The sequence below is a fragment of the Candoia aspera genome, chromosome 8 (genome assembly GCF_035149785.1).
Source record: "Candoia aspera isolate rCanAsp1 chromosome 8, rCanAsp1.hap2, whole genome shotgun sequence".
In the NCBI taxonomy this organism is placed as follows: Eukaryota; Metazoa; Chordata; class Lepidosauria; order Squamata; family Boidae; genus Candoia; species Candoia aspera.
This window is the reverse complement of record NC_086160.1, coordinates 20,151,742-20,264,768: the sequence shown is the minus strand read 5'-3', so window position 1 is coordinate 20,264,768 and position 113,027 is coordinate 20,151,742. Positions and strand designations below refer to the sequence as shown.

Genomic DNA, 113,027 nt, shown 5'->3' with positions numbered 1-113,027 from the left:
CGGTTTACAGTAATCAATTAAAACAACTATAATAAAATCCACAAAATAAAATTACAATAATAAATAATATAAATAAGAATAAAAAATAAAGAAGTCCAAGTGGCAAAAGAATCTAAAGCAGTCCAAGTGTGGGAGGAGTAGTCTATAGCAGCCATCACCATGTAGATCTATTCCCCTCTCCAAATACTGTGACAGTAGGAAGGCATAATTGCATATTTATTAACGAACTGTCATTTCAGTTCTCCAGCTACTCCATTTGCTTCTGCCCCCCAATCTCACTGCCAGGCCTTTGCATTCTATGTCCACAGGACTCCAAACAGCATGTCATCTAGATTGATGCAATAGGAAAGAGGGAGGCTTTGTCTGACTACCTTAGTTACTACAAAATACTTTTAAAACAGCAGTCCGTTCCTTCTGTTATAGAGCATTATCCAAATTTCTTTCCAGCATACTATCCTGTGAAACAGAGGTGGTACCTTTAAAAGATAGTTCAGAAATCACTCCAGCTGAGGCATCCAAAAACTCTATTTGGCCACTCAGCTCATCTGGGAAGATAGTTTATTCTCTCTTCAGTACCTCTTATCTACTAGAGCTACCACATTTGGACTGCAGAAATCCAGATGACAGCAACAAGAATTTTCTGTATTACTTTGTTGCCAACAAATAGTCAATAGTAACTTTGCAAGCCCAGATCTCCTAGCCTTACTTAAATTCATGAATGGCACCTTGTGTTTAAAGGTACCTAACCAGGAATAATGTAAATTATGTTGCTACTGCAGTGCAGAACAGAATAGCCCACTGAACAAGCAGTGGCCTATAAATACTCAATGGAACAATCAGCTGCATAGCAGTTTACAACACAATCCTATAAATATCTTCTGAGAAATAAGTCCAACTGAGATCAGTTATAAGTGAATATTAGATTTCAGCCTTTTGTTGTTGTTTATTCGTTTAGTCGCTTCCGACTCTTCGTGACTTCATGGACCAGCCCACGCCAGAGTTTCTTGTCGGTCGTCAACACCCCCAGCTCCCCCAGGGACGAGTCCGTCACCTCTAGAATATCATCCATCCACCTTGCCCTTGGTCGACCCCTTTTCCTTTTGTCCTCCGCTCTCCCTAGCATCAGCATCTTCTCCAGGGTGTCCTGTCTTCTCATGATGTGGCCAAAGTACTTCAGTTTTGCCTTTAATATCATTCCCTCAAGTGAACAGTCTGGCTTTATTTCCTGGAGCAATAAAATAGTTAAGAGCAGAGACATCATACTGACAACAAAGGCCTGCATAGTTAAAGCAATGGTGTTCCCCGTAGTAACATATGGCTGCGAGAGCTGGACCATAAGGAAGGCTGAGCGAAGGAAGATCGATGCTTTTGAACTGTGGTGTTGGAGGAAAATTCTGAGAGTGCCTTGGACTGCAAGAAGATTTCAGCTTTAGTGTGTTAAAAATGCTTCACATACACAGCCTGGGTTCATCCAATCATACCATACCATTAGTTGTTTAATTGTGATCTACTGAATAAACTGGCTGGGTTCACTAAACATGCCAGGCCATAAATCAAATTTTACAAATCCCAGGGTCTGCATATACATAATAAAAACCAGCTAACCCATATTAGAGTTTATTGTGATAGGAGTGCCCAGAGATAAGCTCCTTAAAATAAATTCTATTATTTAGCCTTGTCTCCTGGCATCTTGTTTTCTCAGCCACAGTATAAAAGTGGCTTGCTGTTGCTGCCTTTCTGGATGTTACCTCAACTTCTTAGTCTAAATCCAGGGATTTCATTGAATGGGAATGCACCTCTCATCTAAGTATTAACTCTTTCTATTCTTCTTCTATTTTCAATGTACAGTCTGCTTGTTGCTCAGCTAGGCAGGCCTAGGATGTAAAGTGAGAAACCAGCATTGTACTGGAAAGTAAATTCAGTAACAAATCAGCCCTTTTGAGAGTTTCTGGTACTTCCTCTCCCTTTATGCAACTGATGCTTATCTGTAAAGCATTTACCTACATTTGTGAGTTGAGAGAATTGGGAGGAACCAATATAACACAAGGGGTCTCTTGAAAAATTGCTGCTTTGCAAGTAAAACATACTTTTACCCTCTTCTCCTGCCCTTGAAGGGAATTTGATTCTGAATCAACTGTCTCTGGGAGAGGAAAATAATGTCAGATCAGCACATCTCTTTTAGAAAAGAAGGCATTGCCCTTTAGGCCATGACACACATTTATTTGGCAGGACAACGTGTGCAATTTTTTACAGGGCTGTTTGAGAAAAAAAAAAAACCAGACAAATATACCAGGCACATTGTGTCTTTTTTGGAATATCATACACACTGAGGGAAAAATTAAAAGGGATCTTTTTTTAAAAGATAATTATATTTATGGCTACAATTTACCAGCTACCTGCTACAGAACAGATTAGAGCACACCGGTTTCAGACTGCAGGAAGGAAAAGGAAACTCAGTTGCCCTTTGGCTGCACTTATGCACAATTTACTTGGGAACACATTTGCTTGAGTTCAGCAGGAATTTTTCTGGGTCTGTATGTATGTGTGTGTATGTATATATGTGTGTGTGTATACACACACACAGAGTTTATCTCTGCTCCATAAATCTTACAAGATCTTGGAAGTAATTATTAGAAGTTTATAAATAGATATAGTTGCCATTTATAATTCATAGGATTTTTTTCCCCACTTGGAAGTTTGAAAATGGGAAGGTTTTTTTTTCCCTTCCTTATTATACAAAAAAGAAAGTGGACAAAATATTTTTTTTCCTCAGTGAAATATATGGTAAGTAGCGAATTTGGCAGGTAATAATATCAAATGTGTAAAAAGGAAGCTTACAAGAAAAAGTTACAGAAATGGTGCTACTATCTTTTTTCCAGAGACAACTCAGATTCGCAAATAGCCTATTGATCAATTACATTTTTTTTAAAGTGCACTTTGGCAAAAAACTATTTAGTTAGATATACATATTTTTATGTATATGGATTGGATTTTAATAATTTTAATAGTTTTTGTTGCTGCCCTAGTTTGCCACATTCATATGTTGCTTTTGTTTTGCTTTTTTTTAAACACATTTAAATTAATTATCCAAAGTGCAATAATTGAATAATTCAAAGCAAAAAGGAAATGTAGAACACACTAAGTAGAAATTGGATAGGATATTATAATCATACCTGTTCATCAGCTACTCAGTAGTTTTATGCATAATGCTAGGTATTAGTCAATACTTTAGATACAGTACCTTCACCTGTCAGGCTCCCTTCTCTAGGTTCGCCTGCCATTAGAGGTTTCTACATGCATTAGCTGGCTTCATGCATTCACCACATTCCCAGAGAACCGACTGGTGTTAGCTTCATATTCCTTTGCCTCAGGCGTTTCAACCAAGGATGCTTTGCTGCTGATTAAGGTACCTGGGTTGTTAATCACTCTAATGAACTGCCAAGATGGGAGGGGGAACTCAGGAGTGAGAAACAGATTGTTTGCAAGACAGGGAGTAGGGATGAGATCAGAGGAGGGAAAGAATCACTTTGAATGTCTTGGCACCAAATCCTCATTTGGAGCTTTGATTACTATCCTGTGTTAATTGGATCCTTAATAAAGAATTCTTTAAGCTTTCTGATGGACTTTCTGGAGAATTTCTAGGATCTTGGTACTGGGGCTGTAACATCAACCAGCAAATGGTTCAATAATTGTCGTGATTGAACCATTTGCTTTGATAAGGATGTTTTCACACTTTGTAATCGAATAAGTCTGATGTCCTTGGGATCAAATAATAGGACCCTCTTTAGAATGGCTGCAATTTAGACTGTAGTGTTAACATGTTATTTTGAGAGTTATAGACTCAAGTTTCTGTGAACACTGGGTGTGGAGATTGTTCAACACCTTTTAGGAGTACATGGAAGGAGAGTCCATCTTTGTAATATGGTCAAATTTAAAGAGGCAAATGCTTATGCATATTTCACAGTTGCATCAAAGAGAATTTCAACTTCCTCTCCTATATATGTAAAAGCATTTCATTACAATTTTTACAAGGGGCCCAACTCAGTGTTTTACTTTAACAGAACTGTACTGGGATTAAAACTATTAGGAATGAAATCCAGCTAATGTTCACTCTTTTTCAGGAAAAAAATATGGATGTTGAATGGTCACATGAAGAAGGAATGTTAAACTCATCATGCAGTAGCAGTGATCTGGCCTTCCTTTGTTCTAGCTGAGCTGTAATGCCAATGAAGCGTTAATTTTCATAGATAATGCAGATTTGTGGAGAACCATCATGTCATGAGTGCCGTTGAGCTAAAGTCATCAGCGCAATGGCACTCATGACAATGACAAGGAAATAAGTGAAGGGGCACAAGTTAAGTAGCCATCAACCCACAACGACTAACGGCTAACAGACAATAGCTAAACTAATCACGGAGCCACCCAAGCCATCAGCGACAATACAACGGGGATCGCCCAGCTGAAAGCAATCAGCAGAAGAATGGAAACCTGAGGATGGGCGATCCTGGAAACCCTCAACCAATGGCAGGGCAACGCATGGGACAAAGGGGGGTGACGTGACCGTGAGCGAGGGGGCGCTGACCGGCGCGGGGTATTTAAACCCCGCACCGGCGCGCTCCTGTCACTCTCAGCTTTTTTCTACCAACGTTGTACCTAACCTGAAATAAACCAGAACCTGCTTTGCAAACCAGCGTCTGAATGTTATTCAGAGGTAGGCAGCGCATGACATAAAGCTGAGAGGCATAAACTCAGCCTCGCCGAGCCCCACCGGACGACAACGAGCCGCGGGAGGAGTAGACGGCGAGAAGACCAGCAAGATGAGGCCGGAACGACGCGGGCAAGGAGGGCGAGCCGCGCGGCAAGAGACAGAGGAGGACCGACCGAGGCCAGAGGCACCGCGGACTCCCGGAGCCATGGACGCCCACCCCACCCGACCCGAGCCTCAGCTCCAACCCCAAGGGGAGATGGCGACGGAGGCAACCCGACCGCGGGAGGGAGCAGCACGACTTCCGAAACCAGCGGAGGACCCCGCGCCCCACATCGCACCCCAGCAACGGGCGTGGAGCGACAGCCCCACGGTGCTCGACACGGAGGAGGACGACGGAGACACCCATCAGACGGAGGAGGAAGCGGACCCGCGGCGGAGGGACGATGAACCCCACCGGCAACCCACCCCCGAGGACGCGCCAACGGAACCGGCCCCAGCGGCGGCGCGGGCTGTGGACGAGGAGGCACGAGCTGAACTCGCGGCCATGCGGGCTCAGCTGACGGAACTCCGGACCATGCTCCAGGCGCTCATGCCCCCCGCGCCACCCAACGACGTCCCCGCACAAGCCCACACCCCGAACGAAGCACCGAACCCACACGGGCCAGCGGAGAGCCAGCAGACGGCACAGGCGGCCGACACCACACCCCAGGAAGCGAGAGGCGGGGCCGCACAAAACGCCCGGGCCCCAAAGGACTTCCCCATCTTCTTCGATGGGACCCCCTCAAAACTCTCGTTTTTCATCACCAACGCTAGGGAGTTCATGGGGAGGCACGGACACTCCTATGACTCCGAGGCCGACAAGATCGCCGCCGTGGCGATCAAACTCCAAGACAGGGCGGCGGACTGGTACGTCCAACTGTACGAGTCCAGCTCCCCCGCCCTCGCCACCTTCCCTGCTTTCATCAAAGACATGAAAAACTACTTCGAAGACCCCCTAGCTAAAGTACGGGCGAAAAGCGCACTCCAGAGACTTAAACAGGGCACACGCACGGTCCCTGACTACGCCCTGGAGTTCAAAGCCCTCGCGGGAAAGGTCTGCGACTGGTCTGAGACCACCCTGCTGGAAATCTTCAAAAGGGGGCTCAACCGCGACGTTCTCCAATGGGCCCTCTACCGCGACGACCCAGAAACGTTACACGGGTGGATCCACCTCGCGGGGAGAGCCGAACACGCGCACCGCACCTTCCTTATGACAACCACGGAAGACACAAACTATGTCGGGAAAAAGGTACCCGCACCACACGGGGGGATGGCCGGCCCCATATACCCAAAAAAGAGGTTCAACCGGGAGCCCTGCGGGAGGTGTGGCAAATTAGGGCACAAGACGGCGGATTGCTTCGCCAACTGACCGCCGACCAGCGCGCCCAAGCCCGCCCCGAAAATTAGCCCCAAACCACCCAACCCGGGGCCGCCCCCTCACCGCCGAATGACCGTGGCCACAGCGACACCGGAAGAGGGCTGGGACGCGTACTGGGGGGAAGAGGACAATACCGACCCCGACCAGCCGGCGGGAAATGCTCCCCGCCTGCTCTGAGACGCGTGGCAAGGCAGGCGGTGGGACAGCAACGCGGACCACCTCAACGAAACGACAAAAGCTCCGTAATATTGGCAGCAATCCAACTCTCTGCCGGCAACGGAGCCACCACGGCCGCGGCACTAGTGGACTCGGGGTGCTCAAAAAACCTCATCCACCCCGACCTAGTTGCCAAACTCGACCTCCGCTGCTTCCCCCTCCCCACGCCGCTGGCATTCCACCAGCTGGACGGCTCTACAGCGGGAGGGAAACCAGCCACGCTACAAACCGAGCCGGTCACCCTGCAAATGGGCACTCACACCGAGCGCACATCGTTCGTAGTCACGCCCATCGGACGGCCCATTGCAGTCCTGGGGATGCCATGGCTCGCGAAAAACAACCCGCGGATCAACTGGGCGACCCGCACCTTCACATTCGGCGACGGCGAGTATCGAGCACCAGCACCAGCTGGCAAAAGCAACCCCACGGTAGGACGAGCGGAGGCGACCACACAAGACAACGCCGCTACCACAGCAGACCTACCAGAACAATACGCCGACTTCTCCGAGGTCTTCGGAGAGGCAGAGGCAGACCAACTACCCCCCCACCGCAAGACGGATTGCCGGATCGACCTACTGCCCGACGTCCCCCTACCTAGACCAAAGATCTATTCGATGACCCCGAAGGAGATGGCAACCCTCCGGGAGTTCATCGATAAAAACCTAGACAGGGGATTCATAGAGCCAGCATGCTCACCGGTCGGAGCCCCCGTCTTATTCCGGGAGAAGAAAGACGGGACCCTACGGCTCTGCACCGACTACCGGGGCCTAAACGCGGCTTCCCTGTCCAACAAATACCCCTTACCCCTGGTAAAGGACATGCTCGCCCACCTCTCCACGGGCAAAGTCTTTTCCAAATTGGACCTTCGCGAAGCGTACTATCGCATCCGAATCAGGGAGGGGGACGAATGGAAGACGGCGTTTAACTGCCCCCTAGGCGCCTTCCAGTACAAGGTACTGCCCTTCGGACTCGCGGGGGCCCCTGGGGTGTTCATGCAGCTCATCAATGAGGTACTGCATGAACATCTGTTTAAAGGGGTCCTGGTCTACATCGACGACGTCCTCATTTACACAAAAACACACGAGGAACACGTAACCTTAGTCAGGCAAGTCCTCGACAAGCTCAGAAGGGCGCAGCTCTACGCAAAGCCTACAAAGTGCGAGTTTCACAAAGAGCGCCTAGACTATTTGGGGTATCGAATCTCCGGGGACGGCATCGAAATGGACCCCGCAAAAGTCGAAGCGGTGCTAAACTGGGAGCGGCCCCGCAACAGACGGCAACTACAGAGCTTCCTGGGATTCGCGAATTTCTACAGGTCCTTCGCCCGGGGGTTCGCTGAGATAGCCCTCCCCTTAACGGACCTCCTCAAAACCAAAGGGGTGGGGGACACCCGACGCGCCAAGAACCCAGGCACAGTGCTGAATTGGACTCCCGCGTGCCAGACCGCATTCGACAAGCTGAAAGCGCTGTTCACGACGGAGCCAATCCTCGCACACCCGGACCCAGAACGGCCGTTCGTGGTCCAAGCCGACGCCTCAGACTTCTCCCTGGGAGCCATCCTGCTACAAAAAGACTCCACGGGGCTCCTGAAACCATGCGCCTACCTGTCAAGGAAGTTCTCCGAGACAGAGAGGCGATGGCACGTCTGGGAGAAAGAAGCCTTCGCGGTGAAATCGGCACTAGAGACATGGCGTCACCTACTCGAGGGAGCCACCCAACCATTCGAGGTCTGGACGGACCACCGGAACCTCGAGGCCCTACGAACGCCTAGACGCCTTAGCCCAAAACAGGTCCGATGGGCCCAATTCTTCAGCCGCTTTGATTTCCAGCTGAAGTTCATGCCGGGCAAGAAGAACTTCCTGGCCGACGCCCTCTCCCGGCTGCCCCAAGACGAAGAGCCCGCCCCAGACACCATTGGGACGGTCCTATCCGCCTCGCAACTGGGAATGGCCGTGACCACCCGAAGCGGCGCACGGAGGCAACTCGACGCTACGGCGCAGCCGACGGCGGGACAACCGGCAACGGAAAGAAGCCAACCGCAACTACCAGGGGGAATGCGCACGGACCTCGCCGCCGCCCTCAAAACCGACCCCTGGTTCCTGGCAAACCCCGACAAGGTAACGATGGCGCAAGACCTGGCATGGGGGGAAGGCAGAATCTACGTCCCGGACTCGCAATGCCAGGCGATCTTGCATAGGTCACACGACGCCAAGCAAGCGGGACACTTTGGGTTCCTCAAGACCCTACACCTAACACGGCGCCAATTCTGGTGGCCTGCGCTCAGGCGAGACGTAAAAACCTACGTGGCGTCCTGCCCAACGTGCGCTAGGGCCAAACGGGCACCAGGCAAACCCGCGGGGCTATTGCAACGAGTGGCAGAACCCTCCCGCCCATGGGAGGAAATCTCTATGGATTTTATAGTGGACCTCCCACCCAGCCAGAAGAAAACGGCCATTTGGGTGGTGAAGGACTACTTCTCAAAGCAGGCCCACTTCATCCCCTGCACGTCGGTCCCATCCTCACAACAACTAGCCAAACTCTTCCTCATCCACGTGTACAGGCTACACGGATGTCCCGCACGTGTGGTGACCGACAGGGGCACACAGTTCACCTCCAAATTCTGGCGGGCCTTCCTGAAGCTGACGGGGACCCAACAGGCCCTATCTACGGCTTGGCATCCGCAGACGGACGGAGCCACTGAGGTTCTTAATGCCACCTTAGAGCAATTTATACGATCATATACGAACTACCACCAAGACGACTGGGCTGAACTGCTCCCGTTCGCCGAAGTCGCATACAACAACGCCGTCCACACGAGCACGGGGAAAACCCCGTTCGAAGTAGTCTCGGGGCGCGACTTTGTCCCCATACCGGAGCTACCTCAACCCCCGGAACCCCAGGTGGACGCCAGCGACTGGGGACGGAAGATCGCGGAAGCATGGCCAGTAATCACGGCGGCGCTAAAGGAGGCACAGGCTGCTTACAAAGAGCAGGCCGACAAGCACCGGCGCCAACAACCGCCGTTCCAGGCGGGAGATATGGCCTATCTCTCCACCAAGTTCCTAAAGTCAACCCAACCCTCGAAAAAACTGGGGCCTAAGTACATCGGGCCGTTCCGAGTCACGCAAATAGTGAACCCGGTAGCAATACGCCTGGACCTGCCACACAACCTCCGGAGACTCCACCCGGTGTTCCATACCAGCCTCCTAAAACCGGCAACCACCTCCCGATGGCACCCAAGCACGCCACAGCCCGCACCGCTAATGATCGACGGGCAACACCACTTCGAGATCAGGGACATCCTCGACTCCCGCAAGCAACGAGGAACTCTACACTATCTGGTCAGGTGGAAACACTTCCCCCACCCGGAATGGGTGGCGGCGCACAACGTTAACGCGCCTGACCTGACCAGAGCATTTCACCGGGCATACCCCGACAAACCGCAACCAAGGTCAGCAAATCCAACCCCCCCCCCCGCAGGCCCCCCCCCGCCTCCCGTGCCCCAAGGGAAAGGGCCCCCCCCAAGCCCGCGACTTGGGTGGACCTTCCCCCCCCCGGGACTCACTCCCCCCGCCCCGGGCCCACGGGGTGGTGACAAACGATCGCCAGCACCCTCCCCCCGCCCCCCCGGCCGCGGGGGAGTGGCAAGCAAGTCAACAGGGCAACCTGGGGGCAACGCCCAGGAGACACAACAAAGGCGACGCACTCTAAATAAGAAAAGAAGGGCCCTACCTGGAGCTGAGCAGCACCCGACCAGCCACGCCTCTCGCCTCGCCGAACTGAGCCAAACAAACAGGGTGTGGTTGGAGCATGCGCACGCCAGGTCAGAACCCGAGCATGCGCACCATGGACACACCCTGGGAAGGCACGTGGTAGAGGGAGGAGCAAAGGGAGGGGCGACAACTACTCCGGCGGGAACTTTGAAAAAAAAAAAAAAAAAAAAAATGTGGCGCTTTGACAGCTCCACGGGGAAAACCCAGAAACCCGAGGGAGAACACTATTCGGAAAGGGGGCAGTATGTCATGAGTGCCGTTGAGCTAAAGTCATCAGCGCAATGGCACTCATGACAATGACAAGGAAATAAGTGAAGGGGCACAAGTTAAGTAGCCATCAACCCACAACGACTAACGGCTAACAGACAATAGCTAAACTAATCACGGAGCCACCCAAGCCATCAGCGACAATACAACGGGGATCGCCCAGCTGAAAGCAATCAGCAGAAGAATGGAAACCTGAGGATGGGCGATCCTGGAAACCCTCAACCAATGGCAGGGCAACGCATGGGACAAAGGGGGGTGACGTGACCGTGAGCGAGGGGGCGCTGACCGGCGCGGGGTATTTAAACCCCGCACCGGCGCGCTCCTGTCACTCTCAGCTTTTTTCTACCAACGTTGTACCTAACCTGAAATAAACCAGAACCTGCTTTGCAAACCAGCGTCTGAATGTTATTCAGAGGTAGGCAGCGCATGACACATCATGTGTATATCTTTATTTCTTTAATTTATTTATTTTTCCTGAAGGACCATTGAATTTATGCCCTAATATAACCAGACATAAATCTGCTGGAGTATCAATTTACCTTTCAAAGTGGAAAGTAAAATAGAACAGATGAACTCCAATATATAGTTCCCTATTTTATTCAAGAATCCTCTTTGCTTTAACCATCATGAATCTCTGGATTATTTTCTCACTCTTATATCTCTTACCCTTTGGGATTAACACAACAGCCATCATCCATGCCAAACATTTGTCTCAGTTTAGCTGACAAACAGAGCACATCTCTGGTGAAGACATGAGAGAAAAATCAAGATCTCATTATGAATTTTTCTATTGTCTGTTGATGATGGTTGTTCTGTTTTGTTTTAAGAGAATTTAAAATTAAGGTTCCCACAGGAAAACATGGTCAAATCAGATGCAAAATCTCAACAATTTGGGCATCTTTGGCAAAAACAATGTATAAATACATATTTTAATGCACTTTTCAAAAAAGTTTTTCTTATTTATTTAATTTTATATCCCACCTTTATTATTGTTTTATAAATAACTCACAATGGTGAACATACTAAATACTCTCTCCTCCTATCTTCTCCACAACAGCAACTGTGTGAAGTGAGTTGGGCTGAGAGAGAGTGACTGGCCCAAGGTCACCCAGCCAGCTTTTATGCCTAAGGCAGGACTAGAACTCACAGACTCCTGATTTCTAGCCTGTTGCCTTAACCACTAGACCAAAATGGCTCTCTTATCTTATGTTGGGAATACTACACAGGAAATTGGCTGAGTTCGGTGAAAGATCCACCTACCCATCAGAACATCAGCATGAACAATTTTCACACGGGAACAATGGACATTCTCTTTCAACATATTCCCAGGGGACTGTCATCCAAATGTTCAAGGCTTCAATAGAAATGAAAAAATGATACTAGCAAATATTAAGTGTTCTATAAAATCTGCCAGTAGATAATAAACGCAGTAATGGTGGGTTAATTCTAATGGTAACCATTTGGGGAATGAGATGATTTTTAAGATCAGCTGAGTATGTTTTAATAAGGATTGATAAAAATGAAAGGCCTAAAATCTACAGTAATTTGGATCACAAACTGGATTTGTCCTTGGTCTTTTTCTGAAGTTTTTGTAGTTATTTTGAGTTTGGTGGATGTGAAGTATTCTTTTAGTTTTAGATTATAAAGGTACAGGTAATTGTAAAATAATCTCAAGTTAACAACAATCCTTTAAACATATATTAATCGAGATAGGCTGTGTGACAGCTAAATTAGGCATGAAATTTATTTGAATTTGGCTTAGTGTGCTATATGAAGTTTAATGTGTCATCACTGTATTACAATATGTAAGCTTTGTCAACTCCCTGCTAGTGGATATATGTAATAGTAGTTTACAAGTGTGCATAAACACATGCACCCAAAGACACACATGACTGTAGCAGATGGGCTTAAAATGCAAGTATAATTACAGATTTGAATAAAATAATTGACTATTCACCAAGTAGTACTGACAGTTCAAATATTCTGTCTTTAGTAAACTCATTGTTGGCAAGATAAGAATATATTGGAAGGGCCTTGGCACAGCTTCGTGTTGTGCACCAGTTGCGCCCTTTCCTGGATCGGGAAGCCCTTCGGACGGTCACTCATGCCCTTATCTCCCATATAGACTACTGCAATGCGCTCTACATGGGGCTACCCTTGAAGAGTATCCGGAAGCTTCAGCTGGTCCAGAATGCAGCCAAGCAGGCTGTTTTTGGTGCCCCCAGAAGGGCACATGTAATACCACTGCTGCGCGAGCTGCATTGGGTACCAGTTTCCTTCCGGGTCCAATTCAAGGTGTTGGTTATCACCTTTAAAGCCCTACATGGCATGGGACCGGGTTACCTGAGGGACCGCCTCTTCCCCTTATCATCAGCCCATCCCACCCGCTCATGCAGAGAGGGCATGCTGCAGACCCCGTCAATAAGAGAATTCCATCTGGTGGGGTCCAGGAGGCGGGCCTTCTCGGCAGTAGCGCCCGCCCTTTGGAACATCTTACCCCCGGAGGTAAGATTAGCCCCATCGCTTTTAGCCTTCTGGAGGAAGTTGAAGTTGAAGCTGGCTCTGCCACTGGGCTTGGGGCAGGAAAGACAATCGACATAATTGGGGTTGGCTGGTGCCTTGAAGTGCCCCTCCTACATGATGGTTGAAGAGATCATAGCCATCTGGATTTTATGAGCTGGGGTAGTTAAGAAATTGTTTTGGTTTTAATGGGATTTTATTGGAATTTTACCGTGTATTTATTTGAGTTTTTATTGTATATTTATTCTGTGTTGTAAACCGCCCAGAGTCCCTCCAGTCGGAGGAGATGGGCGGTGACAAATTTGATGAATAAATAAATATTGTTTTGATTCAAACCAGAGATGACAAAACTACCCAATAAGTTATTGTTCAACCTTTTCATCTTGGAGTCTCCCTTTGCAGCTTTTGTTCAAGAATGAATCCGCTTAGGCCAGTGACGAAGCATCTGGGAAGATGAAAATGCTCTCTAGCCAATATTTTTAATATTGCCATTTCTGATGTCAGAAGCTTGTCTTGGTACAGACTGGTCTGTTCTTTGAGGAAGAGCATCTGTGGGCAGGCAGACACATATATCACGTTGTAAGATGAGCAAGTGAATGACCCTCTGATGTGGTAGCTGACATTCTGAGCTTCTGGAACTGGACTGCCTAAAGCCTAGGTCTACTTCTAGTTGTTCTATTGCAAAAGTGCAGGGAATTCAAGCTACTTAGTACTTAATTTATAGCTGAGTTATGCTTTTGGATTCTATGTCTAGGTGGTGCTTAACCAATAAGATGAAAATGTCCCACAGGAGTGCAAGAAATTATTTTGTAAGTCTTGGAAGGCTGTGTAGGAAGTCAGGCAAGGCTGCAACAACATCCTTTAGGAATGGTGAGAAAAGCTTAGCACGAATGTTCTCATGTCACCTTCCCATTTGACATTAAAACAAGGAGCCCCAGACCGTAAATATAAATTCTGAGGATGTCCTACTAAGGCACATGTGTGTGGCCAGCTAGCTCATTTGATCACAGTGTGATGCTCAAGAATGTTAGTTCAAAGCCTCCACTTGCCCAAACAGTGCTCCATTTCTAGGTTAAGGGCAGGAGAAGAAGAATGGGGCCGAGTCTGCGCATCATGCAAAGCCATGATCTGTTTAATGCCAGTGTACTGGCATTAAACACATTTGCACAACACATTTGAAAACATCATTTTTAAATGACAGAGACTAGGTTTAAATCCAATGAAACCGTATGATGATCTAGTGTAATGTGTGAACTCAGTTACAGGGGAAGCCCTTCAATGATTTACCTGGACAGTTATAACTTAGTTCCGTCTCCTATGAAGTCCATCCTCTGGGGTTACAGCAGTTAAATCACATCTATGCAATGGTGATTTTCTCCCTTCTAAGAAAAACAGAGTGGAGCAAGAAGGTTAAAAACAACATGACTTATTTTTAAAGTTTATATTTCGACTACTTTCTACCTAAGAAGAAAATTGATGACAAACAGAGATAATTGGTAATATTTAAAACATTCTTAAGGACACAAAGAACAATAATAGTCAGGTACACCTGATGAAATATTGTAAATAATACCATTCTGCAGATATAGTACCACTTTCCTATTGACTAGTAAGACTTCTGTCCTAATCTTTATTTTTTTTTAAAAAATAATGCCCAAGGAAAAAATAGCTTAACTAATTTAAAAAAACCCCACTCATTCTAATATTTTTTGTCACAGAAGTTGGCAATCCAAATAGCACATCAGAGGGAGAAAAATGGGCCATGTCACAAAGTCTGATTAAGAGTGCATGGGAAAACCCTGCCTAAAGAGTCAAGATATAAATAGCAAATCCCTAGTGTTACAGAACATGCTTATCTTATTTTAACTCATAGTTGATTCCCAGTTTGGACTTGTCCTCTTTCCCTTGGAAAGCTTCTGGTAAAAGAATTCAAGAGAAGTTGTACAGATGCTAGACCTCTGTTTACTTATGCTGACAAACAATAAATTCATTTGGACAGATCAGAATTTTTTTAATCAGTTTTTGGTTGTTGTTGCTAAGAATAAGCATTTATAAAATGTCTAAAATAGTGCTAACTGCTATCTAGAGTATGAAGAATAAGGTAGTTTCATCATGATGTTGATCCTAAGAAATTGATTGTGCAAGTTCTTGGCCCTTGAATAACTAATATCACCTTTATAATCATGGCTCCAACATTATTGATGTCCACAGTATTGAAGTGACAAAGCTTGGGAGTTTCTTCAAAAATTATGCAAGTCAATTTTTTTTATCTCCACTATATTCTGAATTTCCAGTACTGCTAAAGTAATGAATGGCTCCTTTACCTCAAATAGTTTTGTAGAAAAGGGAAATGTTAATCATAGGGCTTTTTTCAACTCCCTTGTAACAAAATATATTTCTCCCAATTCCAGCCTAACCCTAACCCTAACCCTAACCCTAACCCATTTGCAAAACTATATTTTATTAGCCTAATATGGGGAACAAAAACGAAGAGGGTATATCTGGATGCTGGAAATGTTATCATGGATATCTCCTGAGCATAGACATTTTTGGCCATTCAATAAAACCTGTTATAGGCAGTCCTCGTTTATCAACTACAGTTGGGACCAGAACTTGGTTGTTAAGTGAAGGAGTCACTAAGTGAAACTGCAACTGTGCTTATGATCTTACTTCAGCTTTCCTTCATTTTACAGACCTGCAAAGGTCGTAAGTGCGAGGATTGGTCGCAAAGTTACTTTTCATCACCGTTGTAACTGTGAATGGTTGTTGTACAAGGCAGTTGCTAAACAAGACCTGCCTGTAATTTAAATTGAATTTTATCCTCTCTTCATTCACCAACCACCCTACTTTAGTGACCTAGTGTGGTGATGGGGGGAATAGGATTGCATTCTTACTTCTGAGGAGATATGCATGGATGGCACCATCAGTCTGATATGTCCTTAAACTATCTGAGCCATCTCCATAACAAAGTCATGGAGAAACAGATGTGAGAGACATTATAACCCTATAGACCTACCTGGAAAATTAAGTCTTCTGTAACTGAAAGATTCATTTCTGAGTTGAGATTATATTCTGCTCCTCCTCTTCCTTTTTTCCCTCCTCTTAGCCCCAATTAACCAACTGCAAAGCAGTGCCAGATGATATATAAATGTTTTCTGACTTTCCAATCTCAGGGTGAGAATGACTAGCCCAAAGTCATCCACCCAGCTTTGAAGGAAAAGAGCTATGGCAGTCTATGATAGCCAAAAATTAGGAGTCTGTAACACCTCTTCAAACTAACAAATGTTATTAAAAGGCACAACTGAACTACAGCCAGCTTCCATGCCTAAGCTGATTCTATTAATTCCTTCAATCAAATTAACTTTCTGCATCAAATTACTGAATTGGCCATCTCTGCTCTGAATATATTCAACAATTCTGAAAACTGAACTGAATCAACCCAGTCTGATGTTTTGAAGTAAACATCAAAGAAAAAAAAGTTTAAAAAAAAGTCAGATCAGATTGATGATCCTATTCAAATCATTCAAATGAGATCAAAGCCAATCCATGCTCCGCTAATTTATACTTGTGGTGACAGTGCTATAGTTCCACATTCCTATTTTAAAAAAAGAAAGAAAAAAATATTGTAGCCTGAAAATAAGAAGAAAGGAACATGGAAACATTTGAAGACTAAAAACTTTGATCATTATGCATGAAAATGATCATAGCATGGATATTTATGGTAAACGATAGCCAGCCCAGGCATACAGAAAAGGTAAATATATCCCATGTGACAAATTTGGATTGACAAGGAAGGTCTAAAATGCAGGTATAATTGCGTTGATTTAGCACAATCACAATCAGAAACTCTAATTCTGGGAATCCAGTCCATTAAAGGAGGACATAGCTAAAGGGAATGGGACTGAACCATTGCTATTCTATCTATTCTCCATATATTCTTTTTTCCTGATATCTGATGAAGGTTAGGGTGTTTGAACATCTTAAGTCTAATCAAAAGTTCTTGATATCTTTTGCTGTCCATCACCTCAATATACTTTCAGATGCATTTATGACATTAGCCCTGCTTATCTGAACACATTAGTAGGCAGGTTTACCAGCTCAGAGCTGTATTTTACTGGGAGCAGACCTGAAATAATCCTGGATAACAGTCTGATGTAGTTCCTGGCATGGCTGGCCAGGGAATTCTGGAAATTGAAGTCCACACATCTTAAAGTTGCCAAGGTTGAGAAACACTGTTGTAAACAGAGGATTTTCATCATGATATACCTCCCCCAATCTGATATTTTCTGTCCTAGAACTATTTCAGGTCAAGTTATACTGTATGCTGCACTGTTCACCCAGCAAGCAACTTGTCTTTGTTAATTTTGGACTGCAGAGGGTTCCCTACCTTCAAAGGGAACCCTCAAAAAGAGGAACTTCCTCAAAAAGAGGAACAGGACAAACTGAATGCACCCAGTGAACAGCTCTTCACTGCTTTGCAGGTATACATGTTCAGGCAGAGTGGGTGTACTCCAGGTCCCCTTAGTTAAATGTTGTCATCTTATGGACCAAGGAAGCATGCCTTCTCTGTCACTGCTCCTGCCCTCTGGAATAGCATCCCCCAGAGATCCTTAAAAGGTTAGCCACAGTTTTCTTTCCCTTTTCCCCTTAATTGACTTGCCTAATGAAGAATTCCTGAAACTCAAAGTTTTGCAGTGATCTTGTTTCAGTGTAAGCTGTCCTAGTAAGGGATCGCCTCTATGGGCTTTAGATTCCAGATAGGTAGAGCTTTGTAATGTACAGCCAGGTCTGCAGATGTTTAAAAAAATTTCATATTATTATTATTATTATTATTAAATTCAGTTTGGGTGCTGCTCAACTCAAAGCTGACTCTGGGTGGCTCACAATACAGAATAAACAGACAAGATGGGATCCAGCTGCTTAATACAAAAACACATACAAAAGACACATCTAACAAAGAGCTCCATCTATCCTAACCTGAGACCTAAGAGTTTACTTATCCTCCCCCACCTTGCCCCCAGTCCCATAAAATCCTGGTTCGTTGGAGAATTTCCCATTTTGATTGATTCAGACTCCAAAGTTTGCAACCACCACCACCACCACCACCACCACCATCATCGAGGTAGAAATAAGTGTCCTGCTTTACAACTGACCCAGGGTTAGGGTTGATTTTATTTAGGATTAATGTATTGTATGAGCTAATCCATCATAGTTTGGGAACCATGCTTTATGACTTAGTGGGTTGCATAAACCCAGCCATTTGTGCTTTAAGCAGTAAATCCTGATGGCTGAGGAATTTGAAGTCCATACATCTTAAAGTTGTCAAGTTTGAAAAACACAGGTCTAAAGTAATCACAACTTGCGTGCAGACATGCCTTGTTTTAGTCTTTTGGTTCAGCTGAAGTAAAGGGTTTTTTGTGTGTGTTTTCCATACATTTGTTCAGCATGCACTGTTTTCTGTATTTAAGTCCCTCCGAACACTATTTTTACATGCTTCCTTTACTAAATTCAGTATGTGGTAACTTGAGTAATTGACTTGGCTTGCTTCTTTGTGTTTTCAGTTATGGAATCGTTAGGGAGCTTACCAGAGGTAGCTGCAGATTCACATACCAAACCAATTAAGGTTCTCACCAGATGCACAAGTAGTCACCAAAACATTGCCATTACTGCAGGAGTATCTGGCATGATAGAAAGCAGCCAGCAGTGCCACTGACTGATCAGTGGAAGGTTAATTTGCTTCCTGAGCAAATTTGAAGTCATCTCTGATAATGCCCAAAGGCTAGGTTTATAAATTGCTATTTTAAATTCCATATGCTGGGCAAATTCAGTCAGTGTGTTTGTAAATGGTTCAACTGAATTAATTCAGTAGACTGTGGTTCAGTTAATTATGGATGAGAGTGTAGTCCAAACTGCCTAACTGTTGTTGTTGTTGTGAAAGTGCCTTTGGCTTCAGTGTAGATCAGGGACATCTGTGGGGCTGCAGGATGGGGATAAAAAGCCAAGTTGGCAGTTTTGATCACAGCTGCCATGTTGACTTTTTTTTGACACACACAGAGCCTCTGGCAGTGGCAACATGCTAAACTGCAGAAACAGCACTACCCATGCTTAAGGTATTGTGCAGGACAAATCTAATAATGTCAAAATGTTTCGTTTACTTCACATTTCACTTTTTGATCTACAGTGAAATTATCAATGAATAATTCTTGAAGTATGTGTTAAAAGTTTACCTAAACCACACTGAATAGAGTTAAAGGTTAGATGTTCCTGAAATTGGACCACAGGATCAACGTCTCATGTTTTTTTCTTAGATGGGTCCAACTAGGGGAAAAGTTTATTAGTTCACATGAAGTACATCCCATGACAACAATAAAAATGTCACTTATAAGATTTCCTACAAGGGGAAAAAAACTGCTAGCATTTATTCAAGTAGAAAAAGTACCAAGAAAAGTTAACAATACTATAAATTACAATAAAATGACTAGCTGAACACTGAACCTCAAACCAAGCAATCACCATTTATGAAAGTATGTTGTGTAAATTCATGCCATGCAATTCATTTATGGTTTAGTTTGTTGGATTAATGTGTGAACCATGCTTAAGGAACCACAGATCAGTGTGACATGCAAAACCCTAGTCTAGGAATACATATCCATATGTGCATACATATGACTCTTCTATAGCTAAATCTAAGTGAATGCACAGCAACCATCATTTCAGATTAACAATGATTAGCATTACCTGGCATTGGAAGTTGCTCTGTATAACATGCTAAACTGCAGAAGCAGCACTAGCTGTGGTTAAGGTATGGTGCAGGACAAATGTAAGCACTGGTGTACATTCACATTAACCAACTAGAGTGTGTTAATTGTCTTACAGGCCAGATACAGACATTAATTAAGCCATGGTTTGCTTAACCATGGTTTACTGAATGACTGAAATTGGAGTGATGATTTACATCCCAGCATATATGCCCTTGTGACTCTGGGGGAATGATGCAACATGTCCTCCTTTACTGTAACTTCTACAAGGACCTTTGAAACAACAACATAACTCTCCTTTTACTGCAAATGGCAGGGAGAATGGATGATTTCTATACCTACTACCTCCTTTCAGACTGAAATCATGACATCACCCACATAGTAGCTAAATCTGTTACTGCAGCAGATAAAACGAGGTAACAGTTAATTTCAGACTCAACCTGGTAACTCAAAATCCTTGGACCATTTTATTTTTCTTTCCCTTCTCTTACTTTTTCTTCTCCTCTTTTACAATTTTTTATTATATTATAATAATTAACTATGTTGGTAGCAAGTAAGCATCATCAACTACACTAACAGCATTCTAGGTTGAGTTTTATTATTTTAGTGCATACTTCTGTATTTTATTACCACATTTTTATTTATCTAAATGTTTTAATATATTAGTGTTTTGATACTTTACTACACTGCCATTCAGTAATATAGCATTGCACTTTCTTTACAATTAAGCCTTACATATTTAAATAGGGCCTGGTACTCTAGCTCTTACCAGCTTTTCCTCCTCTTTCTCCTGTCTTTTTGTAAATGGCACTCTTACTTGTATCTCATTTCCCTTTCCTTCTGTAATATTGTTGCTGAATTGTACTTACTTTAATAAAGAATTTTTTGTACTTGATCTTAATAAAGGATTTGATGATTTGCTAGACCATAAAGTTTAGTCTGCAGCCTACAGTGACTGTTTTCTGACAATGCACTAATCCTAAACTCTCCCCCCATCATCTTGGCTTAGTGTGTTGTGACAACACTTTTTTAAAAATAATTTTATTAAAAATTTTGAATAAAACACCAAAGGTAAGAAAAATATAAATAAAAAAAGCCCTTCCTTCCCTAAGAATGCAACTTCCCACCCTCCTCATGGCAAGTATGAACAATTCCCAAATCTATTCGCCTCCTCTTAGCTAACAAATATACAACAATTCATCCCTTAATCCATTTCTTAACAATAGGCAAATCAAATAAGTAGCATCTTCTTCAGTCCAGTTACCAGAAAAAGATCCAAAAAAAGCTCTACGATTTTAGCATTAATTAACATATATAAAAGATGGGACGCGGTGGCGCTGCGGGTTAAACCGCTGAGCTGTCGATCGGAAGGTCGGCGGTTCAAAACCGCGCGGCGGGGTGAGCTCCCGTTGCTCGTCCCAGCTTCTGCACACCAAGCAGTTCGAAAACATGCAAATGTGAGTAGATTAATTGGTACCGCTTCGGCGGGAAGGTAACGGCGTTCCGTGAGTCATGCTGGCCACATGACCCGGAAGTGTCCTATGGACAACGCCGGCTCCAAGGCTTTGAAACGGAGATGAGCACCGCCCCCTAGAGTCGGACACGACTGGACTTTACGTCAAGGGAAACCTTTACCTTTACTAACATATATAAAACTTAGCATCCCACATCTCATTTTTTAAACTATAACTAAGTCCCATTTAAAATTCATGAAACGGTCCCAATATCCTAATATAAACAAAGTTTAAAAACTCCCAAGCTTAATATGTTAAAAAGGAACCATTTCTGCTTTGCAAAAAACAAGGCCCAGTATACACCATTCCAATTACTTATCGTCAAATACACATTCCGTATCTCCACTCCACATTTCACAAGTATAAAATAATCCCAGCATCCTAATACAGACAAAAAACTAAAGTTTAATGTAACAAAAAGAAATGATTTCTCCTTTTTAAAAGCAGTTAAATGTAAAGCCAATCTAAATACTATGAAGATAGGATCACTATAGGGGAAAAAGCTTTTACATCATATTCATTTTAGATAAATCCCGTAAGATATCACTAAATCCAGCTAGAAGCACCCAGAATGACAACACTTTTTATGGGAATGTGCTATGGGAACCCTGTCACTTAATCCAGACTTGCTTATTTTCAAGAGGTTTATTTCATCAAAAACGTCAAGTCTGCGCGATGCTCCTTTCTTTTCTATTGAAGTTTTAGTAACAGTTTTATGGTTACTCTTAATGAGAAAAGCAAAGTGGCAAGCCATGTTGCCCATTGTCCTTGTGAACTTTTGACATGTTGCCTTGCAGTTCTCTGGAACACTTGGAAGCTTTACAAGATATTGCAAAAGACAATCAAATCAGTAGCTGGAAAGTAATTAACTCCTTGGACAACTTGTGCTAATATAGACTCAACTGTAGAAAGAAAGAGGAGACCCATGTAAACAGCTGTAAAAAACTAAGGAAGCTTTATTTTGGTTATCACTAGTACCTTTGAGGCAACCTCTTTGTGCCCTGATTTTAGCTACAGCAGCTTTTAAACTTTTGAAACTGAAACTGGCTGGCTGATCTAGCCAACTCTCTATATCAGTGTTTCTCAACCTCAGCAGCTTTAAGATGTGTGGACTTCAGCTGCCAGAATTCCCCAGCCAGCATGCCTGGCTGGGGAATTCTGGCAGTTGAAGTCCACACATCTTAAAGCTGCTGAGGTTGAGAAACACTACTCAGGCTGATTGAGGCATGGCTTGGGGTCACCTATGTAAGGAGATTACAGCACATCCCTCCCAACTCTCCTTTTTTGCTAGAGAAAAGGCCATTTGTCTTTTTAAAACAATGAGAGATGTTGGGAGCTGAGGCTGAGAAAAGGAAAGAGGTTTATTTCATCTCCCCAACAGCCTGAGAATTAACTGACTAGAATCCCCAGGGATTTGGAAGAAGAACCCAAGAATACTTGGAACAGAAGGAAATCTGGTTCAGAAACTTGGCTGTCTTTGGACTATTAAATAAAATATTAGCTAGAAATGCTAAGATTAATTTCTGTTTTGTCTTTGTGTGTTTCTGCCTAAGGTTTTCTCTCTTGTATTCTATGTTCTCTGCACACTCTCAGTAAATTGCATATTTTATGCAACTGGGAAGCTCTCCACAACAGGAACTGCCTTTAAATTAGGGACAGAAGGCATCAACTTGTAGTCAGCTGAAAGCTTCATATTTTCCTTTACATTTTTCCATTGGAGATCTTTTTAAAATTGCTACTGATACTTGAATAATTTATCTCCCTCACTACTGAATGTTTTCCTTAGGAGAACTTAAAACCAAAGTGAGACTTTTACATTCTTCCCTTCCCTTTTCTTTAAAATAAAATTTGATTTTTTTAAGCTCTTGTAAAATTGATCCAATTCCCAAATGGGGCTGTGGGAGGGCTGATTTCCCTAGCCGCACATGTAATACTACAGAACTATTTATTTCACATTTCTTTTTCCTTTGAATTTGCCAGGATACATGTTTCTTTTCTGAAAAGAACAAAAACCTAATATCCTTTACATCTTGCCATACCCAGAAGGTCTCTCATTCGATTAATTATTTACCATTATGGACCTCTTTGGAGAGCTATTATTTGACAGCTTTGAAATCTTGACAATTTCTAGGTATAGTAGCAACCTGCTTATATGGAAGGCAGTCAGACATATTTGGATGATATTGGGTAAGAAATTAAAAATTATTCCTGTTGTCATAAGAAATTGAGCCTTTAAAATAATTCTTATTTAAAAATGGCAAGTAAAATCTTTTGTTGGAAATTATGGGTTGAAAATGGGATAGTTACCCTTAATCAGCTAATCATTAGTGATACTTTAAAAACTTTTGAAAGGTTACAAAAAGAATATAATTTGCCAAAAACAACTGGATGGCAATATATTCAGCTGAAACATTTGTCCTTTGTTTGGGATGGACCAGATGCATTGGCTGCCTTGCAAACTCCTATGGTTTTGAATGTGGGTTTTAGGGGCCAAAGCAACAGTTAAGTTTTAATGACAATGTCAAAAAAATCTTACTAAAATAAATACGGACAATATATAAGAATTTGGAATAGAGAATTAGAGTTTCCTATATTAAGATATCAGTGTTCTCACATTTTAAAAGTTTAATGTTTCTTGTGATTATAAAACAATGTCTCTTTTTAAAAATTAAATTTTCTACCTTTTATGTTAGAGATGCAATAAATTTGAAGGTACATTAGTACATGTGTTTTAGTCATCCTTTTTGTAACTTCTTATTGGTCAGATTGTCTTATTATGGTGAACCACATTCTTGGAAAGAAGTTTAGATTTAAGAATGTTAATATGTTGCTAAATTATATTGTACAAATTTGGAATCAGTGAATTTATGAAGAATGTTGGATTTATCATGGTTGGACTGTTCCCCAGAAACACTCTATGTACCAGATATCAAAGGATGACCTGATGAAATATGTTGACTCTCAGCCTATGCCTTTATTGGCAAAGAGGACAGAGGTGAAAAAAGTCAAGATGGTGGCCACAAATATATAAAACCCTGCTTCATTTTACATGTGTCATAGCTCACATAAAAAAGGGGTAGAGCTTCAATCATGCAGGCATAGCCACTATCTTGACTTCTTTGACACCCGTGGTCTGTAGATGCTTCTGGACTGGACAACATGATTCCATGTGTCAAGTTTCAATCTATTATTTAAAAATGGACTTGTAGCCATTTCTATATAGACAAATCTATTGTCGCATTTCTATTGTTCTATTTTATTTTATTTTATTTTTTCTTTTGTATTTGTATTGTACTTGTTTCTGACACATTATGTGAAGACCCAGCTCTCTGGAGAAGGCTGCAATGCTGAGAAAGGTGGAAGGAAAGAGAAGAAGAGGACGACCAGCAGCAAGGTGGATGGACTCGGTTACAGTGGTCATGAGTGCACCTTGGGAAGACCTGAAAGACCAGGTTAGGGACAGATTGTCATGGAGAAGATCTATTTATGTGGTCACTAGAAGTCAAAAATGACTTGATGGCAATTATCAACCAATCGTACTTGTATTATTGTATTTGATTTTTTTATAATTTTTTGTTGGTTTGCTATATCTGTTTTTAAAATAGCCTGTTGTCTTCTATTTCTAGTGACATGTTTTGTTTTCTTTGGAACGGTATATTTAAAAACAACACAAATAACAGTTTGGCTGTCTTGGCATGCCAAGCCCCTGCCTTCTGGTACATGGGTGTTTGATGGTGCGTCGCTCTCCCTTGATTGTGTAAGGTGTGTGAGGATCCCACACACAGAGATCTGGTCACCATGGAGTACATCAGAATGCCCTGGTTCACCTAACCATGGCTTATTAACTGAGCCTATTTTCTGGATTCATTTGACACGCTGAACCATCACCTAATCACCCAGGCTAGCTTCTCCCAAAATTCTGGTTGAATTTCTCCAACAGGGAGACAGAAAGAGAAATGTGACATCTGTCAGCATGAGAGAGCAAGCAATGAACAAAGTAGGGAACCAAGATGGCAAACGATACTGGTACAAGAAGTAGCTGCGCCTGCCCAGCGTTTGCACTGAAACACGTCGGTCTTTAGGGCCTCGAGGTCTGTCGAACCGGACGGCCGGCGGCTCCGACTGATGCCCGAACCTGAAAAGCGCAGCATGGCAGCCGCTGCAGCAGGCGGAGCCCAGCCCTGACCTGCGAGCATCACAGTACAGCCTCACCTTATCTGAGACCTAAAGGTTTTCCAACTCGTCCTTACTTTTTAGATTCCCTAACACTCCCGCCCTTGCCTTCTGGTGCATGGGTGTTTGATGGTGCGTCGTTCTCCCTTGATTGTGTAAGGTGCGTGAGGATCCCACGCACCGAGATCTGGTCGCCATGGAGTACATCAGAATGCCCAAGGTTAGTACCGGGAAGAGGATTGGAGGCTCGCCTTGAAGAAGCGGTAGGATCTGGTGCAGCAGCTGGCAGGAGACAGAGAGAGAGAGAGACAGAAAAAAAAGGGGGGGAGGATAAGTGCCCCCTCCCCCCCAGCGCGTGAGGTTCCAGACTGGGATGATTTAATCCTCATCTAGGAAATGAAGAATGAAGGAAAGTTGCATGTATAAACCGTCCATTTCTTTCCACTCAGGTTTTTAATACTGTTCAGGCGCTTTCAACCTGAAGGTGCATTCAAATTAGATAATATTTTTACACAGTTGGGAACAGAATTGCGCTTACTCATCCATTGCCTATAATAACAACAGCATCAGCCTTGCAAGCCAGGAAAGATTCCCCCCCCTTTTTGATTTCATTCTTATTTGAAATTCAGATAGATTCCCCCCTGCTTTCTAGGGATCAAAATAGCTGCCTTCACTCTCTTTTTTGCCTGGTAAAAATGGGATTACATTATTATGAGATTCGAAAGTGGGTTATGATTCTAGGTCAACAGAAGAAAAATGGGTCCCTGGAAGAGTAAAACTGAATCTGATGAGCAATAGAAGACCAAAATTTATTTTAATGACATTTGACTAAATTGGGCTGTGCATCAGTAAAGTGTTTTAAAGCCAACACACAAGGATTTTGAAATCTTGTTTTGCAACTGATTGTATATGATAAATCCTAGCAGAACATAGGTTTGAATAATGGCTTCTTGTCTTTGGGGTTATGTCACTAGGCCTCTGGCTTCTACACAGGAAATGGGATTGGAACATACTGTAGAAGAATACAGCATTTAAAAAAGTAATTCTGCAACTTTTATCTGTTTGTGTTGCTTACGCCAAAAATGTTTATTTTAAACACATTCTTTTCTACAATTATGTTTTATTTAAACACATTCAGTAACAATAGAAGACAACCCTCACCCCCACCCCAAAAACTAGCATAGGGAATATTTTGGGTTAATAAATGTCATGCACTTCTTAAAATTGAGCTGACTTAGGGAACCTTACTATACTTAGGATCTTTTTCAGGCCTACCTGGAAATGCTAGGAACTGTTGTTATTGGGGGTTTGTAAAGATTTTTTAATCCCACCTTTATTATTTTGATAAATAACTCAAGGTGGGGACCATACCTAATGCTCCTTCCTCCTCCTATTTTCGCCACAACAACAACCCTGTAAGGTGGGTTGGGCTGAGAGAGAGTGACTGGCCCAAAGTCACCCAGCCGGCTTTCATCCCTAAGGTGGGACTAGAACTCCCAGACTCCTGGTTTCTAGCCTGTTGCCTTAACCACTAGACCTATTGTTTTGTACTGTTTTATTGGTTGTAAGCCACCCAGAGTTTTTTTTAAGATGGGCAGCTATATAAATGTTTTAAATAAATAAATAAACTGAAGCAAAGCATCTACCTTCCATTGACCAATATCCTTCTGTTCGCTATGGCCTGCCCTGCTTCCATGCTGGTGCCAGAGTCTGTCTTAGATTATTCATGAGATGTAATGTGATGTAATGAAACAAGTATTGATTGTAAATGATTTTAAACTGTTAAAGTAGTTTAGAAAGTAAAAGTCCTTGGAGCAACAGCTAAACACCAGACATCTATTGACTAGATCAGGGCTTTTTTTTAAGGCTGCAAAACCTGTTCCTTAAAAAAAAAATTCTAGAACTAGTGATGGTAAGGCAAAGCTCTAGTGACAGAAGATTGGCGGTGTTTGAGTGAAGTTTTGTTTTGTCCTTAGACTTTCATGGAACCCCATCAAGTTCTTGCAGAGTGCTAGGATTTTGCAGAATCGTTTGAAAAACCCAGCACCAAGTAGTACTACAAAGGCACAAAAAACTAATTCACTCATGACGTCTCGTGGTTGTACAGATTTTTGCAACTCCAGTATGATAGCCCTCATGGTTGCTTAACTTTAAATGACAGCAAAAGTGGGGAACAAATAATATATAGTATCTCACTTAGCAGTGTGCCTGAGATGCAGGCTGTGATATGTTTCAAACTGAAAACAAATACTGTGGCTTAGAAGTTCAACTGAACTGTTCAGGGCAGATCCTGATTCAGTCTATTCATCTTCCCAGCCCCTTTCTTTCCCTATCCTCCATTAGTCACTCCATGAAATCTGGCATGGCATAGCCAACTCTCCGACCCACTCCTCTCTCCTTAGCTGCCATCAGCACACACTGCCACCAATACCATTGCCTTTTTTTCTGCTCTGCACATCCTTAAACACTTCTGCTTGGAATATTCATGCTTTGTGTCTGTGCCTGGACCAAACACATGTGTTTTGCATCCACATCCAGACAAAGCTTACACATTTTGGTCTGGAGAAAGCCCACCTAAAATTGCTGTTCCATGCATTTTGGATATTCCTGATCTGCCTGTGTTGAAAATACATTGTGCAGACCTAACAGGTAGAAAATGTTGGCGGTACAGCTATTTTACTTTATTTCTAGAAAGCAGTTTAAATGTCTCCCTAGTGTAGTAATAATAACATTAAGAGTTTATTTGTTGTATCTCTTTATTTAGTGTTGCATCCTGTGTGGTCAAGCTCATACAATTCCAAGTTTTTCCCCCCTCCCTTCTGTTTCTTATTAGATTTTTAGGTCAGTCTTCCTCATCTTGGTTATTTCCAGATGCTGGGAATAATTTAGATTGTAAATGGAATCCTGCATATTTAAAAAGTACCACGGTGGGAAGACTTTGGAAAAAGTATACAGAGCATCATAAATATTTACATCTATAGTAGAGCTGAAAATGGGGGTGTCTTTCTCAAAATCAGCTTTAAGTCAGCCTAATCTGCAAGTTTCCAGACCCCCCTTTATGAAATATGATTTTGGAGCAGATTCAGATTTGGAATTGACCAAATTACTTTTTCAAGCTATTTGTGGGAAAATATAACAGGGAAGTTCAGGGTGTAAGGTCTCTGAAGATCATCCTTCAGAGAGAATTTTGGAGAACCAAATGTAGCCATAAAAAAAAGGATGCTTCTTTCTCTTCTAGAGAAAACTGGGAAATCAGAAGTTTTGGCAACTTCTGATTGCTCATGGTTTACTCCAGAGTGAGAGAAAGTAAAGTAAAATGAGAGAAGCATCAGTGTTGTGGCTACTTTTTATTTGTGCATTCTGATCAACACCATCATAGGTTCCTTCAGTCTGATCCCCTCTAGATTCCTTGGGCTTACAGTGCCTAGAATGCCACTCTGTATGGCTGATAAGTTGGGGAAATCTGTTTTATAAAAGATCCTTTGTCCTGTGATAAGCATCCTGAGCATAAACAATCCTCAAATCCATCTCCTGAGTCTCAAAACTTTCTATTTGTCAATTGGATTGAGGTCATCTAAAAATCTAGCTGACCTTGGCTGGTCTCAAAAGTTAAGAGGGATTGGACTTGTTTAGGTCCTGAGTGGAAGACCAACAGGAAAGACCAGGGCTGTAAGCTAGCTTGGGAAGTTAAACAACAACATGTATACAGAAGGTGGCACACAGAAGAAGGCACTGCCAAACCACTTCTATATTGTTGCCTAACAAAAAACCCCCCAACAACCCTTACATAAACATATCCATGATGTTACCAGGAGTTGACTAGATTTGAAGGAGACATTATTTATATCTAGGGAAAACATGAATATTCCTCTTGGATTCTGCTTTGGGTGGCTGTGAGGCTTCATTCATTAGAAGACTTGCACTTCAAGTTTCAAGGACCCAGCTCTTGATAAAAGGGTTTATGGAAGATACTAGAGAAACCATTAGCAATAAAATAAACCAGCTATTGCAAACTGTAAAACTCAAGCCATATAAACACAGAAGATCTAAATTTCAAATCTTGTGTCATTTTCTCCCACTTGTACACTGTAATGGACTGAGAGTGGATTGATGTCTGGGCCTTATTATTGTAATGGCTTTGTCTTTGCCCTAGCTGTTCCCAGCCCTGACAAGACTGTTGCTGTTTTTCAAAGTGCAGCCCATTGGCTCTGTGCAAAGACTTTTTAACTACCCTTTAAAGCCTAATCTAGTGAGAAATCTATGTAAGTTCCACTAGGAGAAGACCAAAGTCCAAGAAGCCAGTTTTATTCTTGCCTTTATTAATTATATAATTCTATGTTTCATAACAGGATGAATTTTTACAGTGCTAATTCTAATTCTAATTCTCTGTATCTACATTTAATTATTGTATATCCTTTTGTTAGACAGACTCTTGTTTAGTAAAAATCTCTGGGTTCATTTAAAATGAAATTAACTTCTTAGTGTGCTTGGGTGGGTGTATGCATTTATGCCATTGCCTGCTTATTGGCTGGAAGCTGCATTTCCATTTAAAAAATCCAGTTGCAAGCATACTGCCTCCCTTATGGCCTCTTACATTTTATTTAGACTGGCTATGTCTTAAGGAGGGACCAGATCTAAGGTAGAACCCATGGACTTATTCACACATTACTCTAAGCCCTACGATGGCTTGTTTGTGTTTAGCTTCATATATTGTATGAACCCAGCTACAGTATTGGGAGTTGTGGCTCATGAGTTTCTGTGCTTTGCATGCCTAGGGCCTATGGGCAGTCTTTCCCATCTCTCATTAGAGAGAGGAATCAGACAGCAGGGATGGGCAACACCTCTGTGTGAGATCCTGAAGAACCTAGACTGCTATAATATATAAGATTAAGTTAGCTGGATAGAAAAGGCTGATTGATAAGGCTGCTTATGGTTTAATAAAGCCCATGTGATGGAAGCATGAAAGAAGAAATAGAGAAGTGCATGCAAACAGGAGAAGAAGAGTGGAGAACTTGCTCAGCAATTGAAGTATTAGGGTGAGCAGGGGAATCCATGGCCTAGTAGGATACAAGACCTTTTCATTAGAAGGTGTAAAACAAGGCTGACTGCTTTTCTGTATTAACAAGGTAGTAGAAAAATGGAAGGGGGTACTTCTCTCTCCCCATTCTCTGCATGTAAACCCAGAGGTCTGTTGTTTTGTCTGCAAACTAAAAACAACAACAACAACAGGTAATGAATCCAATTTGGCTGCTGGGTATTCTCATGGCCACAGAATTGAAGTGATTTCACATTGTATATGAAACTAATATCATGTGAAATTATTGAAAAGTCTTAGAAGATTCGGCCAATAGGATTTTTAAATTAGGGTGGTTCATTCAAATCTATACTTATACAGATCAAGGCAAATTGTGCCTTAGGATAAATCCAATACAAATGTAGCCACATACCTATAGAGCATTTGTCTATCTTGAAGTCAGCCTGAATAAAGTTTGCTCATGTTTTTTTCCAGTACAACATCCTTTTTCTTGAACGGCTTCCCAGTAACCTTTCTGAGAAGGTCAACGTTTACATTTCTTCTCTGAAAGTGCCTAACATCTGTTTGCCATTTACATTCCCTTTGGTATCTATTTTTTACCATCTCTCCTCTTGCTCTGTAAGACGTGCTGTGTCAAAAATAGTATTTTTGGCCTCCTTGTTTATACGACATAAGAGATTGCAGTAGCCATCATATATAATCCCTTTGATGGTTTTCTTCTTAACACCCCTCTGTTCTTTCTTGTACAACAACCAAGGTCATGAAGAAAAAAAAAATTCCTGGTGGACAGACATGGTTTGAAATATTTCACTTCCACATAATTTTTGTGGACAAGCAACCAGTCCATGGGAATGGACACTCATCTCTATGTTCTCTTATATCTACTAGTCACTAACAGTAAAACATTTAAAAGAGGAAGGTTTTCTTCTAGTATGCCTGTATCTCTCAAGTATAGTGTAAGGTGCCAGTTGTTTTTTTAAGAAATTATGACAAATTGAATTCCCAGATAGCATGTTCTTTGTCTTGGTCTTATACTGCTGTATATAAAATGTTTCTAATTCTTATTGCTGTTACTCTAAACTCTGCTTAGGGGTTCTAGAACATATCCCGATCCTACAACTTTTGGCTGTGTTTGAAGGAGATCAACTTCTGTTTAGGAAACAAATGTCTTCCATATTCTAGGGCACAAAATTTAAAGATTTGAGGTTGGGTATCTTCAATATGAGAGCTACTTTGGTGTAGTGGTTAAGGCATCAGGCTAGAAACCGGGAGACTGTGAGTTCTAGTCCCACCTTAGGCACGAAGCCAGCTGGGTGACCTTGGGCCAGTCACTCTTTCCCAGCCCTATGAAGGAGGCAATAGCAAACCACTTCTGAAAAACCTTGCCAAGAAAACTGCAGGGGCTTGCCCAGGCAGTCTCCAAGAATCGGACACGATTAAACAGATTAAAAAAAATCATCGATATGCTGATGTTACCCAGCTTTTACATCACTACTCCAGCTCAGACAGGTGATGCTGTCAAAGCCCTGTCCCAGTGCTTGGAGGCTGTGAGGATCTGGGTGGGAGAGAACAAGCTTAAAATTGAATCCTAGTAAAAGAAGGAATCACTGTTTGTCCATCAGGGTTCTCTGTTCCAGAGGTGTCTCCTGATGGGGTGGCATTATCTCATCATGATACCGTCAACATGATGAAATGTCATGACATAATTGCACAAATGGTGTGGCTTTGCAACAACAACATGATGTTTGACACAGATATATAAGTTGTATCGTTAGTGTGATGTCATCACACATGTGGGTTTTTTTCCCCTCTCCTTCCTTCCCTTGTGGATGCCCATGTTTACAGTGAAATCCTATCCTTGTGTATTAGTACTTTCTACTGAATTATTAGGCCTTGTCCCCAGGTAAATGAATATAAGGTGGCAGTCTTAATCAGATTAATTAATAGCAAAGTAATTTTTAATGAGCAAGGACACTGTTTTATTAGTAGAGTTGCATGCTTGTCTGATGAGTTTAACCTACAATATATTAAACAGCACCTAAACACAGCTTCTTCCCCCCTTTTCTTCCTGTTCTGTCAATTTCTTCTTCTTACTTCACTGCCATCCAGTTTTGTTCTCTGCTTTCTCTTGGTTTTTGCTACTCTTCCCAGTGTTGTAACTTTTTTCTTCTTTCTTCTGTTGGAAAGAGGGACAGGCTATGTGTATTTTTGATTGTACTTGTGTGTTTTTTTGTGAATGAGGGAACTGTTTGTATATGTTGATAGGGGATCAATATCATTGACTGGATACCTTGTTTTGCCAAGAATTAAATTTAATAATATTTCATTTTATATTAAATTTGATTTCTTTTTGGCCCAGTTCTTCCTTTGGGGTGGGGTGGGGAACGAGTATGGCTTTTGGCAGATATGTTGTCAGACTTTACACCTGGCCTCACAATAAATCACAGCTCTCCTTATTCAGCAGTAGGCTTATCCTGGGAGAAGACTCTCAGATATCTAGATAGGAATCTTTACTGCAGGCAAGAATGAAGCCTTGAGATGATATACCCTACTGTAGTGCAAGGAAGTTGTGTGTGTGTGTGCATATACAGACATACAGAGTTGGCCAGTCCTTGATAGCCTTGGGAGGCAGCTCTTTATATAACGGGTTCTCTCTAGACTGGCAATCTCTGCTTCCTGCCTTACCAGTCTCATCTGTAATCATATCTACGCATGTTCATGTATGCACAGAAGTCCAACCCATGCATACATTTATTAGAGTGGGGGAAGGGAGAAGCTCCAGGATTTGGACCTATGTCTATAGGGTTTTCCTTGCATCCTATGCTTATTTTGTGGAAGGGGGTTTATATCAACTGCAAGGTTGTCTTCCATTGAGATAAATATAGTATGTTCTGCAAGCTAAACTATCTTTTCACTGAAGTTTTTTATGGACCTAAGTACTTTGATCTGACTATAAACTGCCTGAATTTAGATCTAATGTAACAAAGTTCATTCATCTACTGGGAAGAATGTGAGATGCACAGAAATAGTTCCCAGTGGACCTGTTTTATGGAAGAACTGTGCCATGAAAGTGGTTTGGCTTTCTGCTTATGTGACCAGCTTTTGACATAGGCCATTTAAAAATTAGCCAAGATACCGGCATGTAAGATCCCGCCAAGAAATCAGTAACTCATAATCCATTTTTTTTTTTCCAAGCAGCATTTTAAGTTCTGGAATTTCAGTCTTAAATTATTTTTACCAAACTAAATTCTCAGTGGACATATGGAAAGTAGCAATTAATCTAAATATAGACCATGAGAATTTGGCTTAGATATAACCCCAGATCTCATGGAAACACACATTTTGATTAAGTTAATAAAGGTAATTTTAGTTTTTTCAATTCCCATCATCATCCATACCTTGAACCTTAGGGAAAAAATGTTTAAACTTGATAATTCAAGTGTCATTATAGGCAAGAGATGAGTAAATTTTAACTTCCCACTTGATTTATTGTTTTTGATAACAATGGAATGGAATGGAATGTATTTCTAAGTAACCTAGATATATTCTGGTTTTTTTTTCTTTTCTTTTGTCTAAGTCCAATCCTCATATGTCCCAGATAGGGATCACCTTCAGTATCAATAGGTTTATTGGATATATAAAACATGTTTATTTAAAAAAGAGATGCCTGTAAGCAGTGCTTTGAGTTTGTTCATTTTTGTTGTCAGATTGATTCACAGCATTGGATTAGATAGAATCATAGCTTTTACATAACCAGGTGGCAACTCATCACTTTGAAATGTAAACACCAAAGAAGGGTGACATAAAATGGAGTGTTGCCTCTTTTAGTGTTGCCTCTTAGTGTAATATCAAAACATGATAGAATGTAACACATCTTTAAAAGAAAATATGGCTCTAAAACTCTTTCTAAGAAGTCTTGTGTTTGTCATTTTGTGCCTTTCTCTGTTTGTAGGTGGAAAATGTGCGCTTCATTGATGGAATGTCTTCCAAAAGAGCTGCATTAGGGACTCTGTATCTAACAGCCACTCATGTCATTTTTGTAGAAAATGAACCGGACAGTTGTAAAGAGACGTGGGTATGACAAGTTACTATTATATCTTTATAAATCCAGTAATCTGCACAAGCTATGACTTACATTTAGGACCATAAAATTTTCTGCAAACACCAAGCCAGTGAGGCCTATTAAAACACTTTGTGAATATTTGTGGACCTTTCACATGTGTCTATATCTGTGGTCATAAAATTCCTAGCCCTCAAGGACTCTTTGGATCCTTGAATCAAAGAGTTGAAAGAGGCCATTTAGCCTACTGAGTCCAACCCCTCACTTAGTGCCAAAATCCAAACAGAAGCAGCTCATGGCATCCAGGTGTCTAGTTTCTGCTTGAACACGTTCTGTGCAAGCAAAAGAGTTTAAAGCACTGAAATAGCAAGTAGGTGTGAAAGAACTCCAGTAATTCTTAAGAGTGTGGAACATGTCAACTAGGGATTCTTAATCTGTGGAACTGAAATACTGATGCTATCAGTCTTGAGCATTGTCCACAGTGCAATTAGAATCCAAAAATATCTGGAGGGCAAAACTTCTTTGTTTCATAAGCTATCATATTCAGAAGGATACTCTCCTCAGCTGGAGAGAACAGGCCTCATATCCAAGGGGTCTGTAGACTGAATAGAAAGACTGTCTACTCTTGAAATTCTAAAAAACAACCTTGTTACTTAGGTTCTTCAAGGGCAGGGCCAACTCAAAATATTTTGCTTCCAGAGATCAAGCAACAAATAGCATTCTCTCACTTTACCACAAAGCAAAGATGCATAGCATCCAAGGCCAGCAAGTTATTCTAGCTCCTGAGGCAGAAAATAAGTGAAGATGATGAGTTGGAAATTGGAGTTGTGGGGTGCAGTCCAGTAGTTTTGATGGGCCTGGGGCAGCATTCCCCAACTGATCTCCATCAACTATGTTGAGACTACCATTCCCAGAATTGTTAGCTGGTTGGTTGTGGAAGGGACAAAGCACTCATTTTTTTTCTTTCCATCGATTATCCCCATCCTTAAAGTGCTCCTCAAATTTATGTTCACCTGCATATGTCAGTTTTGAAATAACAGCTCTACTCTCTTCCTTGTAACATTCTGCCATACTGTCAGCTATGTTTTCATCTAGGAATCTCTAGGTTTGAAGTTTCAAGTGGCCATAGTTAGCATTTCAAAACCCCTTTAAAGAGCCTGAAACCGAAGTTCTGGGTTTATAATCTTTCTGTTCTAAAAGTCTCCCTGGTTTTTAAACAATGGCAAAACTCACAACTTCTAATAATACTTGAATTTCAGGGTGCCAGGCATATGTGGAATGCATTGAGCTATGGCTCTCATTAAAAAAAAGATATTGCAAATAAATGATATTGTTAAAAGAAATACATTCAACGAACTTCATAAAACGAAACACCAAAACTTAGAGCTTTTCATTAATTCATTGGGGCTAACTTTTTCCTTTCAGCCTGTCATACCTCACAAAGTTGTTTTTGTGGGGAAATTCCCATTTATACTGCCTTGAGCTGCTAGGGGAAGATGAGATATAAAATCCACTAAATACTTGTTTTTGGATCTCAGTTAACTAGTTAATTATAGCCTCCTCACTCTATGACAGCTGTGTCTGTATGAATTGTTCCCAGCAGATGTAGCTAAGTGATCTTCCACTCCACTAAGTGATCCTTTGTTCCACTTACTGATTCAAGATTCAGTTGCTCTTGTTCTCTGGGATCTTGTATGGCGCCAAAGCTTTGTTCGCCAGGCTACATTGAACATGATGTACTTTAAGGCACATCATACAGTTTTGATTGTATTAATTTATATAGTGGAATATCCTTAGCTTCTGTTTCGATTGACGTCTTATTTTTCTGTATCAGATTCTTCACAGCCAGATCTCTTCTGTTGAGAAACTTGCTACATCGGCTTCTGGTTGCCCTGTGCTGATTCGTTGCAAGAACTTCCAGAACATTCAGTTCATCATGCCTCAGGAAAGAGACTGCCATGATGTTTACATCTCTCTGATACGTCTGGCACGCCCAGGTATAGAGTGGAAGTTCAGGAGAGACACATGCATCTGTGCCGGCAGCTGGCCTGAGTAAAGTCCTTTCTCACAGGCATGGTGGACTCCTGCTATTCTGTTTATAAATCTCACTACAAGGAGGCTGAGTTGTTTGGATTCTATTTCACCCAAAGGTTCCATTGTACAGTGGTGAAAAGGCAATTCATAAATTTGTTTTCTGCATTTGATATTGTTGATTATTGTATTCAGTTGTATATTCTTTATTCATGTTCATATTTTTTCTTGTTCCTTTTGCTAGTTCTCTGCTCTGTTTTCCTGCTCTTTTTCTTAAAGGCTGTTCTGCTCCAGGGGCCTACAATTCTGTTCTGAATAATCTCCATTTACTTTTTATCTTATTCCATCCAGATTTACCATTCTTATAAGTTTGGAATTTTATTTCTTCTATGTCATTTGTCAGTATTATGCTCTGATATGGGACAAGAGTGTTTTCTGGAAAATGTCCTCTCTTTTTAGAAACTGGGTCTCCAATATAATCCCTGGGGGTGATTCTGTATGGACGATATGTTTATTGGCACCGACCAAGTTCCCAAGCCTTCCTAATGCATTTTGCACACTGAATTCCACAGGCTGCAAAATGGTCATTGCTAAAGGCTGCTGAAACAGCAGGGGAAGGAAAGCAGTTTAAAGGAGATGATTATCACAGGAATCTTTACAACCTAACCCAGCACAGTGTCAGCAATAATACTGCTGAGTTGTAGCTGGTGGAAGAAGGTCGGGGAGGGGGGCTTCAATGAATGGTAGGGTTAGCTATTTTGGAATGGAAGCTCCCTGGCTGATGGCTTTGGCTTCTAGCAGCTGACTTCCTTTCCAGATGGGAATTTAGTTCATTTCATAGGACTTCTCATGCTTCAAAAACTAATAATAAAAAGAAGTATTCCTTATTTGAAAAAGGGACATGGTGGCGCCGCGGGTTAAACCGCTGAGCTGCTGAGCTTGCCGATCAGAAGGTCGGCGGTTCGAATCCGCATAATGAGGTGAGCTCCCGTTGCTAGTCCCAGCTCCTGCCAACCTAGCAGTTCGAAAATATGCAAATGTGAGTAGATTAATAGGCACCGCTTCGGCGGGCAGGTAATGGCGTTCCGTTTAGTCATGCCGGCCACGTGACCACGGAAGTGTCTACGGACAAACGCCAGCTCTTCATCTTTGAAATGGAGATGAGCACCGCCCCCTAGAGTCGGACACAACTGGACTTAATGTGAAGGGAAACTTTACCTTTTTATTCCTTATTTGATTTAGAACACAGCTTTCTGCTCTGAGAGCACTAATAACACACAATTCAAATTTGATAGCAACAGTGGAAATCTGTGAATGAAGTTGATATGTTTCTGTCTCATGGCACTTCAAGAGATCGTACCCTCTTATATCGTACCCTCTTATCTAAAAAAAGTGAAATGTGATTCTTCAGAAATGATTATCTGCAATCATAGGTAGGCTAGTTTTGCATGGTACTTCCCTGTTGATCATACTGATGTTGAGTTGGCAACACAGGTTGATGGCTTCAGTCTGGCCTAATCTGTGTCCTGTAAGAGGACCACATCCTGGTTTTTGGTATACTTAGAACGTATGCAAGTCAGGCTATTTTGTATGTGTCCATTGTACAAGATGGATAACGATGCCATAAGCTACATGGAGAAAGGCCAAAATTTTCAGGGTTTGTTGCTTGAACCTGTTTATGCAAGAGCTAATCTTCTTTTAGAGTTAATCCTATTCATAACAGAAGGGCTATTTATCAGTCATAAATTCATAAATTGGCCATGCAGACTTCAAAATAAACCAAGAATGCTTCCTCTCCTTGAACAAGACCCTCATTTCTATTATAAACAGTCCTAAGAAATTAGCTAGTTTTCCCCAACCCGAAGCCCTCCACTTGTATTGCCATTTGTATTGAGCCTAAAGTGAAGTCTGTATTAGCTAGTAAAAGGGTGTATTCTTAAAGGACAAGAGCACTCCGATCAGGGTGTTTGTGGGGAAGCAGGGGGATCAAAGAAACCAAGAGGGTAGCTTTGATCATGTGTGGCCACCATCTCGACTTTTTTACCTCCCTACCTCCCGGATGCACTGGCTCTATTTGTGAAATAAATTCTTGAGCAGATTGCTACTAATTTACTTATGGCTTCACTGGGTTGATGCTAGGGTACACAGTTGATCTGTGTTAATTTCTGTTAAGTCCTAAGCAAGTCAGTAATTATTTATTTGATTTATATCCTGCCTTTAATTCAACAGCTCAAGGCAGAATACATAGAGTTCCCTCCTATTTTTCCCCATGATAGCAACCCTGTGGGGTAGGTTGGGCTGAGAGGAAGATCAGAATTTGGATCCTGAAGATCAAATACTCTCAGCTGATTTGATGAAACTTTTTCATTGAAAATGGTTGATTATGCCTATTTTTGAAAATGCTTTTTTGCCATTGTGATTTTTCTTATTTTCTTGTATATAATTGTTCTCTAAATCTGCTTCATTATTCTTGTACATCGCCTTGAACATTGTACTGCTAAATATAAAAGTGATTTATGTTTTACCTAAAACATAAAGGCAGGCTATTGTTTTGATTGTTTGAAAAATCAATGAAAAATAGAGTCAGATAATAATATAAAAATCAGGAATGCTGCTGTCATTAAGAACAAAAGATACATTGATTTTCTGTGCCATCATTTGCCACTTCCTTGCCTCCCAAATATTTCTAATTGTCTAAAGGCTCAATCCATGTTATGTCAGAATGAGAAAAATAATTTAAGGTATATTAAATCGGCTGTCTTCAGCACTGATTACACCAAATAATTTAAGCATGAATTAAATCTCATCCAATAAAGCAAAATTAATAAAACACAGAGACAGAAAAACAATGCTTCTTCTTTGCTCATCTGTTTTGTCTACCTGATATAAATAAAATTACCAAATAATCTCGGAGAAAATTGGCTGTCTCCCAAATTTTATCTTAAAGTGTCCAGACAAAGAAAATGCAGAACTGATCTGAAATCCCCTCAATAATTTTTGTACTGTCATTTCTGTAAATACAATGATAACGTTCTAAAGAATTTGGCTTTTTTTCTCCAGATATCAAAAAATGAACAGTTGGAACAATTAAGCAAATAAATCAAGCAAATAAATGTTGGTTTTGCCATTAATAATAATAACAACAATAATTCTAGTGAATAAATAGCAGCTGTCTCTTTTTCTTGCTTTCAGTGAAATATGAAGAACTGTACTGTTTTTCTTTCAATCCAAAATTAAACAAAGAAGAACGAGAGCAAGGCTGGAATCTGACAAACTTGATGGAAGAGTACAGTCGGATGGGAATTCCAAATAGTTTCTGGCAGATCAGTGATGTCAATAGAGATTATTGTGTGAGTTGCTGCTCTTGGAAAAGAAATGGTCTGAGGTCTAGATATTGTGATCCAAAATACCAGTGTATGAAAGACTTCTACTTCTATCACCTTCCAAGTAACTCAGTGGCTCAATTCACCATGAAATCCTTGAACCAGTAAATCTTGATTTGAGTTATGTGCCTTTGTAGTTTTCTACATAAACCTTGCTTATTGTTTATTCTTGATTTGTTAAACTGCTGGTTTCCTTACCATCCTAGCTGAGAAATTGTGATTTTAAACACAATCAGCTTCTGAGCTTAACTTCAGAGCCTGCTTTGTAATCAACAAAACCATTTCCCAGCTCATAAATCATGGATAATTGGTTTAATAAGATAGACTGTAACTGTTAAACCAGCTTCCAGAAAGGGAGTGTAAAGGAAGGAAGGCACTTAAAGTATTATATATATTCTTGGATTAATGAAGTAGAGTTCTCAACTTGGTGTCTTCCAGAAGTGTTGGACTACAGATTCCAGAAATTCCATCCAACATCTGAACTGGGTTATAGCTTAAAGAAGATGTATGACATGATCTTGTTATGCTCAATTTTCCTATCTACTCTATTTTGTTGAGTGCTTCTGCCAGAGCACATTCTTGAGGAATTCTGTACAGTGGTAATTGATATCATGCTTCATCTTTAACAAAATGTTGCTGAGAGTAGAGGTGTTGCAGAGAAAAAACATAATGTGCTCATTTTTGCTATGCGTTTCAGCAAGGCAAAAGATCTTGTTCTGAAATAAATCAACCTTTTGCATTTTTTCTGTTGCAACCCTCCAGATACACAAAGTCTAAACCTACCAGAATTTCCCAATTAGCTACCAGTTATAAAAGGTGTGTTATACTGTTCAGATTATTTGAATATTGATTTTGCTAATACATATGAGTGCAGGAAAATGCACACTTTTAAAACCTTTCTCTGAATTGTCATTCATTCTTCTTGGTTACCGTAAATGTAGTACACATAGATAACTATGTGTGAAGCAGTTTGGAATAATTCATTGCAGAGTGTTCTAAAACATAAATATATACAGACTGTTTCAACAAGCCAGTAAAAAATCTCTCATTTTATTTTCTTCTATTCTGGGACAGGTGTGTGATTCATATCCTACTGATATCTACGTGCCCAAATCAGCCACTGCTCATATCATTGTGGGAAGCTCTAAATTTCGTAGTAGGAGGCGTTTTCCAGCACTTTCCTATTACTACAAGCAGAATAATGTAAGCTTGAGATTAAAAGTTTAGATAATTTATTCAACATAGCCTGATTTTGAGTGTTGAAATAATTTTGAAAGAATTTGTGTCAAACAAGAATACAAAAGTATCTCCCAATGGAAGGAATGGATATACCATATCTATTTTCCTTTTGAAGATGGAGGTTATTATAGACCTTTTATAGAGAGGAAATTATTCATAAATTTGCTGGCCAAGGTAATCAGAGATTTTTACAGTGATTAATTGAACAGATTTTAATTAAGGTAATCCCATTTTAATTTTTATTATGTGATTCACGTGTCATCTCAGGAATGTAGGCCCATTTGATTGGCATTGTATCATCTGGAAAATTCAAAATGATAGCTTATGACAAATGAGTCATATAGGTCAGTTTGCTATGAGGACCTAAAAGGAACTAAAACACAATCAGAGTATTATAACTGTGCCTGAGTTTACTAAATAAATACACAATAAATTTAGAGCCAAGCGTGTGGCTGTTCTAGTCTGTCTGAAAATATACAACTTTTGACTCATTTTCATGGTTGAGGTATCAGAAGACAATTTGTCCTGAAGCCATTGTTATTGTTGTTATGATTCGATTTTAACCCACCTTTTTTATATATAACTCAAGGTGAAGAACATACCTAATATTCCTGCCTCCCTATTTTCCACACCACACAACCCTGTGATGAGGGTTGGACTGAGAGTCACTGGCCCAAAGTCATTATTCTACATCTTCCTACTTTAAATTGGTTGGATAAATTTATCTTTCACTGCATTTCAATCTGATGTCTGCTTGTAATATAGAAGTTAATTAAGTCTCTGCCTTTCCAGCCTGGAGGTCCTTCTGTTTAATCTCACAGTTATTTCTCTTTCATTGTAATTCACTTGAGACAATGAAACTTGAGTGTGTTATGAGTGCTTCCTTGAAACTGGATTGGGAGGGAAAGTCAGTTGGAACTGAAATGAAAAGCCTCCACAAATTTCACTGAGTTTCTGGGCTTTCAGTTAATTCTTCCCATGCCAGCCTCTAGTACGTCTACCACTTTCAAATTATTGATGTTACTGATTCCAGTTGGTCAACCCAAGTTTGTTACAGTATTTTTCTCTGTCTTTTGTTGTCTCATAGGCTTCCATATGTCGGAGTAGCCAGCCTCTAGCAGGCTTCAGCGCTCGATGCCTTGAAGATGAACAAATGCTACAGTTGATCTGGAAGGCAAATCCTGGAAGTGATTTTATCTATGTTGTTGACACACGCCCCAAAGTAAGAGGATTCAAACCCTGTTGTGTTTTTATGCAGAGTGTTGGCTGAAATGTCCCAGAAGTTCTACAATTGCAAAAAAAAAACATGTCAAAGCTGATTAGAGTGAATCAAACAGTTTTTAATTGCACTGAAGGGAAGTTTAAATGAGACTGTAAATCTCAGCATGTGGAAATATTATTTTATTAAGCCATTAGCAACACATGCTTTGCCTAGAGGAGTAGCATAGAAAAATGGGAACTGGGTTTACAGTCCTAAAATTAGTTCTTATCAGTAACCAAATGTATTACTGAATGTGGGGGGCTTCAGCAGAGAGAGTTGAAGTTACTGACTTGGTCCTTATTTTGACCCTGCTGTGGCATTGCTTGAAAAGATGAGAAGGTGTTTCTCTAGCAACTGTTTGAAAAACAGGTGAGCCTGAACTTGCAGGCTGAGCTTGGTTTTTTTTCTTTTTCCTTTTCTTTTATCCAAATAACAACTACCCTTTAAAGTAGGTTGGGCTGAGACAGTATAACTTCCAGCAGACAACAGATCTCCTTATGAAGGTCTCAGTTCCTGCTGATGAAGATTAGAAATTTGCGGAGTTCCACTGTTAACCATAGCTTGACTATAGACATATCTTGATATCACAGAACAGTTAGTAAAGTTTCTGATCCAAATATAGAATACAGTACAGACAATGGCTACAATAACATCACTATAAATAGAGAAGCATAAAGTATAAGACTTGGAAAGTAACTTGGAGATCATAGTCTCCTGTCTAATGCAGAAATCCACTACTGTATCATGTCTGACAGAGGGCCACCTGGTATTTACCTAAATGCCTCCAAAGAAGGAGAGTCTGCTTCTTCCCAAGGCTGCCTTTTCCACTGTTGAATAGCTCTTATTATTAGGATATTATCCTTTTGCAGTCGTAAAGTAATCATGATAATAATATAACTTTAATTGCATTTTGTGAGAAGCAGCAGAGGGCTCTCCAGCTTTGTAGGATTCCAGTGCATGTCCAAAGACTTACTTGTAGCATGGAGTAAAAAGGTCAACATTCCTTTTTATTTGCTTTTATTATTGTTAGCTGCCCAGAGTCACTGGTTTGAAATGGGCGGCTATATAAAATACATACATACATTAATACATACTGGAGCAGATAGCATTTGTACAAGCACAACTTGGTATATATTATCAAGGAAGCTCTCCAGACCTTTAACAGGATTTGCTAGGTTCTAGGAAATGGATATTCATTCCAGAGGACTTGTGCTATGGGCCAAACAACAACTCGTTGACCTCTGCCTTTTTTGTTGAGTGCAGCAGCATCCAAAAGGGTCTTTCTGGTTCAGCATATAAAATATTTGATTACACTGTCAGTAGGTAAGGGGAGAGAGATAGCTTGGGGTAGTGGTTAAGGCAGTAGGCTAAAAAACAGGAGACAGTCAGTTCTAGTCCCGTCTTAAGCGTGAAGCCAGCAGGGAGACCTTGGGCCAGTCACTCTCTCTCAGCCCTGGGAAACAGGCAATGGCATACCACTTCTGAAATCTTGCCAAGAAAACTGCAGGGACTAGTCCAGGCAGTCGCCAGGAGTCAACACTAACTCGAAGGCATACACAAACACACACAGGTAAGATGAGGTTCTGTGTCTAGAGCATAGTAGCATTTCTTATTCTCCCTCCTTTAATAAGCATTCATTATTAATGAATTCAGTGGTTCCTCTAGCAAGTCAGACAAGGCCATCAATAATTCGGCATCTGAGAACAGATTGGGCCAGTTCTACATCCTGTGGCCCTGAAGAGAGGTTGCCATCTTCTGGATGAATTGTACAGCTGGAATCACTGTTGAATTTAAAAGCTCCAAAGTATTAGAAGGCAAAGGTGTGACAGCAGTTCTTATTTTCATTTCATGGCTTTTAAAAAAATACAGAATGCAATCCATATTTTTATTAATAAAATTCACAATCCAATAATGTGGAGCGCTCTTTTCTCCCCTTCTTTCTTTTGGCAAATGGTACTGTTCCTACTTCCTCTTCATTATAAAGGTGGGAACATTATGTCAGAGGTCTGAATGGACACAGTTACGATGCTAAGAGGAAAATTCATGGTTCAATCATCTGCGAAGGCCCTTTTAATATTTCTAAGGAAGTACCTATTTGATTTCTAAAATCTTTGTTTAAATTACTGTCATCAAAATGTCTTAAATTCAGTTCTGTTGTTCTATAGCTAGACTTGGCAGTGAGCAGTAGGCAGAGATTCTCAATGGCTATGGTCACAAGAACTAACTCTGTTGGATCTAACTCTGCTGGGCACCTGAATGTATCTGTTTGACTGTGTCCTATATAAGGTAGATAGACAGTTTAGAAAAATAGTTTATTTATTGATTAGTCTTATGACCATATAAAAATTAAAAATAAAATAAAGGTAAAATATAAGGTCTATTTCCAAGATAAAATAGGCAAAAGAAAATATGTGTATAGTATATCCTTAGGCAAAGGGCCCCGAGCATCCTACCATTGTTTGAATTTATAGTCACATACGATTTATGTAAAGAGAGCTAAGAATCAGCGTAGCATAGTACTCAGCCAGTGAGCTTTGCAGCTGAGCAGGGATTTTAATTCCAACGCTTGTGAGCCAATATGAATTCCTAGTTTGGAGAAGGCAAAATTAGAGCACTTAAAATATATATAGACCAGAAAGCACTAAATTAAAAATCTGTGTACTTATTAAGTGATGTTGGGCCATTCACTCTCAGACCAACCTACTTCACACGGACAGTTTGGAAGATAGAGGATATTATGACTCTCATAACAATCTGAGTTTCTTGGAGTAAAGATAGGATAAACTTCTAATAGTTGAGTGTCAAGAAAGGAAGTTACACAACAACTTCAAAAGAGGTTCCAATTAGGTACACACTGAAAGCCAGGTACCTCAGCCTGGCTTCTTCAGGTGTGTTGGGACTGCACTGGAATCACTACCAGCTCTGGAGGATTTTGAAGTTGGGTCTTTAGTGTTTAGATATACAACTTAGTGAAATACTGGCATTTGTTTTTATGTTGAGCATCATGCCATTAGGGTAACAAATGGAAAGTTATCCGTTCTGACTCATTCAAGTCTTTTTTTCCCTTGACTTTGGCAGCTCAATGCAATGGCAAACCGAGCAGCTGGGAAAGGGTATGAAAACGAAGACAATTATTCCAACATCAAGTTTCAGTTCATAGGTATTGAGAACATCCATGTCATGCGAAGCAGTCTCCAAAAAATGCTTGAAGGTAAAACCTTAGCTTTGTAGATGCTGGGGGTAGCTTTGCACCACTTGAGATCCATCTGTCTTTTCTTAATGGCCTGAGCTGAATGTAAATTAAGGTTATATGATATGTAGCTGACCTTACAGGGGATTTGGTTCATTTCTTTCATATCTGACATACTGTTTACTGTGCTTGTTATCTAATCAGCCCACATTCTCATTTCTGCACATTCTTTTTATACAATTAATTATTTTTTTAGTGGTGATAGGCAGATCTGGAATGGCAACGTGTCAAATTAAATGGATTTTTCCATTTATTTAATTACAAGGTTAAAAACACAGGGGCAATGGCAAAATACAACAAAGGCAGTGTAATGGTCATATATTGTAAAACCTAAAAGTTAAGACTTAGAAACCAGAGAAAGAGAAAAATTAATTAAAGATACAATAAAGCAATATAAAACAAAAATAAAACAGAAATAGAATAAGATAAAAAAGCAATACAATAAAAGAGGAAAGAAAGACTTTATAATATAATTAGTCCAAGATTAGGACATTTATGCCTCCGTATGGAAATTGCTGCAAATAAAAATTGCAGTGGCAATGGCTTTTAATGGAGCTTTTGCTTAGTAACTGAATTCCTCACTAAATTAGTCCACTTTTGAACTCCAGGTCAGCTGTTACCATCACTTGCTCTCGATCTGAGGTTTCGGACTGCAGTTTAGGACTTTGTGGACTTTGCTCAGTCAAGTGGAGAGCAAATATTAACTTTGATATGGGAGCAAACCTCTATTTTGGCTCTATTTGTGCTTTGCAAACAGGAGGTAAGCCGTCTCAGAGTAAATCCAGCTGCTAATGGCTTGTGCTCCCATCTGCGTAGATGCATTAATCATTTGACAGGCTTTTTGCTGTCAGTGGTCCACTGTTATGAGGATAGTTCTGGGAGATACTGTTTTGAACAGGCCCTTTTGTGATCAAGTGCAAAGAATCACTCAGTGAAAAATTAGATCAGTCCTCCCAACCTGATGCCCTCCAGATGTGTTGGAGTTCCAACACTCCTAATTTCCCAACTCATAGGGGATAAGTACAGCCTGACATATATGAAGGGCACCAGGTTTGGCACACCTGGATTGGCTTAATCTAAGGTTACCAGATATGGATATAAAGGTGGGATTTTGGAAGCTTTCTGCAGCCTCTAGGAAAGGGGCCTGCCACACCTTTAGATGTGCACGCATGGAATTTCTCACCAATAGGACTTTGAATGATTCAGCATCTGGCTTGATGGGAAAGAGCTCTTGACAACTGCATCCCTCCTATATTGCAAGAAGTATTTTTTTATTCAGGTCAGAAGCTGGGGGATGGCCAAGCTTACACAACTGTACCATTCCTTTGTGCATTTTTTTCCCATTCCCAGGACCTGGATTGGCCACTTAGGAATAAATTCCATGTAGCGCATAAGTACTGTATGTACAATGGAGCCCTTTGTGTCTTCAATTTTTAAAATGAAAAGACAGCTTAAGATACTATGATTTTTGAGAGAGAAGTGGCAGAGAACAAAGGGTTCCTTGTACCTTTTCTTCTAACATTGGTCTTTTAACTGCTTTTAAAAAAAGGGTGTGAGTGAACTGAAGCCCTGCAGAAGACAGAGCGATTTTGAGCAGAAAAGCTGCTAATGGGTTAAAATCTAAGGCAGCCTTTCTCAACCTTTTGATCCTGGAGGAACCCTTGAAATATTTTTTCAGGCCTTGGGAACCCCTGCACGTTCAGGCTCAAACATAGGCCAGAAGTTATATTATTGTTATATTCATTTCATGGGTAGGCCTGTATATAGGCATTAACAGTGTTCTTAAACTAAAGACTGACACCTCTTTAATGTGAAGTTGCCCGAATTTGAAATAATGTTTTAAATAAATTCCAGGGAACCCCTAGTGACTCATGGAACCCTAGGGTTCCACGGAACTCTGGTTGAGAAACCCTGATCTAAGGAGACCTTGCTTATAGCAGTCCTTAATTCAATATCTGTAGCTTTCCTAGACAGCTTTTTATTTTTTTGGCAAAAGTTTGGGGTTTGTTATACATTTTCCCCCAGAATTTAAAAGCACAGGGCTTTGTAGCAATGCAAGAAGTCAAAGTGGTTTGATACACAATGGCCAGTCACATTTGCAAATCAGCTATGCAGCAATGAAGGGATCAACATGCATGTGAGAATCAATCTCTTTTTTTCCCCTTTTTAAGCTAGGCTTACCATATAAAATCAGCAATTTAAAAAGTCTGGTCTGCTGAAATGGGCTTATTTTGCAGTCTGTGAGCTGAGATCTCCTTCAATGAGTGATTTCCTCTGGGGGCTGGAGAATTCAGGCTGGTTAAAGCACATCAAAGCCATTATGGATGCAGGCATCTTTATCGCAAAGGTACAGTATATGCTTTGTACATGAGAATGGGGCATGTGCCAATTCAGAAAATGAAAAATCTTGATTTTCTGCCACCTGCAGGGATGTATTATGGAAGAAAGTTGACATGGCCCAGATGTGTGACTCTCTGAGCTAGAGAAGGAGACAGTGCTGGATGTGATGCTAGATACCATGCAGAGCAGTGTTGCCCTAACAAATTGTGGCATAGGCTCCTGAACCTATTTTTGTCCATCATAACTGGTGATGCCAATTTCCTGACATTCATGTTTCTTTCTTCAATGTCACATGTGTGCTTGGATATGTGTGTACTGGACTATCAGAATGAAATGCTGCAACTGGATCTGAAGCACAATCATGGTTAGTATTTAAAAAAGAAAAGCTCAAGGCCAAGGTGCAAAGAGATGGCAGAGAGTATCCATGGGATGGAATATAGGCCAAGGTGACCCACTGGCACCTTCTTCAAGGACAGAGATGATGAAAGGAACAGATTGCATGGTATTCCCATACAACAAAACATGGCTGTGCATTATACGTAGAAGTCTTTCATGGTTTATTACATTGGGTAAAACATCCTGAAGTTGAGCTTCCTACTGATTCAGACCACTGGTCCATCTAACTGAGTATTATTCATACTTGACAGGCAGTGGCTGCCCAAGATTTCCAGCAGAGTTTTTCCAGTTCTCCCTTGAGATGCTGAGAATTGATCCTGGGACATTCCATGTGTCTATGATTTACTATTTTGCTAAGCCATTTTTCCAACTTCAAGTGAATAATTCTTTTGCATCCTTCTGTCCTCTTCTCTACCATTTTCTTCTTTGGGAATCAAAGACACATTTCTCCTTCTTTCTTTCTTTCTTTCTGTTTTAGGCTGTTGCTGAAGAGGGCGTGAGTGTTCTTGTTCACTGTTCAGATGGATGGGACCGGACAGCTCAGGTTTGCTCTGTAGCAAGCCTTCTATTGGATCCATATTACAGAACTATGAAAGGATTTATGGTAAGTGAGATTGCTTTATGAGCAAAAAAAGAGGGATAAGATGTGAGCTCATTTGTTAATGGAATTAAAATGGAAGAAGTTTTTAATAGCATTAAAATATTAAGTGGTTTTCCAGTAGCTTGGTCTTTTAAATTTTGAGAGATGTTGGACCCTATTCTTGGAACTTCATATTTGGAGGTCCACCTTCAACTCTAGACTCAGTGCAGCAATCACGGCTTGCTCTGTAGCTAGCAGCTGGGCCTCTGATTGTTGTCAATACATAAAAGCACTTCACACTCTTACGTGCAGTCTTGCTCAGGCTCTGGGGAATGGCAAAGAAGTGGAACCCATTAACTGTCCTGGAATACACAGCTTCATGGTGGAGAGATCAAAAGCAAGAGCAGCTTTGTGGACTACCAAAAAAAAAAAGACCTGCTCCGAGAATGGATTCAGGCTTTGCTTGAATAGTTGGATATATTTTCAAAAATGAGAGATTGACACTTGTGTGCGTGCCGTAACTTACCACCACCACAGGGAATTGGATGGACTGTCAATTTTCCCAATTTCAATCCTGTTCCTTGTAACATTATAGTGTAGTGTAGTAGATGCATCTTAAACACTAGCATTAATTTTCCTCCTTCCACCATCTTGCCTATTGAAGAGATCTTGGAGTTTCAAAACATTCTGCATTCTTTTGTAAATCTTGCATGGGAAACTTGGACACTAGTTTTTGGAATGAAGTGGGTAGGGAGGAACTGCACCGAAGAGACAGAGACTGATCAGTTGTTGTTCTGTTTGCAAGCTCTGAAGCTATTTTTTAATCGCAATGCCAAAGTGGTTGCAAAAGACTGGGGTGTATTTCTTCTTTATTCTCCCCATCTAAGCCATAATTAATTTTTCAATAAAAGTGGGAAACATCTTTTCTCCTTTTCTAATATAGAACATAAGCTATCACTTTTCTCTGAGAAGCTGGTTTGGGAATATGGGTATACAATTTGGATTTATATTCCCACAAATGTGGCATGAATAGCTGACTTCTCCAGAGGGATGTGGTGACCCAACTTTACTTCTCTCCTCTTGCTGAAGCACCATCAAACTTTGATTCTCTATCAGTGTTCAACTTAACACTCTGACAGAGAGAGATACTATAACCTTATAACATTGAGAATTATTCTGTAGATTGATTGGCAGCCAATTAATGTTAACCTTGTAGCATTAAGCATTGTATAAGAACCTTATAACCTTATAATGTTAACCTTACAATGTTAAGAATTATTTTGTAAATGGATGGCAAATTTCCAGCATAACAAAATTGTATATCGCCATCTAAATTGGCTGCCAATCGATTTATAGAATTCATAACATAATGATTACCCAAGTCCCAGATAAGACTCTTGCCTTTTTCTGATTATCTGAAACTTCAGGATTATTTTTAATAATCCGGTTAATTACAGTAACAAGGAACATAATTTTCTGCTTCTCTAAAAAACTCAATATTCTCCTTTGAAGCTACTACATTTTTTTCATTTCAGGTATTAATTGATAAAGATTGGGTTTCATTTGGACATAAATTTAATCACAGGTAAGCATAGTTCTATAGGTGTGGGTTCTATAAGGTATCCAGGTGCATATGACTTTCTTTGCTTCCAGGGAACATCAGATGAGCAGCATTTCTGAATATTGGCCATAGTTTCAATCAGTTGTACCCTCCATAATCATTTGGCTTTCTTAGGGTTGTTATTCCTGCAAATACAGGATTTATTCAAGAGAGCAGGGACTGTGCAATGGCAGAGACTTTGGGCTTTCAGTGACGATGTAAGATAACCAGAATACTACTTTGACTCTAGCCGCTGTATGGGAGGTAGGAAACCTCCAATTCCCTTTCTGTAATTTTTTGAGTCCTTTCTGGCCATGATTGTTAATCACTGATGACACCCTTGCCTGCTACTTGAAGATGGAGAAGAGATGAGAACTTTAGTCCAAATTCTAATAAAAGCTTTCCTACACCAAACCTTCCAAATTTCCCTTCCCCTTGTGTTTGTGATGTGGACCCATCAACTTTCTGTCCTCACCCCCCCAAAAAACAGTTAAGGGCAACCCCAGGCTCACAAACATTTGTTCATTCCTACTGTTTCACAAGGGTCAGCATTATAGTGCCAACAGGTTCCTGAGTACCACAACATCCATTCAGAGGATTAATCCTGTTACCTTCCAATAGATCTGACTGGATTATTGATCACCATATCCCTGGAACTGGGTTTGAATTTTGATAAAAACCAGTGAACTGGGCTTTGGGGTTCAGTAATTTTTAGTTAACAGTTGTCTTTCACTGAAGCAACTTTCTGGAGGAGTGTATGTACACAGGAAACCATAACAAATCTTCAGGCAGGAGCCTTCTCTGTTTCGCAAGCTTCAATTTCTAAATGCCTGTGTGTGGCAGTATGAATAAATATAAAGGCAAAAATAAGCAATATGCAATAGTAATTATAATCTTCTGTAAATAACTTGGGTCTCCCCACTCCTAGTCCAGAGCCTTAACCATTAGACCAGCCCTCTCTCATCATGAGAATAATAGAATGCAACTTAGAATGATAATGGAACTTAATTGTTTTTGTTCATTTTTAAGCAGGTCCAGCTCCAGATCTGATTGGGTATAACTGGCCCTTCTCTTTTCCTAATCATGTTTACTTTGATTATTTAACTTTGAAAAAGTATTTCTATGCTCACTGGCTGTGTTCGTACATTGCACTAAATCAAAAGTTATTTTAACTACTGTTTGTTTAAGAAGCTGTAGTGGTCCGGTTCACCCTTAACTCTGAGGTTTATGAAGTACAATAGCCAGGTTCACACGTTAGCCTAATTTAAAACCAAATTACATTGTGATGCTTGTAATGATGTGTGAGCCCAATCCTCTTTCTTATTAGACTAATCAGTATATGAGTAAAATCTGTATGTTCTCTGGATAGGATCTATATGAGATTTCAGCTATTCAGGCTTTAGCTGGCTGTGGATCTCTGGGGGGTGGGCAGGCAAAGGAGGGAAATGACAAAATGTGTATCACACCAGGGCCAAGATTTGGTACTGTCATCAGACCACATGGCACAAGTATGCAGTTGTAGCAATTGTGTGATGATATCATCCGGCACATGTCATTTTGATATAATTGCAGTTACGTTCTAGCTGACATTGACATATATACTCTGGAAAATTTTATTCTGGGAATGAAACAAGAACAATTAGAAAAAATAATAGAACTGACATTTAGGATTGGATATATTATACCAGCACCAAGAACTTCAGAACGATCTTGGTTGTGATTTAGTATTTTTTCCTGGCATTGGTGTAGGTATGGCAATTTAGATGGAGACCCAAAGGAGATATCGCCAGTTATTGATCAATTTATTGAGTGTGTTTGGCAACTTACGGAACAGTTTCCTTGTGCGTTTGAATTCAACGAAAGATTCTTGATCCACATACAGCATCATATATATTCCTGCCAGTTTGGAAACTTCTTGTGCAACAACCAGAAGGAAAGACAGGAGCTCAAGTAAGACACCTTTTTAAATGCGTGTGTACAGCACACCAGAATGACACTTTATTCTGATAAACATGAAGCTTCAGTATGGAATCTTACCAGTACATTAGAGAAAACTGTTCAAGAGTACAGTTCTCTCAAACTGGCTATATACTCATTAGAATCATAAAATCAATAAAATGAACAAAATGCTACTAAGGAATAAAAGATCCAACCCAGTGAATACTCATTGCAAGCAAAAGAACTCATCCAAATACCATCTTTGCTTGAAAGGAAGGTGACAGAAACATGAATCTGTCTCCATTACTGTATTCTCATGATATGGAGGGCCCTCCAGAGTGAATGAGAGACTCTCCCCCAGGGTGAGAGACGAGAGGGGAAGTCTGGGGGTGTGTTTGTGTGAAAGGGCACTCACCCCCTGAGTGAGAGACGGGGGGTGGGTGAAGAATGAATGAGTGCCCCCTGTTGAGCAGTGAGAGAGTTCGAGGGGGGGCATAGTGAATGGAGGGGTGAGGGTTGGGCTCTGACGGCGCTGAGAGTGGAAGCTGGTGCACCGGAGTGCCTACCATCACCCTGTGGGAGATTGACTGTGAGTAAGGACGTATGAATGGAAGGAGGGAGCCCTACTTAGAGCCAGAGACTCCCAAGGTCCAGGAGTGGGGGCTAATGGATCAGGAGTCACTGGGGGCAACATGGCGGGGCTCATTATTGAGGTGACGGGTAGGGGACGTTATGGCGGGAGCCGGAGGGTGGGCCATCTTCGGGGAAGATGCCCCTGGTGTTTGTTACCGGTGGCATGTTCCAGCCCTCTGCACTCAGACCCAGACTCTGGCCAGCAGATCCATAGGGGCCCTGGTTTCTGGCTACTGCTTCTTAATGCCAGGTCAGTTAATAACAAGGCCCCCCTCATATGTGACTTGATCACTGAGGAGGGGGCAGACCTGGCATGTATTACCGAGACCTGGCTGGGCGCGGAAGGGGGAGTGCCCCTTTCGGAAATGTGCCCAGCTGGGTTTACGGTATGGCACCAGCCAAGATCCCAGGGCAGGGGAGGAGGGGTGGCTGTTGTCATCCGAGAGTCTCTTGTGGCCTTCAGGGGCCCTGCTCCACAAGTGGCTGGTTGTGAGACCCTGTTCTTCAAGTTGGGTTCCCGAGAACAGTTGGGAGTGTTGCTGCTGTACCAACCTCCCTGCTGCGTGGCAACCTCCCTGCCTGAGCTGCTTGAGGCTGTCTCGGGGCTGGCGGTGGAGTTCCCCAGGCTTATGGTTCTGGGGGACTTCAATCTGCCATCCCTGGGGTGTGCCTCAGAGGCAGCTCGGGAGTTCATGGCTACCATGGCAGCCATGGGCCTGTCCCAGATAATTCGGGACCCGACTCGAGACAGTGGTCACACCCCAGACTTGGTTTTCTTGTCAGAGCAGTGGCAATGTGATCTGAGGGGAGAGATAGATCTGTCCCCATTGTCATGGTCAGACCATACCCTGGTGGCCCTGAGATTCTCTTATGCCACCCCCCTCCACAGGGAGGTAGGACCCATTTGATTGGTCCGCCCCCGGCGACTGATGGACCCGGTAGGGTTTCAGAGGGAGCTGGGGGTTATACCCGGTGATCTGCTGCACGGTCCAGCAGAGGCCCTAGCTGCAGCCTGGAATAGGGAGGCGGCCGGAGCCTTGGACAGGATTGTGCCTGTGCGGTCTCTCTTGTCTCATCGAACCCGGCACTCCCCCTGGTTTCCGGAGGAGCTGAGGGTGCTGAAGAGGGTTAAGAGACACCTAGAGCGCCGCTGGAGGAAGACAAAGACTGAATTCGACCGAACACAGGTAAAAGCTGCCATTAAGGCCTACCTTGTGGCGATAAAAGTGGCGAAACGTCAATATTTCTCTGCTCTTATTGTGTCTGCAGAATGCCGCCTGACGGCCCTGTTTAAGATCACTCAATCCCTTTTGGGGAAGGTGGGTTCAGCGACCCATCTACAGGGCCATGCAGAGGAATTTGCTGAGCATCTGCAGGACAAAATCGCTCGGATCCACTCCAAGTTGGACTCCAGGCATGAGGTGTGGTCTGGAGAGATACCAGGGGAACAGGCTTACCCAGTTATCTTGGAGCAGTTTGATCCTGTTGGACCTGAGGAAGTGGACAGGATCCTACAGACAGTAAATGCCACCACATGCCATCTAGACCCGTGTCCCTCCTGGCTAGTAAAAGCAGGCCGGGAGGTCACATGTGGTTGGGTCCATGCTATGGTTAATACATCCTTGGGAGAGGGGGTGTTTCCGGCGGCCTTTAAAGAGGCGTTGGTACATCCCCTCCTCAATAAGCCATCGCTGGACCCTACTGTTCTGGACTATTTTCGTCCAGTCTCCCACCTCCCCTTTCTGGGGAAGGTGGTTGAGAAAGTGGTGGCTTTGCAGCTCCAGAGGGTCCTGGAGGAAACAGATTATCTAGACCCCTTTCAGTCAGGTTTCAGGCCCGGTTATGGGACGGAAACGGCATTGGTCGCACTTATGGATGATCTCTGGCGGGAGCGGGATGGAGGCAGTGCATCCATCCTCGCTATCCTTGCTCGCTCAGCGGCTTTTGATACCATTGACCATGGTATCCTTTTGGGGCGGCTCAGGGAGTTGGGGGTGGGCGGCGTAGTCTTATGCTGGTTCACCTCCTTCCTCCAGGGCCAATCCCAGTCGGTGTTGATAGGGGAGGAGAGATCGGCCCTGCGGCCCCTTCTTTGTGGGGTGCCATCAGTACTATCCCCTCTCCTTTTTAACATCTACATGAAACCGCTGGGTGAGATCATCTGTCACCATGGGATGAGGTATCATCAGTATGCTGATGATACTCAATTGTATATCTCCATCCCGGGTGAAATAAGTGATGCCATGACCACCCTCTCCGAGTGTCTGGGGGCTGTGGGGGCCTGGATGGGGAACAACAGGCTTCAACTGAACCCTGGTAAGACCGAGTGGCTGTGGGTTAATGGTTCTTCTGTATCTGGGACATTAACATGTCTGGTTCTAGATGGGGTTGCACTGCCCCAGACAGACCCGGTGCGTAACTTGGGGGTCCTCCTACTGCTAAAAGAGCAGGTGGCAGCCGTGGCCAGGAGAGCCTTTGTGCAGCTACGTGCTGTGCACCAGTTACGCCCCTTCCTGGACCAGGAGGCCCTTCGAACAGTCACTCATGCCCTTGTTATCTCTCAGATAGACTATTGCAATGCGCTCTACATGGGGCTACCCTTGAAAAGTATCCAGAAGCTTCAGCTGGTCCAGAATGCAGCTACGCGAGCTGTTTTTGGTGCCCCCAGAAAGGCACATGTAACACCACTGCTGCGTGAGCTGCATTGGGTACCAGTTTGCTTCTGGGTCCAATTCAAGGTGTTGGTTATCACCTTTAAAGCCCTACATGGCATGGGACCAGGTTACCTGAGGAACTGCCTCTTCCCCATTACATCAACCCGTCCTACCCGATCGTGCAGAGAGGGCATGCTACGGACCCTGTCTGTAAAAGAATTTCATCTGGTGGGGTCCAGGAAGCGGGCCTTTTCCGCAGTAGCTCCCGCCTGTGGAACATGCTGCCCCCGGAGGTGAGATTGGCCCCATCGCTCCTGGCCTTTCGGCGGAGTCTGAAGACCTGGTTCTGCCGCCTCGCTTGGGGTGGAGAGGGGAATAGAGTTACATGGGGATGGTTGTTATAGACCACTCCTCCCACACTTGGACTGTTTTTGATGTTTCATCGCTTGGATTTTTTATTCTTTATATCTATTTCTATTTATAGTATTTTTATAGTATTTTATTTTTTGTATTATTCTGATGGTTTTAATCACTTGTTGTAATCCGCCCAGAGGCCTCCTATGGGAGGAGATGGGCGGGGATAAACTAGATAAATAAATAAATAAATATTCTCATTTTAAAAGTAAATTGGGAAAAGGGAGAATTGACCCTTCCTTTCAGATAAATATAAAATATAACTCAAGAGAGCCTGAGAAAAGTCTCAGTTGGACAGCTATGATTGTCTGATAATAGGCTCAGAGTTTTTCCATAAGGATTTCTAATTTTTTCCATTTTAGTAGTCTTCAAACTAATTAAATGAAATCTTGGCTGCTATTTCAGAAAGTTGTCATCAAAGATTATAGTTCCCAGAATGTTGTAAGGATAAAAGCCAAGAGTGTTGGAATGACATAAAGCCTGGTTAGTTCCTTAGCTGGTCTGCTGAGACCGTGGTTCCCTGCCATTGCCCAGAATAACCCAACACTACCACCTATTGATTGGCAAAAAGCAGTAGACTCTTATGTTTTTTGGCTAGTTAATTCAGAGCCAACTCACAGAATGAGATGTGTTAACCTTAACACCTACCAAGATCAGAACACAAATACTCTGACCACCATCACATCTTATGGCAGTAAATCCCATTCCTTATATCACACAGCAAAATGCTTCCTTTTATTAATTTTGAATCTCCCCACAACTAAACTTGGTGGATGATCCCAAATATTGTGAGATAGGGCAAAAATTTGCTCTGGCCACATTTGTGCATAGGGTAACATAGTTTCTATATAGTTGTGTAGACTGAGATTTTCCCCAAGATCCTTAACCATTGGCCATACTCACTGGGATTGCAGTTGAGAAACATCTGGAGAGCTTAGCGCCTGTTTCTAACAAAGGGCACCTAATCCCAAAAAACTGAATTCTACCCTTCCTAAATGTGTATCTACTCTTTTGACATACTTATGGAGTCTTTCAGTTTTGAGTTAAGGGAAAAAGCACATGCAGTTCATAAAGTTTTATTATAAATTGTCCCTCAGAATTCAAGAACGGACTTACTCGCTTTGGGCTCATTTGTGGAAGAATCGTGCTGATTATCTGAATCCTCTGTATAGGGAAGACCACAACAGGACCCTACATCCGCAATCAGCTCCCTCTCATTTTATCTACAAGTAAGTGATATCTGAATTCCTCTGTAAAAGATTTGGCTGAATGTGCTAACAATCCTTCCTGACTTCAGGAATGTGCAAACATATTTGAAATAGCTGATGTGCTGGGACAGTAATGGTAAACTTTCACAAACCTTCCCCAATTTAGCCTTTCTGTGAAAGTGTAACATATTGCTGTGTGGAATAAAAGATAATTATTAAGTTACTTTTAATAATTGGGACTAGTTGTAAAATTGTTTAGTTTGTTCATATTCTGTCACATTCTGTTTTGCTGCAGGATTTTGTAAACTACCTTTTGAAGGCAATCCACTCTGAAAAGTGATTTATAAATTTTGAATAAGTACCCAGAAAAAAAGATTAGATCTTCACAATTGGTATATCTATGCCCATTTACTCCCTTAGCTCAGAATTAGTGGTGTACCCCCAAAGGGTCAGACATTACTCAGTGCTTGCACTGTGGACCTTTCACCTTTCACCTTATCACTAATATGGAAACTGAGATTCTGCTAAATACAAAAAGAAGTAAATAGTGAAAGTTATGTTTGCAGGGTATTTCAATTTTTATTTCTTCGTAACCTGAGGAAAGAAATCTGCTTTTTAATATTAACATCAAGCTGACAGTATCTTTTTAAGAATGAAACTGGAGTACGATAGGTTTGGTACTATTATTAGACTTTACAGTGTTACAGAGCCTCTTAAAATAGTGTCTCTTTTTCAGACAGCTCTGTTCTAAATCCAAGCTTACTTTTAGTTAACCCTGCCACTGATCCACTTATAACTATGTTGTCTAATTGGAGGAATTAGATAACAGGATAGCTTGGCCTCACTTAGGTTGCCCATAACATGTCTATTGTAATACAGCTTTCTTCTCCAAGACTTATTGGAGTTTTAAAAGACTTTTTAAAATAATTTTATTAAAAGTTTTAAAAAGGAAGATTAAAAACTAATAAGAACTAATAAAAAGTACAGAAGAAAAAAGAAAAAAGAAACCAAAGAGAAAGCTAAAAGTGCAAGAAAGGAAAAAATAGAAAAACAGAAAAGAAAAGAAACAGCTTCTGATCTTTTTTACAGCAGTTATATGTACAATTATAAATGTACCTCTTACTTTATGGTTACAACATGACTCTTCTTTCTATAATCTCTCCTATCTAATCATCAAAACCATAAATAATAAGTTCATTTTTTTCTGTTTTACGCAAAAAGTCCATAAGGAGTTTCCAGTCAGCAATAAACATCAATATTGTCTTTTCTCTGATCAAAGAAGTCAATTTAGCCATAGCAGCAAGTTCCATCATCTTCACCAACCATTCCTCCATTGTAGGTATTGCCAAATCTTTCCATCTTTGCGCATACAATAATCTCGGTGCAGTTATCATGTACAAAAACCAAGTTCCATGACTCTTTTCCAACAGTCCCAAAAGAAAAACCTCTGGTCTCAATTGTATATTAATCTTTAAAATCCTCTGAACCAGTGTGTGTATTTGAATCCAGAATTTTCTAACTTTTTTATACATCCAGCAAATACGATAAAATGTCCCTTGTTGTTCACATTCCCAACATAAATTAGAAGTGCCTTTATACATTCTAGACAACTTTTCTGGTGACGTATACCAATGGTACATCATTTTATAAAAATTTTCTTTAAGATTATAACATACAGTAGTATAGATTTCAATTATTTCAATCATATATTTTCCCATTGCTCTATCTGCGTATTATAACCAAAATGTTTAGCTCACTTTATCATATATTCTTTCACTTGTTCTTCTTCTGTTCCAAATTTCAATAAAAGTTTATACATTTTAGCAATTACATAATCATCGTTTGTACACAGTTGTTTCAAACTCAGCCTTACAATGTTCAAAACCATAAACTCTTTTGTCTACTGTTAATCTTTCTAATAACTGTAGATAAGAAAAACATTGACAACTACGTCCCTCTGCCACCAATTCTTCTCTTGATTTTATTTTATATTCCCCTTGACAAAATTCTAGTATCTCACAATAAGTTAGCAATTTGTTTTTGCCTATTATTTCTCATCTATAAAATGCTTCTTGTGCTGAGAGCCGCAAATATGGTTTCAGGCACAACCTGGGTTTATATCTATTCTATATTCTCAATATGGCATATCTAACATAATGATTTTTAAATCCACATTAAACTTGACTTTGTTGTATCACAAATATCCATGCCACCCAAACCTCTTGTGTCCTTCTAACTCCAAGAGGCTTCTATTTCTCAGCAGCACCCACTCTTTCATCCAAACCAAACAGCAAGCTGCAAAATATAATTTCAAATCAAGTAGACCCAATCCTCCTCTTTCCTTTGCATCTTGTAACACCCTATATTTAACTTGTGATTTCTTTTCCCTGCCGCACAAATTTAGGTATATCCTTCTACCACAGTTGTCAAAACAGTTATTTTCTGAAACAAAAAGATCTTTCTAGACAAGACATTCATTTTTTTCACAGAAATTCTCCCCAGCAATTGCAAATATAGCTTCTCCCATCTTAACATATCTTTTTAAACTTAATTCTATGTCTTAACATAGAAGTTACTTTAAAATTACATGCAGTTCATATTTGTCATAGTGATAACCCAGATATTTTACCTTCTTCTCAATAATAAAACCCATTTTATTCATCAATTCTGTTTGATCTTATATTTTCATATTTTTGTTAACATTTTCATCTTCTGTTTATTAATCTTGAAACCTGCTAATGCACCAAATTCTTTTAATTTGCCCATTAATATTTCATTTCCCTTTAAAGTATCTTCTAAAGCCAGTACCAAGTCATCTGCAAAAGCCCTTAACTTATAGGTTTCTTTTTTAATCTTTACTCCCACAATCCTCTCATCTTGCCTTATATCTCTATTCAGTTTTCAAGAACCAAAATAAACGAGAGGGGACAGTGGGCATCCCTGTCTTGTTCCTTTTTGTATCTCCTTGTTCCTGTTAGATCTCCAATACTAATTATTTGTGCTTTCTGTGAAGTGTAAATTGATCTTACCCATTTTATAAAATTCTCTCCAAAATTCATATCTGTCAGATCCCCCGATCAAAGGTTTTACAAAACCCCTTATCGGATCATCTACCATCATTTCCTTCTCCAAGGAATGGACTCCGTGTCACCAGATGGGAGGGGATGTGAAGTTGGAGTGTGAAGTGGTTTATTATGGCTATGGTGGACATCATGGACACAGGGTTGAGATATGTCAGGAATACCATCTGGATGGGAGGGGGGTGGCATGGTTTCATGGGAAAGGGGAATAACTAAGGGAATGTAGTTTTTAAAGTTAGGTTTGAGCGGGAACTCTATTCGCAGCTTGCCTTCTGTACCGTTCATTACGCTTCATTAAAACAGTTAAAGGAATCCCAGCCTCCTGACTGATTGTGTGAATGCTCGAATGATCAGGTGCTGACAAATCTTCCAAAACCTTGAACAAGAAAGTCCAGTTCAAATCATCAAAGGCCTTCTCTGCATCTAAAAAAATCAATGTGGCTTGTTTTTCATTATATTTCATTATATTCCAATATTCCAAAATGTCAAACACATTTATAACATTGTCCTTTAACTGTCTTAGGTAAAAACCCACATTGATCCTCATGAATAAATTCTTGCAAAATTATTTTCAGTCTATCAACTAGAATTGTTGTAAACAACTTGTAGTCTTTATTCAATAATGATATCAGTCTATAGTTTGGAGTTATAAAAGACTTTATAAGACTAAATGGAAACATGTTACATAGTTGTGATCTGTGGACCAAAGAGAGAACTAATGTAGGCATTTGTGAAGCCAGTGGTTCAGGTTTCTTAACAAAAGGGTAACTTGTAGAATCAAGTGCTCCTTCCTTAAGTTAATCATATGCTTGCTACAGCTTGTGAATGACCTGTGGTCATTCTGTTTCTCTGTTTAGGTAAGGAAATATCTCTGAAAGGATGACCCAATGGGTCACAGGTTGTCTAGTTTTATTTAAAGTTAGTCAAACAGCTTCTGATGCTTTAATCTTACAAAATTGTACCATCCTTATTTTTCAAAAGCTGAACATTGGAACATTGATGTGGATTTCTTTGCCAAAGTGAAATCTCTCTCAGCCAGAAGCTTTTGAGAAATTAAGATGTTGAGATCCATGTTTTCACACCTACATGTTGTAAAATAGTCTATAAATACGAGAACCTGAGCAGGAATTTTTATGTGACAGTTTTAAAAGTTGAGGGGACTCTTTCCCATTAATTTTTCCCCCGGCTCAGAGGTCTGTGTTAGTTTATTTAACAGTGTACAGTGCAGTTCTCTATTAACTTCTCTAGGAGCAAGTTCCATTGTGTTAAATGAAATGAGACTGATTTTTGAATGGACATGGATAGGATTTTGCATCTTCTGTTTTATTTTCCAGATTTTGGAGTGGAATGTACAATCATTTTGAAAAGGCACTCCATCCGAGGCAGTCTGTTACAGAATACCTGATGGCGGTGAAAGAAGAAACACAGCAGTTGGAGGAGGAGCTGGTGGTACTAGAAGAGGTATGTATAATTGGTTTATAGAACTGTGAAATTTATCTATTGCCCTGTCTCTCTCCATCCTTAGTGTGATGGGCCATTGCCATATGCATAAATGTGATGGGCCATTGCCATATGCATAAATAAAAGTATATTTCAAAGTCAGTGGAGTTCATCAGGGATTCATATGTGGATGTAATTTTGGAAGGTTTTCTAGTCGAAGCATTGGGTAGAGGATTATACCTCTACCATCCCACATCTGGCAATAAGAGCTCCAAGTGTCTCTACAGCAGTGTTTCTCAACCTTGGCCACTTTCAGATGTGTGGACTTCAACTCCCAGAATTCCCCAGCCAGCAAGGGTATTTTTTTCACCGTCATAGCAGTGCAAACTAAAAAAAAAAAAAGTGAGTTAATTTCCTACTTCATGGACAATTTCAAAATCAATTTTCTTGTGAATTTTTGTCCTCCTGTGTTTTTATCTATGAAAGACTCCCTTACTTAAAATGAGCAATAGGAATTCCACAGTTGGAACTTTCACAGTCAATTTCCAATTAACTACTGAACAGTTTCTCTACATTGCCAGTCTTCCAAATTACAGTGAGATTTGGGCCTTTAATTGGGTGAGCTATTTTCAAAGCAATCATCTCTTACCTTGTTTTCTTACTGGTCGCCTCAAACTTAGTTCAGGGTCGCACTCTGGCTATTTTCTGGCAACTTATTACTTGCTGGGATTTTTACCAGTAAGACCTTGATCTGGCTAATTATGCTTTAAATCTTACGAGATTTAAGCAAATACTTTTCTCCTTTTAGTGAAACATATATTAATAGAACATGGTGGAAGGGAAGGTTTTAGTATTTTGCAACAAAACCACTGAAGTCAGCCCACTCTTAGCTAGAATCCTAGTTGGTCAACATTCACTCTATGTGTAGCCCTCTCCCTTTCTTTTTTGCTACCCTTATGGGTGCTAAAATGCCCTTAAGGGTGCTAATATGTCCTTAGCTGGCCTCTGCATATTCTTTCTTAACTCAGAAGGATACAGCTCTGAGTGCCTTGTGTTTCTCCTGTTAGGTATCTATGCTAGATGCATGGATGATTCGGTTCCATTTTATCAACTAGGGCTGAATAAGAACCAGTCCCATCTTTTTTGTACATGGATAGTTGGGGAGAATCATTTTCTGGTCTTTTTGCATAACCTTCCACTTGTTTATTTCCTGTTTGCCACTGGGCTACATTCTTGTCCATTTGCTGTCTTTCCCATTGCTCTAATTATTGTGTGACTTTTTTCAGTAATCAGTTGCTAGAGAAATGACACAAAATACTCCATGAACATGGCAAAATCCCTAGAAACTTGCTGAGATCTCTTCCTGTTCTACTATAATCTCCCACCCATAATTTCTTCTCCCCTAGAGAAATCAAGAACAACTTTCCATGTCAAAGAGAGACTTTCCAAAAACTGTAGGTTATAAAACTACGATTTCTTAGGCTTAAGCAACACCCTTCTGGTAATAAAAAAGCACCAAGCATTCCTGAGTCCCAAGAAAGTCTGGCCTTGCTACTTTTTCACTTACTAGTCCTTTCCAATCCATGTTAGATTTTGTGATCTTCTACTAATTCATCCTTCACTATTGGTTAGCAGGCTAGGACTGATGGGAGCTATTGTTCAGAAATATCTGGAGGGCCACAGAGGCCCCAGCCCCCCATTGATAGGTTTGGGTATATTTTAACAGGATAAATGGATTCTTGTTTCTTGTCTTGCAGAGATTGGCAAAACTTACAAAAGGGCAATTAAATAATGAGGAGGCAAAGATAAAAAAGGAAAATCGAAGCTCCAGTGGCAGCATGGCCAAATCACCCCAAGATTACACTGCTAATCTGAAATCATTCCTTTCCCGGAGTCCTTCACAGGGAGATGAAGAAGACTCAGCACTGATTCTTACACAGGATAACCTGAGAAGCTCCGATCCTGATCTGTCAGCCAACAGTGATCAGGAATCTGGCGTGGAGGATATGAGTTGTCGGTCCCCAAATGGAGGAGGCTTGCCCAGTGAAGATAGCATCAAAGACCATGATTCGGATGAAGCTGTTTTTCTCACTCTCTGAGTGATTACTTAGTCAGTAGGTGATAAAAGACTGCATATCGAAACTTCCAAAGAAAGGGATTTATGCACTTAAAGAGTCCAGATGTGACAAAGACATAAGCTAGAACGTTCTTGCATTTATTCATCTTTTCATATCCCTTTACAGAGCCATACAGAATGAACATTTTGTTTTACATAGTTATTATCTATAGGATAACTGCATATAGTAAGACCACTCCAAAGAAATCACAAGAAATAACGTTTAAGCAATGCCAAAGCCAATCCAATCCAAACCAAACCAAACCAAACCAATACATAATCTTATCTTACCTTGACACTAAAAATACTCAAATGAAACAAGCAAATAGAATATGTCCATTCTGTTTGGTTTATCACAATCTTGAAGAAAATTTTTATGTTAAAGCAGATTGCCATGTATGTTCTTGAAATATTGTCAGAGAAGTCGACTTATTGAAGGCCATTGCTGCAGAGATTCAGAAAATTAACACTGAAATAATCATGAGTTTTCCCAGATTGGTTCTATGATTTGACTGGGTAGTAATAAGACACTGTATCCCTTGGTGCCTGTGCAAATATGTTACTTTTCCCCATTTTTCCCTTCAAGTACAGTCTCTCTTCAAGTGCACACAGTTCCTGGTGACCATTTGGATACATTGTTTTCTTGACAACAGTATGGAAGTGGCTTACCATTGCCGCCTTCCAGGATTTCCTCCCCCACTTCCCCAACCCTGGGTTTTTGTGGAGATTTCCCATCCAAGTATTAATCAGGCCTGAATCTACATTGCCTTTTCAAGATTATCACATTTGGCTGATGTTGAATCATGGGATGGAAGGTGAGTCAGCAAGAGCTTAGCTCTACCTATACTTAAATCATGCCCTTCATCTCCCTTGTAAGTTCAGGAGAATGTAGTGGGGACTGTATACTTTTTATCTTGTCAGTTGTGAAGTAGGATAGGGATTGTGACAGAGAAGGGTGGAGATGGGCATACTTCTTCTCATGCACATTTTTTGGAGTGGACTATTGGAAGGTGTGACTAGGACTACCAGTAGCTTCAAAGGCTTTAAGATGTTTGCTTGCCTTTATGCTATTTGAGGAAAGCTAGGAAATTCTAAAGAAAAAAAATTACCTGCTCTCCAAATTCACTTTTATATTTATCATCCTCATGAGCTTGCAATAAATCACTGGCCCTTTTCCAACTAGTGATTTTTTACATCTAATAGCTTTCTCCAACCACCACTGTGGCAATATATTTTTTTATGAAAATAAGTTTTATATTGCCTCAGAGGTGGCTGAGCAATGCTGTAAGCTGCTATAAATCACTGGTGTGCAAATAGATGCAACTAGACAACCATAGTTAAATCCTCATTTTAAAAGAGTAAAGGTAAAGGTAAAGGTTTCCCTTGACGTAAAGTCCAGTCGTGTCCGACTCTAGGGGGCGGTGCTCATCTCCGTTTCTAAGCCTTAGAGCCGGCGTTGTCCATAGGACACTTCCGGGTCATGTGGCCAGCATGACGACACGGAACGCCGTTACCTTCCCGCCGAAGCGGTACCTATTGATCTACTCACATTTGCATGTTTTCGAACTGCTAGGTGAGCAGGAGCTGGGATTAACAACGGGAGCTCACCCCGCCGCGTGGTTTCGAACCGCCGACCTTCCGATCGACAGCTCAGCGGTTTAACCCGCAGCGCCACCACGTCCCTTTTAAAAGAGTAGATTGGTTATTTTTCCTAAAATCCCAATTAACTTCTGCTGCTTTGATACCCCTAGATGTGTTAGGTGAAAGGTGTTTGGGAATTCTGGGGCGTTACCATCACAACATGTCAGAAGGATACTGGGCTGAAAAAGGCTGGTGGAAGCAATGGCCAAAAATTATTTTCTTCATGTTTGTTCTTTTCTTGTCTCTTGAAGTTACTGGTAGCTTCCTAGAATCCCTCATTAACTTGTGAGGGACACTCCTTATTTGAGTTTCTGTCATTTCTCCTGAATCAGCTGGACAAAATGTCTAGTTTTGCTTACAGATACTGATGTTCGATGGAAAGAGCTAAGTGAAAAGGAAGAGCCAAAGGTTGAGCTGGAAAAAAAATGTTTGAATGAAGGTGAATGTCAAGCCATGGCGGCCCACTTCAACAGAAAGCAAGATTCTCCCAGAGTTTAACAAGATTTGTTGAAAAATAAGATAGGGTTGCTGTAACCTCAGCAACTGGATTGCTTTTACTTTAGGACCTAATTTATCTCTCTGATAATTAAGGAAAAGAGTATTTTATTAATGGCCTCTGTCTAACCTGATCAGGAGGCAGTTCTCCTAACTGGTAAGTGAGGAATGTCCAGGCGGCCAGTATGTTTCAAGCTCTGAACATCCATTACAGTGAAATTGATACTTTTTCTTAATGAAAGATATTTCTTTGGTGTCTTTCCTCTAACTGCAAACAGCCATCTGCAGAACAAGAGGTGGGCTGAAAAAAAAAAAGAACCCCCTTAAAATAACTTGGGCTAGAGGAGCTCACCTGTGAGGAAAGACTAATGTTTGGGGTTTTGAATGGGGACATAATAGAGCTATATAAAATAACGAATGGGATGGAAAATGTGAGAAAATTTCCCCTTTCTCATAAATAATATTAAAACCCCGAGTTTTTCATTACCTCAGAGTATCTGCAACTTTTCCTCTGGCATGCTATATTCCAAAAAGCTGTTAAGTATGGCCAGTACAAACATTTGTCATTTCCTTTCCTTTAATAAAAATTAAATCTAGTTAATTACTCTCCAGTGACACATTTAATGCCCCCCACCCCCGGTCAGGCTAAAAGTTCCACTTTGTTACTTAACTTTGGAGGTCTCCTGACCGCACATAGAGTTTCAGGAGTTGCATGAAAGCTAAAAGAGGGACCTGGGGCCAGACTGGCCAGTAAAAAGAAGTGCTACTTTGTAGAAGGCATAGTGAAAACTATGAGATTTGCTATCATTAAGTAGGGTAATGGACATCAGCTTTGTTGCCTTTAAAGGGAAACTAGATACATCTAGGGAAGATAAAGCTATCAGTGTCTACCTATTTTAATGACTGACCCCTCCCCTCCAAAATTTGATGATCAGAACAGAAAGCAATTCAATTGCACCTCACCAGAATCTCCAAATCATGCTAATATTTCTTACCTAAATGTAGTAACTATTTGCTCCTTTGGAGAAAAAGAGAGTGTCTCCATTGGCAGATTGCTCCAGCTGCAAGCAAGCAAGGCACAATGCATCTCACACTGAAGCCCCACCATAAGATGGCTGTTTCCTTATAGAATCACATGGTTAATTTCTTTTAAATGTTACATGTTTATACATTCATGAACGGTTTAAATTTTCTCTCTCATTTTGAACACAAGCTGTCATGTAGAAATTACGTAGTGCTGAATTTGAATACAAAAGCACACTACTGTAAAATGGCTTCTCTATAAAGTATGAATTGACGAGGGTCAAATCTCCATGACGGAAATACTGTGGAATATACCGTATTGTGTCTTCTAGAAATTTTGTGTAGCGTATTTTACGCTTGCAGCTTTTCCTACTCAGCTCTTGGTTTTACTTGGAGCTTAGAGATCTTTCATTTAGTAGTTTGTATGGTATGGTACTAATGCATTATTACTACTAAAATTATTTCAAAATCAAAGACATGGTATGCACAAGTATTATGTTGTTTGCATTAGGAGTACAATTTAGAAAATTATAAACAGTAATGTTCAGTTGTCTAACTGGTCTTTTTTTACTGTTACATGCTAGCATCTTAATTCAAAGTGGTATTCATAAAATAGCAAGAAATGTCCATAGTGAGTTCTTGAAAACTATTGTAAAAGTTATCTTCTCAATTGAAAACAAAATTATGACTAAATTCTATAACTATTCTGTTTGCGGCTAGGGTGGCACATCACATTAAACTGTAGATGATTAAGTGTGGGTGATTTAATAAATACAATTGACTGCAGTCACACATTCAGCCAAAAGCAAAGCATCTACCTCATGGTTTAGCATGATTTGTGAACCCAATTAGGATGTTGCAAAAAGGGAGTGGCAGCAAAATGTCACAGATTTTTATCCTTAGAATGAAAGCTTTTGGTCAATGGTTTCAGCCAGCTATGAGCTGCATACATTTTCTGACTTCAGGTTTCTAGTTTATTTTTCAATTCATATGCATGTCTACCTCTACTAATGTTTAGAAAATAAGCCCACATTGAGCTACCACCTTTTTTGAGGAAAGGTGATTTGCTGTCCTAATTCTTTAAAAACCATAATCCAAAATTCAGTTCATCCATGCATGCTGATAATCTCGCTATTTCCCACTGGCTTTGTTTGAGTGCCACTTCTCTTGGTAGCCATCATCTGAATATGCTGTTAAAGGGAATGATTTCTCGGGATGGAGCATCCACTGTTTTCATGTCATAGTGAATGCCCCCTTTTCTATGGGATCTCCATCCTACAGAGCCCTTCAAAAATAGGTTAGCAAAAGTCTCTCTTTAATTAACCTTCAAGTATATTTTTGTTATGATTGATGAACAAGATCTAATTGAACTTGAAAACCTATTCAAATAGTGGGTTTGTGCTTGCTTCCCTGATCCTTATCTTGATTGACTCCATCACTACCTAGGTTGGAGTATGAAAGTGTAATATAAGAAACTTGTTACCAAAGCTGTGATATGATGGGGAGTTTTTATAACTATATAATTTGCAATCCTAAGGAGAGGAAGACAGTTTCCAATTCCTCAGTTCCCCCTAATCTATCCAAAGCATCTAAGGATAAAGAGAGTAAATACAAGTGCACACAGCAAGGCATTGTTCCTGTATGGAAAGGATGAATGGGCTTGAAATGTAGTAAGTACAACAGATAACACAGCTCTCTTCAGAGTTCATATAAACACATGCTGATTTAACTAGACCTTGATAGTAACAAAGCAAGGATGTAAAATTCACAGCCCATTGATGATGAAGCCCTATACCTCACTTGGAAGACTTGATGATACATTCTGAAACTCTTAGGTTGATTTCAAGCACCGCATTAAGAGTGGTTTGCTTTATAAATCACACCTGGCTGGGTTCATGTAATGCTGTTGTCATAACCCATGATTCATTAGCCACAATAGCTGGGTTCACATTACACAACAAACCACATCAGCAAACCAGATTAATTTCTAACCAGTAATTTCCCTCAACATTTCTAAGTGAAGGAGAAATGGTTTGAGCTTGACATTTACAACAAAAAAGTCTGTAAAGTCATAACCAGACTATTTTCATTTACATACAAAACACCAGCAGCAAAGTAAGAGATATGTACAATTAAATAAATTTAAAACACATATTCTTAATTTAAATCTAAGGATTGCCAGAGGGAAAGAAGCCGAGATCAGGGAACAAGGATTCCTGAAGAAATCTGTTAAGCAGCAGAACTTATACAATAACCTAAATGACACATGTAGCAGTAGTATTTGTTCCACCATGCTTATTTATTTCCAGTTTAAGTCTCAACTTTATCAATACTTGTCCCAAAGCATAAAGCTGAATTCTACAGTTATTTCTCCACATGCAGAATCGAATATTCTGCTTTGAAAATACAAATATCGATACTGAACCTTTTTAGAGAGAAACCCTATCAACATATGAAAATAAAATTCTTTGGTTTTATTCTTAGTGTAGGATAAGATTCTAAATTTTATCTCTGTAGGAGATTGATTTAGAGCTGCAGTTATTTCACTACATTCTACCAACAATACTGAGCATGTGAACAAGCTTGCTTATTTTATGTCTGATGCAGGTGACTCAGAGATGATTCTACTCTACTGGATCTAAATAATCTCTTGTTGATCATACATACATACATACATATGAATGATAAAGTTCCTCTTTCCTTCTTGATTTCAAAAGTGCTTTTATGTGCACACTAGGGGAAATGAGAAATGAGGAAATAAAGCAAATGTCTGAATACCAAGATCTTATACAATGTGCCCATTTACTTGTTTCAATACATTCTAATGGAATCACAAGTTGGAAAGAAAGAAGCGAGAATGGAGTATGAGAGAATTATGCCTATCTCCATTTGAGGGTTGAGGTAGGATATTTCCCAAAGCAGCGAGCGGCAGAATCGCAAAGAAGGTGTCTACACAAAATCACACTGACTTCCTCTAAAAGTTTGAAGGACTGCTTAAGCCTCTTAGGTCTTAAGTTTCTTAGATCTGATTGCATTAGTGTGCTGAATTCAGTATTTGAATCTGTATTTATTTATATATTGACATGAAACAAAAATGGCTGAAAAACTGATTTCAAGAAACTGAATTCTGGTGCTTTCTGGTAAAGCAGGATGAAGAAACCTACCTTATCTGTCAACACTTTGCAACTTACTTTAACCAACCAACATTTCTACACCTCCCAAACAAACCAGCCAGTATTTAATAAGAAAGTTATGGATTATGCTGTATAAAATTTAAAAATCTAGTCAAAATTACGTGTTTAAATATTTAATCTATAAAGGTGGTGGAGACAGCAGCAGGAAATTAAATATGGTAAGGATAATCGATAACAGGAAATATTAGTGCAAAAATTGCAGTAGAAGTACATTTTGAATAAAATAAGAATAGAAAGACACTCTAATTTGTACAAAAAAATCACCCCAGCTCTATATACAGTTTTTTTTCTATAAATACAACCATAATGAAATGCTTATTTGCAAAATAATAGATCTATGAAAATGTGCTTTGCTGGATTTGTTGCCTTAAAAGTCTGATTAGCTGGAAAAAAAATCTGTGAATAGAAAAAAGTAACCATTAGTCAAAGTTCTCAAAGCACACAAGCAGACCTTTACATTTTCTTTCATTTCAAATTAATTTAAGGCAGAAAACTGATATACATCCTTTAATCCCTGGTTGCATTATGTTTTATATATGTTTTATATTTATTATATATATATAAAATAAAATGCTAGACTCAAAAGGCAAAGTAAAACTGCATGCAGTATTCTTGGAAGTTGCCATAAAGTATATTGTTTGTATCACAGCCATAAACACGTTATCACTGCAGGGTTTCTCAACCAGGGTTCCGTGGAACCCTAGGGTTCTGCAAGAAGTAACCAGGGGTTTCCTGGGAGATCACGATTTATTTAAACAATTATTTCAAATTCAGGCAACTTCACATTAAAGAGATAAGTTTCATTCTTTATATTTAGTTTAAGAACACTGTTAATGCATATATACAGGCCTACCCGTGAAATGAATATAACAATTTTGTAACTTCTGGCCTATATCTGAGCCTGAATGAGCAGGGGTTCCCCGAGGCCTGAGAAATATTTCAAGGGTTCCTCCTGGGTCAAAAGGTTGAGAAAGGCTGCTTTAGTGAAACCAACCCCCTTCTTTTCAGCATTTCATGTCATAATCTACAATGTCCAGGACCGTCCATATCCCAAATGCTCAGAGGAACCTTTTTGGGAGATTATGGCAACTGGTGGGGGAAGAAAGGATGAGGATGTAAGCTTTGGCCAATTCCAATTTTTTCTGGCACTTCTCTATAAGTTGTTGACACTGTTTCTATTTCTGATGTTTCCTATCACATTAATACTTGCACTTATCAACAACTACTTGTGCAAAATACTTATGAGTGGCTTACAGATAATAGCTAAACCACATGGACTTGAGATTGACACAGAAATTGTGCCCAAGCATAGTAACATGTATTCAGGGGGTGGTACACTTATATTTTAAAAGTTATTCAGGAGAATGTTAAGTGTTGTCAAATAGTTTACTTTGGAAAATGGAATTACAAGCAACACTGTTTTTACATCAAGCAATGTAAAACTTTCCCCGTTACATAATCAAAAGCTTAAGTTCTTGCATATGTGGCTTTGGTTCTGCAGTATTATATAACACTTGTCTCTGGACATATTTATATAATTGATATGACTACATGCTTCTTTTGGGCATAATACACATGATGGGAAAGTGTCCTATTAGACATTCAGAACTGGTAGACATTATGTGTGTGAATGAATCCTGGCAAATGAATGGTGGGCAGGACAATTAGAATCGGCCTTATATTTGAAACATACCTATAATGGAGCATGAAATTGGCCACGCATTGCTATTGCCTGCTGTAGCTTTTCTTCTTTGGCTCTTCTACAGTGGCAAATCTAAGGAAGAACAATTTAACATCGCATATTCCAAATTTACTTTGGTGGAAAGTAATGTTACTAAAACAATCAAAATAAAGGAATTAACTTTGCCTAAATTTGTGTTAATCCCAGCTAGGAAATTTTATGTGCTGTCTGTAAATACAACAGTAGAAGGTGATTCATATGCTCAGATTGCAGTCGTATGGACACTTAAGCTAGGACAAAGAATTACTGATTTAAGTCTAAGTAAATGTTCTTATAACAGTTCGAATAGTTAGTTAACAGCACACATTACAATATACCCAAGGGCTATCAGTATTATCATGGTACACTCTGTCTTGACAGTGCATTCTCCTTGCAGTTTGCCATTAACAACGAAGTTGTTAGATAAAACAGACATGCTCGAATCATTCCAATGGAACAAAACTCAAAATGGATCCGTGCTCCAGTGGAAGAGAACTTGATACATTAGGGTGTTCTTGCCATACCGAACAATGGAAGTGGGGAACAGGCCTTTTACCCCAGTATCAGAAGAGTAGGTGGGGTGGCAGTCCATATTGACTTTTACTTGCCAACAAACCCACCTACTAAGCAATTTAAGTAACATACTATACCACCGATGTTATTTCTCTACCCTTGCATGACACTATGTGTTGCAGATAGCAGGAAGGTGATGGGATGCTTGTATTTCTATAGTTAGTCCATGTTTCGCAAAGCAATCGTTTGATTTAGTGCATACTTAGCTTGCCTGAAATGAGTTAGGAAATTTGGCAAACAAAAAAGCCATTCTGAAGTAGGAAGGCTTAAGGAGAATTGGTATTTCTCTGTTGAATACAAAAAAGTTTGACTCCATACAGTCAAGTGTGCCTATTTTTTAAAACAACAAAACAAAACAAAACTGAATTCTATTTCTTCAATAGCTTTCAGTTGGATTAATTCTCATTTTATTTAAGGTTTCAAATATTTTAAACAAATAGGTTTTAAAATCTGAGAAATCTACATACTGTTCTTTTCTCCATGAAACTACTAAGAAAATCATCTATTTCTGTTTTCCCTTCCAGAAAGTCTTCTGCAATAGTGTCAGACTCCTCTTCAGCTTCATGGGCAGCCACTTTCAATCTTGCCTGCAGAGCACTTGCACTGCAACTCTATGAAAAGAATACTGTGTAACTTGAAAATGTTCAGTTCACTTCCCATGGTGGTTCATGCGACCCCCTCCCTCTTGGAATTTTGCAAAGCAGTTAAAACAGCTTCTATTGTGCTTTTAACCCTAATTAACTCCTGTGGGAGCCCATCTTTGGGTGGGTTGATCAGTTGCTTCTTACATATTTGCTTTTATATGCCATCCAGAACCTTCAGATTGGGGCAGTTAAAAAACTGTAAATAAACCATTCTTTTAACTACAAAGAAAAAGGATTAGGTTAGGGTAGCCTCCAACACAGTATAGGATGGGAACTAGAATCCAGTCTTAACAACTTCTGTACAAATAAGTGAATGCTTCATTTTCTCCTGCAGAAAGGAGAAGCTCACCTCACTAAGTTCATGCTGCCTTTGCACCTTCTTTTCAAATGTAGTCTTCAAATGAATCAGTTGTTCATACTAGGATGAAAATATTTTATTACACACAGTCAAAAATCAATTCCCAAATTGTAGAAAGTATTTTTCTTACTTACTTTATCTAGTATTGTTTGCCTTTTTGCCTCCAAGCTTGGTTCCAATAATAAATTTTTTTCTGCAAAGTAAACCCACTGTTGAATTTTAGAAGAATATCATTTTTTAAATAAAATGTTATTCTAATTAGGAATAGTTGGAAGTCTTACTTGCTAGTTCTTCAATACTTTGAACTAAATCATCTTTATCATTAATAATATGCTTTAATTGGGGCAGATTTACAAACTGTTCTAGCAGTATGTCTTCTTGTTCATTCATGTCTGTCAGCTGTGATATGCTGAATGGCAAAGAAAATAAAAACAGAATTCAGCATCCAGGCGATATACCATCATATATTTTGTTATATTTTATTTATTTATTTAGAAGACTGTAGATACTAAATTTCTTGGTAAAGTGGCATCGCATTCTGATGCATGCAATGCTAATCCTTCTCTCATTAAAAAAATGAACACATATGCAAGATTTATTTATAATTCTTTCCATAACTTGAACTCAGTCACTGCTACTTTCCTGAGAATGCCAATGCTTTCAGAGAATGAATCATATGCTCAGGTAAAAACAGCTTGTGGCAATTACTGGACTAAACAAATGAATAAAACAGGAACACGTTACTCAGAAATTTACAAAAATACATAGTGGTAAAAGTGAATCTAGTATTAGTTTTCTTCTACTCAGATCTAGCTAGTGAACTACATGGCTTCTGGCTTGGTTTTATACTGTTAGGAATCATTCTTGCTTTACTGAGATGTAGATATAGGGTAATTCTACAGTTTTCAACATTCAGGAACGAACTTTTACTTATTGTTAGAATATGAATACACATACGCGCACATACACACAAACACACAAGGCCTTTTAGATTTTTTTTACCTTAGTTCTGATAATTCTGGAAATGCATCTGGAACATCAGGCATTTTATACCCGAATCCATTTTGGTTTCCCTGAAAAGTTTAAACAATATTTATTTCTTTACATACCAATCCAGCTGGCATGATGTAAATCATATTACACTAAGCTAAACTATGACAGCTTTACCTGTCCTTGACTTCTATAAAATCTATAAAGGGACAACAACTTAGTATGATATCATCTTCTTAAAGTATGTTCAAGTATTGCTGGCAAATTGGATTTCTCTAAATGGTAATATCTGATATCTGAATGGTACCTATTGGCAAATGAACAGCTTGCTTTATAAGGGATACTGTCATGTTCACCATTTCAATGTGTGAGGGAATTCATTGATAAAAATCTAGCTAGGGGTTTCATTGAGCCGGCAAACTCCCCGGTGGGGGCACCTGTTCTCTTTAGACCTAAAAAAGATGGTTCTTTGAGGCTATGTACCGATTTCCGCGGGCTCAATGCAGTATCAATATTAAATAAATATCCTTTGCCCCTCATCAAAGATATGTTATCACATCTGGCCAGGGGAAAAATCTTCTCAAAGTTAGATTTAAGGGAAGCCTATTTTCGCATTCGGATAAGGGAGGGGGATGAGTGGAAAACCGCATTTAACTGTCCTCTTGGGGCTTTCCAATATAAAGTGTTGCCTTTTGGTCTGGCTGGGGCGCCTGGGGTTTTTATGCAACTCATCAATGAGGTCTTTCATGACCACCTATTTAAAGGGGTATTAGTGTATTTGGATGATGTATTGATTTATACTGAAACCATGGCAGAACATGTTCACTTGGTGCGTCAAGTGCTTGCTAAACTGAGAAAAGCAGAGTTGTATGCGAAACTGTCCAAGTGTGCCTTCCATCAATCACAAATTGATTACCTAGGATATAGAATTTCAGCAAAAGGCATTGAGATGGACCCTGCCAAGGTTGAAGCCATTGTGGCATGGGAACCTCCCCGTACCAGGCGGCAATTACACAGTTTCCTTGGGTTCGCCAATTTTTATAGGGCATTTGCCCAAAATTTTGCTGAAACTGCCCTTCCCCTTACTGAACTACTAAAAACTAAAGCTCAGGGGGACACGCGGCGTGCGAAGAACCCAGGCGCGCTCCTTAAATGGACCCCAGCCTGCCAACAAGCGTTCGAGGTGCTCAAACAGATTTTCACCACTGAACCTATTTTGCAGCATCGTAACCCAACTAAGCCTTTCGTAGTGCAGGTTGATGCCTCCGACTTCTCCATCGGAGCAGTTCTGCTTCAAGCAGACCAATCTGGCACTCTAAAACCCTGTGCTTACCTCTCTCGCAAGTTCACAGAAACAGAGAGAAGGTGGCATGTTTGGGAAAAAGAGGCGTTTGCTGTCAAAACCGCCTTGGAAACCTGGCGTCACTTATTGGAAGGGGCTTCCTACCCTTTCAAAGTGTGGACTGATCATAAGAACCTAGAAGCATTAAGCACCAGTCGAAAACTCAGCCCCAAACAACTTCGATGGGCTGAATTTTTCACTCGCTTTGATTTCACACTCAAGTTTATACCCAGCAGGAAAAACTTTTTAGCAGATGCTTTATCACGCAGACCCCAAGATGCTGGCCCTGGGCCAACAGTACAGGGTACTGTATGGACTGAAAAGCAATTGAGTTTAGCAGCTGTGACACGCAGTCAGACGCGAGCGCAACAGGCTCAACGCCAGACCGCTCCGCCTCCCTCCTGTCCGGCGCGTCTGCCAATTCCATCAGACTTGAAACAACAGTTGCTTTTCCACCTGAAATCTGACACTTGGTTGCAAGCAAATTTAAACACTGTAACTTTTACTGAGGACTTTGCCTGGCGAAACGATCGTCTGTATGTCCCTGAGGCTTTACGAAAGACGATCCTCCAGCGTTGCCATGACGATAAGTTGGCTGGACATTTTGGGTACCTTAAAACCCTTCACCTCATCAGACGTCAATTCTGGTGGCCAACTCTTCTAAGGGACCTTAAAACTTATGTGGCCGCTTGCCCTGTGTGTGCAACAACCAAGCGCAAACCTGGCAAGCCTCAAGGCTTTCTGCAACCTGTGGCAACCCCTGCCTACCCATGGCAGGACATATCCATGGATTTTATTGTCGACCTCCCACCCAGTCAACGAAAAACAGTCATTTGGGTCGTAAAGGACTTTTTCTCCAAACAAGCGCATTTTATCCCATGCGCTTCCATCCCCACCGCACAACAGCTGGCACGCCTCTTCCTCGTGCACGTGTACCGGCTCCACGGAATCCCCGCCCGTTTGGTGAGTGACAGAGGCTCACAATTTACGTCACAGTTTTGGCGGACATTTTTAAAACTGCTGGGCACCAAACAAGCCCTCTCCACTGCGTGGCATCCAGAGACGGATGGATCTACCGAAGCTGTTAATTCAACACTGGAACAATACTTACGGGCATTCGTCAATTATCAACAAGACAACTGGGTGGACCTGCTTCCTTTTGCTGAAGTTGCCTACAACAACGCTGTACATCAAAGCACTGGACAAGTTCCTTTTAAAACTGTCTTTGGCCGGGAGTTCGTCCTGATTCCCGAACTCCCGCACCCACAGTCACTGCCAACCTCTCTGACTGGGCTGAAACCCTACAGGACTCATGGCACAACATTCAACAAGCCCTTTCCCATGCCCAAACCACCTACAAAAAGCATGCAGATGCTAAACGTTCCTCCCAACCTGCATTTACTGTGGGGGATAAGGTCTACCTCTCCACAAAATTCATCAAATCATCACAACCCTCCCAAAAACTTGGTCCTAAATTTGTGGGTCCTTTCGCTATTGTTGCACAAATTAACCCTGTAACTTTCAAACTTGATCTGCCCCACAATCTTAAACGTTTGCATCCTGTTTTTCATTGCAGCCTACTCAAACCGTACCTGCCGTCGGACCGCTGGCATCCCCAACCGACCCCTCCACCTCCCATTATGATCAATAATCAACAACATTTTGAGGTCAGGGAAATCCTTGACTCACGCCGCCAGCGCTCCACTTTGCAGTATCTCATTCGTTGGAAACATTTCCCTCATCCTGAGTGGGTTTCTGCTCACAATGTTCTCTCACCCGACCTGGTTGCTCGTTTTCACTCTGCTTATCCAGATAAGCTGGCTCCTTAGCAATTTTCTTTTAGGGGGGCGATATGTCATGTTCACCATTTCAATGTGTTGTTAACATCGTAGCGTTTCACATGTCAAACCGTTCCTCCGTGTTCTACATGCTTGACCGTTTGCTGGTATTTTCCATTATTGCTGTGTCCTTTATTTTGCTACTTTGGAATGTATGTTTGGGTTTGCAACTCTGTTCAAGGTTACTTTCCCAGGCAGATGTAACGGTTGCTAGCACCTGGGAGGGGGTGGTTGCTAGCGAGCGCTCGGGGCGGAACTGGGTTGGAAGCAAGGCTTTAAGTTTGTATTTGGCGCGCTTTTGCTCATTCTCAGCTTTCTCTGTATTTGCATACTATTCCTTTAATAAATCAGTTATCTTTAAGCCCGAGCTTGTGAGACTGAGTATTTAGGATTAGGCAACCATTACAGATACTACCAATACATACCTGTGGTAATGTTTCTGTTGTTGGAACAGGTAATGGCAACTCAGTTATCATGCCAAAGGAAGGAGCTGCAGGTCTATCTGTAGTATAACCTGAAGAAAGTGATTCTGCAAGGGGCACAGATGCTATAGACCTATTTGTTTCTTGTGGCAGATACGGAGAAAGAAATGGAAAATTCTGAGCATATGTAGGAATTCCAGTTGGTTTGCTGTAAAGGCTAAGGGGGAAAACAATCTATTATCAGCACATTATTTTGCAGCATTTTCAGTTTTTTCTCCTCAAAATGAAATTGTACTAAGTATTAAAAAGTTTCTGGTTAAACACAGTGGCAATTAATCCTAAATGACGTCATGACAAGTCATCCTAGTAATCTTATCAATGCCAGAGTGATCACATTGTTAAGGATTCCAGAAATTATTTTAGGTATGCCCTATGTCAATGGAAATTTTAGTAAAAATGTACATCCAGGGAAACAATGTTAGAGAAACTGATAATTGTTTTTGCTTGTTTAAGCTACAGACTTCTAACTCAGAATTAAACACTTCTGAAAGTCACTTTCAAATGACACTGGGGAAAGAGCTATTTGAAAAGCAATAATCCACCACTTCCTCAGGCATGTAGACAACACAGTTCTTTTAATCCAATTAATTGAAATCAAGGGGCTAATTAAAACTTCAGCAATGTTTAATTATGAATCAGCTGTGTCAGAACTAGTGAGTCTTTTCAACACTAAACATAATCCAAAGTGTAAGATAATGCTCTTAACATCTAGATGCTGAAATTTAGGGAAACTTTGGTTTCTAGTGAAAACAAACCTGGAAGTGCTGGGATTATGGGTCTGACACTATTATAGCTAGGCCGATGGATCCCTGTGTTCTTGCTGATACTTGCTATAAACTCCCCCTTTTTGAGTCACACACTGTCCCTGCTCTGTATCTCTTCTGACCAATTATAAGCATCCTTACATGTGTTCGTAAGTTGAGATGGATCAGGGAAAGAAGCATGTCTAGAGCTAAGGGCCTTCAATTGAGCTAAGGCACAATCTCTGATTTTCATCTACTGTACATGCATTAGCCAAGTGCCCAGCAGAGAACAACTCAATGCAAAATACAAAATAGTCTCAGATTTCATTCAAATCTGTCTATTTAATAAGCACCTGAGTGCATGAGATGAAGGAAAGAAAACAGATTTCTAACATAGGGCTGGCAGCCAAACCCTGATTTAATTGTAACGTTTGATCTGAGTTGGGCCCATAGTCTGCATTCCAGGTATAGGATGAATTTGTGCATATAAGTATATTACACACAGTGATTTATTTTGAAATTATTACCCATATTTTAATGTGCTTACTTACTATGGGAATGTTGTTGCATTGGGAGCCAAAACTGGAGGATTTTTCCAAAATTCATCAAGTATACTTTGAACAATTTTGCCAAGGTCAGAGTGCATTGTAAACTGTCAAATTAAAAAAAATATATAGCATGGTTAAAAAATTATGTGCTATAGAACAAAGCTAGTTTTTCATTGATTTAACAGAATTTAAAAAACCAGTTTGGTGTAGTGGCTAAGTTACTGGGTTGGAACCAGGAGACTGTGTGTTCTAGGCCTCCCTTAGGCATGAAAGCCAGCATGAAAGCCGGCTGGGAGACCTTGGGCCAGTTTCTCTTTCTCAGCCCAACCCATCTCACAGGGTTCTTGTTGTGGGGCACCAGGAGGCAGGGGTATTAAGTATGTTTACCACCTTGAGATAGATGAAAAGGCAAGATAAAAATCTAATAATAGTAATAACAACAGCAAGGGCTCTCTCAGATGATGGATGTCAAGTGTCAGTGTTATATGCAATGAGGCCCAGTTTCGTCCTCTGCGTGCAGAAAGAGAGAGCTGACAAAGAACCTGGAATTAGGAGAACTTAAAGTAGAAAACCAGGAGCTCTGTAAAAAAAAAAATCAGTTTGGAAAAACTACACTAAAAACATGGCTTTTTGTTGAAGAAATTTCGTGGGAAAGCTACTCCACACAGAACCAAGAGGTCAGCAACTTAACGTATCTTAAACAATTAATAATACTGTAATACAATATAGCTGTTGCCAGCTATACATCTTAAAAAAGACATGCATTTTTACTATTGATTATTTTAGACATACATTACTAATTAATGGAGAGGTCACATATACTCCTTGTTTGTCCATTACATGGTGCCGTATTGGTGGGAAAACACTGATGACTGGCTTTTCCTGAGGAAACTGAGGAGGAAGCAAGCTGTAAACACCAAGATATTTGATTATCATAACTTCCATGTAAATGTTAGCTCTCTGTTACATCACCTTTCAAAATATAAAATTTGCCTTTCTAGAGCCTGGACAACTGGGAGTGAGTTGTTTTCTTCCTGACAATGTCTGTACAATCACAATCCAATCACAAATAGAGTTCATCCACAACCCGTGTACTGACTCTAGCTAATCAAATCCCTTCTCGCTCTCAGTCAACCTACAATTGAAACAAGTGCCCTACTCAATACAGTGATTTATGAAAACTGCAGTTACGTATAAGCTCAAGGTATAGGAAAATGGTTTGTTCTAAACAAATCATTAGTAAACCAGAATCAGAAAGCACTACTAACCTTTGCTTTTGCCAAACTGCAGTTAGTTCTAAAGTCATGAAAGAAAAGGAAAGCATTCATTGCCATGACTGAGATAATCTAAGTCCTAGATCCCCAATGTGGGACCCAAGATAGAACATGGAGCTTGCAGGCATGTTGTCTATCTAATTTGATTTTTAAAGATTTTTATTCTAAAAATGATTGGGAAGCTCCTATGCTGCAAAGCAACAAACACATGCACGGAATGCTGCTTTACTTTCTAAGAAGCATTTATCATAAAATTAAAAATTGGCCCATTGCAACCCAGTACTTTGTTTGCCTTCTGGAATATTGGTGTTTTGTTATTGACCACACTATCATTACAATAATTTTCACCAACATGTCCATAACATGTTGTCAAATTCCAAATGTGCTTCCTAGCCCAGAAAAGTTGGAATCCCTGTTTAGGTGATTTTCTGAATCAGATGTTTGAACATAGGTGAAGAAAGGGCTTTTTATTCAAATCTCCTAGAAGAAATGTGAATATTGATGTCCAAGTAATTTTAGGAGCACTCCTAGATGAAGTTGATGAAGCAAAACATCTTCATAAAACTGAATGATTATCATTTGTTTCAGTCTGTAAAAAGAAATGTTCATAAATAAAGCTGTTGACGATTTTGCCATGTGCTTCTGATGAGACACACAGAAAAAACATTCTCACTCCCCTTCAAATTTATCCAGATTATGAGACAGATTAAAACAAGAGAAAATTCACTCTAGCCCCATTGTGATGTGATAGAAAATTAACAGAAGACTCTCCAGTCAACACTGATTCATAAAGCATGATTTCAGCTTTCAACAGGACATACAGTCGAAACACAAGATACTCACATATTTATATTAATTGTCAGGTTATTTACAGTGAACGGCAACCGATATTCCACATCTTTTTGTATTTCAGCTATACTAAAAAGAGAAATGTGTTTATTGATGTTTCCTGGAATATTGAAATCAAGTATAAAACAAATGACCAAATCAAGCATCTAAAATGCCACTGATTTCAAAGGACAAATCAAATTTTAATTTCTTCTCTTAGAAACTCTAAATTACAACTAAACTTAAACTGGTTCCTTTTATAGCTGGATTCCCTTGTCCTATTTTTGTCAGCTTAATTTTGAATAAAAGCTCTGAGGATCTCAGAAAATATGAGAATGGGCCTTTGAAGGCAGCTTGGTCTGTGCAGTTGAAACAGAAGGCAATAACTGGTTGTTCACAAGAAAACCGGCAGGAATATGTGTGGGCAACAACTTGTTTTGCTGAAGGGAGCTGAGAGACTACTGGTGAACCAGCGTTTACTCACTTCCTGTTCCCTAATACAGGGAAGGCAAGTTCCCTTACCTGTAAGGATGGTATTGGTCTCTGGATTGCAACCAAACTTAGGCGTTGCCTTATGCATATCAGCTGCTCTTTTCCCCTAGAGTTTTGTGACTGCCCTTTCTTTCACTTTTGCCTCCTCTGGCTTCTACTTCTGCCCACCAACCCTTTCGGGTTGCAGCGTCAAGGCACTCCTTAAATATACCACTATTATTATTTTTACTTTAAATCTGTTGGCTGCCCAACTCCATGCCTTAGGCGTTCCTTTAAAGAAGTTAGGTGATCCCTTATTTGCTGAGTTTCCAGCTGAGAAATTAGTCATGCCGCTCTACCGAAGAAAGGCATGTTTGCCAGCAGCAGTGGAGAGACCACGCAGTGAGGTCCTCTTCCTCTCACACCCCGGGAGATTGATTTCCAACCGCTTTTCTGAAAAGGAGCTGGGCGGTGATTCCCTCCCCCCGAGAGGTGTCACTCACGCGGCATGGGCGCTGCGCAGGGACTCGATCTGCCGCTGCCGCTGCTGTTGGAGGCTGGTGAGAGTGGAAGGCAACACAGCTCCGCCGGCGGAGGAGGAAGAGGTGGCGGCGGCGGCGGCTCCGCCACCGCTACCCCCTTTGGAGTAGTGGAAGAGCCAGCTCATCCTCTCTCTAGCTCCCTTGCCAACCCAGGAAGAGCAAGACGTTGCGCGGAAAGGGGCCTTTCCCTGGCCTCGCCGCCGGCACCTTGTCCTCCTCCGCGGGTCTCTTCTCCCGCCCGGCTGAAGCCGGAGCGCCGAGAGCGTGAACGCGACCGACGGCGTCGCTCCTCCTCCCGGACCCTGAGGAAAAACACGCCTGCGCGCGACCCGCTAGGCGCGTCATCGCCGGCCGTCGCCTTCCATTGGTGGAAAGCGCTGCGAGGGGCGAGTTCAGAGCCCGATTGGCCGAGAGCTGCCGGGTCTCCGCGGCCGGGAAAGGAGCGGGAGGGGGAAGTGAGCGAGAGAACCGAGGGTTGAAAGGTTAGGAGCACGGCGCGCGCTGATGATGTAATGGCTTTGTGCGCTGGGAGGCTGGGGGAAGCCGCGCGAGTGGTTTTCCGCGCTTTCTCGCTCCCCCTCGCTGCGTCGGGACTCCCTCTGCCGCCGGGTCCCCGCTCGACCCCCTGTCTTCCTCTCGCGTGAGTAACCGCTCCTCCTTCCGTTAGGAAGGGGCGCGAGGAGCGGCGGCGGCGTTTCTGGGGCGGGGGAGGCGCAGGTGGTCGGGAGAGAGAGTAAATTGGAAGCGCGCACGCGCGGTCCCGTGACAAACTTTTCTTTCCATAAAGTGGGGTGGGATGGGCAGGAGAGCGCGAGCCTAGGTTTGCGCTGGGGGGGCGACGGTCCTCTCTCCCACCTTTGCTTTACCTTCATCCTCTGCGGGCCAAGCCGTCCGCCCTTCCTTCCTTCCTTCGAGACGGCGAAGCTAGAGTTGTATCTTGTCTCACCTTGAGGAGGTCTTCCTATGGCAACTTCTGCTGCTGCTTTTTCTGAAGTTTTCTTCCCGCCCCCCCCCCCCCCCCCCAATAAAAAATGGTGCCGGAAGGTGTAAGAGTTCGGTGCCATTGAGTATTCGTCAATTCCTGGTCATTGCATGGACGTATCTTCGTTATTATCTTTAGAAATAACAAAGGTACAATAAGTCTGCGTTCATGTACATAGAAGTGGGTGTATAAATATGCATTCTTCTGCCTAAGCCAGCATCCCCCAAAGTGGTCAATATCGGCCCCCAAGGGTCGATGGGACTATCCAAGGTTAAGGTTGTTGTTATTATTTGTAGTACTATTAGTTAAAGCAGTATGGAGATTGATGACAATCTGAAACTTCATGAATGGATCAATGAGCTGAAGAGATTGGGGACCCCTGGCCTAAGCTGTGCCATGGCGCTGAAGCATAAATAGCAAAATGAGGCTGCTGGATTTTTATCTTTTTTTAGTGAAAGGATGAGAATAGAAGGGAAGGTATTGAACAGAACAACTAAAACGATCATCTCTATATTTCACTGTTGGATTTGGTCAAGAAATGCTTTATCAAACCTTCCCCAACCATCTGTCTTCCAGATTATTTCTTCTTATCTGCAGCCATTGGCTGTGAGGTAGCCTAACATCTGCAGGGTAGAAGGTTAGGAGTGGGTGGTTAATTCATCCATTAAATAACATATAATTAATCTTAAAAACTCTTTGTAGCTGCAATGAATAACTAGGTTCCTCCTGTCACCATATGGCACTGGTGACATATCAACAATGATACAATTGCATCTGATGAGATTGTTATAGGCTTACGTAAGTAACATGCATAAATGTTTATGAAATTTTCAAGGGCTTAATGTTTTCTGTGGCTAAACTCTGAAGCAGACCAAGGAAGTTCAATTTTCCTAGGAAAGGTTAGACCTTCATCTTTGTTTAATGCTTTGGGAATTGTTAATCTGTTCCATGCCTTAACAGGGATAGCAATCTGGTGCTCTCCAGATGATCTGTACTACAGCTTCCATATTTCCCAGCAAGCAGTGTCAGAGGGCAAGAATTTTAAGGTCCAAATCAGTTGGTGAATACTGAGTTGCCAATTGCTATAAACATTTAGGGGAGGTTATGTTCTAGAACTGTATTGTTTCTGCTTCAGATTATTATTTGCACAATAACATTTCTGATGGGGAGCACTGTTTAAATATGCAGAACAATATTTTAAGTTCTTAATCTTTCACAACAACAACAACAAACTACTTTGTCTCCTAGATCACAGGGGCCTGGGTTTTTTCCTCAGCTTTTTCAGTACAGTTATATGCTGTTAAATGATCTTGTGACCTGCTTGTGTGATCATTATTGCCTTTTCCAGTTTCTCTTTCTTTCATCCACTCACAAAATAGAAATTTTGAACCACTCTCCTTCTGTGAGTGCAGGTTGCAGAAATTTGTGAGAGGAGAAGAAAATACATGCACACAATCTTTGCTTTTATAATTTTCTTCAGGCACACCCCGGAAATGAGCATACGTTTGGCAGCAGGATATAGAGCTCTTATTTTTATATTAATTACCTACTTGTCTCTTGATCAATTGACATTATTGGTATCATCCTTGCTGGTTTATCTGCCACATTCTCTGTATGTGAATAACTTTGAGTTTTACTAATAGTTACACTTTTATTCCATTATGCAGTCTGTTAAGAATTGTAACATAGATCTATGCATCCTATTAAGTTTTATTGAGCTCAGTGGAAGCTATTTCCTAAAGAAGTTCCTAATATATAGGGTTGCAAGCTAGCTGGATATTCATCTACCAATTAAATAATAGGTGGTTAGTTCTTCATCTGACACCTCTTTTTGACTTGTGAAGATTTGCAAATCAGTTCATCTTAGTTGGCAGAATTATGTAAGCTAATTTATATATATTTCTCTTTCTCTTTCTCTCTTTCTATATATACATTTCTCATAGTCGAGATAGTTGAATCTTGTTTCTGTTTATAAATTCATAAAAATTATTTTTCGCCTTGTTTTAGGTATAAAATTTAAACCTGTTTTATGAAACTGACTTTTCATCAAGTATACCTTTTTGATGCCTGGTATCTGAAACCTCCTAATTATGCCAGCAGCCACAGTAGATCACAGCCAAAGAATTTGTGAAGTGTGGGCTTGTAACCTGGATGAAGAGATGAAGAAAATTCGTCAGGTTATACGGAAGTTTAACTATGTTGCCATGGTAAGATGTTGGGAATATCTGTGATCTTTATTTACACAGGCAGTGTAAATGATTTGTAAAAGGAAGATGTAAAGGAAATAATGCAGATTTTCAAGAATAACAAAGGACTTCCATTACTGATTTCATTGGAAACAAGTTCAAAATAATTAGTAAAAGTTAGCTCCAAATAAGGGCATACACTTATATTGTCTTTACAGTGTAGTTCCTAGTTCTGTTTGCTTAAATCTCATGGTATGTTAATAAAACAAACTAATATTGAATAATTAGTTTAATAAATTAACTAATATGAACCTCTTTGCACTCATCCTTGGGGGTACCAGTAGTGTCTGAGTTAACTATAAAACAGTAGTTGTGTTCCATGTTTAGACTTCTATATCAAGGAAAGTATTCAGAACATTTGAAGTGTCTAACTATGAAGAATGATGACTTTTATTGCTCTTCTAATAGTTTCCATTTTGCCTTTCACATTTATGCTTTTCAGGACACAGAATTTCCTGGTGTAGTTGCACGACCTATTGGAGAATTCAGAAGCAATGCAGACTATCAGTACCAGCTACTCCGCTGTAATGTAGATTTACTTAAAATAATCCAGTTAGGGTTGACGTTCATGAATGAGCAAGGTGAATACCCTCCAGGAACTTCAACATGGCAATTTAATTTTAAATTTAATTTAACGTAAGTTCTGGAACTTGATTGTGTGTCTTTAAGTGTGTAGAGAATTTTAAAATTGAATAATTTAGTTATTTTTCCCGCTGTTTTCCCATTAAGTGCAGGAAGTGTAGTAAAGGCTGCTTATGTAAATTAAACTTGTTCAAGTTCTTAAATCTCATACAATTTTCGATCTCAGATTTGTCATCAATATTATTTTAAAAACCTCTGTTGGAAGCATAGTTGAGGGTTAAATCTTTTGTGTACATGCTTGAACTTTAAACTGATGTCATTTACTGGGTTTTATTAAGTATGAATGTAAGAATGCCCACATATGGAGGCTTTGCCATCCACTAGCCTCATTGCCAGGGCAGTCTCTGGAATAGTGTTGAGTGCCATAGGCTGAGGTCAGAGGGAAATCAGCCAAAGTTGGGGTCTTTGCCCATGGTTAGCTGACTTCCTCCTTAAATTACAAAAGTTTGTATAGGTAGTCCTCAGCTTAAGACTGTTCGTTCAGTTACTGTTCGAAGTTACAACAGTGCTGAAGAAATGGACTTATAACTGGTCTCTGAAGTTACGGCCGTTGCAGCACCCCTGCAGTCACATGATCAAAATTTGGGTGCTTGGCAGCCCACTTGCACTTACAACCACAGGGGTGCTTCAACTCCCCCCACCCATCTATCTCCCCTCCATTTCTGCTTTTTTGGCCTGCCTGCACCCTGCCTTGCAGGGTGGCAAGCAACCCCAGAACCACATGGGTTGCTAGAAGCCCCTGAGCCACAGCACAAAGCCGCCCCAGCCCTGTTCCAACCTCAGTTGCCCTTGCCACCCTGCACTCCGAGATCCCTGCTGCCCTGTGCTCCGTCGCCCCAGCTGACCTTCATTGTCTTCTTGCTCCTGCTGCTGACAAGGCGTGCGTGGCCTGGCCCTTCATGCCAAGAAGCTCCTTTGTGCCGGGCTGCCTGGGCTTCCCTCTGTGGCTCTGGGGCTTTGCAGGAAGAAGGAGAAAGCCTCATGAACAGGCAGCAGCTTCCAACGTGAGCTTCAGTGCATGCGCTGGAAGTGCCCCTGAAGAATCTGTGGGCACTTCCAGCATGCTCTGAAGGTCAGCTGGGGTGGTAGAGCTCAGGGTGTCGGGGTCTCAGAATGCAGGGTGGCGAGGGCAGCTGGGACTGGGATGGGGCGGCTGAGGCTTCCAGGGTCAGCTTTGTGCCTTCACGTTGCACTGTGGCTCAGGGGCTTCTTGCAACCCCAGAGCCATGGTGTGCCAAGAATCCTCTGAGCTGCAGCATGGCAAGCAGCCACAGCTGCGTGGTTCTAGAGCTGCTTGCTGCCTTGCAAGGCAGAGTGCACGACCAAAAGGGCAGGTAGGGGGATATAAGCAGGTGCAGGGAATTGGAGGCAGTTCCTTATCTTAGTGAGGCTCAGGGCTGGGAGGGACCAAGTCTAGATTGGCTTGGATTTGGGTGAGTCCTCTGCTAATGTCCAGTGGAATTCACTTAAAGGTGGCAATGGGGATTGCCGGGATTGCTGTTGCTAATGATGTGGTCATGTGACGTTGCGCTTTACAACCACATCACTTAGTAATGGAAATTCCAGTCCCAATTGTGGTCATAAGTCGACTACCTGTATTCTCCTGTCTTTTATTCTTTATAAGATTCTCTGGATCCACTTAATGGGTGCAGGAGTTTCCAGGAAGGAGGAGGCAGTAGGAAAAGTTCACTTCGTAACTTAATTTGTGCATCTCTGGATGAAGTTATTGATATTGGCAGAATTTAGTTTAAATTTAGCTTATTCATTTACAATGTATGTAGACCTCCCTAATTGTGAGAATCTGGATGATGTCCAAGAAGATAGTGAAAACAAAAACAATAGATTAAAATATAGTAAATATCTATCCCGGGGGTGGTGGATATACAGTCAATTATGGCCAAAGCATGATAGAACTACCCAATACGCTTTCTTCTCTGAGCTAACAAGGTGGCGTATGATATATTCTAGTGCTATGTCATGAAAGGCTTAGTAGTTGATCACTAGCACTTTGAATTGAACCCAGAAGCTTATTAGTAACTAGTCCAGCTTAAAAAGTGGATTCCCCACCAGCAGTCTGGTTGCTGTATTCTGGTCAATTGTGGCTTTTAGGTCACCACCAAAGGCTATCCTATAAAAGGTGCATTGCAGCAGTCCAACTGTAGTGATCAAGGCCTGAGTTCCATCATCAGACCCTCCTGGTCAACATACATTGCAAGTGGAGCACCAGGTGAAGTTGGACAAATATTCCCCTGCCTGTGGTCTCTGCCTGCTGTTTAAGCAGAAATTGCAAGTCCAGCCCCCCCTCCCCCCATCATGAACCAACTCCTTTAGGGGGAATATAATCCTATATAGAGTAGTTATTGTGAGTGATGATACTGAATCACCATGATGTTTTGTTGGTCAAGAGGAATCTTCCATAGGATTTAATATGACCTTGTTTTGCCCCATTCAGGCCATGAAAGCTTCCAGGCAGTTCAGGCTTTCTATGTCACCTTGGCTTAGCCTGGGTGCCATGCTGATGACAGCTCACCCTGAACTGACAGATGACCTCCCCTAGCACTTCATATATTGTTAAGTAACATAGGTAAGAGCACCGAGCTCTATGGCGCCTCACGCTGGAGCAACTAGGGGTCTGAATGCTACTCTCTCATGATTATAAAGTAGAAGTGTTCACTCATAGGAGTGAAAAAGCTGTAAAACGATGCCTCCAGCTCCAAGCCCTTGTAGGCTGTCCAGAAAGATACCATGGGTAATGATATTAAATGCTACTGAGAGGGGTGCAGTCCTTTATCTAAGTCCTAACAAAGATCATTGACCAGAGTGATCAGTGCTGTTTCCATCCCATGACCAGTCCTGAATCCCAGGAATCCAAATAATCCATTACATATAGGATCCCCAGTAAGTAGTTTTTCAAAAACCTTCCCTAAAAGAGCAGGTTGGAGGCTGGGAGAAAGTTGTTAAGAATAGTGAGGACTTCTTTAGGAGAGGGCACACTACTGCCTCCTTCAAGGCAGATGACATTATCTCCTCCCTAAAGAATCACTGACATATCACAGATCTAGCTCTGGACTTTACCTATCTGGCATCTAACCTAGAGTGGATATGAGTGACTTTATCTGCCAAGAAAGCCACAAATTCATCCAGTGTACAGGCACTTTGTCCCACCCATCTTTTTGCAAAGAGGCTCAGAGTAACTCTTAAGAGGGCTACTAGTCAGGAGCCTGGCAATGCGATGTGAAGAAAAATGGATTCTTATTGATTCTGTGCAGGTTTGAATGTGAACTCTTATCAGTGCTCAATCATATCCTCTTCTGGCTTTCCATCACTCACTCTAAGTTTCTTTTCTATAGCTTCATTTCCCTCATCTCTTTAGTCAATCAGGGAGTTACTTGTGATTTTTAATTAGGCAAAGGCCTCAAAGGAACAAACTCATCCAACACTCCAGCTGTCTCCATGTTATGGTGAACAACAGGCTGTGATGAAAATGCCTGCCAAATTGTCCTAAGAGTCCTGCTGCCCTTACAGAGGTCTGGGTCATCTGTGATGCAGTTTGATGAGGAAATGGTCTGACCAGAGTAAGGACAGATGTTGGCGTTCTCCATATCTTACCTGCTTCAAAGTAAAGATCAGGTCAAGCATGTGCTCACCTATATTTGTTAGGGATATGATTACTTGCAACAAGCCCACAGTCTCCATGGAGGCCATGAAATACTAATGAGCAGAGATCTCTATTACTGATTAAAACACTTTCATGATGAGATAATGCAAGTTCTGGCTAGAGCAGTGTTATATTCAAAATCCAAATCTGTTTCCTGATGATTTTTGTGGTAAATAGCTGGTAGGAAGTCAGAATGGCTGGTTTGCAGTCATATTGACAGTGTCGTGTAGGAAGGAATTTTCTGTAATGAATAGCATGTTTCTAGTAAGTAACACAATATGTCCTGGTTATCAGTTTTCTTACCTGGGAGTGATACTCAGTGAACTCTGCTTCTCAGTATATATGTGTTAGATTAAGCAGTAGATGCTAATTAGCAAAACTCGTTTACATGGATGATTTATTGGCAATAATATGGTCTTTGTGCTGGTAAATATTTTTTTGACAACTCTATTAACAAAGTGACTTTTTCTAATAATGCTTCTTCTAGAGAGGACATGTATGCCCAGGATTCTATAGAGCTATTAACAACATCTGGAATCCAGTTCAAAAAACATGAGGAGGAAGGAATTGAGACTCAGTACTTCGCTGAACTTCTTATGACTTCGGGTGTTGTGCTCTGTGAAGGAGTCAAGTGGCTTTCATTTCATAGGTAACCGCAGCATACAGAATTATTGCTTGCCTACTTGATTTCCTTAAGTTTTTATGAAACCTTAAGACAAAATAATTATCTCTGCTTATTAAGCTGAAGTATTAGGCTGGATGAGTTGTAGATCATTCTGTAAAGACTTTGCTGCTTTAAACTTATCTCTCCAGTTTACGCTTTGGCTCCAGTGGAAACAAATAATCTGTATCTTAACTTGAGGTACTAAAGTGTCAGTCATGTAGAGAGGGAGCACTGTATTTTTCTATTTTGCTTTGACAGTTTCCCAGGTCAGAGGAAGGAACAGCCACATATATCTGCCCTTTGTGTACGGTTAGCAGGTAAATGGAAACTGGAATTAGTTGATTAACATCGTTGGAAAGTCCAAATTCAGTACAGCTCTGAAGACTCTTTGATAATGCTGGTAGGGAAAATATGAACCTTTTATCTTAATTGTAATGCCAAATATTGGAAAATTAAACTTTGCTGCATGAACTATTTTCTTGCCTGGTTCCAAGATACTAGTTCTTTTGCTTTTTTCCGCCTCCTAGCCCCCCAAATAGAGGCATGGTCCATTAAAGAAAATGGTTGAAACTGATGATTGAATCATCTGATTTGAAGCTTAGATAACAGTGTAAGCATACACTCAAGATGTGAGTCTCTGAGAAGAATCTTGTGCTGAATCTTGTGAGACCTACTTCACAATTTTTAACTTTAAAAGAAGGGATATTTGTTTGCTTCATTTATAAGTGTTAATTATCACATTAGTTGGGTTGTTGAATGGAAACTTCTTACTGAAGGTTGGTTTTGGCAGGTATAAATATTGAAAAGTTTTCTGGAAAAGATATTAGCAAAGGTAATTACCTTAAAATGAATCATCTTGTTCAAGATAGTGTAGATGGGCATAACCTTTCAAGCCATTCTGATACACAGGTTTGAACATTTCAGGAATCCAGGTGCTTTGAAATGAAAATGGTTTGTAGCAAATGTTCTTAGCTGGTAGTGCCCAACGTGCGTATCAACTTGTCTTTAATACAGTACTCCAGTGAGGGAAGAGTGCTTCAGCACCATTAGTTGACATCATTCCTGTGCTCCAACAGTTGAGTTTAAATTCTGCTTTGAATAATTAGAAGGAATTAGACTAGATTTTAAAACGTTGATCATTTAGCTGTTGATGGATAAATATTAATAATGTGTGGGGTTCAAATACTGCTAGAGTAATGGTAGAAAATGTATGACAATTTTAAAGCACTTAAAATTACAGTACTTATTTTCTAGCTTGTTCCAATTTCTGTCTTACTGAAAAATGGATGTGTTTTTATTGCTTTCATATAAAACCTTGATGGTAGAAAGTAGTAGCTTATGTAGCTATTATCACCACCATTAGTATTGTGTGAAAAATTGTGTTTTAGATGGAGATGATTTGTTGTGAATGAGGTTCATTTATTGTGCTTATTTTGAAAGGCAACATGGTTAGGTGAAACTAACAAGCCAGAAATGAAAAATGTTTTACACTTTGGGAGCTAGATATAATGAGCTGGGTGTCCATACAACAAATACAGTGGTGAGGAAAAAATTATGAACCTTTAGAACTCTCTAATCCTACAGTATTGTGACCTATAATGTGATTTCAACTTCATCTAAGTTCTGGAGAATTTTTGTTTGAATTAAACAGTGTACTTTGTCATCTCTTTATTGAACACATTGAGCCAATACTTGCTCCCTTTGTTGGAAAAAATACGTAGAGCTTTAGATTTAGTAACTTCAGCAGTTTCCAAAACCAAATGTTTCAGAAGTCTGTGGCAGTGGTGGCAAAACGTCCCCTCCTGGCCATATTCCTCTTCACTTCACAAAAATGGGGGGTGACCAACAGGTTCTCCCATGATGGAGGTAGTAGATTGATACTAGTTGGAGAAGGCAATACTGCATGAACCCTGGTTCCAAGTTATATAGGTCTTTATAGGTCAAAAACCAATGTGTTTGAATTGCATCCAGAAGTCTGTTAGACACCAGTGCAGGGCCATGCATCAAAGTTATGTGCCCTGGTGAACCATACCAGTTAGTAAGTGGTGTGCTACATTCTGCAGTTTTCAAGTGGTCTCAAAGGCAGCTCCATGTAGTAGCACTACTTCATCAGAGTTCACAGGCCAAACCCAGAGGTATCAAATAACGTGTTCTTACCCAGAAGCAAAAAAGGTCTGGTGAATATCCACATGCATAAATTTCAGTGTTGTGGCTTAGTATGGATGTTTTATTTAGATATATTTCATTTGTTTTAATCGGCAAAGTTTGGATAATCAGGCATCTGGAAAGGGACTTTACCTTGTCCCAATACTTAAAGACTCTTAACTATGATACTTGTTTTAATAGGTTGAATGCTAGTCTCTAGATGAAGGAAGGATATGGGGTATATTTTGGTACTCCCAAAATGGTTTGTAAAAATTAATTTTGAAAAATAAAAATAAATTATGTGATGGAGAAAGACCCCATAACTCAGCCCAATAAAGGAAGAAAAAGGGTGTGGGAGGGTAGCTTCATTTTGAGGATATGTAATGCTAGGGGAATTTGATGACTACTAGTAATATGCCCCTGTTTCTGTAGTCCACTTCATTGTCATTCTGTTTTAATTTGGAGGGTACAGTAATGGGCAAACCAGCTGCCTGATGTTGTAAATAGGAGGCCTGGCTAGTGATAAGTTACTTGGTCAGTGGGGAAGATACCCACACTTCAGTAATGTCTAGGAAAGTTATGCCCAGAGACTATAACTTTTGATTTTTCCAAAAGTTATAGTTATTAATTACCATTAGTAATTAGTTGTCAGAGTTTTTTTTGAGAATATTGGTCTGAAGAAGACAACAGCCTGTTTGTTTGTTTGTTTTTAATTGTATGGCATAGTAGTTTCATGTTCATGCTGCTTTTTCTTGCTGGGAAATCCTTATGAAGTCCAGCAGCCATGGACAAGTCACGTTGCCCAGGGTGCACCACGAGGGTGCTAGTCTACATTGCACCAAGTTGGGCTGAGAGAAAGTGACTGGCTCAAGGTCACCCAGCTGGCTTTCATGCCTAAGGTGGGACTAGAACTCACAGACTCCTGGTTTCTAACCCAGAACCTTAACCACTAGACCAGACTGGCTCTCTACAACAGCCTGTGTAAACCAGTTCGTGTGCTGGAGACCAAGATCAGGTAATCTGCATAGGGTAGAAAGGATAGTCAGCTTTCTGTCACCAGTTTTACCTGAAAAAGGTTCCACCCTTCAAGATCAACACAAGATCATTTTTAAAAGGATTGAATAAAAATGGAGTTAAGACACAGCCCTGTTGGATGCCCCTTATATTTGCGGTGATAGTATCAGTCAGATGGCCGGTTAGGGAAAACTCATATTTGGGCATTTGCGTATAATTTTTCTTTTTTGTCATCCCTTCAAGGTAAGCCAGATCAGGAAAGACACTCTACAGAAAAAACTGTACTTTGAGATAGGCTGTAGTAACAGAATCTTGCAAGTGTGATTGTGCTTTTCCTCGCCTCCCTCTTATACCTCACTGAGTCTCTTCTTATACCCCTTCTCAGGACTTAAGGAATACTTCTCTTTGTTTATGTACTGGTTTTTGAATGCTTGCTTCAAGGTCGTCGCCCTGGCTCTACGTTATTAAAGCCAGCAATCTGCTATTGTTTAGAGCTCTCAATTTGAGCCATAACTTATTTCACTCAGTAGAATCAAAAGCTGAACAAAAGTCCATGAATGCCACTTACAGTTTCTTCTTTGACATACTTATTTATTAAATGGGACAATACGAAACAGTGATCTAAGGTAGAATAACTGGGTTAAAACTCAGCCTGTTCCTCAACAAGAACATTGTTAACAATCCATTCTTCCAGTTTGTGCAAGAGACACTTGTCATAGAGCTAGGTTATGAGGTCAGTGAGACTAATTGGCTGGAGAGTTCCAGTTACCTTTCTGAAAGATTGGAATAACAATGTTTAAATTCCAGCCTTTGGGGAGGTGGTCTGTGAAACTGATATGCTTGAGGATCTTAACTTAGCTAGGATCTCACCATTTTGCATTATCTTTAAGTAAGTCCCTAGGAAGGTAATCTTTACCCAGAGCTTTGTTGGAGGGCAAGCCTTTATCAGTGGTTAGACTTTTTTCTTGTGACTAGAGGCTATGGTTCTATATCATCAAGCTCTAAGATTGGATTGGTATTAGTCCAGTCATGTAAGGGAGCATGTAAGGAGTGCAAATATTGCTCCCACTTTGTCTAGGAGACCCTTCTATCTGGTGGGTGAGTGGGATTTGTCTACATATAAGCTACTATTTACTAATCTCCAGAAAGTCAATGTGTCCTTAGAGTTTGGAGCAACTTTATGCCAGAGCAATCTCTGGTGTAATGATTTCTTCTTCATTAAGGTTTTTTAGCTCTGATATGCTGACTAATTTGTATCTTTTTATATTAGAGTAAATAGTTCCACATTCTGTATCAAAGCAGAGATTGCTGACCTGAGGGTTACTCAATTTGCTGGAATTTTGAGTCAGTCTTGGTTTCAAGCATCCTGCTATTTGGAGATGGAGGCAGATAAGGAACAAAAATAGGTTTATTTTACATTGCTGGTTGCAGTCAAGCTTCTAAATATTGTCTTAGTGATTTTTCACATGCAGATTATTTAAACCAATTTTATAAGATTAACTACAGAAGTTAATGTAAGCATTATTAAGAACCATTAAATATACAGTACAGTACTTATTTTAACAATAGTAAAGTCCTTAAAACAGATATGTCAGAGCAAATGCATTTTGCAAGCTGTATTGATTACTATCAATTCCAGATGACTACATTTTAAAATCTTGTCTAGGCAGCACAATTTGAGTCCTTTTTAAGGATGTGTATGGAGATCTGTTGACTTTTCATGAGTAGCAAGAAATATACTGTATTATCTTTGCGTACTATATATAGCTGCTTTTAAAAAAATCACGTTTTTTCTGTAAAAGCCTTACCCACTTTTTGTCAGATTAAATGGAAACAATCGTCTGGTGGAAATATACTTTATTATGTCAAGTCTTTTTCTACATTTGTGACTTTGCTGTGAAACACATTTACAAATACTTTATTATGAAATGTTACTTAAAACAATTGATATACAGTACATTGACTTAAAATAGATTTTTGACAGTTATCATGAATCTGGGTGGATGACTCCACATTATGTAGAAAAAATTATGCATGAGATGTATTTACTGAGAAACTTATAGTTTGTAAACCTGATTTGGAGGGCAAGTAGAAATTATGTTTTGTCAATTTGGAGATAATGATAAATCAAGATTTTCTGTAAACCCAAGTTTTTTGTGTACTAGAAGAGGAGTTAATGCATAGATTTGGAGTTCCTTCCAGGCTCATGCAACATTTAAGCACCAGAGTTTTCTATAGCTTTAGAATTATATTCAAAACAATCCATAATGTACACAAAATTCTTATTATGAAATAGTATGTTGCCATGATTCTAATGGTACAAGGTATGTGTATGAAGAGAAAGCATATAGAAAATGGTTGTTAAATTTCTGTAAAAGATCTTCTGGAATGTTTGCCTTTCTAATCTTAAGTATGTTTATTTCTATGTATGATTACTTTGCAGTGGCTATGACTTTGGATATCTGATCAAGATCTTGACAAATTCCAATTTGCCAGAAGAAGAGCTAGACTTCTTTGAAATACTGAGACTGTTTTTCCCTGTTATTTATGATGTGAAGTACCTAATGAAGAGTTGCAAAAATCTCAAGGTAATTCCTGATGCTTTATTTAGATTTTTTTATAGAGGAAGAATGCACAAGTTAATTTTGTCTGCTTTACTTAATGGACAACTGTAAATAGTTACAGTTGGAACTTGTTCTTACAGAGAAAACCATGCAAAGGGAACTTCTTGAAAAAGAGATGCCCATGAGAAGGATACTAATCTATCCTAGGAATTTTTTTATAAAAGTAATAGTTATGTGGATCCAACAACTAAGCCATAGATTTTGTACATTGAGAAAGAAATAATAGAGCCAGTTTCTGGTCTATAAACATACAGAACCCTGCATTCAGACTGGTGAGACACCCTTGATTGAGTAATGATCATAACAATCTCATAGTAACCTCTATGTGTGGTAACTGAAAAATGGGAAACATACTATGTGCTAGTGTTTTCTTTTACCCACAGCAGCAACTGGTGCTACATCTTGAAATCAAGATTCATCAATAGTTAATGTTGCTCTGTCTTTGGATGATAGAAGTGGTGACTTTGTATACTGAGTTGTCTCCTTCGTTTTTGATGGTTGAAATAGGGAGGTGGCTGTATCTTAAGTTTGAAATCAGTCCACCCAGCAGTTGTAAGGAAGCATCAGTGTGAAGGTTTTGATGCAGCGAGGAGGTCTCACTTCTGCCCTTGCATTCTGCTAGATAGCAGCAGAGGAGAATAAAAAGCTGTGGCTGAGTAGCACTGGTGACAAAGAGTTGAGAAAAGATGGAAATAGCAGTTGTGAGGTCCAACAGAAACTAGTCACGCAGCAGTCTTTTCACATGGAAGTTTCTTTCAATGCTCTTTTATCAATTGAGTTTCGTTTCTTTAGCAATCCAGTGCAACTGAGCAAGCATATAGTTTATCAAGCTGTCAGTTAACAGTGTATGATCAGAGGCATTGCACATATTAAGACACAGAGGACAGATTTAATCCCAAATCCTTCACCTGTTTCTCTGCACAGAAGTCAGGCTACTAACTGGCTTGTTCCGTTAGCCTGGCATTTGGAGATACATACTAGAATGAAGGCCAAATAGCCAAGTGGATTATGATTGCTGCCATGGTATTAACAAACAAGGAAAGAAAAGACCTGCATGTAGACTGCTATTGAAGTGACTTGAGGCAAAGGCTGGTTTAATATTATCAAAAGACTCAACATGGTTTTTGTAAGCAAAATAGCTGGGGATAAATTGGCTTTTGACTATGATGTGGTTAAATCCTGGTTTAAGAATAACTGGTCACCTGTGATAATATTGCTGAGCCAGATGTGAAAATGGTTATTCAGTGATCCTATAGTAAAGTCATATATTGTTTGGAGATAGTGGATATTACTATCTTTTTAAAAGAATGTAGGTACTGAAGATCTTCAGTAAGGCAGAACATAGGGGGTAGGTTCATAAAGCAGCCTTGTCTATTTCATGAAATTGTCATTAGGGAAGAAGGTGAGTAGGCAGATCAGAGTATTAGCATTTCTGCTTTTTTACACTTTGAATGTCACCTGACATTTTGACTTCCATGTTTATTCTTATTAGAGATGCTGAAAGATAGTGTTTTAAATATACTTTTATAATGGATGCTGGGAATCTTCCTGTATTAACAAGTGGAAACTTGTAAATACATAAAACTGCATCTTCAAATTATCTTTCTTTTTAATGAACATTTTGGTCTAGTTTCTTCCTGCAAAATAAATTAATATGGTACTTGGCTATCAAGTGACTTCATTATGGCCTGTCACCTTTTAAATTGCTTGTGAAAATTGTGGATCAGGTAACTTGAGGCAATTCAGTTGCAGGGGAGAAAATGCAAATTATTAACAAGCTAGAGCAAATGCTAAATTTTGTTTAGATTTTATTTTCTTAGTTTTATGTCCTGCCTTTTATAAGAAGTTCAGGATGGCATTCATAGCCTCTTCATTCATTTTTTCCCACAACTTTGAGCAAGTCACTCTCTCCCAGCCTGAAGTCATCCAGTGAACTTCTGTGCTGAGGGTGGATGGGTACCTGGATCTTCCCAGTGCCTTAACCACTCCACCACACTGGTTCCAGATTCTTATAATTCTATCCCCACTTCAACCCACCACACACATCAGGGCTTTGAAGATTCTTCCCCTCTGCCCCACCAGTCCTGCTTTATATAGGGCTAGAAGGTTTAAGCGTAGAAGGTTTAAGCAGAAGTCTTGCCCAGTGTTTTCATTTAAAGCTCATACTGGCTAGATTTGAACTTTTATAATAAGCTATAAGTTGTAAAGGAAAAAGGCTCTGAGGAAAGTTTATTTGGGTTAACTTTATTATGCATATACTATGACAGTCATACAACACTAAGACTAGACTGTCATAGTCTAGTCTAGTATATGTGTAATATGGTTAACCCGGGTAAACTTTCCTCAGTGTAAGGCATTAATTCTATTTCTCTATTCATCAGATTATTTGAGCTTCAATTTAATTAGGGGCCCTGGTTTTTTTGAAAGGAATTTGTCTGAATGAGTGTATTCCGTTGCTGATCGTTGGAAACAGACAGCACAATATAGGGCACCATTACTTGCTCCTTCCAAGTGGGAAACATGCAAGTGCTCTATAATCATGCATACTCACAGCAGTCAGCACTCCATACCCAAAATATTAAGTGCAGCTCTTGGTCATTATGAAGTTGCGCACCCTTGTACTAAAGCAATTGTGCATATTTTTTGCATTTGATTTTTTTCATCTCCTATCCTGATGAACAGCTCTAGGCAAAGTGGGAAGATGGGTGGGATTTTGGTTTGAAAATTCTGATTGATAATGGTAAAGCAGATTAGTCAGTCATTTACAAAGGGCACGATACAGTCATGCCTTTATTAAGGACACAGGTGATCTCAGCCAGTTTTGATAGTGAAAAATAATAAATTGGTGGTAGTTGTATGGGGGGTGGTTATTATAGCACTGCTCTCTTCTGATTATTGCAAAGAAGTGATGGGAAAGATTAAAATTAAGAAAAGTTTTAATTAACACACAATTTTGATTCTGTTATGGGCTTTTATAACACCTTGAAGATACTGTGTTCAGTTTGTGGAGGACAAATATGCTGCCTTTTTCTTATGGTTCTGAAATGCATATTAGACAGAACAGACATACAGCCTGATGACACTGAAGGGAAAGGAGACAGATAACAGAAATGAGATTGTTGCCCTTTCCTGGTGGAAGGGCTTGAACAAGAGTTCTGAAGACCTTTGCTGTCATTATTTGCCACAGTGTTAAAGAATGTGTGACTTCAACTAAGACTATGATTGGAACTAAAAGTGTAGCTCTTCAAATTGTGTGCTCATATGGTTGAATGGTGAAAAGTAATGTTATTATCTTATGTCATATATTCAACTCTTCTAATTGTACTGCAATCTTCCTTTTCAGGGTGGATTACAAGAAGTTGCTGAGCAATTAGAGTTGGAGAGGATAGGTCCACAGCATCAGGCAGGATCTGATTCTCTACTAACAGGCATGGCCTTCTTCAAAATGAGAGAGGTAGGTGTGTGTATATTTCTTTTTGTATGATAATGTTGAATGAAACTGATTAGTTACAGGTAATCCTCATTGAATGACCAGTTGTTCAGTGACTGTTCAAAGTTGCAATAGTGCTGAAGAAAGGGACTTATGATGGGTCCTTATAATTGTAGCTGTTGCAGTGGTCACATGATCGCAATTTGGGTGCTTGGCAACTGCTCACAATTATGGCATTGCAGCGTCCCATGGCCACATGATCACCATTTGTGACCTTCACTGCCGGCTTCCAACAAGTAAAGTCAATGGGGAAGCTGGCTGGAGGTTGCAAAAGGTGGTCACAAGGCCACGGGATCTGCAATCATAAGATTTGCCTTATGACGGCAACTAGGACTGCTGCACCTGCTGTTGTAAGTCGGTGCAGTCACATGATGTTGCGATTTACAACCGTGTTGCTTAGCGATGGTGTTGCTGGTCCCAATTACCATCGTTAAGCAAGGACTACCTGTATTTTAATTTCACTGACTGTTGCAACTGGTGGAAGTAACTTGACAATAGATTTCTTAAATTGTAAAGTATTTCCTTCAACAGTAGTAGGAACAAAGTCAAGTTTTTTTCCAGAAATCTGATTGTAGCTTCCCTTCCTTCCCATATCCCAGTAAATGTGATGCAAGATAGGTAGGTAGGTAGGTAGATAGATAGATAGATATCAACATGCCTTCTTAAAGATTGTTTGCACATAGAAGTTTATGAAAAGTATGTGAGATTAACATTTGGTGCCATTTTGGAACTGGGCCATATTCAGAACAGCATGGGCCATATCCTTTTCTGGAAGATTTGGTTCTGTAGAACTCCTGGATTAGCCAGATTATGTGTCGCAGAACAAAAATTGAATGTTCCCTTTCTGGAGCAATAAATTCTGCACACCTCTATGATGTTTTTTAATTGTGATGCTGGAGAAAATAGTTGAGAATATCTTGGATCACAAGATGGACAACTAATTCAGGATTAGATGGTGTGAAGCAGATTGTTCATTGGAAGACTAATAAGAAAGCTGAAGCTTAAATATTTTCGATACATAATGTGAAGACAAGAATCATTGGAGAAGATCCTGATGCTTGGAATATCCGAAGGCAATTGAAAAAGAGACTATCAGAAGACAAGATGACTCATTACTATCACTGATGACACAAACAGGAACAGGAGTTACAAGAACTCAAAGAAGCTGTTATTGACATTGAGATAATTATTAACATTTTTATGTGGCAAGCTATATTGCTTTGATTTTGTCTTTTCTTTCTGTAGGGTGCAGAAGTTAACTATAGGAAGCATTTATGCATTTAATGAAAATACATTTACCGTGTTTCCAGCACTTTTTGCCCCTTTTTTGCTTTAAGGCTCTAATTGTTTCCTCAGATTATTGTGAAGGGGTGAGGGTGGAAAGAACCAAGCTGAAGTGGATCTTTTTAGTAAAGAGGTCTGATGACTTTGGTTCCTTTCCAATCTACCTAATGTTTCATAAATAATTGGGTGAAATTACTAATTTTGAGAAGTTTGGGAGCTCTTGTGGAATTTTCTTCCTGAAGAAAGTCTAAGAGAAATTTGGATGGCTAGCAGTGATTTGCTAAATTTTGTTACTTCAGAAGAAGGAACAGTATGTATGTACAACTCTATTTCCTTATTTAAAAATCGGGTGCTGTAAATCAGCAATAAGATTACCAGCTCTTCATTCTTCCAATATGATCAATTACTTCAGTAATTCTGTGAAAGGCAAAATATTTGTGTCTTTTCCTAGCAGGGTGATGCTGTGATGGGAAATGTTCACAGCGTGAAGAGTAGTGGTACCAAGGACATGAATGACCATGATGTACAGTATTTCTGAACCTTTTTGGATATGATAGTGTTCCTGAGAGGAAAGCTGTTTTACTTCATTCATTTGGTCACAAGTTCCTTCTTTTCAAAACATTTACAAAAAGCTACAGTTGAAGTTTTATGGAGGTCTGGGTGGAAATGTCAGTAGTACCCAGATGACGTGGAGCTTGAACATTGTTTGATCCCAGCTTGGCAATGGATGTGATAAAGTGGTACCTGGAATTAGAGATCATGGGATGAATGTTGTTTATTCATTCAGTCGCTTCCGACTCTTCGTGACTTCATGGACCAGCCCACGCCAGAGCTTCCTGTCGGTCGTCAACACCCCCAGCTCCCCCATGGACGAGTCCGTCACCTCTAGAATATCATCCATCCACCTTGCCCTTGGTCAGCCCCTCTTCCTTTTGCCCTCCACTCTTCCTAGCATCAGCATCTTCTTCAGGGTGTCCTGTCTTCTCATTGTGTGGCCAAAGTATTTCAGTTTTGCCCTGAATATCATTCCCTCAAGTGAGCAGTCTGGCTTTATTTCCTGGAGGATGGACTGGTTTGATCTTCTTGCAGTCCAAGGCACTCTCAGAATTTTCCTCCAACACCACAGTTCCAAAGCATCGATCTTCCTTCTCTCAGCCTTCCTTATAGTCCAGCTCTCGCAGCCATGTTACTACAGGGAACACCATTGCTTTAACAATGCAGACCTTTGTTGTCAGTGTGATTTCTCTGCTCTTAACTATTTTATCGAGATTTGTCATTGCTCTTCTCCCAAGGATTAAGCGTCTTCTGATTTCCTGACTGCAGTCAGCATCTGCAGTAATCTTTGCACCTAGGAATACAAAGTCTTTCACTGCTTCTACATGTTCTCCCTCTATTTGCCAGTTATCAATCAAGCTGGTTGCCATAATCTTGGTTTTTTTGAGGTTTAGCTGCAAGCCAGCTTTTGCACTTTCTTCTTTCACCTTCATCATAAGGCTCCTCAGTTCCTCTTCGCTTTCAGCCATCAGAGTGGTATCATCTGCATATCTGAGATTGTTAATGTTTCTTCCAGCAATTTTAATTCCAGCCTTGGATTCCTCAAGCCCAGCATGTCGCATGATGTGTTCTGCGCACAAGTTGAATAGGTAGGGTAAGAGTATACAGCCCTGCCGTACTCCTTTCCCAATCTTAAACCAGTCCGTTGTTCCGTGGTCTGTTCTTACTGTTGCTACTTGGTCGTTATAGAGATTCTTCAGGAGGCAGACAAGATGACTTGGTATCCCCATACCGCTAAGAACTTGCCACAATTTGTTATGGTCCACACAGTCAAAGGCTTTAGAATAGTCAATAAAACAGAAATAGATGTTTTTCTTAAACTCCCTGGCTTTTTCCATTATCCAGCGGATATTGGCAATTTGGTCCCTAGTTCCTCTGCCTTTTCTAAACCCAGCTTGTACATCTGGCAATTCTCGCTCCATGAATTGCTGAAGTCTACCTTGCAGGACCTTGAGCATTACCTTACTGGCATGTGAAATGAGTGCCACTGTTCGATAGTTTGAACATTCTTTAGTGTTTCCCTTTTTTGGTATGGGGATGTAAGTTGATTTTTTCCAATCTGATGGCCATTCCTGTGTTTTCCAAATTTGCTGGCATATAGCATGCATTACCTTGACAGCATCATCTCGCAAGAATTTGAACAGTTCAGCTGGGATGCCGTCGTCTCCTGCTGCCTTGTTATTAGCAATACTTCTTAAGGCCCATTCAACCTCACTCTTCAGGATGTCTGGCTCTAGCTCACTGACCACACCGTCAAAGCTATCCCCGATATTGTTATCCTTCCTATACAGATCTTCCGTATATTCTTGCCACCTTTTCTTGATCTCTTCTTCTTCTGTTAGGTCCTTGCCATCTTTGTTTTTGATCATACCCATTTTTGCCTGGAATTTACCTCCAATGTTTCTAATTGTCTGGAAGAGGTCTCTTGTCCTTCCTATTCTGTTGTCTTCTTCCACTTCCACGCATTGCTTGTTTAAAAATAATTCCTTATCTCTTCTGGCTAACCTCTGGAATTTTGCATTGAATTGGGCATATCTCCCCCTATCACTGTTGCCTTTTGCTTTCCTTCTTTCTTGGGCTACTTCTAGTGTCTCAGCAGACAGCCACTTTGCCTTCTTGGTTTTCTCTTTCTTTGGGATGTATTTTGTTGCCGCCTCCTGAACAATGTTGCGAACCTCTGTCCAGAGTTCTTCCGGGACCCTATCTACTAAGTCCAGTCCCTTAAATCGATTCTTTACCTCCACTGCATATTCCTGAGGGATATTAGTGAGCTCATATCTAGCTGATCTGTGGGTCTTCCCTAATCTCTTTAGTCTGATCCTAAATTGTGCACGAAGAAGTTTGTGATCAGAACTACTGTCAGCTCCAGGTCTTGTTTTTACTGACTGTATAGATGACCGCCACCTTTGGCTGCAAAGGATGTAATCAATCTGATTTCGGTGTTGTCCATCTGGTGAAGTCCATGTATAAAGCCGTCTCTTAGGTTGTTGGAAGAGAATGTTTGTTATGCAGAGTGAGTTGTCTTGGCAAAATTCTATCAGCCTATGTCCTGCTTCATTTTGTTCTCCCAGGCCATGCTTACCTGTAATTCCAGGTGTCATTTGACTGCCCACCTTAGCATTCCAGTCTCCCGTGATGAAAATAACATCTCTTTTAGGCGTGTTGTCCAGTAGGTGCTGCAGATCCTCATAGAACTGCTCTACTTCAGCTTCTTCAGCATCTGTGGTTGGGGCGTATATTTGGATCACTGTGATGTTAGATGGCTTGCCCTGAATTCGAATTGAGATCATTCTATCGTTTTTTGGGTTGTATCCAAGCACTGCTTTAGCCACTTTACTATTAATTATGAAGGCTACTCCATTTCTTCTGTGGTCCTCTTGTCCACAGTAGTAGATCTGGTGGTCATTTGATGTGAAGTGGCCCATTCCAGTCCATTTCAGTTCACTGACGCCCAGAATGTCTATCTTTAATCTTGACATCTCACCAATAACCACAACCAATTTGCCCTGGCTCATAGATCTTACATTCCAGGTTCCAATGGCGTGTTGATCCTTAGAACATCGGATTCGCCGTTCACCACCAGCACCGTCGGCCGCTAACCGTCCTTTCAGCTTTGAGCTAGCTGCGTCATCACGTCTGGGGCTAGTTGAACTCATCCTCTGTTCCTCCCCAGTAGCACTTTGACCATCTTCCGACCTGGGGGTCTCATCTTCCGATGGTATACCGACATATCTCTGGTTGTACTGATCCATTTAGTTTTCATGGCAAGAATACTGGGGTGGGTTGCCATTACCTTCCCCAGGGATCGCATTTAGTCTGACCTCTCTGTCATGACCTTCCCGTCTTGGGTGGCCCTTCACGGTTTAGCTCATGGCATCAGTGAGGTGCTCAAGCCCCAGCTCCACGACACAGTAACGATCCTTTGCTGAAGATGGGATGAATAGGGTTTAAAAAATTGAAAATTAATCCAGAGCTACTATTGGTCAAAAGCACTGGCATCTAGATGAGGGGTGTGTTAACCTACTCTGGAGGAGGTTGATTGTACCTTTTAGTAATAGGTATGTCTTTTGAGAGGTACTCCTTGACCAATTGCTATTGAATAAATAGGAGATGACATTTGTTAGGAATGCCTTTGATCAATTCTAGGTAATGTGCCTGGTTTGTCTAGATAAGAGGACTTGGCTTCAGTCATCCATTCTTCATTTACTTCAGTTTGGATTATTGCAAGTTCCCCTGGCTGGGAAATCCTGAAAGTTGCAGTGTGAATGCTATTTTGGGGGAGAGTGGGTTATAATGCATTCAGTGTTGAGATGACCTTGAAGACTGCCTGAAAATTGCTCTAGAATGTGATGGCCACCATTCTGTCTGGCACTGAAAGGTTAAAGTAAATTAGGTCATACTGAATCCATATTTGCTTCCAAGGTCAATTCAAAGCGCTGCTTCTAAACTATAAAGCCTTAATGGCTTAGTATTAAATTAGAAATCACACTGTTTCATAGTATATTTGAGAATTAAAACTAATGACAAAGAGAGCTCTGAGCAATTGGGCAAATGAGCATGAGAAGTAGGGACTATTCTGAGATAGTGCCATAATTTTTCAGTGCTCTCTCAGTTGAAACTAAGTTCTTTCATAGAAACCAGTGACACTTTATTTTAACAAGCTTTTCATGCCTACTTTTCTTTTGATGGCTCTAATTTGTAAGATATTTTACTCTTTTTTTTGTGCTGTTTTTGGTTTTGTGTTCACCTAGATGGCAGTACAAGTTTGATTGATATGGAAAAGCCAGGCAATTGATAACCTCATTAGTAGCTGAATGAGAAAATATCTCAGTGCTGTTGGCTAGACTGGGAAGATTTTTTTAAAAAATCTTGAAAGAAAGTAATGGCAAGCAATTTCTGTATTGTTGCCAAGAAAACCATATGGATGTGACCTTGAAATCTGAAGCTTGACTCTTCTCTTGTTTTTTGTTTCATTTGCATATTGTTACTGTTGTTAAGACCTGTAACAATACATTTGCATTGATTTATGTGACAATTTGATGGTTATGGCCTATTCTTTTCTGGATACTCTTACAGAAATATTAACTATGGGAGATATATTTTATTTAAGTTTTATATTTGATCTGAAAAAATGAGAATTTTTTTTCATACAGATACTTTGAGTAATAGCCTCCAAAAATAGGTGAATAATAATTTGTCCTTTAAATTTACTTTAGATGTTCTTTGAAGATCACATTGATGATGCCAAATACTGTGGTCACTTGTATGGTCTTGGTTCTGGTTCATCTTACGTACAGAATGGAACAGGAAATGCATATGAAGAAGAAGCCAACAAACAATCATGACATGAAATGAGAAGGCACTTTTTCTAAGCTCCACCTGCTTGTACATAGGTTTTATCTCTGGTTGAATTCCTTGGACAATAAGGCGTTCTTTTCCTCTTTATCAGCACATTTTTCTCTTGCCTTTGTATGTACTAAACCTGACTGTTCCTATTCCAGTCCTTTGACCTTGATGTGTAGACATTTCTGGGTTAAATGTAGCCATGTACCTTGCCCATCTGTACATAAGCACATATAGGAACAGTGTGGCAGAAAGAAGAGGAAAGCTAAAATGATAATGACATTTCTAGTAAACTTTAATTGGCCTTAGTATTGGTTTGTTATTATCCCTGTCCTTTCCCCTCAAACTGGGCAAGCACTGATTGTAATCAATTTCCCCATTTGATGTTAATCCTTTCCAGTGTACAGGAGTTTTAGCTATTCATAATTGTGGACCATCACATTTGCACTTTAGAAGAGTGACTCTGAGTCAGATCCTCTGTTTTATATGAAGTTCTGGATATTCTTCCCTGACTTAGAAAAAGTGTTCATCTGTCAGTATAGCAACTTAATGCTTGCTTCTTCCAGGTCTTGAATACTTTGAACAAAGCCATACTCATTGCATAATCTCTCTTCAAAGTTACAGGTATCTTAGCAGCCACTGTTATATATAACTGGTGTTTCATCTTCCAAATGTTCCCACCAACTCTCTGATGGAAGCAACTAGGTGGAATCACAGGAAATCTCTCTTGAGTATACTTTGCTGAATTGAGTGTCTCTTTCAGGGGGTCTAAATTGTGCTGGGTGGTTTTCTATGAGGTGTGATTAGGAAACCTTTCTTGTAGATTCTCCTGGGTTTAAAACAAGCTTTATTGCAACCTTCAGGTTTATTGGACTATAACTTCTAAAATGCATGGAATATCTGGAAGTTGACAGCCAAATATTTAAAGGGCACCACCGTGGGGTGGGGTGGGGGGCTGCTTTGCAGCCTTCTGGAAAGGGTGTGTCCTTTTTTGCTTTTGTGTCTGAAAGGAATAATTGAAAGATGGAAAACTGCAGTTAAAATAACAGATGTAAATTGTAGATCCATTTCCTTATTCCTGCTCCAGCACGTTATGGCCTAAAAATACTTTTCTATTTTAAAATATTAATTTATTGTCTACATAAATGGATGAACACAATATAAGGATGAGATCCAAAGATAAATAGGAAGGTATGTCCTTTTTTGGAGCTGCAACACAAGACATTTGTTGTAAAACAACAAATTTATTTGTACCTAATAAAGTTACCTAAGGCTTGTAAGGCTACTTTATTTTTTGAGTCTATCTTAGCAGTATATTTTATAGGTGTTTTATTAAAGGACCATAAAGTACTTTCCTGACCATGTAGAGCAGGCTCATAAAAAGCGATTGTGAAGGAAGACTTTTATTGGTATTGAATAGCTAAATCCTATCCTGAAATGATGGAGTGCTGGTGGCAGCATTTGGTGTGTCATCTACACTGAAAATCAATGGGAGTAGATCTTAAACAATGTACAGCAAATTGATATATCTACCATGTACTTTAATCTGTTTTCTTTTTTCCTCATGAAGTTACAATAATGTAACTGGGTGGTCCTTTTTCTTTTTAAGAAAAATTGCAAAGACATTTGCATAAGAGGGTATTTGTTTTTAAAGCTTTTGTAAATAAAGGCTTCAATAATGTTTTCTTACATATTTAGAGACTTGTGGTTTTGATTTGAAACCCTACTGGCGTGTCTGTGTACCTCGCTAGTCTCTTGCATCTTTCTCACCTTAATCCAGTGTGGTTTCTCATTCATACATTGGCTGCTCCAAGCACCATCACTATAGTTGCTTTAGCGTGGTCAAAATGTGGTTGAATATAGCAAGAACAAACCTGTATTTTCCATGCTTGTTAAGAAGTGACTATACTCTGTTTGCAGCTCATCAGTGAAGTGGAAAGGACCTAAAGGTCCAGTATTTCTTCAGTCCGATGTGATTTCTCATTCGGTAGCAATAACCTGCCTTCCTGAGATGCTTAATAGAATTTATGCAGTTGAGCAAATAAGTGAGGATTTAATATGCCATCAGAGATTTTTGAAGATTAAATATTTTTGTTCATGTAACTTTTTGGCACCTACAGACCCTAAAATATTTGCTGCTTGTGATTTGCCAAGAAGTGGGCAAAAAGCCTGACTATACTATAAGCATAGCAATTCTGTAATTAGTGTTGGGATCCTGATGGGAACCTTGGATATTTAAGTTTGAGCAGTGATCGGAATATTTCATAGCAACTCAACAATAGATTGTGCCTTAATGCAGTACTAATTGTAAATACCTGTTGTCTATCACTCTGTTGGAAAAAGCTTATTGAACCCCATACAGACCAACATCTGAACTATACTATATTGAACTTGCTTCATCTCAAGGTAAATTATAGTGGGTTTTTTTGGCTGAGCATACCTTTTATGATGTTGGCAATTAATGGAATTATTTATTGGTAACATTTTGTATGAAAGCCAAGAAAAAATGAAATAAACTCACACCGATTCATACAGTGGAACTTAGCTGCAACCATTTCACGAGGCTGCTGAGCAGAATGAGGAGTAAGGCTACTACACTGATCTTACAGTGATGCCTTTAATCATCCTTCAGTTGCCACCCCATTCAGGAATTGTGATGGGCTAAAAAATTTCTTCTTACTGGCCCTTATAGGAACTGTAAGGGCTGAGACTTCTTTGCTTGTGCATTGTGAGACTGTCATACCTCTGATCATCATAAGCCACAGTGGGACCCTTTCAGGTTAAAGAGGATACTATTTAAAAAATAATGTTTTCATCACCAGGACAAATCAGAAAATCAGCATTTTGGGATTAAAATTGAGGTTGAACCCAACTGTTTGTGTTAGTCATATTATTCCTTCATAATCTGAAACAGTACAATCAAGACAAACATTATTTGCACAGTGGACATAGTGGTTGACTACTTAGCATGAATTTACAAGCTTGTAACTCCTGGTTCCTGCCAAGCTGCCACCATTCTCAAAATGCCCTCCCAGGCCATTTGGGCCCATTTTTGCCATGTGTTGTATGAACCTTTCCTCTAGAAGCTCTGTATTGTGGTGTAACTTGGCTCCAATTTTCTTATTCCAATAATGTTATATTGAGACCTACTCTGAGGAGAGTCACAGCCTTTGTGTTCTGGATTACAGTATTAAGTTTTGTTTGCCTCCTTACTCCTCTATTTGAATACTTTTTACTCTGGGAACAAAGTGGGGTAGATTCAGCAGTGAGTCTTTCAGTTCCTGCTCCCCTTAAGTTTCATGCACTGAGAAAATTTGCAGATGCTTCACCCGCTGTATGTATCTATAAGCCGTAAGTCAGCAAAACAGCTGATTTACAGTATGTAAGCCAACAAAACCAGTGCTTTGTTGCTCATGCACTTTTCAAGTCTCACATTCAAAGCTATGACTAACTTGAAATGGTTTGTTTTAAATGGTTTAATTATTTTCCAGCAGTTAATATGATACAAAAATACACAATGTGATTTTGTTGAATACAAAAGAGCAAAGCAGAAGCTCTTCCACACTTTGCAACACCTGTAGTTTTGTCTACAATGTGGCATCTTGGCAACACATACTTAGTCCAGTACTTGAGAATGTTTTCACTATGGGAATGCTAGGTCAAAAAAGTCATTTGGCTTTGAAAAACTTGCCAAAGTTGTTATTAAACAACGAAATCGTACACACACACGAAAGCCATGAAGTGCATAAATAACAGAGCAGTTACATCTGTGTCTTTGAGAACTGATTCCTTATGGATGAACTTGGTCCAATCAGAGTACCCTGAGTATTCTAAAAGGCTAAATTTGCAGCAGTGATTCTGTACAAGAATTGTCTCCGCATAGCTGTTACATAATTGAACTTTACCTGATATTCATGTAAAACAATGCATTATAATGTAGTAATTAGGTAGGTCACTAAAGCTAGCTTGTGTGCAGTAAATAGAAATTTTCTTGCTTTCATCAACTCCCTTCATTGGATTTGACATTTAAGATGCACAAAACTGAGCTTGTTTAGGTGTCCAAAAGAATCAAGATGATGCAATCAAATTTCTTTCTCATAATCCTCTTCCCTTTCAGGACTAAAGTGATGTTTATGAAACTGCTCTTGCATTTCTTCAAGGTTATCTTCATACATCTCTACATTAGGTACAGTATTAATAAAAAGTACTTAACCCCTCCAGTCTTTGGTGGTAAGTTTCACTCTTTAAGTTACCCCTTGTTGCACACAAAAAGCATTTAAAAAGCACTTAACTTTCAAAATGATGGTCTTGACAGTCATGACGAGCATGAGAATTGGGGTGCGCATAACATTCCATCATGGAAGGTTCTGTCCCCAGAGTGGGCTGTTCTGAGTGTTCCAGAAATTATTTGATTTCAGAAAACACTATTCAATCTTGAATGAAACAGGCCATTTCCAAGCAATTGGGTATGTTTTGCACACCTTTGGAACTACACTGTGTGCACAGTCATTAGGCAAGTGAGTATTTTGACCATATCATTTTTGTGCATGTTTTCCACCTCCAAGCTGTATAAACCTGAATGCTTATTGGATATAAGCATAGCAGATGATGTGTATTTGTGTAATGAGGGAAGGTGTGGCCTAAGGAGATCAACACCCTATATCAAGGTGTGCATAATTATTAGGCAGCTTCTTTTCCTCAGGCAAAATGGGCCAAAAAAGAGATTTAACTGACTCTGAAAAGTCAACAATTGCAAAAAGTCAGAGGGATGCAGCACCCTTGAAATTGCTAAGATACTGGGGTGTGACCACAGAACCATCAAACGTTTTCTTGCAAAAAGTCAACAGGGTCGCAAGAAACGTGTTGAGAAAAAAAAGACGCAAATTAACTGCCAAAGGTTTGAGAAGAATCAAACGTGAAGCTACCAGGAACCCATTATCCTCCACTGCTGTCATATTCCAGAACTGCAACCTACCTGGAGTGTCCAGAAGCACAAGGTGTTCAGTGCTCAGAGACATGGCCAAGGTAAGGAAGGCTGAAACTCGACCACCACTGAACAAGACACTTAAGTTGAAATGGCAAGACTGGGCCAAGAAATATCTGAAGACAGATTTTTCAAAGGTTTTATGGACTGATGAGAGTGACTCTTGACGGACCAGATGGATGGGCCCGTGGCCGGATCAGTAATGGGCACAGCTCCACTTCAACTCAGGCGCCAGCAAGGTGGAGGTGGGGTACTGGTATGGGCTGGTATGATTAAAGATGAGCTAGTTGGACCTTTTTGGGTTGAAGATGGACTCAAAACCAACTCCCCAAACCTACTGACAGTTTTTAGAAGATACTTTCTTCAAGCAGTGGTACAGGAAAATGTCTGCATCTTTCAAGAAGACCATGATGTTTATGCAGGACAAGGCTCTATCGCATGCACTGAAGTACTCCACTGCATGCCTAGCCAGTAAAGGCCTCAAAGATGAAAGAAGAATGACATGGCCCCCTTCCTCATCTGACCTAAACCCTATTGAGAACTTGTGGGCCCTTCTCAAACAGGAAATTTACAGTGAAGGAAAACAGTACACCTCTCTGAACAGTGTCTGGGAGGCTGTGGTTGCTGCTGCACAAAAAGTTGATCGTCAACAGATCAAGAAACTGACACTCCATGAATGGAAGGCTTATAACTGTTATTGCAAAGAAGGGTGGCTAAATTGGTCATTGATTTTTTGTTTGAAATGTCAGAAAAGTTTATTCGTAAATTTTGAGTTGTTATTCTCACTCTAGCAGATGAAAATAAACGAGTGAGATGGGATTTTCATTTTTCATTTAGTTGCATAATAATTCTGCACACTAATAGTTGCCCAATAATTGTGCACACATAGATATGCTCCTAAGAAAGCCAAAACCTCACTTTTACTTTAAATATTCAGGTTTGAAGTTTATTAACATTTTGGATTGACCGAGAGCACTGTAGTTTTTCAATAATGAAATTCATCCTCAAAAATACAACTTGCCTAATAATTGTGCACGCAGTGTAATTCCACCTTCAAAATGCATTCCTAACTAGGTGAAACTCAAGGTGGAATTCTACTTGTTTTACTTTATATGAACTTTTAAAAACTTAAGGACTTCAAAACCTTTAATGTAAAACTGGAATTTTCCAGTGATAATTGTGAATCA

The 113,027-nt window shown here is 40.5% G+C and overlaps 3 protein-coding genes across 8 annotated transcripts; 2 read left to right on the top strand and 1 right to left on the bottom strand.

Annotated features, from left to right (window-relative positions):
* Positions 1-25,473: 25,473 nt before the first annotated feature.
* Positions 25,474-64,256, top strand: MTMR7 (myotubularin related protein 7). Its single transcript, XM_063310116.1, has 14 exons — positions 25,474-25,566; positions 34,334-34,456; positions 36,276-36,438; positions 39,665-39,822; positions 40,930-41,058; positions 42,182-42,316; positions 45,434-45,566; positions 47,843-47,952; positions 48,820-48,945; positions 50,457-50,506; positions 52,271-52,471; positions 57,258-57,389; positions 61,783-61,909; positions 63,646-64,256. The coding sequence occupies exons 1-14, from the start codon at positions 25,543-25,545 to the stop codon at positions 63,985-63,987; spliced, it is 1,953 nt and encodes a 650-aa protein (XP_063166186.1). The 5' UTR covers positions 25,474-25,542; the 3' UTR covers positions 63,988-64,256.
* A 5,357-nt stretch (positions 64,257-69,613) lies between these two features.
* VPS37A (VPS37A subunit of ESCRT-I) lies at positions 69,614-83,125 on the bottom strand. 3 transcript variants are annotated; one of them, XM_063309697.1, is made up of 12 exons: positions 82,672-83,125; positions 81,713-81,787; positions 80,388-80,502; positions 79,599-79,699; positions 78,248-78,461; positions 74,655-74,725; positions 73,934-74,061; positions 73,787-73,845; positions 73,644-73,712; positions 73,118-73,261; positions 72,051-72,131; positions 69,614-70,753 (listed from the first exon to the last, which is right to left on the bottom strand). In XM_063309697.1, exons 1-11 carry the CDS (start codon positions 82,833-82,835, stop codon positions 72,051-72,053), a joined length of 1,221 nt encoding a protein of 406 aa, XP_063165767.1. In that variant the 5' UTR covers positions 82,836-83,125; the 3' UTR covers positions 69,614-70,753. The 3 variants fall into 3 exon arrangements, with proteins under 3 accessions (XP_063165767.1, XP_063165768.1, XP_063165769.1); XM_063309698.1 differs by lacking the exons at positions 69,614-70,753; positions 73,118-73,261 and having other exon boundaries at positions 71,730-72,131; XM_063309699.1 differs by lacking the exons at positions 69,614-70,753; positions 82,672-83,125 and having other exon boundaries at positions 71,730-72,131; positions 80,388-80,486.
* A 43-nt stretch (positions 83,126-83,168) lies between these two features.
* Positions 83,169-108,549, top strand: CNOT7 (CCR4-NOT transcription complex subunit 7). Of its 4 annotated transcripts, none has more exons than XM_063309702.1 (7): positions 83,169-83,192; positions 85,700-85,899; positions 86,381-86,574; positions 90,726-90,887; positions 96,505-96,649; positions 100,029-100,139; positions 106,730-108,549. In XM_063309702.1, exons 2-7 carry the CDS (start codon positions 85,783-85,785, stop codon positions 106,856-106,858), a joined length of 858 nt encoding a protein of 285 aa, XP_063165772.1. In that variant the 5' UTR covers positions 83,169-83,192; positions 85,700-85,782; the 3' UTR covers positions 106,859-108,549. The 4 variants fall into 4 exon arrangements, with proteins under 4 accessions (XP_063165772.1, XP_063165771.1, XP_063165774.1 ...); XM_063309701.1 differs by lacking the exon at positions 83,169-83,192 and adding an exon at positions 83,231-83,350; XM_063309703.1 differs by lacking the exon at positions 83,169-83,192 and adding an exon at positions 83,822-83,841.
* Positions 108,550-113,027: the final 4,478 nt, after the last annotated feature.

Excerpts from the sequence above, each read along its gene's own strand:
- CNOT7 (XM_063309702.1), top strand. The coding sequence starts at position 85,783 with ATGCCAGCAGCCACAGTAGATCACAGCCAAAGAATTTGTGAAGTGTGG. Across the intron at positions 96,650-100,028 it reads AGAGTTGCAAAAATCTCAAG|GGTGGATTACAAGAAGTTGC; the intron begins GTAATTCCTGAT and ends CTTCCTTTTCAG. Across the intron at positions 100,140-106,729 it reads CCTTCTTCAAAATGAGAGAG|ATGTTCTTTGAAGATCACAT; the intron begins GTAGGTGTGTGT and ends AATTTACTTTAG.
- MTMR7 (XM_063310116.1), top strand. The coding sequence starts at position 25,543 with ATGGAGTACATCAGAATGCCCAAG. Across the intron at positions 39,823-40,929 it reads ATGTCAATAGAGATTATTGT|GTGTGTGATTCATATCCTAC; the intron begins GTGAGTTGCTGC and ends ATTCTGGGACAG. Across the intron at positions 48,946-50,456 it reads GAACTATGAAAGGATTTATG|GTATTAATTGATAAAGATTG; the intron begins GTAAGTGAGATT and ends TTTTCATTTCAG.
- VPS37A (XM_063309697.1), bottom strand. The coding sequence starts at position 82,835 with ATGAGCTGGCTCTTCCACTACTCCAAAGGGGGTAGCGGTGGCGGAGCC. Across the intron at positions 79,700-80,387 it reads CCTCTCCATTAATTAGTAAT|TTTACAATGCACTCTGACCT; the intron begins GTATGTCTAAAA and ends TTAATTTGACAG. Across the intron at positions 72,132-73,117 it reads GTTTCATGGAGAAAAGAACA|ATTTGCCACTGTAGAAGAGC; the intron begins GTATGTAGATTT and ends GTTCTTCCTTAG.